The sequence below is a fragment of the Adelges cooleyi genome, unplaced genomic scaffold (genome assembly GCF_023614345.1).
Source record: "Adelges cooleyi isolate 19-005CV unplaced genomic scaffold, UGA_ACOO_1.1 ACOO_flye_CR_arks_rails_tigmint_CR_PRNA_41, whole genome shotgun sequence".
Taxonomy (NCBI): Eukaryota; Metazoa; Arthropoda; class Insecta; order Hemiptera; family Adelgidae; genus Adelges; species Adelges cooleyi.
Genome location: NW_026096090.1, coordinates 1,883,381 through 2,027,309, shown reverse-complemented (window position 1 = coordinate 2,027,309; position 143,929 = coordinate 1,883,381). Strand labels below are relative to the sequence as shown.

Here is a 143,929-nt window from a genome sequence, read left to right as displayed (position 1 = left end):
TCGATAGGTTTTTTTTTTTTTTGTTATAATATGTATACACACAGAATAGTTCCAAACGTGTTATTGTCGAGTTCCTATACCGATGTACACAATGGTGTGTATTCCGCTCTCGTTCTTGGACGTGAACCGATGGTTTCCTCTCATCGCGTACACTAGCCAGGCATCATGGTATCATCATCCGTTATCGTTTTAAAACGGGTTGGTGTTGAACCGACAACCGATTACGGCCGTTCTGGCATAAAATCACTGTTGCCCGTTGGGTTTAGATAAGATGAAAAAAATCGGTTTCGTTCGAGTCGATAAAGCGGGCAGATCGAATACAATTTGTAATATTATTTTAATAAACGCAGTGTACGCGTAGTTGCGTCATCCGAACAAATACTTTGGAGAAAAAAAATTGTATTTTTTCTTTCAAAGAGTAAAATACTCTTTGAAGAAAAAAAACCGGTTACGGTTTAGGCGATTCAAAGAAAAATGTAGTAACGCTTTTGCCTTGTTTAATTAATTTTTCCCCGAATAATACCAATGATTTGTCGAGAGCAATAACATTTTAGTTAAGTATAAACAATCATTGGCGGCGCGTTTACGAGAAATAGGTGCCAATCGTAAACAACAACCGCTTAAAGTGTTCTATGATTTTCTTGTATGAAACTTTAATTTTGTTTTTTTTTTTTATTAAAACTCCCGTATTTCAAAACTGCACCATGTCACTCCCATCATTATATCCAAATAGCATCTTTATTTAAAGCTATTTGGTCTTCGTTAAGCGCTATTATATCCAATTATACACTTATCTCTATTTTGTATACCATAGGATTAATAAAAAAAAAATAGTTTTTCAACGTTAATTAATTATTACTAGTTTGTTTACCATTTAAACTCGGAACGTTCTGATAAAAAGTAGCAGAACAACGATCACCGGCCTGTCGTCATCATTTCGGATAACCGGTCGATAACGGTGATTAGACGTTTTGAGACTTACAAGCTAGAAAGCCAATAGTTGATTTTTAATTACTAAAATTCCGAAAATACGACTTGTAATTACCGTTAGGATTTAATTTAAATTTTTAACATTTTTTTTTTTATCATAATGATTACAAAAACATAATTACAGAAATGAACTTAGTTTCCACAGGTGCGGATAACCAATAAAAAAAAAATAAGATTAATAAAACGTATTAGCAAAGAAAATAAAAGCTTTTAAACTAAGTCTGCGTCAACAAACGTTAAACAAGTATATAAATCAAACGTGAGTGACTCAATAGTACATATAATCATCGGTTAGTTAATATTCCAATGATCGGTGTAGTGCGATGGCCCAAACGTCAATAAAAAAAGTATTAGTAAATAAAAAAAATATTAGTAATAGCATACATATTACTAATATGTAATGGAGCTATTAGCTATTAATAGTAATTAGATTTTAAGTACCAATATAGTCATAACGCGGTTTTTTAAAAGGATGAGAAAGTTGGGTATAAGTGCATCTGATTGTACATAAAATATTTATGACGAAAATATTATTAAATATAATTTTATCGATAATATTTTCATTTTCAACATATCTTTCTTTGTACATTGTACACTATAATTTAGTCATTTTTATTTTTATAACAACAGGATAATCACTACTATCGTATGGAGTAACTGTTTTGTTACAATTTTCCCGATATTTTCACTTTTGTTCTTTTACCCGACTGCGATTACTGCAATTCACCTATATGTATACAACTAAACGGTAGCTCTGAAAGTTGTAAGAAAAACTATTGAAAACGTCAACTGTCACACACATACGCCTGTCGCCGTTGCCTAGTATACGAACAATACGTACGCGTTGTACAGTGTACTGCAATTTACCAGCATATTATAATGATAATTATTTGGTTTGACATTTTTTTTTTTCCGGTTGATCAAACAGTCGTCGACGAGTCAGATGGGATAATATTGGCAGCGGCGGCGGCGGTCAACACTACGGACACGCACTCGGTCTGGACTTGCCACTTGATTATGTCCGCAAACAACCGGGTCTGCCGTTAATTATCATAATTATATTCGCGTTTCCTCCCCTCTTCCTTCTCCCGGCGAGCCTCTCGCACGGCCGACCGAGTCCACTGATCTTTCCGCGGTCAATTGCCCGTCCGACCGACTGTAGATCCATTTATAATATTCGGACCTACCATGCGCCAAACGCGTTAGTTGCCGTCATCACGGTCGTTCGGTATTCACGGCATGGTCCGTCGTCTTATGTCCACGTAGACCAAGCCCGTGTAGCTGTATCTATGCCTACGCCGGGGGAATTCCGGCGGCGGAGGCGCGTGAAAAAAATTACAAAAAAAAAAAACCCCTCCCCTCGACGATGCACGGTAAAAAGATTTTGTTGATGGTTCCGTGCCGTCCAAACCATCCGAGATGATAGCACAACGTTTTGTTTATTGGACCTTTGTCCCATCAGAATACACACTCGAAGATCACACGGTTCATAATAATTTTTGTAACGCTCATAGAGAAGAACCGACAGAGAAACGAGCCCCACATATTGCTGCGCGGCATGTCGACTAGGAATTTATGTTACTGTTTTCTACACGCGCAATTATACCGTCGACCCTTAATTTATATTGGTTTTGTTACTTTCACTTGTTTAATAGCTAGCCATCATAAAATAATTCATAGATGTTTTATTGCCTTAACCGGTGGAATGAACATGAAACAATAAATTCCTCACCGTCACACTTCAAAAGTCAAAAGTTATTATTATTATTTTTTAAACCTATAGAAAGTTAAATTTTAGCCTATAAGAATTGGTCCGATTGCAACTGAAATTTGATGTAGTATTCATTAAAATGTTTTGATAATAATAATTTCGTGTTACAAATGTTTGAGGTAGGTCAATCTGGTCTTCCATCTCCGCTCAAAAAGGTCTCCCACAGTCCACAACGGCTAGCGTCCTCGTGTCCGTGTGATATTTTTTTAATAAATCAGTTCAATTTATGAAAATATGTAAAAAAAAATACTTTGCCAAAAAACTGATGCGATTTCATTTAGGTGTTTTTAATTACTTTATGTGTTAATACTCATGCCAGACGTACAGAGTTACAATTTGAACAGTTTTAAATAAACGTGATAAAAATGTGATTTTATAAACACAACTGAAGTGTAAGAAATCGAATAACAACAGATATTAATTTTTAATACTTACTACAGTTCACGTATTGTATTTTATTTTCTGATTCAAACGACGGCTTTAGACACGTACGTTCAAACATCACAGTCTTTATTTTTAATTAAATTTAAAAAAAAAATCACATTTCCATAACGCCTGCGACCGGGTTTTAATTACTTTAGAATTATTGTTTCGACTATATTATTATTGTGCATGTTTAGAAAAAGTAAATTATATATGCGTTTGGCTTGCATTTAAAGGCCATTTGAAAATATCCTCAAAAAAAAGGACACGACTAATTTCAGTTAAGCTGTCCTTGACCAGAACTGGCAATTATTATATTATTCGCTAAAAACGAAAAACGCGCAGCGCTATTGGTATTATGTATGTGCTTTACATTATTTCCCGAACTAATGTCGGTGCACGATTTGGTTCACTCAATAGGCACGATTTATGAGTGCGCGACTAGCCAATAATATTTTTAAATTAGTAAGTAGTACAAAATGCAACCGCCGCGACGGTAGATATTATGTATCGACTAAGTAAAATTTCGAAATAAAATATTATAACATCAGTAAGTGTCACATTTCGAGTAAACCCAAACGCGGTAATAAACGTGGGTAAACAAATATATATTCGTAGTTATTTCTTGGATTTAACTTGGAATAACGCCTGAATATCCGTCTATGGGCACGTGCAATAGTTCATTGATTACACCGTATGTTAGACTGAGGCCTCGGGGTTTAGGGTCAGTCTATTTAAGACCACTCACGCCAAACGATCAACATTGTGTTAATTTTTTTTATTATTCTTTACCGTGTCGAGGAGTTCTTAGCAGCGGCAATAACAAAACGTACAACACGACCTGGCGCAATGCATTGTGGTGGTCCACCTACCGGTCGCCGTGCCGGTGAAATCGTCGGCTAAAAAATATTCTTATCGTTTCTATCCGTCCGCTCGGCTTCCGCCGCACTAAGGCATTTATACCTATTGGATCCGTTTGTTTCCATTTAAGGTAAATTTGTATCACGTACTCGCGGGCATTCTGAGTGCACATGGAGGTTTGCGTGTGCTGGTCGTTCGTCTCTTGCATTCTGACCCGTTGCTTTCTACCGGCAACTTTTTATAGATACAATAATTATAATAAGTATTTTATTATCATTATTGTCCTTGTACGACGGCGTCCAGCCTACGTACAAGCGTTCGGTTGTCTGATTTATAATGCCTGTCGCGATTAATCTCCTAAATCGGCGTACCGCAGATTTCTAATTGATTTATATGTTGGCAAAACTCAATTGCACGACGATTCCAGGAAGTGAAATTTCAAAAGGCCAATTTCTACCGTCAACGTCACTCTAACAGGTGTTTACATTTCAAAAGCCTTACTTATCAAAACAAGAACAATTGTCTGACAACCAAACACGGGTTTCGTCGGAGATAGTATGCAAATCCAAAGGAAATACGAACAGAAATATATTGCATTTTACGAGAGCACTATTGCTTGTTAAAAATACACGTTTGATTTCGATTTGAGAGAGCTTTCAATAACCCCTTCCCAGGGGTAACCATGAGTAAATATGTGCAAATTGAATTTAACAGATGCACGAAATTTGTTTGGCAACAAACCGGTCGACCTCATATTACTATTTTCGTACAAATTTTGTTTACAATCTAGTCGCGAAAGCCTACTTGCACGGTTCCTATTGCGTTTTCAGTGTACGACGAGTAGGAGTTATTTTAAACAACAATATCGAATAAGCGAATCGAGCGATAAGCCAAAACTGGTGACCGAAGGGCAACCAGAGACACCCACGATGGACCTCGCGAAATTGCACGCCGAATATTGTTCAAGTAGTCCGCAGGTTATTTAAGTAGAAAACAAATAATAAATAACGCAATCGCCGTACCCGCGGTGGTTGGAATTATGCTTGGCGCACGATATTTCATGTAAACCGCGATTTTTTTCATAATTGTTGATGATCACAAACAATAATCGTTGTAATGTATTTATTATTTTGTACGTGCATACGTTACGAAATCCTTAAGTATTGATTTACCTAATAACTGTATACAACAGAGAAGGCGAATTCGGAACTGCACTGACGACACTATAATTTACATTTATATTACCGAATAGAGTTTGTGTATAATTAATAATTATCACGGGAACCTGGACGATACAGTATTATATCTTGAGGCTTCTGCAGACAACAAAAAAAAATCCCCGTATTCTCTTATATTACACGAAATTTTACGTCACCAACTTTAAGTAGCCCCAGTACCTATTATACTGTTGGCCGTTCGATTACCAACAATACGGTTGTTATTGCTTTTATCAAGGGAAAAGTAAAAAATATCAAATTAAAGTTAGACTGAATATTTCAAAACTATGAGTAATGTTATCTTTAGACAAAGCCAATTAACCCATATGCACCTCGGTAATGTGGCATATATCGTGGCCATTGTGGTAGACCAAATAAAATAGGATCTATATTATGTAAAATATTCGAGTATCAGCAGACTCGTTTTCCTCTCCGGACCTTACGTACTTGGTTGGACAGTTGCATTTCGGTTAACAGCCCAAAACAAAAAAATTTGTTTATCGTCGACGTGACGGGTTGAAAAAAATAAACATAGCCAGATATTGCCGTGCATAACAGAAGTACTATGATCACTCCCCGGGGCGATTGGGACTTATTCCGTGACCCTAATTACAATATTATTAATTTCTCGGTCAATAATATTGGGCCATTGCGAGTGTTTTCAATGTATACCCGTGGCAATAGTATACCGTTAAACGCGGTGTGACGACGACAACGGAAATAGCCACCGCCGCCAATATTCGTCTCTACACGCGGAATGCGCACCTTGAAATAATCGGCTGTGAAAATTCCACGACGATTTTCCTTTCGCGACCCACTTATGGTATTATATCAAGCACAAATCATAACCAATAAATAAACGTGAGGTGGCGGGGCTACAACGTGGTACATATAGTATAATACTATAATATACTTATACCGGAATGGCCGTTCACCATGATTGAAACAAATTATTTGTCGATATTAAAAATAAAAAACTCGTCGACCATTTAAAAAGGATGTAAAAAAAAGAAGACATATCTTTTTTATAGTGCTTTTAAGTAAATCGTTTTATTTAAATCGGCCGATGTCTGACTGGTTCGCTGACTGTGTGGAGCATATTGACCTGAACCGCAACAGTGATTTTGACACAAACGTCACCTATAATATCTAACCTATTCCGCGCCCCGTTGACCCGGAAATGCGTTTATAGGATGGCCGCAAACAGCTAAATTTTCTAAAAAAAAATCACAATTTTTATCGGAGGTTTTGTTTAAGTAAATAACATTCATCTCCCGTCCATTTGTACGGGCGTCGCCGTTTTCTTTCGTGCTCCTCACATATTGTTATCTCGACGGATCGCCATCGAAGCCCGTCAATTAAATTACAGTGTCCGTGTGCCTGGAGGTGTTTAAACTTTAAACTATACTTACACGATAATATAAAAGTACCTAAGGTTTTTTTTTTTTAAACGGCGAATTTCGGGTTAACCTTCGCCCACCGAAATAATTACCAAGTATAAAAACCGATAACGGGATTACATATTATTAATATACTTCACACCGGCGTGTGTCCCACAACGATTTAATAACTGTTTCTGTTCACACGCGTGTAGTACCGACAAATATGCTTATTAGCTATCTTTTTTTTTTTTTTTAATCATCATCATCGTTCTTAAAGGGTATTCGGTTCAAAACTTCCAAACGACCGAATTGGGCCAAAAACGCGTTTATAACGTGTACAGCCGGTCTTATTGAAAACCGGCCGTTTGTTTTACTACCCGATATTGTGCGAAACAAGAAGAAAGTCGTCCGTTTTCATATTATTTTCAGTTATACGTTAAACCCGTGTGTACAATGTACCTATATTATATTGTACTTAATTTTTTTTTTTTTTAAATTGTTCACGAGCATCCTAGTTTTTTTTATGACCCTAAATCTGTTGGATTTTAACCTTAGAAAAAACAACCACCACAACGAATATGCAGTGTATTGTAATATTATTCGCGCATAAAAATGGTAAAATAATAGAAGCAAATCGTATTACGTGCGAGGTCGATACGCACATCAATCAATATCGGCGTTACCTCTATCGGATGTGTCCAGAACGGGTTGCAAGACGTAAATTGAACTGCCCGAGGGAAGGAGGGGTGGAGAAGAGGGGCTCTATAGGAAATTTCACACGTGGGGACCGTGTATAAAGACGAAGAGAATGTCGGACAAAACGGATTCCGCCGGTCGTTTGATATATACAATAATATTATTATCTAGGTTATCGTTATGTTCAGTTCCGTCGTCGCGTCTGCACAATCCGGAACTGTTCAAATGACCGGCAACACCTGATCGGTATTCCGTTTCCACAATATCGCATATAACGGCTGTTATCGTCGGCTATATACCACCTACTTATGCATATGATTATTATACCGGATTCATACTTGTATTATGATGTGAGGAACGAGCGAGGTATATTTGGGTTTAGAAATATACCTACTCAGTACTCTAATATCAGTCCAGAGTGTATATGGATATATTTTTAATTGTATAAATGCTCTATAAAAGTGTAAATACAGAATTGTAATAAACAAGGGATCAGCTATTCGTTACCTTGTTTCAACACAAATGTCGTGCACAATCAAGTTGGACCAGCAGAACGATAAGTGTTTAAATAACCTGAATAGGTAGTGAACATTTAAAATGTCGCATCATTGGTGCCATGAGCCGAAAACATCTTCAGCTAGCAATTTTTTGCTAACGCACAACTTTCCAATTTGATGTTTGATGCATGCGTTTTGTATTCGAATTATAACTGTAGATATCATCAAAGCAACAATCAAATGTCCACGATAAAAATGATTGGTAATACCGCATTGACAAAGTATGGTTATCACTTATCACTAATTATTATTATAAAAAATACAACTACTAGTTATATAAATAGAAAATATGGCACCACCAAGTACTTGTACATTTAGAACAAAACTATAATGTTAAAAAAAACCTTAAACTTGAACTTTATAAAAATATATTATGAAACGTACTCATCATTGACGATGGGCACAAATAACTTCACAAGGTCAGAAGGACACCACCCGTCGGACGTCATCGACCACATACGAATAGGAATAACGTTCTCCGTGAGGTTTTCTGTGTGGAGATACCATAACTGTAGACAGTACTGTAGTATAGTAGATGATGTTATTATGATTTAAAGGTGTTCTATAATTTACCGCAACACGATTTAATTCTTCGTGATTATGTTTTAATAATTAAGTAGTTGAAACAATAATAATTATCATGTATACGATTTAAAGGTAGGTAAATAGTAGACCGGATTTTCCTGAGCCCTGTTCTAATTATAACGGAAGTTTCCTTCATAATTATACCATTACAATTCGCTGTGGGATTATAGAGACAAAATCCAGATCAACGTTGGATTTGCATACGCATTTGTATAGCAGACGGCAGTTAAACTGAACACTTTTTTATTTATATTTACATACAAAATAATTATTGTACGCGTGTAGAACGACTCACCGCAGCATTGAGTTAGTTTATATGCTGTTTGAACGTAAGCCGATTTATTTAGTCTGTAAATCGGTTCTTATAAACTGAAGTTTATTCTATTTTAAACCGTGTATCATTTACATAATATGTCTAACCTCCCGGCAGCACGGTAGTCAGTAATAGTTTGCTGTGAATTGTAATCTGTTTTAAATATTGGAGTCTGGGTCGGACGGGGATCGAATAAAGGCTCGGGCGATTATACAATTCGACCTACCAATCACAAGAACTCGGTCCTACCCGATTTAAATACCTAGAAATAATCAATTACATAAGCTCAAGTGGCCCAAAATCTTGGCAGTCCAACGGGTGATTGCCTTTCCGCCTTCCGGCCCAATCCGCCACCGATGGACCGTACATGGGTTCCAATCGGCCAAAGAAATAATTATAGTACCTATTACTTGTATTCGTAAATGATCTCAAATAGCCGGTCTGATTTTGAAATTAATCGAGTAGCAACTATTCGTTCGTTTAACTTCTCTGTTTATCGGCGGGATCTTCGTGTTGCCGTTTTAAAAACGCCACAGTTACCTTCGGGCCATGATGGCAAACGCTGGAATGTGAACGTGGCACACCTTTAATTATTTGAGTAGGTATACGTAGGCACTGTTGCACATACGGTTAGGTTACCACGAAAAAATTACATAGGTTTGATCAAGGAACGCATAAATCACTCGTGTATAATTGGTACAGCGGCGACGACTTTACACACATACGCCCGTCACTTGTACCGACAATGTTTACATTCCACGTCAGTCTTGAGTGTATTATGTAAATGTACCGGGTTTGCAACTTTCCCACGTTCTGGGTTGCATATGGGCCCGGTAAATCTCTGAAGGGCTGTCGTGGCGTGCCGAAAACGATACTGCTCTTTACCAAACACCGTATCGGATACAATATAGGTCAAGTAGGCAAGTACGTTTAAAGCCTAAACGTGCGCTTGTCGAGAAGAAACCGCCACGTCACTAAACAATTTTTTTCTGAAAGATCCTAACACTGTTTTTTATTATTATTGTTATTTACCAATGTGCAGTTGTACTTGGTCGCATGGTTAAATTTCGATTTAATAAAAAAAAGTCATACGACATGATTTGATCAATTGCATAGCCAAAGGTGTAATGCACAAACCGCACACGGCACCATGTACCAGACGCGTACACAGTAATAATTTGCCAACAGAGAGTTCAAAGTTATGTACAACTTACAAGTGTACTATGTAGTATGCACAGTAAGACCTTATAGTTTGATGATAGCCCGATGAATGCCGATAATTAGCCGTGAAGTTACTGTACGCCATTGAAATTAAAACAACCAAACATCATCACTTCGTATACTATTTTTTATTGTATTATTATCATACAGGTACCTATCTCTAAAGTCTAATCCGTTTTCGCAGTACTAAAATACGTAATACATAATGGCTTAATGGTGTGGTGTGTGTCCATAGGCTCGACATACAATTACTAGCGCGTGCCGTTGGCTAAACATATGTTTTTGAAAATAAGTTTTCAGTTTTACCTAGCCAACGTTTGTTGAACCCTGTATGTATTCTAACGTTCCTTGTGTGAACATTAAAAAGGGACAAAAATACTGTAAATGACGATTGATGACGAGATAACAAAAAAATTCAATGAAAAAAAAGGAAGTATTACACCAACAGAAATATTAACTCTCGGTCGAACGCGGTTGCACTAAAATGTAATGTTTTGATTGTATTTTGCCAATTACCATTACACGGAATAGGTGTATAGAATAATAACTGTTTGCGAAATTCAGATAATTATTTTAAAAAAAAAAACGTGTGGTTAATAGTTTGTATAGTACCTATGTCCAACCGTCGTCAATACCGTGTTATTATTTTAGATAGTTGGCGCGGAAACTTTTCTCTGTATGTAAATGATGCGTCCAATGTGGGTTTCCTTTTAGTATTTCGACACGTATCCACACGCATATAGATAAATATATGTAATAATACGTACCTATGACTCCAGTAAAAGTATATTATTTTTACACATAACACACAAACACAATAAAGCACAATGCATAATGCACGTATTGTGTTTGTGTAGACGATAGTGAATTATTATAAACCGACTTTCTTCATCCTTCACCCTGGATGCCGACATCATAATCTCGTTGCGCAACCGCACGGGTCATATATATTATCATCATATTTTTAATAACACAAATGATAATTTATCATAGCATTTTTTACGTCCTCCATTAAAAAAAAAATGAATAGAAAATTATATAATCAAGTGGGATACGTCTGTTGGTTTCCATGTCAAAAAAAGTTTATTCACTCATACGATAAAACCTCTTTCGATTAAATGGGACATTAATTATTATTTTTAATACAAATATGAAATAAATGTATGTGATTACGTTACATGATGTACGGTATAATATTATACTTATGACTTTTGTATATCTTACAATATACTTTCATCCATTATTCGATACTACTCCATTACTATAAGGTCGTTATTTATGCTGATGGTTGTTGTATCTAATCGTGTGCTAGCGGAAAACGGACAATCAATTGCGGTATATTGAAAAACATTTAATACACATCTACGCTATAATATTATACTCCATAGTCATTCATAATATGGATTATTATTTATTGAAAACTGCCACACACAACGACCTCCCAAAAATATGTTTTCATTAAATCGACTGTTCAAATGTGGCTTTACATAGCCGTTGTTAATAGTATATTATTTTATATAAAACAGCTCACAGCTGCCATATCATTATACCGCGGGTAGTTTCCATATTCCCGTAATACCATTATACGGAGGATGCAATAATTTATAGTATGCATTTTATTACTTTGCTTTTCTATTATTATTAAAAAAAAAAAAAATCGTTTACTCGGTTGCCGCCAAAACGGCAGCGGACTCAGAGTCAACAACCTGCGAGTCGTATGTTTACAACATAAAGTATAAATATAGGTACAATCGACAGGACGTTTAACGGGTTCAATTCTGGTCGTTCCAAATACAATGCAATACATACGTACCTGTAGCATGGTACAGCCTAGGTACATCCCGAAAAGAATAATAATAATATAATCTGGGAAACGTTCTCACATTAACAGCGTTTATGACGTTCAAAGTTACATTTACACAAACGTCTCGAATAAAATGTAAATTAATTACACTAATTTAATCGTTTATTTTGGTTTTGTTTTTCAGACGTTCATTACGAAGAGCATACCAGTCCACTTCTTAAAAGGTTCACTCCTCGGTATAACACATATTATACCAAACATGGCCAACATAAGCAATTATTATCGTCGAGTATTTTTATAATTATAATTTTATTTTTAGAATTATGTAAAGAATATTATATACGGTTAGTTTTTCGAACAAAACCGAAAACAATTGTTTAGTACTTATGCTTATTTTGTTTTATTATTGTTGTTAAAATAATTATTATTATTTTATTATTGTAATAGCCACTTGTGTCTAATAAAATACTTTATTTTGTGTATAGAGATAGCCACGTTTTTTGGTTCCACAGTTAAGCCTTCTACACTCTTGACTAATAACTCAACTTATTTTTTTTCTCTATTTTTTCCCAAGTTACGTATCTATCATTTTTAATTATTATTTATGTCAAATGTACTTAATTCACACATATTTTACACCTTTATTGTTTTTGTAAATATGTATTGGTTAATAACATTAATTTTATTTTAGTATAACTTGCTCAATAATTCTTTTTTTTTATTACTAAATTTACAACTATTATAGTATTTGTCCATGAATTACTGTACAAAAGCGTTGGTCGTACACCGCATACCCAAAACGTACCCTTTAAGAAACTAAAAGAAATTGTAAAACTGTGGACACGTTATTGCTCTGTGGGCCCAATTAAACTGTTTGTAAGATTTAATACACCAAGAGAGTTGTATCGAAAAAATAATATAAGATAACACATAATTATTATTTTTATTATTATCGAATCATTGACTGATGTAATGGATAGGGATTGCGTGCCATTTTAATGCTTACAAAAAAAAAAGAAATGGTAGTAATTTGATTGTATTACTTAATATTGTATTCCATTATTTTATTATGATTTATGACTTAGGATATAAATCTCTGTTATTAAAAAAGATGTTAAATAAAATATATTTTAATTTTGCGAATAGTATATTATCTGTCAATTTAATCACTAGTTTAAACGGCAAATACTTTCCTTCGTGGTTTTTGACCTTCAAGACCATACTATCCAGCATATTTGCCTCCAGTTTTCCCTTTCTAACGGTATTTCCTTCCAATGCTCTCCTGACTTTACTTTTTCCACGTCCTCTTTTACCCCGTCTTCCCATCTTAATTTTGGGCGTCCCAGTGGTCTTTTTCCTTGTGGAGCATTTTCTAGAACTGTTCTCAGCAGCGATCCTTCCTTCCGCCATGTGTGTCCTGTCCAGATGAGTCGTCTCTTGGTAATGTTTTCCACAATACTCGACTCTGATACAATTATTTGAAATCCCTATTTTTCCGGATTCTCTATTCTCCAGTATTTACATCTTTACATATAGACCGTATATTTTTCTGAGTACTTTCCTTTCGAAAATGACTAGTGAACTTTCGTCTGTCCTCCGTAACGTCTATGTTTCCGTATAAGTATTAATATTTGTGTTTTTCGTATTCTGTACTCGTAGGTATACACGTGGAAGTATATTTCCGCTGTTTAGTAGATGCAGTGTGTTTTCGAATCGGCGTGATGCTTTTAGCTATGAGTATACAAAAAAACAGGATGAACTGATATATTGATGCAATCGTCGTGCGTCTGAAATGACAATTAGAAATTATAATATGTCAGTGCTACACGATCAACGTTTGTGGATTTCAAATAAAGGCATCGTTCAAATTTGCATACAATTAGATGAACGATTAATAAAATAAACACAACTTCGAACTAAGGTACTTTCAGTATGGAGAACGGTCGAGTAAAATATATTTGCTAAACAACTTTTTGATATACTTTTTACGAGAACAGTAAGTTTTCAAATTCATAACCATCGCTATGTATACCCATTACGTACATGTGTTTAGACACACTCATTGAGTTATACTACAATATATACTCACCGGTACAAGTAACAACGACGGCGAGAAGTCATATTGGAATTAGTACAGGAATGCTAACAATCATTTAAAGTGAAAGTACGGCCTAATAATGTTGCGGGTATTCTTTTAATTAAAAAATAATGGGACTATGAATCCTGTAGATGAGATTTGTGAACATACACAAATTCTTAAGCTCGTAAATATAGTAATTTATCCAGTACCTGATATCTTAGATTGTCCTAATAAAACTTTGTTTTCTTAATATTCACTTTAGCTTTTTATGTTTTACATTGAATTATAATTATCAGTTTAAGAAATTTAAATGTAAATAATATTTAATCACAACAAATAAAAGTTGACTTTTAAGTTGCATTCGCTCTAACAAGTCGTCGAATTACTTTGTATTATAAGATTCTACCAAGACTCGCTAAAAATAACTGATATAATTAATGGCTGATCAATAAAATGCAACTTATAGCTATAGATCTATCCATTGTAAATGATCCAATAATACAGTACTCGGCATAATGTTTAAACAATAATTATGCGTAGACAATCAAAGTCAGTAAAAAAAAAAAACCTTAACATTAGGTAAATTTGAATTGTATTACAAGTATTTTTTTTTTCTTTGGTACCAACATATTATATTATGTACTTAAACTCGTTTTAAATAATCTCGCTTCTATATGGTAGCAATTTGGCTCATTAGTAGCCATTCAAACCATATAATAAAAAACATTATACGTTTGGACGGATCTGCTTCCTGTAATAAAAGGTGGTGAATAATCATCATTACTGTATGCGTGGAAGTTCGTGTGAATATCTATAAATTGACCTTAAATGTACTTTAATTGCGTTACCTGAATGTATGACACACGTGTACTCGCACAAAAGGCGAACAACACGTGTTCGCTATAAATATAATAATAATAATAATCATAATGTTTTGTCTGCCTTTCTCTATCTATACTCGAATTTGTTTAGTATTTTAATTTGTAGACAGTACAAGTATGATACAGCAAGTATCTTTAGAAACCAAGATTTTTGTTTTTAGAATTCAGATCACTGTATGTTTACCATGACTACCGTATATACAACATACCTACAGGAAGTGTATCTGATGACCAAATTAATGGACTTGGCAAAATTAGTCTAGGTAATTCAGTAAAAGCATCAATAAATACATTAATAATAGTATAGTGTTGAAGATATTTTATTGTCACGGTGGTAACAGTATTGTAGCACAGTTTTGAATAATTACTGGAGTTGTTCGTTTTTAGAATTCTAGAAAATACCATCAGAGGTATAAGTATAAGAAAACTTTTGCGTAACATTGTAAATTAACACAACCAATATGTTTCCAAAATTAGAGATTGCAAGTATGTTACATTGGATCACTCCGTACACACACACACAGTACACTTGTATATTGTCATACCATAAGTCGTGTATGATGGAAACCGATTTTTTCACGCTTTTCGTCTATTGGTGTTGATTTAATAACGCGTTAGCCGACGAGGCAACGAGGTAACCGCACGGTTAGTGCATACAGTGTGTGTGTATAGTTTGTGTCCGTAAGTAATAAATATACATATAGCTTCTGTACGTGCTTTACGTTGCCGGAAACGTTTTCCAAGGGTGATGAACCGTAACCGACTAAGTCAACCCGTTATTACAGTCGTCGGAATGAATACAAATACAATTAATTGCTCCTCGTGAGTAATGACCAACGTTGATTACAATCATTTTTTTTTTTACAAATCATAGGTAAACATGTTTATTGTTTACTAACATTATTTAGAATCCAAGGAAATAAATTTAAAGTTCGTGCGTCTGTCACTCTCTTATGTAATAATTAATAAGTATATATATATATTTTTTTTTTTCATATCAAACTAATTGTCAAGATACATATTTTTACATCGGGCGTCCTTGCCAACCGTTTAATTTACAATGCGTGTGTTGTTTTTCATTGGACGAAGGGAAGTACAAGAAGTAAATAATACTTAAATATTCATTCCCAAATCTCTTTCTCCACAATAATTCGCTAGTCGGTCAAAACAAAATCAAAATGCTAGTTTTATTGTTACTTGGTAAACTAATACTCTAAAGGTATTTCTTTTTTTAATTTTTATGAGGACTTCTTATTTACATCAGTCACCGGCCACGTCTTCTTGACCGGCGGTCATAACGCATACTATACCGTCGTTCAGGACACCAGTGCAACGTGGCCCGTGATAACATATTTATATTTTATAAATGTGTACAATATAATATGTTTAGACTCAGCACAACAACCGGTTCACCTTCATCGTCGTCTCAATGTATATTAGTGTGTGCGACACGAACGCCAGTGGTAAAATGCGATGCGCTCAAGAATATGATTGCTAAACCTTCCTACGTCGTAGCCTGCAAAAATACACATTTTTGTTACAATACGTATTTACTCGAATATTATACTACTGTAATATCGTTAGATGAATATTTCAACGTTATGTACCTACTTCATATAAGGAAACGTGCCTGTTACATCAGTGTACATTCAATGAAATACTCGTGAATAGTTTTAGGTTTCCTAGCCTATATAGACACATTATACCTATCCCCGTTATGTTTGTCTGTCCGTCCTATCGATACGTTACCGTGGTTACCAACATGAATATTTACAATTTGTTTTGTTTTATTTATTCTCTACTAGAGTTGTTGAATTTTAACTATAGTTTAGTACCTAATTAAATTACACCTAGAAACTGGTAGTTTAGCGCGCCTGCAAAGTAGGCTTTATTAAATTGTTTAATTTTACAACAACCATTTACTATTGAGATATTTAATAATTCACCGCAGCGAAGCTGGTTTCAAAAACCAACATTTAAAAACTACAGTTTCTAATCCCTAAAGTTAAAGCTATAAAGTTCTAAAGCACTTGTTTTTTTCTAGGAAATTTATAAAAAGAGAGCCACACTTATGTGTCATCACAGCTGCGCAACTTAGCAACTTTACATATTAATTCACATTTGTATCGTCTTACATACAATTTCTTACACTTTATAATGGGCTATAGTTCATAGGTAAAAATATGTTTTTTGTTTTTACATTTTGTTTCGGTTATAAATTATATAATATATTTTATAACCGCACAAACAAACAAATTAAAAACACAAACGTTAAATTGCAATACTTTATAAATTATAATTACTATACTATTATGGTTTTAAGTTTTCAGGTTACAAGAACTAGAAGATTACTCCAATACTTAAACTATGTATACGCTGGGCTTCAATATAAATATATATATATATATATAATAATATACCTAGTGGTGTATTCAAATATATTTTAGTAACTACAATAATCAGACCTACAGTTAACAACTAGAAAAACTATATCCTACGAGAAAAAACAGTCAGTTCAATTCGACTCACTGTAAAATAAAAATAAATAAAGGTTAAAAGTAGCAATATTATTATTATTTTGTTTAGCGTACAAACGTACCTACACGAAATAACAATGTATAATGTATAATAAAAAAACAAAATTGTAGGACCAACATTTTGGGGGAGAAAATGAAATTACACGAAAACCAGTTTTTGTATGCTCACTACACACACATAATACTCATCGTCCACCGTCGAGATTGCGGGACGAACGAAAAAAAGGACCCACACGGCATTATTGTTAACAGGTGGAACCAGCTAGGTATTCGGTATTTGACCTTCTCTCCGACATAAGCACCCGATTCTAGTAAAAGAAAAAAAAGAACCGCGTTCGTCATCCGGTCGGCGTTTTCTCCCCTTCGGGAGTATTTTTCTGACCAAGGTATAACATAATAATAAAATATGATGACGAAGACATCTCCTCGACAAAACAAAAAAAAAATAATAATAATCTGGTGTGGGGTACCTTGTCGGCATCGTCATAATATTATGATTATCAAAAGATAGTATAAATAATTTGAAATAATCAATATTATATTATATACAAAATAAAACGAACATAAAAGACTGATATAAAGGTATAATCAATAGTTTCACTAACAGCATTAAAATTCCACCGGAGCTCTAAAAAAAATAACCTGTTAAAAAAAAAGATACCATACAGAATAATTACTAACGAAAAAAAGAATATATTATACAATATAGGTTTATCGGGTTGACATTCGATATTAGGCTATTGAACGATGACTAACACAAAAATTGAATGATTATATTAATTTGTATTTCCTAAAAACTATCTTTTTAATTTACGTATATTAATTTAAACGCAATTAATTACATAATGTTTCATTTATTGAACTAATACTTCAATAACTTCGTCTTTATTAAAACCATAAAATTTAATAATTTTTAAATTTTATCAATTTTTTAGCTCTGTATATAATCTGATTTATTGTATACAATTCCTTGTGGGCATAGCGACTATATAACATGAACATAATGAACTAGGAAGTTTTTGCTTAAGAACACTGGACTTCGTTCCATAGTAGTCTTTTAAGAGGGCGGAAATGACAACGTAAAAAATGTAATGACGAAGAAGCTGTCAATTTATCGCCTAATTATATTAATAACAGATGCCCTACTTTTAGTCAAATTTTTTAAAGCCACTATTTTGCATGTAAATTCCCGTTTGAAAAAAATGCCCGGTATCCGTTAACGACTATTTAATTAGTTAAATCCATTAAGTAAAAAATTACTTAAATATTCCGAATTATTCAAGGCAAATAAAATATATTTTTTGTTATGTACATTTTTTTTTTTTTTTTGGCTATATATGAACAATTTTTAAATAAATAATAATAATTACTGAAATTTGGATCAGGCCGCCGGTTTAATAAAATATTATGTTAGCTTAGGCCCTGCGCACACCAAAAGAGTAAAACTGTGTTAGGCTGCTTTATTCATATATATGTGCGGTGGACCTTATTCTAAACATAAATCGAGAACCGACAACCGGTCCTTCGTTACCTACTTTACTGTATTTAACATTTACAACTTTATATTTGAATTTACATGCTGACCAACAATAAAACATATACTTAGTAACTAAAACATAGGATGGGAGGAGTCTAAAGCTAAAATATTACCATTCACTGTTTTAAGGGGGGGGGGGGTACGGTTAATTCGTGCAAAAAACGGCAAATTTTTGTGAATTTTTTTTGACGACACAGTTAAAATCTGTTTATTAAAACTAATGGTACATTAAAGTATAACATTCGAAGAATATTGTGTAATATTTTCATGTAGAAATATTAAAAAATACGGCAATGGCGGCAATTATTCGGAAGCGTCTCGGAAAAAAGTAGAATTGCGGTGCCCCTCATAACTCGATGCTGGATCATCCGAAATTAAAAAAATCAAGTTCTTTCGTTAGTTAATTGCTTTCCCTAGGTAACGCTGGGAGGGTTTTTTGAAATTTCAATTTTTCACTTTTTGGGAACACTTTGAAGGGAAAAACGCGATTTTTGCGAAAAAAATCGGCTAATTTGTTATTGTAAAATAAAAAATATTAACAAATTTGAAAAAAACTCTCCAGCGTTACCTCGTTAGTTATGTACTGAAATAGTGTTCAAAATTTCAAAAGGATCGGTGTAGTAGTTTTGAAGTTATGGTGGTCACCGACTTTGAAAACGTGAGTTGTGGGAAAAACGCTTTAAAGTTAACGATAGCGCGCTCGGGCCGGGCAGCTATAAAATTCCGACAACTCATAACGTCGTCAATTTTGTTCCGATCGACTTGAAATTTTGACACAATATTCTTGAGATATTATGCATTCGGTTAACAAAAAAAAAAAAAAATTAAAATTTTAATACCCTACTCCCCCCCTTAATAACATGTCAGGTGTGTAGTCTGTAGGTACATACGTAAGTATTTTATACTAAATTTATATTCGATAACCGCATTTATATTATAGTAAAATAAAATAGTTAGATTGTACTACTTTATACTAGGTTATGCTAAAGTCAAACCAGTTAAATATATAATAATATCTAGTACTATTTTATTCCGAGTTTTTATTAAACACAAATTGTGTACATACATTATTTGTACTTAAGTAATAGCAAAATCAATAAAATATGTGAAACATGTTTAATAATAATAATATTAATAATAAAGGTGAAATTGCGACCGATATGCTAATAAATTTAACCGTGATGCAAATCTGTGAACGAGATTGTGTTACTTTTTATTTTTATAAAAGCAAAACGTGTACTACAATCTGCCTAGGAACATTATTTTCTACTACTAAACACTTGTTCCCTATTAAAGCGTTTATCTTAAAGGAAGTTTGTCTTTCGCCGATGTATTACTTACCAGTGTCCACTGATTTTGTTTGTACTTATCTAGTTACTGATTCAGATTTAAAAGTTAGCAATGCTATCATCATCAGCGATCATGATTGACTGAGGCCGAAATACGGGCAAACAACCTCATTTGTGTATGTAAAAACACAATGTGATAACACTCAACAGTTGCATGAAAGTCATTCAGAGGTGTGCGTTTCATTAGACTCAAGGAGCGAAAACCAAAAAAATCATATCATGTCCTACAAAACATACTTTCCCTCAGCTGATACATAAATGATATGTCACCAACATAAGAAGTCAAGGCAAACTTTTCGCAGATGATACGCAAGCAATAAGCCGCAAAATGATAATTCGACGCCAGATTAACCGGTCTTCTTAATAGCTCAACAACTGGAAAATGTCACTAAATACATTAAAAAAAAAAAAGTAGCAGTCCAATTCGGGGACAGACTATTGGTAAACATAAAAAGTGTTTCACGTCATAACCAATAAATAAAATAGAGCAACTCGGCCATAATTTAAAAGAAAATTTTGACAGAACACTTAAATTCAACCGATACATCAAAGACATAAGTACAAAAGCCCAAAAAACCGAGCGGCCGACTACCAACTCGAGCCAAAATTTAGGTACACAGAATATCAATTACCTCAGCTACCCCTACGCAGGTTAGGTTCATTGTAAAATGTAATACAATTTTTTTTTTTTTTTATCAACAATTCGATTTATTTCATAACTGTGTATTTAGTTACACAAACAGTAGTCAGTACATCGTACTAGGTACCTTAACCATACGTTTATCTACTAATAGTAACCATTTTCAGTTTAGTTTTTCTAGGAATGCAAACGTCTACCAATTCTACCATTATTATATTTTATATACACTGTTTTTATTTAGGGAGTAAACCCAAATTTTCCTAAATGCAATGAAAACCTATTTAGACAAAACTTAAAAACCTCTACTACATTATGCAGAAGTATGTGCCTATATTACTATGTTGATAAAAAAAACGTCGCTTATAATAATTTTTTATTGAGACTAACAAATGAAATACCCTTAAAGGTCAGTAAATCGATTCAAACACGACTCGAGTATGATATTAAAATATAACGAAAACCTTGACCGACATTTAACGAGTAGATCTGATAATATGTTCAGCGGCGGTGCCAGAGATTGTAACTGGCAGGGAAAAGTCAGTCAAACATTTATCTAAATATAAATTGAAATATAAAAGCACAACTATTTGGTGTTTATAATACTACTCTTTACCAGAAGTACAAACTTGACTGCATTTTGATGCAATTGGTGGTAATTCGCGATTTTCTTTCAAGTTCGATCGAAATATAGAATAAGGATAGGTACTTAAAATATGTTTCACTCTCTTATCTCTATGGTCATTTCTTCCATAGACATACCTACACAAGACCAGAAATGTCATTAATACGATTTAAGAATATAATATTATGTTCTCTATCGTTTTTTCATTTCACTTCTTACCTAGGTTTTTCACAAATATTAAAGGAGCGGCGCCGAGATACAAACAAAACGTTTTTCTAACCATCGGACCATTTTCCACCTTGGATTTTTTTTCTTAGTACAATTACCTTATTTACCCAACGATAAATTATTATGCTATGTACAATATAGGTTACTTAATAATAACGTATATTGAATATACATTACTATAGTGTTTACTATGTACTATTGACTAATGAGACACTGGCAAAATAGAGGTGTCAATGTCTAACTTGCCACCTCCAAACAGCACCTCTGCGAGTTGATAACTTACAATAAACACTACCTACTCTATGTAGGTAGGCTAAAACTAATAACATATGCACTACAGTCTACAGCAAATATTGTGTCGTACCTTTACTGTGAAATAAACCGACCTTTATGAAATGGTGAATGATATTATACGTTTAATAGTTAAAATTACCGGCTCACCGATTTACTGAAACGGGGCGTACAGTACAAAAACTTAACGCCAGCCCAAGATAATATTATTAATACCTTCACCCACACCGGCCACACGGCGTTTGTTAACTGCTAGCCAATGAAGCATATACCTAATCTAGAAGGCAGAAATACGCCTGACAAATTGTACACGGTTGATAAAATATATAATTCCACTACACAAGTTGTGTAACACAACACTGTAACTTTTCCCCCTCTCTCTCAAATGGCAACATGTTTTTGTTGACTATAAATACTTGTTTAGTCGAAATAAGTGCGTGAATATGTAGAATATAATGAATATTCAATAAACAAAACATATTATTACCTACACTAGTTATCAAAAATCACAAAACGTGTTTTGAATATAAATTATCGTTGTATGTACTAGTAAATAAGTTAATATGTAAAACACATTTCACTGTTCGATGATTAACATAATTGTAGATATTAAATTATATATTATATTTCATGTCTCTTAAAGTAGGATACCTACCCAATGTAATAACAAAAATAATATATCTCTCGGCATCCTTAACCGTATTACATTTTGAATTACCCAATTTTCGAAATTTACAGCTAGTATTATTAAATAAAACCAAGTGTAGTACCTATGTACTAGGTAATTAATCTGGTAATTAACGATTATGACTTTATGAGACATTACACGTTTTCGTCTAATAGCAAGGGCAAGAAGTCGATAAATTAATTTGTGGTGTACTAATAAAATTATAAAAGAGTTGGTCGAATACAGAATAATAATCATTACCTATTATACTCAAATCTCAATTATGTATTATACTATTATCATGACCGCAAATCGCCTAATGATCTAGCCATCTAAGGGTTTCTCTCCACATAACTCCATAAAATTGTTTTAAAAAATGCCTTAGAATACGTATGTCGGCTAGACTGCTACATTTTCGTGGGATTTGAAAGAGTTTGAGATTCTGCTGACCTTATCTCTAACTACCTATCATAACAAGTACAAACACACGAAAACATTTTATTCCATCTCGAATCAGCTATAACCAAATGATGACGTTAATACTCGATACTATTTGAGTTCGGCCAAGATTTAGTATTTGGTTAAAACAATAATAAATCATATTTTAATAAAGAACACAATATTTATTCATATTATTGTAATAATAATATGCCTATACAAGTATATATATATAAATTAATCGAATAGGAAAAATATAATTTTTTTTAAATATTATTAGTGAAAAATAATACATCAAATAATATGTAAACTACGATTACGTAGGTTAAAATAATAATATAAAATGTTTAAATATATATATTTACGAACTACGATGGCAAATATAGAGTATGTAATAATATTAAAATACTAAAAAAAAAAAAAAAAATAGTTTTAAACACCGATAGTGTTTGGTCGGTACAAAACGAGGTTAATTTCACAGTAGTTTAACCAAAAATACATTGTTATAGTTTTTCACACAAATTGTTACAAACAACAAACTGTGCCGTTGTTATTCAATAATCAATCGTCATCGACCAATGGTCATTACATCATAAAGCTATTAAGTACCTGCATATATTTACTTAAAAATTCAGATTACAAAACGAATGTGAACGTCGTTTTAAAATGTTAACACCTTAATCTATTGGGACTGTCGAAACGAGTAGACAACAAAAGTAAAAAATCGATACCTACTGGAATAAAGCTAAACACTTACTTGGACGACTAGCCGTTCACTTATCAGATCATCGTACGGTTATTGGGAAGACAATATATCGTTAACAGTCTATTGAGCGGAATGTAAAAAAGGAAAGAAAAAAAACGTTTTTGGCACTAAATGATTCACATTGAACCGATCGGGATTCGGAATTGCATATTAGAACAGAAAGAAGTCGTGAAAAAAAATTGTCACAAGAGTTCAGGTATTATTAGAGAATTTTTTATCTATTTTTCGCAGGTGTTCAACACACAATTTAGAACACACTAAAATCAGGGAACTCTGAAACCATTGACTTATGTAGGTGTTCGATTAGTGCCCCACGCACAGTAATTACTAGTGTGTGAAATACAACTGCTCGCTAACAACTTAAAACTGAATTAAAAGTATTAGTAGGATATTTATTGCGTTTCATACCTTTTGTCCTGTCTTCTGTGATTTATAGTTGTCTATTGATCATTTTTATTTTGTTTTCGTGTGTGTTGTTATTGCTAATTCTAATCCTAAGAAAACATTTCTACAAAAATCTTAAATCACTAGAACAAACACAATTTTCACATTACATGCTTAACATCATAGAGTATTGTTTTATGGTTTCATGAAAGTTATTGATTAACGATGCACTCGTTTAACGCAATTTGTCGGCATTTGCAAATAGCAAAAAAAAAAAATATTAAACAAAAAACAAAAAAAAATAAAAACAATTACAATAGGATTAGTACAAACGATTAGAAAAAATAAAAGGATTTTAACCGTCATTTTTTTTTTTTTTTTTTTACAACGATTTTAGCCTGAAATAAATAAAGTGAGGTCACTCGGTTCATCATTTCTTTTTGTTTTTGCCTAAAGTCAGCGTGTGATGGCCCGTGTTCATGTACTGTTGTTTTCTTTTGTTGAACTCCATCAGCTCGTCATCATACTTTCGACGTTGATCTTCCAATTTCTTTTTTTGTTCGTCTTGGTCCCGTTTCAATTTGTCAAATTTGGCGTGCAACTAAACAAAAAACAACAAGTGAGTTAATTCAAGCTCGTTATAGCCGAGACAAGATTAGCACAATGCCGATGTTGTGTAAAACTCTTAATTATATCCTAGAGTCCAGAAGTAGCTAGAATAAATATTGGTATTTTGTTTTGTACATTTTTTTTTGTCTTGAAAATAATTTTAAGAAATTAGTATTGTTTTTATCGGGATGTAAAAATTACATAATTGATATTGATTACGCAAAGATATTATTTACAACAAAAGATGGTAGAACAATAGGCAAAAAATTATTCTATTGAATTAAATACACAGTTAATTAGAGCATAAAGAAAGAACAATAGATTTTCTCAATATCAATAATTATCAACTCCTACACAGCATTTATTAGATGCTGATAAACTTTATTACTTAATGAAATTAATTATGCTCATCCTAATTATACAATTATATGTATATTAAAAATAAAAGTAAAACGTCACATGTATAATACATGCACAGAAATCAAACTTCTATTTGGACAAATTTAAATAACAAACAAAAAAATTATTTAAATATATATTTATTTGTATATTTAATTTTGACTATCAACAATTTTTTTATTTGAATGCATGTATAAATAATAAAATCAAACACATTTGTATTTAAGATAACAAGTTATTTGATACAGTCAAACAAAAATATATTTAAACAAAAAATTATTTGAAATTATAAATAATAAATAATTTCAAATAAAAATTACCAAGACATTTTTCAACTCTATCCCTGGCAACCTTCCTATGGTTTATTTATAAAGAAAAAAAAACACATGTTTAAGATAAATATTGATCTTATACTCAGATTCAGTAATGGTATTTGTAACCATAGAACTAATTTGTATTTATAATAGACGAAATCTTTATTATTTTTAATTAAAAAAATAATCTATTTGAAAATGTGTTATACTATATAAAAATAATTAAGGTTAGTTTGATAACTTAGTTAAAATAATTATTGAATTTTTAAAAATTATATCCAGCCAAATATTAAAAAAGATTCACCAATTTAAAAACTAATCCATTAAACATGCATATAATACTATTTTGTGTATGTTATTATTATAATAATTATTAATATTGCTACAAATTAAAAATTATAAAAAATATTTTCCTATTACAAAAATAAATGTTCTCTATATATATCGCTACTGTCTTAGAAAAAGGAACGTATTATATATATATATATATATATAATTTTATATGATTATGTAACGGTTTTGATAATGTAACATTTGTAGAATCATACAAGACTATTTGAAGTTAAAAATAGTCTATCGATTGTTTTATTAAAAAATTGCAATTGCATTTTGTAATTATTTTAAATCATTTAATCAAATAGAAAAATGCAATGATTAATGTGAAACATTTAAACTTAAATTGAGTTATACTTTGTTTAACTACTCGACTATTGAATTGTAGACAATTTTGCTTAATATGAAATAAGTTAATAGATAGTAAATCAAGTACAATTAAGTTATTTTTTACAGAAAATATTACTTATAAGTTATAACTAAAAATAACAGCAATTACTTTGGTATTTTTTAATTAAACAAATATATCTTTCTAGTAGTCGGGCAAAATGTAAAGATAATTTTTAAAAAAAATAGATAATATTTAATTTATAAATTATATTGTTTTTAACTCAATATATAAAAGATAATTACTTTATTTAAAAAGTTAAATAAAAGTTAAAATTAGTTTATTTATATTTTATTAATTAATTTATAGATAAAAAATTATTTCAGACAATTTTATATATATTTAAAATAAACTTTATAAACAATAAAGTTTGTTTTATTTATCTTGAATACTTCTTACTATCGATATTAAGTTGAAGACATTTTTTTAATTTTAGATAGGTTATTTTAAAAATGTTATCTACTATTATTGTTAAGACAATCAAACAAATAATATCAGGACAAATAATATTCTATCAAAATTACCTCTTTCTCAGCCTCTTTTAATTCAGCCTCTTTTTCTTTAACTCTTACGACAAACATTTGTCTCATCTCATCTTCACGATTCTGGAGTTCTTGTAGATGGTGACTACGTTTTGCTTCAAAAGACTCTTGAAAGCTTAATGGTTTATTTTCATTGTCTACATCACTAAATCCCATCTATAATAAAAATTAAAATGTATTGTATGAATTTTTTTAAACCAATATTTAGATAATATTACCTGTTCTAGGCGCATTTTTCGATATAATTCGTAGTGTTTTTCGTGAGTCTTTTCCCGTAAATCTTCCATGTTTGTTCTAATCAACATTTCTCGAAGTTTAACAAAATCGCAATGAGCTTCGTTTTCGACTGTTATGAACAATAAATTATTATCAATTTCAATTACTTTTTTCAAAGATAAGATAATAAACCAAAATTAAAAATGTTTTACCTTGAACCGTTCCCCATGGATATTGTCGGGCACGTACCATTTTGTTTGCCACCTTAGAAAATTCTGTGCTGCCGACGACGGCAAAAGGTATATGGGAATTCATTGATGAATTTACATCAGATACAGACTCGTCGTCAGTCGGGAATTGATAGATTTCAACACCATTTGATCGTAACTCAGTTATTATTTTTGTCTAAACCAAAAGTAAAATGAAGATTTATTTCGAACATCACCAAAATTAAGTTCTAGAAGTCCTACTTTAAATTTCTGAAGCTCAGATTTAGATATAGTGTCGGCCTTAGCAATAATTGGAATGACATTTACTTTTGTATCGAGTTTCTTCATACACACCAAATCGATGGACTTCAAACTAAAATGAAACATACGTATAATTAATGTAGAAAATATGTTTATGTTGGAAAAAATCCTATATTAATCATTAATTCACATTATCTAGTTAAACGTTTTGTACACTTTGAGCAATTATAAACAATTTTTAATACATTTATTAATGAATCTATGTAGAATTATTATTCTCATATAATTTCATATATTACCCATGTCCGGTGGGGCAGATGAAATATAGACAAGCATGAACTCGTGTATCGTGGTATGTAGACAATAAACGTTTAACTTTTAATTCTTCTTGTAAATAAAATTCAAACTGAGCATCAATATAATCTACAATAGACTTGAAGCTGTCTTCCTTATTTATTTGATCACCATAACCGACAGTTTCGACTAGGGTTAACTACAAGAATAAAATAAAATATTATTAAAAATTAATATGATCATTAAGTCATTTATTAATAAGTTCAAAAAACGGACATCAACTAAAATAAACGAATGCATTAAATGCATAATGTTTGACAAACTAATTAAAAACATAATTAATGTATACACACAGCCTGAGAATTGTTTAAATATATTTTGATAGAAACAACAATTTAAATAAAATTAACTAAGTAAAAAACTCAAACTAAAATATATTTTAATAAAATATCATTTTAAAGTTTAAAGTAATAAAATGATTTCAAAAAATGTTTTGTTTAAAAGTGTAACTATAGTAAGTAATTATAAATTAATTTAAAAACGTTGATGTATTTAAAATGATTGTACTTGAAATAATTCATTGTTTGTCATTTATTACTTAAATACAAATTTGCCAGGTCTGCAGTTATAAAAATGATACATGCGATACATATTCTTTTTAAGGAAAATGGCAAACTAGTCATGCCCTTGAATGTAAAGCTTTCTCTAGCGTTACTAACCCATTTAACAAGTTTACGACACATACAACAAATAGTTTATAATTACTTTTAGTTGAACGTTGCTTTCCTGAAGTTCGTACGTATGCGCCTTGAGCTTGACATTCGGCAAATTATGGGAAGACGGAGTGGACTCAAAGTTGGTATTGAACAACGAGTCCATGAGCGTAGATTTACCCAGACCCGTTTCACCTAAACAAAAGGTATAGCGTTGAATAAACATACAAGAACAAGTGTACAAAAAAAAAAAAAGAACACCAACTCACCAATGCAGAGTATGTTAAAAACAAATCCGTTTTGAGCCGATTTGTGTGTCAACTGATCGGGCATGCTGTCGAACCCTACGTGGCCGTTAAGCTGTAGAGTTCGCATTGTGGATGGTTTGTTGTTTTCTTCAAACTGGTCGGACATGAGTTAGATAAATAATAATTATGCTACAAGAAATTCAAATCGGTGTGAACACACGCCCAACATAATAATAACACATACCTTAGGTCGGTTATTGAGTACAGCGGCCATGGCGTGATGTCGGCGGTCTCTGGCAATCTGAATGAAAAATCACTCGTAATTAACACGTACTATTAACGGTCGTGAAATTATTATTATTATTATTATTGTTATTACAGTTCAATTATTCTAAATCGTTCTCCTATTAGAGCTGTTGTTATCGGCAGATACGGTATTGTTGGGTTGTTGTGACTCAGTTCTAATGACTGTACTAAGAGGGGAGAGGGGCGGTGGTGGCGGCGGCGGTTTATCAACAGTCTTAGCATTTTTCAACAAAAACCGGCACCGATACTAGTACAGATATTTGCCACCAGATGGCGTTGCACTTTTGACTTTTGCAGTTTTTTTTTATTTAATACTAAAAAAAAACTGCATTACAACTTACATTACATGCCAAACGCTATTTCACCTACGGTGGCTAATCCGGTTAAGGATTCACAGGGAAGAGGAAAATTCATCGACTTCTAGTGTTAAGAGGGCGTCGCACCATCCAATTTTAAAGAGTAAAGTATAGGCAATTTTTTACAAAATCTTAATTTAAAGGGGTTAAACTGTGATGTGTAATTATTAGTTCAATAACTAGGACTCTATTTTGGTAGTTAATTTTTTTTTTGGACTATGACAGCATCTTTGAAAGCGATTTAAAAATGTTTTTTCATCTCAACTTGTTTAAGCAGACTGAAAATAACTCGCTTAATTTTAGATTTAGAGTAAAAGAACACATTATAAAATTAAAAGAGAACAATATTCCGGAGGGCAAGACGGTGCGTTTAAAAAATTTTTTTTCCAAGTTACAGTCATTTAAAAATGTTTAAAATAGTCGTTATTTTAACACTTTGTATTGACATGTATACTTAGAATTATTTTAAAAAAACGCACCGTCTTGTCCTCCGAAATATTGTTTTCTTTTAATTTTATAACGGATGCTTTTACTCTAAAACCAAAATTAAGCGAGTTATTTCCAGTCTGCTTAAACATGTTTTTACCACTGAAAAGCACCGGTGCGACGCCCTCTTAATTTTTTTTTTTTAATATCTACAGCAATGATAAATTCATATCTATTTTTTTTTATAAATCAATGTATGCAAACTAACGTTTGTTATAATTTAATCTAATCCACCCACAACCCCAAAAACAAATGAAAGTGATTAATTAACTGCCTTAGTATAGACTTTAGAGTTCTAGGCTATAACTGCTTAAATATTGGCTTATAATTTTATTCAAATTTTATTGGTTACAATGCTTAAAATTATTAAATCAAAATTGACTGTAACAAAAGTTCTTAAACAAATTGTACAGCTAGTTAAGTCACTTTAGTCATTCGATATAATATGAAATATATTTTTCATGACTTCTCTATCCTAGAATTCCATCAAGGTTTATATATATGCACTTCATTTTTAACCTAATGGAGTTTTGTTTAAAAACAAATCTATGAACTCTGTCTTTAAAAAAATTGTGATGAATATTTAATTAGTAGATAGTAAGAAATGTTAGAAATTTGTAGTCAAAGGCACCAAATGAATAAAATACTGAATACAACTTTTTAAACATATTTTTGACTAACACACGTTTGGAGAATTGCCAACACTCATAAATAATTTATTATTTGTATTTCATAGGGTAAAGTACGATTAATAGTAAGAAGCAAGCGGAATGATTCATTGCAGGGATAGCTTCGGATACTGTAACATATTTTCACATTGTATGTGTCATTTTATATTATTAATCTTAATTTGCTGAACTTTTTAATTAGCAAAAACTAACAGTCTACAAAAATTATTAGAATTCTCTTGGTCAAACACTGTGATTTATGAACGTATTTATATAGTATGAATATTATGAATTGTATAATACATCTTATACAAATATACATAAGTATATTAAGAATAATTGGAACAAATCATGCTAACCTATCCTAACCAATGTAATGCTCTCTGTAAAAGAAAAATGCAAAAATTAATATCAAAGAATTTTGAAATAGCGAAAATGGGTTTAAGAGTTATTACTATTGCGAAATTACAAATATGAAAATTATCAAATGAGTATTTATTATTTAGATACGGTATACACAACTGCTAAAATAATTACTAAGATTTAAATGCTAAAATATTGCTTATAAAAAGTTACAATGTTGAATAAAAAGTTTTAATTAGTTTCGCATGAAACTTGGGCACCCTCATTGAAAAATATAATATTGTCAATTAAAATTCAATAGAATAATTATATACAATGAGATGAATTATTATATGTTAAAAAGTGAACGTTCAACAAGATATCATTTGATTACATCATAATCGAGTTGGCTCTCCAGATAGATATTTTTATTGAACAAGATTAAACAATAATTAGCCAAACGATAAACAATCGCAAAGAGCTTACAAATCAATTTGCCAATTTTTTTTATTTTTGTAGCAAACGCACAGTAGTGTGTACAGTACGAAAATAATAACAATGCATGGTGGTACAAATAAAAAATTATAATGTATAACAATAAGCAGATTGGAATATGTTGGCTTATTTATCTACATAGACGCCACGTGTTACATTTTATATTTATAATATCTTACAAGAGATCTAAACACACTCGTTTTGTTCTGCTCTCGTATAATGCGAAAAATAAGAGTAAATAGTACATTTGTGATTTTTCCTTATACGGTTTACCGTGTAATGCATGTAGTACGATAAGGCGGCGAAAATGTACGTTATGTACCGTTCTTTACTTTGTCATAAAGTAATATCAGATATACACAATACTTAAGGCTAGGGTACCTACGCGAAACATGACGAAGAACTCAGAGTATATGCAACGAGAAAAAAAATCGTACGCAACTTATGAGATAGCCAAATAACATACACAACTCACCAATACTTTTATATACACACAAATAATGTATATGAATAAAGGTATGCTTTACTCACTGATTTGTCCATAGCTGAAGTACCTCAACATATTAAACTATGTATTGATTGCAAAGCTATTTATCGAATACTGATGGCAGTCTATTTGAATTTAAATTCTTAACCGGTAAAATTAATTGCAAAATCCAAAAAAGGAACGTCAAACATGTGTCGTCTTACTATGGCATAGTTAATCTTTGACACCTACTTCGCAGATATTTCTTCAGAGTTGGCCAGAAGGTTATTGCACTAACAATAATGTGCAAAATTCAAATGACACCTAAATACACACAGCCCCAACAAATAGTGTGCACTTCTTTGTGATCTGGTAGAACTAGTAACCGGTAAGTATCTATTACCAACACTACAAATTCACATTTCTACATAAAACAAATACCATTAAAAAAAAATTAGTGTTATTGATCAAACGTTAACAACAAAGTGCCAAAAGTCACAACCATTATAATTATAATTTATTTTTTAACAAGAATCATTTCAACTTAAATACACCACAATCGCTTTGTCATTTGTGTATACTATCGCAAGAAAATTGGTTTTTTGTTTTTGTATAATCCAAAAGTGTCTCATAGTTTGTTTACTTTAGAAATCCAATATAAACCAGTGCAATAAAATAGCAGCAGGTATACGTTTATTTAAAACTGACAGTATTTGATGAAAAAGTTTTATAACCGTTGTTAAGGTCTTACTCTCAAATTGGGTAAATTCCTATGGCAAAAAAATAAAATATTCGAACTAAACAAAAACGTGAATAAAATAAAACCGAATCTATAAAAAAAAATACATATATCAAATACTTTTATCACCTAATCTAACCACTTCAATTTAATACAACTACTATTCATCTCAAAACAAATATTTTTGTTATCGATATGTATTATAATACAAAGTATGGTTTACAATATTATACTATGTGAAAATAAATCAAGGCTGAAGTTTTTTTTAATAGTTTTTTTCCAATTGCTGTTTACACACTATATGTGGCGTATACTAAGAAAGTATAATAATGTACACATAAATTTCTATTTTTTTTTCTGTACACATTCAATATATTATTATGTAAATCGTCAATATGAAAGATCAAAGATGTTTACCTTTTGCAATATTTTTGCTCTGTGAACCTAATCTGTTGATTTTATATTGTTAAATTATTTTTCTTTAAACACAATATAGGTACATACTATTAAAATGTAACACACAATAAAGTTGTTTCACTTCTCGTGTATTCAAATAAATTGTTACCAGCATACAGAAGAGACGAGATTTTTTTAAATATTTATTTAGTTATTGTTGTGTACTTACGTCTTACTCTGCTAAATATATTCGAAAACGAGAAATCGACCACTAACCAAACAAGAAAAAATCACCAAATACTACGCATACATTAATCTATATTCTTAAATTGAAATAATATTTTACTGAAGAAAGTCGTTTGACTGCGAAAAACCCAAAGAAATAATATTTAATGCATAATGCTTTACTTATGTAATGAAAAAACAAATATTGATAAAACGATAATCACCTATTTTATTTAAATTTATACCTAAAAGTAATCAATCCGTTGCTAATTATTCAAGAGCTTATTGTTACATTAAACAATTTTTAATTAGGTCGTAACCATATAAATACATAACATCAGCTTTTTTTGTAAAATTTAACGTTATAAAACAAATTTAAACTTGAGACCACGGTAATTAATGTACTTAATTAACTTCTCAATCATTATACCTATGTAATTGGTAAATCGTTTATTTTATGACACCACAGCGTGAACCTGACGGTTTGTTAGATATTAATTTAAGTAATTATCATTAAACCAGAATTTTATTTAGCAAATACAATACCAGATACCTAGTAAACCAATATGAAACTGATGTTAATTAGTAGTCTATAAAAACGATTAAATATTAAATTTAAGTAGGGTAAGTGAGGGAATAGTAAATAAATGGAGCAAAATATGTAAATGGCATTTTTTGATAATTCTACAAACATAAAAGTTGTATTTACATTGACCCATTTGTTTAGAATTACTCCACCTATGACCTAGCTCAAATGTAAACAGTTTATGAGAAAGTATTGTTTTTTCATTCGACATCAAGTCCTTTCCATGGCCGTAAGTATACTATTTGAGATGAACAATGTGCAACACAAGCAAAACACGCTTCTTGAAAATTTCAATATATTAATAAGTGATAAATATACTGATGACAACGGTAGGGTAGTTAATTTTGCCTTTGCGCAAAATTGTACACATTTTGTATTGAGCTGTGGTCAGAGGTCAACGTCAAAATTGGGTATTTTTTTTTATCACAAATTTTAAATTATTAAAATAAAAAAATCGAATTTAGAATTTAATCATTAATCCTTTGACACATGTTATGTTATTGGAGCTTAACAGGAAATTCGATTTTTTGGTAAATCGTTTTTAAATGCGGTCCCTTGCTGACTCAGCAAAGTAACACATTTAATGTTTTGCCGAGACAAGCATTTTGCCACGAAACGACGCAAACACTTACCACTGAAACTGTAGCTGCGGCAAAAGGCTACAAGGAGAGTTATTTTTGATTCTACATCTGTAAAATATATTAACTATGTACAAAATATAATTAAACCACACTATTAATAGGCGACAACGTCTCAGGGCCAATTCGAAATAAAAACTAATTTGAATATTTGAAAACTTGCATGGATAACCAATTTGTAGTCCGTAGACTTAGAGTTTTTTTGGTTATATCAATTCAGCGGTTAAGGTTTAAAAATTCATCATTTTTTTCGAAACTTACTTATAATGGGTATTTTATGATAATTGACCAAGGTTATTTTCGCAAGAATTTCATTATGATTACCAACAATGACAATAATAACCATTATCAATGATGACATAATAAAAATTGATTACTGAAAAATATGCGTTTAGAATAATGTTTTAAAATTTTATGAATTGTCGATGTGAAGTTTGAAGAAACTATGTACAGTTTTTCAATGTAAATCACTATTTCTTTAATTACTCAATTCTCAAATATTTAACACAAACAGACGATTAAAAATAATGTATTTCTCAATCCGTCGAAAATCAATAAAATACTGTTTAGCTGAAATTGTATTGTTTTTAAATACAATATTCGATTATATATTATTTATCTATTGATATAGTTTAAGCTATAGGGTTAATATTCGTTAGACATAAGGGCAAATAAAAAAAAACACACTTGTTTATTTTATTTTAATACATTTTATTTCCAACACAATTCTTTGTTTAAAAATTAGATTAATTTCATGCATACAAACGAAAATTATTGATAAAAAGTCGATTAAAATTAATGTATAATTACAAGAACTATATAAACACTAATTCCACTGGCACAACATAATAAATAATCAATATTTTTATTAAAACAATACTTATTGTAATGATTTTTTTTTTGTCGTTTGAACAATTAAGTTAACTTTACTACAACCTATCAAGACATGCGGTCGCTTAGGACCGTTGAAAATTACATTTTGTTTTACACAAATAAAATTGCCTTGAGTGGTACACATAAAATTAAAATATTGTTAAGTACCTATGTAATAATTAATAAAGCAAAAAACTTAAATAAATGTTATACTAAAGATATGGTTCTCCTTTCCTATGACAACACAGAGAAGTAAAAATAGGTTTTTAAGAAAACAGTTGGTCCTTAATTAGCATTTCAACACCATTTTATTATCAATAATTATATACTTAGTAAAACACGTTTTTTTTAAATGTAATAACTTATTATTCTTTTTATCAACAACAACAAAAATGTTCAAATATTATCTGAGCACTAATACAAGCAAATACCGATTATTTAACTCCTTTTATACAATTCTCAAATAGTTTTAATGAAAAAATAGACTTTTTGCCAAAACAACATCATCAGTCTTTGTTCAAGTACTTTTTTTTTAACATTTAAAAAATTCTTAATTTTATTTTTTTTCTTGGCGCTACATTTAGGTCTACAAGTGCGTTTTTATTTTATATTATGTTGTTTTTTATTACTTAGTGTAACTTTTAGTAAAGTATTTTTTTATTATTTTATTTTAACATATCATTGTCAACAACGTCGTTTGTTATGATTTAAAATATTTCATATTTTTTGTATCAACTTCGGATATATTTTCGATACTATTTTATTTTATCTTTAATAAAAATTACTAAGTTTGTTAGTTTTCCTGAACAACACCCAATTAGACTTCCACGCGAACAAGAAAGAGTTGTTTGAAGGATACAAAAAATGACGATTGTCCTAACAAAAATAACGCTTATACATTAATAAAACAGTTAATAATAGTGTGGCACCTTAAACATAATTATAACTCATGAACATTGTTGTTATTTTTTTGTTAAGTCTAAAGTAAACAATGCATTTTTTTTAAATATATTTTATGCGTTTCACACGTAATACTAATATAAAATGGGCTAACGTAGTACAATGTATTAATATATATAATAACTAATAATAATAATAATAATAATAATAATAATAGCAATAATAATAATAATAATATGTATTGTAGTTATCGTGTTGCGCATAAATACAAACAACGCGCCTTAATTTTTAAACTTAATGACTTAGATACTGAAAAGCTTAGAAAAAAACAAACAAATATTATCGTTTTGAAAAAAACAACATCTATATCAACACACTGGCGTAACCGAGATATGTAAAATATAATATGTAAATGGATAGTTGACAATAAAATTATATAGATTTTTTTCAAGCTTATAAACAAAACAAAATATACTAGGACAAAATATACTATAATCTAGGAAGCTATCGATAACATACAGCAATATGGCTCTAGTCGTTTGAAACGTTACATATCTTAATATTACAATATTTAAATGTTAATGAATTGTGTTGTGCCTCGTAGTTATTTTGTTAGGTGTTATAACTTCTATACTACAATTATTGATGTTAATTTATTTTTTACTACTATTCACACACTGTATACATCATTATACAACAACGTGTATTACCTACGTTTAGATATATTACATACAAATTATTAGTATATTTTACAAATAATAATGTAATACTGTAAACAGCAAACAACAAAAACAACATCATTTTTTAATTTAATTAATAGTTATTATTGATCATATACACCTCTAAATATTTTATTTTGTTAAATATAAAAGTTAAAAGTATTTTTTTTTAACGTCTTGTAAAACATAATCAATATGTATATATTATTTTTATAAATTTTTATTAGTACGCTAAAATAAAAATAATATCAATAAAATCATTCCTACGAAACTACATAATTTATAAACGCGTTTTTATAATAATAATTGTTGGAATATTAATATTGTTAATAAACATAAAAATAGGGGTCGAACAGATAGATAGTTCGTGTTCATTAATAATAGCATATCTTTAATAATTAAGTGTAGGTAAAAAATTGTATAAAAATATGTACATAAAGTATATCATTTTAGACACTACGCTAAACCAAAAGTAATAATATATCATTATGTGTGAAGGTTTACTAATTTTTATAGTCTAAGAGACGTTTTTTTCATTTTTTTAATAAATATAGTATAATTGTAACAAGTGGTACTTTAATAATGTGTATTTTAATTATTGAACTCAACATTTATGTAAAAAATAAAATACTGTGAGTGAACAACGGAACATACATTCAACTTCCCTACATAATATATATAATACACACGTATATAACCTATTTTAAATAGAAATTGACAAATGTTTCTTACTCGACCATTTTTGTAAAAATATTTAAAACGCGGACGTTTGGTTGTTATATTATATTATTATTGTATATACTTAGGTAAACATTAGTAATACCTACATAAACATAACGTTGTATAATATTAATAATAATCATAGAAATAATTTAATAAAATATAATAGTAATCATAATAATGGATAGTTAACGAAAATGGAAAAAAATAATTGTACGTTGGGAATTGACACAAAATAATGTATACACATACATAGTATCTACGACAATACAAATAAGATAAGTATCAAAAAGTGTGTAAAGTAAAACAGGATAACCTGTGAACACACATTAGGCGAAACGTAACTCTTAAGTATTTTTTTTTTTTCAATGAAATCACCGACCAAAAAATAACTAGGAATTTCATTTTACCGAATAATGTACTCAGACAGATGTGTATCCTCAGTTTTCAGGTAATCTCTTTGGTGTTAGTCATCGCATTTGTATAAGTACCCATGTTCTAATTCGCCAATAGTTAAAAACACAACAAGTATCCAACAATATATTATGGGGGTCGGGGGGCGCTACTCTACTCCTTGAGGGACCCTGTGGTATAGGTACACTTCCAAACGAGTTAACCGGGAAGTACAAGTCAAAGGAAAACGGGGAAGATCTATTATTTAATATCCGTCTATATACATAGATAAACAATGTCATAATTATTATTATAGTCATAGAAAATAATTTGGAGGAAAAAAACAACTTGGTGCACACTTCTTATTATTATTATATTATATTATAATTTTTTTTTTTTGCCACAAATTTATACCGTTTGATTATCATTAGCTTGTTTTTGTTTTGACCACGAATAAAATTTGTTTTTGTTTGCCCATTACAATTTAAGCGATAAAGAAAAATAGTGTTTCTCCGTTTGCGATATTAAGGGTCTGGTACAAACTTTATATAATACATTAATTTATTAATATATATTTTATGTAAAATCAATTGTGTAAACTTAGATGCCCTGATAACGAACGATTGTATTGTCTCTATGATAAATTCCTAAAGAACTCTTTGTCCGCGATTTCCACGTAGTAATACATTTCGCTTTGATCTCAAACCTCGTTTCTGGATATCATTCAATCCCTTCCCAGCCTTTGGGGTAGTTGCCAATAGTTCCAAAAATGCCGGCAAAACTACTATCCTATACAATATAATGTGGCCGGCCGGGTGGACGGGTCAAAACCTAGTAGATGCGACAGTCACACACGACGGAAAAAGGGAACTGCTATTGTGTGTATAATTGACATTGGTAATACAAGTTGATTCGGCGATAGTATTATTTCTCACGTAGGTACCATTACTAGAAAAAATAGTATAAAAAAATAATCCGTTTCCGCGTGCACTTTGTCACCACGGCGACGGCGGCGGTCATTTAGTCGAAGTAATATAATATCTACAATATCAAAAAGGGGTTTGGTTGAGTGTACAACGATTTACATTATACGGGGAGTTTAATAACGTTGTTATTCCAAATAAAGCGACGCTATGAAAATAAGGAAATGTCGAGAACAACAACTGCCGACCGATATATTGTTGACAAAAGCTAAAATCGATTTTTCACCATAACAACAAACGTCAACGGGTGTAGGCTACACCCAAAAATGTTGAATGTATCACGAACAGTAGTATTAACACAATATCATTACTATTGGGTATTATATAATATAGCGATAGAAAAATATAAATAATAAGTATTTAGTATAAAATATTTGACGACACCCGCGCAAAGAAGATATGAAATGCACAAATACACGGTCGAAAAGGCCACCCTGATTTTTTTGCTGTTTAATTTAAAAAAAAAAAACGAAAAACAATAATATTATCATGTCGTTTGTAACGAAACGGAAACGTCAACAGCAGTAACCAACCGGGAATAATAGAATAATAGTCTCTCGAAAATAAAAGGCATCGATTACCGCTGATTACAATATACTTTTTCTTTAATATTAAAAATTATATATAATTGTTACGTTGGCACGGTTGTTATTGTTAATACTCAATATTCGATGCATTTGGTTGACAATTACCGAGTAATAATTGTCTTTAATGTGAAACATTAGTTTAACTATAGAGTGTCTGGTGCCTTCAGAAAGCTTTAAAAAGAAAAACTAAAGTAAAAAAAAAAAAAATTATAGTAACCTTATACTGCTATACAAGACTATAACTACTTGAGTAAATGCATAACGCGAGAGTCCCGTTTCTGGTATTGACATAATGTGTTTTTTTTTTTTTTTTTGTAACCAATGTCGATACTGAAATTCTGGCCGTACGCATATACATATATAGGAAACGTGAAACCAGTGTGTTACGTGTACTAATATGGTCGGAATACCAACACTAACCTTACTAAGTTACTATTAGTAATAATGATAATAATAATAAATAAATGAATAAGTATGGATACGACTATTATACATACAACATACAATAGGTAAACGCGAGTTTCTAACTATGGAATAAAATATGTATAAAAAAATAAATCAATATTATAAAAAAAAAACCGAAATATATATACTTACTCAATGATAATAATTAATAATAATAATAGTATAATAAAATTAGGCAGACCATGTCTACTATAGTAAAATTATTAATAAAAAATAAAAAATTAATGTTTTAAAAACACTCGAGACCACTGACTAGAATATGTTTTTCTTTTTGTCTTTTTAATCCTAAGAACATGCAAGTAACTAAAAAAATAAGTAATGGAACACACACGGGAAGTAATAAAAATGTTAGTAGGACACTTGGAGAGCTTACATACAAATGTTACTGATAATTTTTTGGAAAGACATCATAAAATTAGTAAAATAAAATAAAAAAGTGAGGTATTATGTTTTCGAAATTAATTATCATGTATTATAAAAATTATATTAAAAAAAAATGTATAACAAGTTTTAATTATCTTTAAACAAAAAAAAATAAATAATAATAAGAAATAAATAAAACAAAAATGCGCATTGCCATACAAAAAAAGTTATAGGAGAGACAATAATAATGATTCGCTGATAAAACATAATATTTTGAAATATAGGCTCGTTGGTCCTTTGTGGTGGAAATAGATGACGAGGACAAATACATTAAGTGTCTTAGTAATTTTGTTAAAAAACATAATAATATTAATATTAAGAATATAACACGATTAACTCTTTATTTAGCAACTAAACGAGTAACTTAAAAAAAAAAGTAATGGGAGGCAAAGCGCAAGTTTACAAAGCAATTTGCTAACTAAATGCCTCATATTTTTAATTAATATCATAATCGTCAATAATAAATAATAATAAAATCGAAAATATCAATTAAAAATGCAAAAATAATAATAATAATAATCATAATAATAATAATAATAATAATAAAAAAATAATAATAATAAAACGCGTAAAACACAAACACAAACACTACATTAAAACTACATCATATTAATATAATTTCGAGGTGCATTAAAAAAAAAAATAATAATAATAAGGAAACGAAAAAATTAAATACTGTGAAGACGCTATTTATCCTTAACTATAAGAATACGAAAGTACAAAAAAAAAACGATTAAGAATAAAGTCTAAGAATGGAATACCGCACATTTTTTTTAATATAAAAAGGAGAAAATTAACTAAAATTAAACTCAACAATAATAATATCCAATAACTACTTAGACAAAGAAAAACAAAAACTAGTGAGCAATCCCACTATAACAATTATTACTCCCAAATAAAAAAAATATTATTAAACTTTTGTTGTTTTAGTACTTTTTGTTTGTACATTTTTTATAATTAAGATTTCAACACTTGATTATTAATATAAAATAACAACGCAAAACATGAGAGTTACACACTTACACAAAAATTGATTTAGTAATTAATATAATTCTAGTATAAGTAATTATATAGTAATAAATGTATAATTAGGACAAAAAAAAAAAATTGTAAACCTGTACACGTACTAGAATATTTGTATTTCTTTTTGTTTGAGTTTCAGTATAGAAATGAATGAAAAATTAAAAGGAAAACAACTTACAACATAATTTTTAGGTAGGTAGTTTCGTTTTTTTTCTTTTAAATTATACAGGTTAAAAAAATAATGGTGCGAGCATCCGTACGATAATTAGTGGCGAAAAAAAATAGGAGACTCGGAATCCGAAATTTGACTAGCAAAGTCCTATAGAAAGGAACGCTTCAACAAATCAGAGCAGATACTATGATGTAATAACAAAAAAATTAAAATAAAAACAATTAAACAAAATTATAATTAATTTAGTTTAAAAGGTATAATATTGGTAAGAAAACTATTCTGGGATTTCAGTACATTTTTAATGAATACAAAAATAATAACAAAAAATAAGTAAGTTTCGCGCACTTAAAAGGACAAAGACACTCGCTAGCCTAACTATTTCTCTTCAACTACTTTTTTAAAGTTATGTTTAATAATAATTAATTCACATAATAATAATACAAAATAACAGTCCTTAAGTTACAAATTACAAGTCTCAGAATTTCAATCTAACCTGGTTACAATAAAATATGTATTTAAAAAAAACATCCAAAGAATAAAAACCCCGCGAAGTTAAAATATTAAAAACGATATAAGTTAGTGGTAAATAAAAAATAATAATACAAAAAAAACATGTTTGATGGTTTGGTATTTTTTTAAAAAATTTTTTTGTATTTTTTTTTTTTTTTGGTAATATTGTATGATGGTTTTTTTTAAGTACTCGAATATGTAACAGGTTTACACTGTGAATTTGCTAAAATGAAACAATAATAATAATTTACTCAATTAATAAAAACATAATTACGCAACTGTACTCCTGATGAGCTTAAAACGCTCAGGACATAATGATATAATAATAATAATAATAATAATAAACGCAGTGATCTGCGGCCTTTTTTCTTTCTTTCCTTACATTTTTGCATAACAAAATACTTTGTGATGAGCAGTGGCGATACCTACGCAATAAGAGAGCAATCAACTTGTTTTGTAAAAAAAAAAAAATTAACAGATTTCTTTTCCCTTTCTTTTTTTTTTTTTTTGATGGCGACTTGTTTTTTTGTTTGTTTTTAGGAATGCTTAATAATGAGATCTACATTAACATCGGAGGTATCTGAATGTAACGGTAGATGTACAGCCGATAGTCCTTGCTGGCCAGTACGACAGATCCGTCGTCCATGAGGGCCACGTCGAAGCACTGGGCGTGTTTGACTTTGGACTCGAGTGCGGACACTAGTTGGCCGTCTTGCGTGAAAATGGTCAGATTGAAATTGTTGTGGTTGTCGGCAATGAGGATCTCGCCGGACGCATTGATGCCGACGCCGATCGGGTAGTTGGTGATGCCCTGGTTGCCTATTTGCCGCAAGTACTGGCCCTCGTAGTTGAACACTTTGACGCAGTGCGCCCGGTTGTCCGATATGAATATCTCTTGTTTGTCGTTGACCACAACGCCGTTGGGGAACTCCAAGTGCTTGGAACACCCGAACTTGACCAGCACGTTGCCGGCCTGGTCGAATATGATGACGCGCATCACTTTGCACTCGACCACCACGATGCGGCCCTTGTTGTCGACGGTGATACCGCGCGGGTGTTGCAGTATGTTGGCCCCGAACTTGCGCACGAACTGCCCGTACTGGTTGTAGATCTGTATTTGGTGTGTGGGCGAACGTTCGGTGACGATGATGTCGCCCGACGGTTTCACGACGGCCACGCGGTTCGGATACAGCAGCTGTCCGTCTCGTTTGCCGCACTCGCCGAACTGGAACTTGAACCGTCCCTCCTTGTCGAATATCTGAATACGGTGGTTGTTGGTGTCGGCCACGATTATGTCGTTTTGTGCGTTCACGGCCACGCCGCTGGGCTCGGTGAACTGGCCCTCCATTGCGCCGAACTCGCCAAACTTGCAATGGTAGATCATCTTGTGGCGTTTGATTTGCGACTTGGGCGGGAATATCGAAGCGGTGAACAGTTTGCTGGACAGGTCCAGAATACTGTCGTTGTTGTCGATGGTCAACGGGAAGTCGGCGCTGCCGTTGCTGCTGCCGTTCTGGAATATATCACCGCTGCCGCCGTTGGACCATTTCTCGTACGGGTTGATGCTGTTGATGCTGTTCATGCCGCCGTTACCGCCACCGCCGCCGGTTCCGTTCATGCCGTTGAGTCCGTTGCCGATGGAGTTCAGGTTGAGTTCGCCGATCGAACTGGTCGAGAACGGCCCTAAGCTGTTGACACTGTTGAAACGTTTCGACAGTATGTTGGTTTCGTACTGGTTAGACAGCGGGCTGGTCGACGTCAGTCCGTTTGAGTATGGACGCTCGATGACGCCGTTGGTACCGTTGTGCATTATGTCGGACGAGCCGTTCATACAGCCGCCGCCGTTAGTGATCGTCGAATTTCCGTTCATCAGCGACCCGTTGGTGGGCCGAGCGATGGGCGGCTGTTTGCCGGGCCCGATGACGCCCAACTCGGTACTGGATCGGACGTACCCGAATGTGTTTCTGACGCCCACCTGAATGGCCTGGTAGTTGGACACGAATTCCAGGTCGCATATGTTTTGCACGCTGTTGTCCGGTTCGTAGCTCATCAACGACTGCAATTTCGAGTCGAGCAGCTTCTTGAACAGTAAGCATTCGACTACGTTAGCATTTTTGGTGAGCCTGTCAACAAACTCGCCGGTCTGATAGATCTTGTCGACCACTTCCAGGCCCTTTTGCGAGGCCTCGGTCAACGTCAGTTGTTTCGCGCTGTAAACGCTCTCCACCTCTTTGAGTAGCTCTTGCTTGCGTTCTTCCAACATGGACCGGTAGAACGCAAACGTCTCGGTGATCTCGTTCTGTGCCTTGTGGTACTGCACCTGCAGTTTGTTTGACGTGTGCTCGATGTTCTTGACCATGTTGCGTATGTCGGTGGCCTTGGCTTTGCTCTCTTGCACCGTGCCGTTGAGCACCTCCAACAGTTTGACGCCGATGTCGCTGAGATGCTCGACGTCGTGCATGCTGAACTGGTGATCGCTGAGAGTGCACTCCTTGCAAACGGGCACGTTGCACGTGCGGCAGAAGTACTTGAGCGGTTCGTTCTTGTGCCGGGAACAGAAAACTACGCGGTCGCCGACCGTGGTCGGTATGAACGCGCTTTTGTTGTCGTCGCCGTTGTCGAAAGTCAGACCGTGCAGGCGGTGGTCCTCGAAACAGTTCATGAACTGGTGCGCCATCATGCAATTAGCGCACAGTGTCTGCTGGCAGTCGTAGCAGTAAGCTACCACGTTGGTGTTGAGATTCTTGCAGCCCTTGCACACACCCGCAAACTTGTCCGGGTTGACCTCGATGGAGCCGCTGGAGACCGTGAAGTCCGGCAGCAGTCCGGATATACCGCGGTTGGTGAGAATGCACTCTTGATGGCAATTGGGGCACGTGATCTTTTCCGGTTGGTCCTGGTTGCTCTCTAAGCAAGCGTGACAGAACGTGTGTAGACAAGGCAGTACTCTCGGGTTGGAGAATATCTCATGGCACAACTGGCACTTGCGGGCGCCGCCGCCGGTGTTGCTCGTGCTGGTTCCACTGCCGCCGGTCGATACGCCAGAACCGCTGCTGTCTGAGTCGGTTGGCGAATGGCTGGACGACAAAGACCTATTGTAGTCCGGCCCGAACGTGTTGAATCCGGATAGAGAATCGAGAGATGGCGTCGGAGAAGCCATCGTTCAATCCAACGGGGTTAAATCTGCAAAAAAACAAACCTCATGATAAATAACTCGGTCCCCAACGACAATATGATCAACGAAAATACATAAAATAGAAAACAAAAAGGGGCGAGATCAACGTATTTAGACGGAAGCGGCTAAACAAAAACACCACCCGATTTAATACTAAATTAGCAATAGTCTAACATGTTGTTTCGACGGGTTCCAAGAGAACCAAAGAGCAAAGTCGTTTTTGCAAATGGTGTAACCGCAACTTTAACGAGCCCCGCTATTCGTCGTTATTATTTGCGTCACGTTTATTAACAGCAAGCACAGAGGGCGGCGGACGGGGACGAAAACAACAACGAGGGAGCGCACAACCCCGGCGATAGGTGGATTTATTGCGGCCGTCAAATCATACGCGAACCGACCGACCGCGGTAAACAACACTACGCCGTTTGTTACACGAGATTACCATGGTAACCGCCGACGACGCAGCATCATCAGCAACGGCGGCAGCAGTACTGCCGCTTCCGCCGTCGACCTCACGCTTCCCCATCACCTGCGCGCACCCACTCGCGGTCGGCCGCTTCCCCTTTGCACACGCGGCGCACGCGCTTCCCGTCGCCCGTGTGTGCGTTGACACTGTCGTTGTTCGTGACTAAAGCCCAACAACAACGACAGCGGTTGAAGGGGTCAACGAACCGCAAAACCGTTTTTGTCCGTTACAAAACTTGCGCGACATCTCGATACAACAACAACAACAACAACAACAACAACAATGCCAACATCATTACTCTCGTTTCGCGTCGCTTTGTTTATCGTCATTGACAAACAGAGTTTTTTTTTTATTATATTTCCTGCGGAAAAAGGTTGGCGCCACCCCCTCGACATCACACACACACACGCCGGAAGACACTTGGAAGACTGAACCGGCCACTACGCATATGGCTCGGCCTAGGCGTGTGTGTTTGGTTTTGCCGTTATTTTTCGATATGGACAATGGAAGCGGTGCGAACACGTTTTTTATTTTGCTACTCAGGAGGGGCCGCCGCCAGAGAACGGGCTCTGCTGTCGTCTACCTGAGTGGAAATAATATAATGATGACGGAATAAAAACGCTTTTGTTAATACGTCGATTAACGTTGTACGAGGATTAACATAATTTTTCGGACACACACATGACTGACATGGGGTTTACTTTATATTATTATAATAATAATAATATACACACACAAGACATATACTGGTTGACGGTGGCACCGGGCGCGACTATGAGAACTAAACAATTTGTAGGGTAATGAGACCGCCGAGTAGTATTTTTTTTTTTTCGCGGAGTGCTTGTACCTTGTGAGAAATATCGCGTCAACGGGGGGGCCCATCCTTTGCAATGTTCCCTTCGTTTTCTTTCTTGTGACGGCCATTTCTTTTTACTACCCTCCACCCAAACACGCACAATATAATATAAATATCCTTTCGCGTTTATTAAGTAAAAATGTTTTAAAAGGATCCGCCGGCATTGAGCGGGTTTTTTTTTCTTTGTCGCTCCGGCGTTTTTCATTTTTTTTTTTTTTTATTGTCATTTCTCCTTCGGGTGCGCGCGGTGTACGACGCTATAATCTCGGTTTTTCGAAATACCAAAAATCTTCTCACAACGCACGCACGGTGGGCATATATATATAGTGTTTGAAAATAAATAACGTTTAACCGCTGTGGATTTTCGACAGAGGGAGAGCGAGCGCAAGGAAACGATTTCGCTCGGGTCGGGGAAATGCATTATGAACAGGGATGGGCGATCGGTGAAGCGGGGAAGGCGGGGGCGACGATAAAGGGGAATATTGTGTTAAGCGCGTGTGTGTGTGTGTGTATACAAACACGGAGGGGGTCGATCGCCGGCGTTTCCACGGCAACTAGTTGCTCCTGTGTTGTTGGTGTATGTAACGGCATACACCACCAAGGCGACAGTGAGCCCCGCCGGCCGGTGAAAAACAAAAGCTACCCTTCAACGATACGGGGCGTTACGTTAGTGAAAACGCCACACGGTCGAGACATATTTCCTTAGACGGCAAGACATAACCACCGGCGCACGTTGACCCGGGTGGTCTTTTTTTTTTCCCCCCGTCTCTCTCGACCACTGCTGCTATATAATAACTGGTCTCGGCGATTTAAGACTGTTCGTTTTTCGCGTTTATTTTCAGACGACAGACGACGACGACGACGACCTTGGCGCAGACCGAACGCGTCTAGACATTCCTCATGCCGTCCACCCGCCCCCGCCACAAAGGACAGAGGCGGTCGGTCACACGACACATCCCCGGGCTCGTTATTATTATTATTATTATTTCGCCATAACATTTTCCCCCCCCCCCAAGTCGTTTTATTGGTCTTTCTCTTTTTTTTTTTTTATTGTTGTCTGACCGACCGTTTCCGAGAAACCACACACACACACAAGACGAAGTCGACCGACTATCGTCGTCGTCGTTGCCGTTTTACAATATTAATATTGAACACGTCTCTTGACGGATATTATTATTATTATTGTTGTTGAAACAACGGCGCAGTAGTAATAGTAGTAGCCGCCGCCGCCACCACCGTTGCACCCTATACGGACGGAGAGGGGGTTGAAGAGCGGCCGAAACACAGGGTACATACACAAGCGGCAGCAGCAGCAGCAACAGGGAGAAACGTATATGGCGGCGGCGGCGGTATATTGATTCGCACGGTATAAAAAGGGGGATGTAGATGGAGAGGAGAAGGACCTTGAGCCCGGGCGCCCGCCGAGAGGACAATAACTGCGAGGGTCGACGACCGCCGCCACAACTTTCAAACGCCAAAATAATGAAAAAAACGTTTCCACTTTCCCCTAAACGTGAAAAAAAACAACCCCCCCCCCCCGTAACCGTTCGGGGCGGTAAGAGGCGCGGCGGCGGCGGTGGATCGATACGTTTATCCGAATTTGATGTTGTAATAAAATAATAAAATGTAAAAATTATTTTTCCACGAGGTCCGAAGTGGTGGTGTTTTTCCGCGTTGGTATTGAATCGCGTTTAGGGCACGAGAGAACCGGACAAAGGGCGGTAATGGAGAATTTCGGATTATGCTCTATAACTTTATACAAGGTATAATCTACCTATACTCATTGTCAGCGGTTATCCGCAAGCATAAAGCTATTTTCGATAATAAAACAATATATTACAACTCGGGAAGTGACCCAATTGACATACATACACACACACACACACACACACACTAAAACGACGAACAATCGAGCGCGGCAGTTTTTTTTTTAATTATTATTATTATTTAATGACCCCAATAGTGTTTATTTGTTCTCCGTTAAACACACACACACACACATTACCGGCAGACAACGCCGTGCGTACGTGACGCCAAACGTAAAAACAAAATCACACCGTACCGATTACAAAAGTCCCTATTGGGTTATTATATTTAATCTATTGTTATACATATATACTGTTTTTGTTTACACGGTGTTGTGATCTTAATTTACTTTATTTCTCTTATTAAAAAAACCTTGATCGACTACGGCAAGGAGCTCCTGCTGCTGGTACGACGACTCGTTTTGTGGTCAGCCGACACCGACGACAGTGTTGCCAACAGCTAGTAGAGCGCGACCTCCGCCGCCGCCGCCCGACCGGTGGCGGACCTTAACCTTGGCGCCCCGTCGTGTTGCGGTAGGTCGAAAACGAAGCGGCGCGCGCGCTCATCGGCCAGTCGTCAATTTCACCCAAACCCCCCCCCCCAACTGCCTTGATCTAAATTTAAAAAAACTCAAAAAACGACAGCTACAATTAGTATTTATCAAGTCGATTTGCTAAAACACATTTAGAATATTGAATCACACACACACACAACTCACAAGAGTGTGTCACAAACGGAAGTCGTTAACACACACACACACACACATACAAGAGACGGCTGACTGCGACCACCGTGTGGGGCAGATGACGTCACCCCGTCGTATAATATATCACCGCAACAAATAATAATAATAATAATATTATAGAAACGACGCACGTCTCATACCGAATAGAGGAAATAATAATATATTATCGTTAATAATTATAATAGGCACGGCCGCGCGGCAAATAAATACAATAATCTCGGCGTCGCACACTCGTTAATTATTATTATTGTCAAAACTATTATCGGCGATACTCAAAAACGATTACCAATATTATATTATATTGAATTTGTTATTGTTGTGTTAGCGAGTACTTCTCCACACAAACACATTAGGAATAGCGTTGTTTTAACATATTATTTTTTCTATCAGGTATAAAACGTATGCGACACTATAGGCGGTTCGCGTGACCCGAGGCTTTGAGCTACGACGTACTTGAAAAGTCCTCCAGCCAGCCGGCATATATATATATATATATATATATATATAACTTCTCGGTTGCAAAAGTCTACGGTTCGAAGAAATTAAAAATGTATACTCGGCGCCAAAAAAAAAAAAATTAACGTTACAAAACCGCGAAACAACAATCGTAATCGCACACTCCTTTTGTCGAGCGCCCCAACAACACCTGGCGGCGAGTCACCTGCTCTTTTGTAAGTGTACCCACAACCTCTTATTGTGTGTGTGTACGGTTGTAGTGAAAGGCACAGCGGCAAAGTCGGTATCGGCAAAAAAAACATATTATACACAGGGCGTCGCCGGTGTGCTTTGCAGTTAGAGAGGACGAAAATAAAAGTTTAAATTCAGGTCGGTTACGCCCGGACTGGTGTCGAAACCGGTGGCTGTGGTCCAACAGGGTCTAACACGCCACGGTAAGCGCACCCCTGCCGGGAAACTTATAGTCTTGTCATGAATGTCTATGAAAAAGGGCGACATTTATACAAAAACCAATTTTTTTAATCACTAGAAACGCAATCTTTCGGTCCTTTTCACCGTATTCGACGTTAAACGTACATCAAATTGTGGAAAAATACATTTTTTACTGTTCTAAAACATTTAACTTTTATACATGAAAATATGTTTAAAACCCGACATACCCTCCAAAAAGGTTATCTCTTTTTGCTCTAAATCCATCACGGGCGAGAAAATCGAGGCACATCAAGCGCGTCCCGTTATTGTTATAACGCTGCTTACAAAGTGTACAAAAAAAAAAAAAAAAATACTGATACTCACAAAAATATCACTATTCGATCGATGCTTTTTTCTAATTATCGTGATGGTGCGCACTACGTGTAGATGATACACATGATAACGTGTGTGTGTTTTTCTCATAACACACATCAAACGGTAATGGCGAATGCCAAATTGTTCTCGACTACAAATTCAACGGCGAGTGCCGATAATAATCAAGCGCGGGTTAGATAGGAACCACTGACGGGAGAGGAGGGGAAAACGGTAAACGACGACGACACCGATGACGAGATTCGGGTTGCTCATACGGTTTTATAAAATTTCACTCATCGTTTTTTTTTTTTTTTATAAGCGCTGAATTATATTGCACAACGTTTGCGGATGACCTAATGTATAATTATTTACAATCGCACTGACGACCGTGCCGTATCCTTTTCGAGTAAAAAATAAAAAACCTACTTATATATATAGTGTGTGTGTGTGTGTGTGTACTTGTGTTGGACGCAAACGCATAACAACACAACCCATAATACAAAAGTGATTATTATTTTTCTTAATTATCTCCCGGTCGTGTGTAACTGGGTCATTAGGTCGACGGCGGTGTAATAATATTTTTTTTTTTTTTTGCACACACAAACAACGACGACGTCCTATAGAGAGAATACGGTATTGAATTCGCACACACACACACACACACACAACCTATGACGAGACGTCTCTCCGAGAAAAAACGTGTGCGTGTCAAGGTCTTTTGGAAACGTTACCGATGGTGAAAACGAACAAACGCATAATAATACCTTACTCCACACACACACACACACCACCAAGTGCACCAAGAGCACGGTGTGCTGCAGTCATAAAAGGTGGTGTGAAATTCGTCGAAAAGGTCCGTTGGCGCCGCCGTGCTGCGCTCCACAGGAAGTCGTTTTTCGACGAGGACACGTTTGGCGAATAATCCGAGGCCGGAATCGCCAAACGATATTATGATGTGCTCCAATGAACCGATCGAATGGAAAACGACGACGAGAACCAACAGCAGCAGCAGCATTCGGTCAGTCCCAAGACTTTTCGTACCAGGCGATAGTAGACGGTGGCCGAGGAGGGTTGTTGCTCAACACGGCAATTGCCAAAGTCGGCCAACGGGGCTGGCACACACACACACAATGTAACCTTCGAGCGTGCAAACACAACGTGCGCGCGCCCGCAGTGGAGGAGAGATAATACATGACCCAATGGCACGAATTATTGTGCGGTGGTGGTAGTACTTATGGGGCGCCTCGTCTACTACTTTCTACTCGGCCAAAGCGCCATAATACATGCATAATAGTAATATTGTTATTATTATATTAAACAGTACCGCTGTAATATTAAAATCATAGCTGCAGTCGGCCCCCGACGTGTCGTCGGTCGCGGCACACGACCGGGTGACGTGTAACGGGCGTGCCCACGACGACGACGCTGTTACAACGCGTGTGTTTGTTATTAAAATAGAAACAAAAATAGTCTTCAAAGCGCTCACACGGCATATGGAGATAGTGACTCGAAGCTAAAACCGGAAAAAACAAATCTGTGGATTTCGGTGATAAAAAAAAAAACAAAAAAATCAAATAACAACAAAGAGGCGAACGGGTGGCGGGTACGCGATAAACCGTGAAGGTCATAGGAGGCGGTGGCGGCGGCCGATCGACCGGGCCCGGCAACTGGTGGGAAATCGCTTATTAGTCACGCGAAGCGCAAGGTCCTCGGCCGGAAAACTGCTTGGGCGTGTAGACTTTTCCTTTCCGCCAAGACCATCAAACGACGACGACAACAATAAACCAACCTTCACGCCCCCCGCGTATCGTCGCGGCGTTATTAAACGAAAATAGAAAACCCACTTTTTGTTTTTGGAACACAAGTCATGTCGTATTGGCCCAGGGCAGAGCGTCGAGCAGCGAAGAAAATACAAAAGTTAATAACGACAGACATTCGAATCAAACGATATCTTAAGGGGACGAGGGGGAGGGGAGGCCGACAGTATTTTCGTTTGATCCGTTCGCCTACGATGGGGGGGTAAACGAGAAGAGAAAAAAAAAACTGCTCAGACTACAATAATAATATATTCAACGCGTTACAACAAGGTGTGTGTGTGTGTGTCTATGATAGATAGTAACAATAAATTATTGGCATCCATACCTACATAACCGCTGTCATCATCATCAACTCGGTTGACGTATACGAAACGTATATTAATTAAGGACGACGACGTGTTCTCCACGTGGACACGCGCCTCGTCAAGAGTGGTGTTATGAACACGAACGGGGAACTTAAAACACGGTATAATTTCAATACGACAGCCGAGAGATCACCGCTGGATTACTATATTAGTCGGTGGTACACATTAATGTAATACATACACTTTGTCGCACACACAATCGATGAAACGGGGTCGCCGCTTTGCTTAGGTAAAAAACGAATGACGTAAGTAGTGTACAGACGATGGCCACCGCCGTCCTCGTTTTGGGTATTATGAATTGGCAAATATAATATGTAGTATACTAATAATAGTAACCGCAATGTCTCCACCCGTTCCCCTATTGTGTGAATAGAATTCCTTCCGGTACACGACAAGGTCGGAGACGAGCCCCGAACAAACGGGCCAAGCGTCATCATATCATCACACGATATACATTTTTCTATCCACTCTCACGGATACTGAGAAACATTGCAAAAATTGTAGACATTGCGGCGTACTGGATAAATACAATCATAATAATTTTACTTAATTCATAGTAATAGTGACGCAACTAACTGTTGCACGCTAACGCGATCCCCTCGCAACTTTTCGCCAAACACACACAGTAGTAATAAATATTATATATGTTATTATGATTATGATACATTCATTTTTATGTCAAGAAAGAAGTCGTGGGTGCGGCAACGTTAAAGTAGCATTTAGCAATAACACAATACTACTGCTACCTACCAGAGCAGTATTGTCGAATGTACCCGGAGAAAAAAGACAAAATAGAAGCGGCTAAAATTAAAATATATAATAATACTGCGTACTAGACCACACTGGTTATTGTGATTTCTAGAATTAAAATATTATACTGGTTGCGACGACGACGGCAACGGTTAACGCCCGGATAAAAATAAAAGTGGTCCCTCCGACATGTGGCAGTGACGACGGCGGCAAACCGCTCATATGTTGTGTTGTTATAACACACGTATTTTAATATATTTAAAGCGTATTACCTCATCATTTGCGAATAGCTAAGGCGGAACAGCGAAGAAGAAGGTGGGAACTGGGAAACAGGGGCGAAATTCATAATCGAGACTCAAAGGTAGATATGTAGGTATATATAAACAACAAATGGCGCCAATGCGGTGGAAACCGAGAGAAGATGGACCAGTAGTAACCCCTTCTCCAAAAACAATAACTACGGGACGGCCAAGTAAAAAACAGCTTATGGTCGAGGAAGACACGACACTACTACGCACTCCTACTGGGAATTAATTCATTTACAAAACCATTGACATCTCCGTGTTGTGTACACAGCATGTCCCAAGAGTACCGTGGCACTATGCACCAAGTGTAAAAAAAAAAAAAAAATGTAATCCAACTAACAATGAAAATGATTTATTGGCTACGTTTCTGTGTAATAAATTCCCAAAATGATCAAACTACCGGTAAATTAAAAACTAACACTTTAAATGTTAAGTACTTCGAGTGTCGCGGTACGTTGGCAGATACTGTGTGTACAATAAATTATGTGTCATTAATATTAAACCATTATTATAGACGAGTGTGTGTACTCGAGCCAGCCCCGTCGTCTCGTCCAAAATGTTGGCAGCTATTTTTCAAATTACACACACACACACACACCGGTGGTCATCTCGGTATTTTTGGCGCGCGAATTAACGTTTTCTCACCCCATTGAACCCTTTGGGATTCGTTCACCCTACACACATGCCCCGACAGTTGCGTGCTACCACGATTAATGAAATACTTATTATAACCATTACTGGTGGTTGCCGCCGCCGGTCGTGGGAGTAACGACAATAATAATAATAATCATTACGATAAAACGGCGTGAGTCATACGCGTAAAAGGATCAGTCCCGTAACGAACAAAGGAAAATAATAATAATAATAATGTACAAAATAATATAATACTAATAAAAATACACGGTTAGTTACCGCGTCGTCAGCGTCGATACCGGCGGCTCGTGTAAGCAACGCTAACTACTACTAAATGTCGGTGCTAGAGTTAACCACTATTTTCTACACGTTTACAATCGTGTAGCAACCGATAGGAAACAATGGAAGCGTTGAAAACGTTTAAAAAAAAAATTAAAACAGACGCGTCGAATAAAAAAAAAAATCATTATACATCTCGTGTTACTCGGCCGTCGGTTTGGGAACCACTGACGACGGTGTACGACGATCAGGATGCGGCGCGTTTTGGGAACTACTCGTTGCAGACGTACCTCTACTACATATTATACACATGTACATATATATATATATATAATGCAACATACAATACAATAATATCGTACACATTGTAATATTATTATAATCACAAGGGCCAAGGCACGACATCATGCACGCACCGCACGTCCGAGGATCAATACTAATTTAAAAAAAAAAAAAAAAAAACTAGACGAGACGTTTTCTAACATGTGCTCTACACCACCACGGCGAAGGATCGCGCGCTCGGTTTGTCTTCTGTTTTTTTTTTTATTTTTGTACACGACATAATAATATTATAATGGACATTCAACACGTGTTATTAGCAATAATAATCACGATGGTTATTATCTCATTATTAATATTTCGATTTCATCGACAAAGCGCCGTTGTCGAGCCGCAGCTGATGTAATTGAGAATTGGTCCCCACCGGTATTGACATAAAACATATTAAAAACAAATAACAGCCGACGGTCATCGGCGGTTTGTCCTTCTAAGGATGTTTTCCTTTCGGTTGGTTAATTCATCGACAAACGATTACTACAGTCACGGATTCGTGCCCCACCCCCCCCCCCCCCCCACCATCTCCCCAGGACTGCTTCCACAAACCGTGTGCGAGCGCTTTACTAAAAACGTTTTGCCGACGGATACCACGAACCTAACTTTTTAATACCCGGTTTTTGTATTTAGGCCCCTAAATTTTCGATAATAAAAACAATCGATGGCACTGCGAAGGAGGCCAATCGAATTCATTTATATTTTTAAAGATATAAAGTATTTGATAACATAATAAATTAGGTATATGCAATAACCTAGTATCAACATAAGCCACGATTTCGAATTGAGCGCAACACCGGAGAGACACCACGTGTGTCGTGTGAGATTCTAAAAATACGAAGAAAAAAAAAATTACTAATAAAAACGGTCTTGGTACCACCCGGTAGCTGCCGTTCGCCGTCGCTTGGGTTTGGCACCAGCTGGTTTTTTTTTTTGGCCTAAACAAGAGAAGAACTCGTCGTGTTTGGATTAACTCACCGCCGCCGTCATCGCACGACCTAATGTTATTATCGCGGCAATGAGCCTACCTACCTCCCCTTCACTGTCCTTTTTTATTTTTTAATACTCTTGCGCATACACAACGGTGGCCCCGGCACGCAAGTCGTTCTCTATTTATTACATACATTATAGCCATATATTTATATGGCTGTAATATAATACACGCATGGAAAAAGGAACACTTCGAGTAGGCTGCTATTAAACCGTTTCCAGTGTTAAGGTAACGCAGTGTTAAGAAGGTATTGCTTTACCGCTTCTCCCCGCTTATGATGCACGTACAACGAGAACCATACACACGACACGGTCGGATCTCCGGCGTTTTATTATTGCGATCGAAGAGATGCGGACAGATAAAAAGAGCGACTCGAATGAGAAAAGGAGACGGAGAGAGAGAGATTACATAAACAAAAAAATTGAGGCGGCGCGGCGGACGTTACTCAACTGTACACGTTAAGGCTGTGGCGGCGGGAGAAAGTCTAGTCGTCCTTGAAAAAGAAACACACGAAAACACCGTGATGTTATATTATTATGACCCTAACCTCCAGGCCGGCGGCGGCACCACCGCGGTCGACGACGAAGACTCGTTACAAGTCCGCCCCCTCTTTTTGGATTATGACATCTTTTTTTTTTTTTTTTTTGAAAAATAGGTACCTATTGCTATGACGGTTTTCTCACGATTAATGAGTGTGTGTGTGTGTGTGTGTGGGAGTCGGCAACTAAACGATTTCCAACGACAACGCCGCGCATTGGATAGAACAACACGGGGTGGTCGACCTGTTGGAAGGACAAAGGTAATATCTTCGGCAGAGATGGACCGTGACGTCGTCGGCGGCTGAGCCTCTCCGGTCGACCGTAACAACAACAATAATAATTGGTGTAGGACGAAAGGACGGGCGGCGGCGGCGGCGGCGGCGGAGGACGAACGGAGGGCATCCGTCCGAAACAAAGAACGTGCCCCTACCCAGACGATGGCGGCGGCGACGACAAACAAAGACACGACCGGGTCGGATGTGCTACACACATTGGTCGGTAAGACGACGACGACGACGATCTCGGTCGTACGACAACAAAACGGATTGGTCGGTGGTCGAATGCGATCCGCAGACGAAATGATCTCATGGGAGGTTGTCGACCGGTCACACATACATCGCCATACGAGAGAACGCGGCGGTTAGGCGACTGTAGCGCGCACCACCACCACGTGCCTTCGCATAGCGCCCGCACACACGTTTTACCACCCCACCCTCCTCTGCTGCCATTATCATCGACGTTAATAAAAAATATTCTCATTATCACGAGTAACATAATAATGCGCTGATAATGGGGAAAAATACGGATTTGTTCTAGGCGTTGACACATTTTTTTTTTTGCGCTTATGACGAGTTCTCGAAAATCCGAGCGAGCGAATAATAATTATATCGCGCGTGTTGCATCATCGATTCGCATGTACGGGCCGGGCGGCGAGAGGGACACAATAATAATGATGATAACAATTACTGTTGGGGAAAAAAAAAATGTTTTTTTTTTTTATTTTAAACAACCGACCGGTTCGGCAGAAAAAACGATTAATGCGAATAAACGGCTACTCGAATTTTGTGGAAAAGCGTTTATCGAAATTCAGCAGATTCGTCGTCGTTTTTTGCTTAATTTTTTTCTCTGTGCGTGTGTCGACTGACGAATAATATGGTGCGATTACGCTACAAACGCGCGTGTGTGTGTGGTTTATCGACTCGACGTTACACCACGATAACAATACATACATACATATATTATATATATATATATAATTTATAACAATTTCTAATTGCCACAGAGCACAAAAACAACGTCGGTTCGTGATTACCGAAACGAACCGAGGGCGACAACTGCGCAAATACCGTCGTCTTCTACGGGTCTAGGGTAGTCCGAAAGGTGGACGACGGCGGTACAGGTAAAAACGGATCGCACAAAGGTACCTCTACTACCAGCTGATTCCTTTTTAACTAACAAAACGAGTAACGACGGACCCCGACGCGTTAACCTCCCTCCAGTAAATAGTAATAATAAAAAAAGAAAAAACCAACAATGCACCACCACCACCACCGCCGTGTGATGGAATGCGAGAACACGAGGCGGCCGCCGACGATAGGTAGGTGGTCAAAATAAATAAAAACACGTTTTGTATAAAAATACAATTTGTTCAAATCACGACAAAAACCCAACTCGAAAACAGCAAAAAAAAAAAAAGACTTAAAAGGGTTGGTTCGCGCAAGTTATAAGTTTTGGTTAATATTATAATATTTTACCCGCCGATATCCGTTTACGGAACCCTCGCCGACCGACCAAATAAAGCGACAGTACAATATTATACTAATTATTATTTGATACGGATGGCGGGGTAAAGATAAAAATAACAATTTCTCGTTTGTGCTTACCTTTGACACTGTTCAACAAATTATAACAAATCGGTCTTCTCAATTCCATTCTGTAACAGAGAAAAAAACAATTTTTCCACATTAGTCGATGCTATATTTACATTGTCGCGGGCAATAACAATATTTCATTTTATTATACACACGGCACACGGTGAACGGGCGGGCGGGTGTAAAAAGGCGACGACCACACGACACGAGGAAATTCCGCGCCTGGTGCGATAAAAACGTGGGAATTAACAATATTACAGTCGACCGAGATAAATAGGAGTGAACAATATAAAAAAAAAATAATAAAGTCAAACAACTATTCCGATAAAAGCCTATTTGGCGACTGCGACGACGGACACTGCTGCTGAAGTGACCGTTTTTTTTTTTTATTAAACTTACCACCAAAGTCGTCCTGGTGTGGTATAGTAGTTAAGCGTGTGTACCAGTGTTCGTGATGCGTAATAGTAATGACATCAACAACGACACGTAGAATAACCGTGTTTCGAAGGCGATATTTTAAAACGTAAAGAAAAATGTAATATTAAATAATAATAACACTTATAAAATAAAATTAAAAAAAAAAAAAAAAACAAACAAACGAGCGAGCGAGCGAGGAAAAATATAACAAAACTTCTTATTAATTTTTTTTTTTCTTATAATATTTATTTTAAACGCACACGCGTGCCGGAGTGTGGACGACGATAAATAAAACGATGCGACTTCTTCTCTTATATATCTCAACTCCCTAGCGCCGACGGGGGTATAATTTTTCTACGGTCAGATTACTATTTTTTTTATTTGATAAAATGAAAAACTTAACAGAGCGGACAACACGTTTAAAAATTATAATATGAAAAAAAAAAAAAAAAAACATAAATATTAATTTCTTCTCGATTAGATATATTTTTTTTTTTTATCGTTATATATATCTATATATTTTTTTTTTTTTTTTTTTTGAACCGGCTCACGTTGAGGAGAACGTCTGCACGAATATAATATGTGACGGTGGGAACCGGCCGATCTACTGAACTGCGTGATCGTCTGCCGGCGGTGGCGACGACGGAGAATCGGTAGCCCAGGTGATGGGACCCGACCGTGCGCCGGCCCGGCCGACCTAAGCGCTCTCTGCCGGTACACGTTCCCGTAAGCGTTTGCTGTATGCATGCAATGTGTGTGTGTTTTTTTTCTTGAAATATTATTTTCATTAGGTAGTTCACTCTCTCTCTGTGGCGTTTTTCACCCCTTCCCCGTCTGTCACCCGGCGACGACCGCATCTGACCGTAACCCCGTATAAACGCATTGATTCACCACCATGTAAAAGACGGGTCCCTTTAACGTGCACGTCTCAACAACGGAGGTTCTAGAGACATTCTAAACGGAAATATTCGGAAGTATATTTTTTTACATATTTCCTCACCGTGCACCACCACCTATATACTGCAAGTTGAAACCCCCTCCACCCCGCCCACCGAACGAAGAGGTGTCGAATTTTGAAAATATTACACTACCGTGTACGTAAGGCGGTTGTTATAGGCCTCTTCCGTTTTTTTATTTGTTTTATTTCGCATACTGTGCAATTTTCTATATCAATTGTAATATTTTGTATAGATTTTGCTTACATTGTTGATGTCAACTGCATTCGCAGTGGGTAACTTGGAAAGTTACTGTGACACTCGTAATTTGTGCACTAATAAAAATCCAACCGGACAGTTAAATATTGGTTATTAACGTATATAAAAATTAAAAAGTATCAAATAGTAATGTTACGAGTTACTAGAAAAAAAAAACATAAGTTTAAAACTTTCTAACTAGTTAGCGCTCGGCCTTATTAACGGTAAATGATCGTTTGTAATTAAAAACACCACACTTCCATTTGAAATCGAAAACTGACATTACGGTTTCGACCCTCGCGAGAGATTTAAATTAGGTATAGATGTGGGTCAACTGCGGCGGTATCAAATTGTCGTTGGTCGAGCATTAAAATTACACATAAATAATTATATCAATTCGAGTGTTATAAAGTTATGCGAGATTAACGTCAGATGAAAAATGTAAACATTTTCTAAATATTTTGACAATAATTTATGATATTTAGCAATCGATCAATTGAAACGTTTGTGTTAATTGTTTTCCAATCAAAAAAATAATGTATACATACGTTGATAATGATAAAACTAACAGAAATTACTACATAATGTATTTTACAATGTGTTATTTTATTATAATAAAATAATATACGTTATTACTATGTAGGCAATAGATAGTTTTTTTTTTGTAACTGGTATGATTAGATTTCATTTTGGATAATTAGTTCACCGTAAAATGCTCTAATGTTTTAAGTACCTTTGTGATCTGTAATAAATCTAATAACGCGACGTTTGTTAAAACACAGTTAACAGACACGATATGGGGGGGGGGTTAAATAATGGTTGATGAATAATGGCGTAGTAAAACTACCAGAGCGATTTGAGGAGTTTGGGGGGGGGGGTCGGGGGTGGACCGTTTAATTATTATAACCGAACAGTTAGTCTCCGCCTGCCTCTACTTCCGCATAAGAATAACTCAACGACGGTGAGTCATTTTCATGTTAAATAATAATAATAACATTAAAAATGAGTTGGTGAATCACTCTGTATTATTATTATTATTACCGCTATACTGCAGAAAGCATTAACCACGTGCGAACGAGTTTTGGAATTCAACGCACAACAGTAATAATTTGAATTTCATTGAAAAATAAATTTGTATATTTATGAAAATCCACGCGATAACGGTTGCATTGCAAAATCAACAAAAAAAAAAAAAAACCAAGCCGGTAATCGTAGTAATTATTTGTGTACCCACTGTCGCTAGTAAACAAATATTATTTTAATTTTCACGAATGCCGTTTTGTGTACATAATATTATAGTTATTTTGTAATTCGCGCGAAACGTAATCGGTCAACACGAGGGGAGGGAAGGGAAGGGAAGGGGAGAGAATATTAAAAATGAAATTGACACAAACGTTTTCCAATATGAACATATTATGTCGATATTCGTACAAGTATTGCAATAGTAGTGTGTGTTTAAAATGTTGTAATAACCAACTAATTAATTGAACATTTTAGGTTTTCTTTCCGAAATTTCGACAGCTGCTGCCGCGGTGTAGGATATAACAATATTGGGATTATCAATAAAACACAGTAACGTGTAAAACTATTGTATTCAATTATTATATTGCGTTTTCCTCGACACGATCCGCCGGCAGCGACGGCCGTGTTGTGCATGTATAACAATAATAATATGTAACTCGAGTGCTTACAATCACAATATTAATTGCATTATGAAACCGTTGTTGTTGTTTCACCGTGTATTATATATATATATATATATATATTTATTATATATATATATTAGCAGTTATCGTTACGACTGTACGTCGCCGCAATACTAATTATTGCACGGTCGGTTTTTGTTGGAAAATTCAAGTTGGTCTTATTAGTAGTTTTTATTATTATCGTTGTTGGCGACAGCGACCGCTCTCCTCGGTCCTCGGAAATGTTCAGCGAGTCAACGAATAGCCGTTAGATGTGTATACATCATATTTGAAAATCACCAGAAGTCGGAACAAAGTGTTTTATTATGAAGTGATAACAATTGAAAATCAAAGCTCGAATAATGATAGTTTGCCGCTCGATTTTCAAGTCTATGTTTTTGAAATTGATTACCGAAGCTCAATAAATACCACCTCCGGCATGTACACGCCGGTGTATATAATATACTGTGTACGCACTCGTGTTTGCTATGCAGTATGTACTGTTTAGAATTTATGGATTTCTGTACATATTATAATAATAATAATAATAAGCACAACAACAATGATAAAACCCGCGCTTGATATTCCCTTATCGCGCCAAACCTACGATTACACTCTGTACGTGTGACACCATTAGCCTCTTTAATAATAATAATTTTTTTTTTTTTTTTTTAATATATTATTATTATCTCTCTTACGCAGAACGAGCAATAAACTCTCTTCCGAGCACATACTATAATATGTATATTTATAAATAAATGTACACGGTTATATATTTATCTGCCGTCGTACAATGATTTTTAATCGCTTTGCCGATAATGAACTTTTATGAAAAAAAAAAAAAAAAATTATAAAATAAAACGCTGATGTGACGAGTCTTGCTGACGTGACAAACAATAATCGTTCTTCGATCGCATCAACGGCCCAATGAGTTGGGGGTCTTGGGCGGCTAGGGGATGATTTATCAACGAGACACGAATAATATAATTATTGGTGTACAGTATGCGTCACGTGCACATACACACGGACCGAGGGCGTATACACCGCGACGAAGAAACCTTGTACCCACTCGTCTCGTCGGCGATCTGTGTGTACACAAAATAGGGGAACGTCCAACGCACACGGAAAAAAAAGCGGATACCGTATACACATATAAGTGCCTGGAATCATTAAAGTCGGCGACGGCGGTTGCGACGTCGGCAAGGTGTCACTCGGGCTTATTTTCACCACGTGCATACACACTACCACCGTCTTAGAATATTATTATACATATATGTGATATGGAGGATCGACATGGGAAAAAATAAGTGTCGCATTTCGATGCGGACACAGAGGAAATATCGGCGACGGCGGCGTCGAACAGGACATAATATAACACACCACGTGTATTGGGTACACTTAGTACTTATACCCGCAGGATGGGCTCGGATTACTCTTACGGGAAACGCGTTAAGAGCGACTATGGTCATTATTGTACTCTATACGATATTAATACATAGGAAATGCGCGACCACGGTGTGTTCATTACCATTGTTATTTGTTTTTTATCGGCGCTATTTTCTATCGCCTATAAGTATACACCCACACACACACACACCGCAGATATTTTTCGAAACTATAAGACAAAAAAAAAAAAAATACCTCGAGTGTCCGCTTCCGCTTTGCTCAGACAAAACGGCTGCAGACCGTTGCCACAAATCACAATAATTATTGTATTACAGCGTAAGTGCGCAGCAGCCAGCATAACATCAAAGTCGGTCGCGACTATTGCATAAAAATACCTACTCGGCGACACGATTAGATAATGTCTAGATAAAAAAAAAAAAAATTATGTCGCGCTATCTCGAGATACCGGCAAAGAATTCATCTGACAATCGAAATACATTATAAAACGAGTTCCGGTATACATAAAAAGCAGGTACGAAACTTGCGTGAGGTTGATCAGATAATCAGATCCCATAACAGTATGTCGTGCCTAAACATTACCAATAGAATTTTGTTGTAAATAAAAACAAGTCATAGCCAGCTGTGGATTTACGAGCAGGCATTTTGGGCGGTTGCCTAGGGTGGAAATGTGTAAAGGTCGGAATCGGATTTTTTTTTTTTTTTAAAGGGGTTTTTACAATCCCAATACATGAAAATGAATTTGTAATCATAAGTCGGATAGTACCATTTGCATAGGGTGGAAAATCTATAAGTCTACCTCTGGCGGTTACTATCTGGTGCTGGTGTACATATATTCATACGAAACAACCAATATATATTATTTTGGTTGTTACACAATATAAATATAATAAATAATACATTATTATTGATAATGCACTACGGCGGTCGCCGGAATTCTTTTTTTATTCGCTAATCCGTTAAAAATGCAAATGTATGCTACTCGGTCAATCGACATTTTTTACTTTCGCTTTTTGGTCCCGGAATTGATGATAAAACAGTATTTATGTATTAGACACCTACGTTGTGGTTTACCTCAACGACTACATTATTTTCAATGACCTTTGCTGTATGGAGCATACACAAACACAGTCTGGTCGGAAGAGTTCTAGATTCACCTCAAGCGGTGAACAATATTACATAGTGACTATAACGCCTCCCTCATCCTCCTCTTGGTTTCAATGAGTTGAAATGCAATTACTTTGCTATTTAAACAACAAAAAGTTTTATGGATAACGACAATTTTATAAACACTTGTGTGTCGGATTGCACGTGCGGGGATGTGCTCAAGGTTTATTACCGTTCGTTTGTCGTCGATCCAAAATAAACTTTAAACAGAAATAATCACGGCTCTCGCCCTTGATAACTCGAGTGTCGAGACGGCGGCGTGGAGGAAAAGTTAGTTTCAAGAGACAATAATTGTTATTATTAGTGTTCCTATAATAACTGTGCACGGGCTTTGCGAACAATGGGAATGTTTGTCGAATTTGGCAAGTCGAGTTCATCGCAACAATGTGTTTGTATACAGACAATATACGTTTAAACTTGAAACGAAAGATAACAAACATAAAAAAAAAAAAAATTATATTTCTGCATTACAATATGATTTTTGTAATGTTGTGCGCGAGCCACATTGTGTTATAATAAAGAACGTCGTCGTCGTCGTGTAAGTAAGTTGCCGGGCGGTGGTGGCGGTTGCCATTGTATAATAATATAGCAATAGTAAGAGATGAACGTGCAGACGGCTTTCGCAACGATAACACACGATGTAGTCCAAGTTCATTGAAAACGCATAAATCACGAAAGAGTCGAAAAATCTACCAACGAGGTCGATCATAATAATAACTAATATATTTTTACACTAAGGCAATGGCCGGTAAGGAATAATAATTAAGAAAAAATACACTGTTGCGTCAAGGCGCTACAGAATGTTAAAATGATTACTATACAATATTGTCTAATGTACGTTATTAAAAAATAAATACCAAAACAAAACCGCTTATACGATAGTCTCTTACGGTTAACCACTGATAAGCATGCATGTTAATACATGTATTCGTAAAGCTTAAGCCTACACTTTGGTTATGAAAAATAAAAAAATACTAACGATGTATACAATTTTATCGCGTTATTATTTTCATCATAATAATGTTATTGCTCATTATTATCGTTCAGTTAAAAGCGGTTTTCGGTTTTTGGCATTATTATCATACAATTAATGTCTAAATAACCGGCGCAGACCGTTTGGCAGAATGCGAGAAAAGAAAAGCACGCCAGTAATTTTCTGATTACTGAAACAAAAAAACCAAGCTAGTAATATTATATTATAAAACAAGTCACTGCCAGTTCGGTGCAAAACAAAAAAAAAAAAGAAATTAAATAAAGAGAACAATAAATTTATGGAGTTAAGAAAAAACACGTAGCCGCCGCCGCCGCCGCAAGGTCATTGCACGATTTACTCGGCGGCGGCAACAGCAATGCGGAGGCGACGCAAAAACGCACAAAAACAAATTCTTCGACTTTTTTTTTACATTTTTAATTCTTTTTTTTTACAATTTTTCTTTCTCAGACGCCTGTCGTATGTGCGTCGGCCCGAGTGGCAACACCACCACCACTCGTCCCGGAGAAGAGCAGCAACGCCCAATAATTATAACGATTATCATCATTTTTCTTATTAGGTATTATTATTATTATTATTATCATTATTTTACAGAGATAATAATACACATAGGTACACACGCGAGAGACGGTTATAACGCACACTAGCAAACGCCGGGACCAACGACGATATGGTATATTTTCTTCTCACGTCCCTTTGACCTCTCAACGCCGCCGCGCATATAATAATTGTAATAATAATAATAACACCAAAATCGTATATCGGATTACTATTGTGCAAAATGCATAATATAGATGAGACGGGAGTGGAGCGAAAACGTTCACAGGGCCGAAGTACGAGGTGTCGTCCCCCGGGTGCAGCAGGATAGACCACCACCACTTGACCCCCTGTGTCCCCTCACGTTCAAGACCACGACGACGACGGACAAACCAGTTCTCCTGCACTGCACAACGTACTCCCACTAACCGGCTACATTATGCGTATACAGGCGGCGGCACGTCATAATGGTAATGTGTGTGTATGCGTATGGAACAAAGGATAATATGTTTTATATACACAATATATTATATATGTATTATGTAGACTGTGTCATGTGTGTGTGTGTGTGTGTGTGCATACACCTTGGGTTCAAAGCCCGCAGACGATCCGTATATATATATAATATATTATATGCTTGTACGGTGCATAAAACGCACTACACCTATATAGTAAACAATCTAGTATGATATAATATATAAATATATATTATACTAAAGGGTGGAAAAAAAAAAATACGTTGTTGGATTATTTTTTCGGCATTTGTGAGTCGCTGAAATTTTGTGTGGGAGAAATATGACGGGTGGTTTTTTTTTTTTTTATATGTTCTAGGAGGGAAGTTGTAGATGGGCTTTATATTGTATTAATATAAAGCCTGCCCGTCTCCGTTAATTAAAAACAAACAAAATGTCCGTCACCGCCCCCTCCCCGCGAGTTTACCCCATACATAGAGACAAATGACGGTCGACTGTCTGTGTGTGTTTATTTTTAAATGTTAATAACGTATCTCCGGATTATCAACAAATATCAACGTCACGGGCGAAGGATCGACCCGACGGGAAGTAAATTGGGATAATTTTTTTTGCGGAGAACGACAGCATAGTTTATTAACGAGCCATCGGGTTATTGTCGAGTATCTTTTGAATGATGTATCATTCGATTTGTCAATATTATTTTCCACGCGCGTTCAAATCGGACCGGTAGTGTTAAAAGATTCAAATCACTTACCAATGATGGTTAATAAATTTTGGTACGTACAAATTTATTCTGCAGACTGGCCGCGTTTCCGAATCGATCGTTATTCCCAGTCTGGTCGCACATTTTCGTTTTAAGAGGAAAACGCGGAATAGTCAAATGTTTTTTTTTTTTTTAACGTCCGTCCGATAACACTTCGATGCCAAGTTTCAATGAGAGAGAGAGAGAGGGAAATAGATTTAGAGAAAAAAAACAAATCGTTTTTACTTACTCATAATATATTATTTTTATCAACGGATCGTTTTACGTCCGTCAAACACACTTGTTGCTATGGCAGGCACGAGGCCTCTACTAAGAAGCACTAGTCATCATTGAACATAGTTCTTTACAAAAACACATTACACACGTTTAGCTGTTTTTCTCCTCCCGTCATCGCCATCATCATCTCCTCGCTCTGCCTCTCCTCTCACCCCCCCCCCCTCCCACCTCGTCGTCCGACGACGTACGTTGTCGTCATCGGTTCAATTCCGTGAGGCCCAACCGACGGCCTATACACGGAAAAATGGTTACCGCGCGATGGACGGACCGCGATGAAAAAATGTAAACAGTCTGTGGGATTTGAATGTTTGAAAAAAAAATTATCTCCAGTCAAATAAATAGTAGTAATAAAAATAAAATCGAATTCGATAAGTGGCCGCCGCGTGTCGATTGCGTGCGAGACACAAGACTACATATTGTAATAGTGCTATAATTATTGTGTGGTAACTACCAGAGGAGAAGAAATTGTCGGCTGTGATGAATTACCACACAATGGTCCAACGTCGTTCGCCATTCATATGTATATTACACAAAATAAATCGTCCGGTTAATAATTCCGAGTAGGTACGTTTGATGCGTTGCGGGAAAACACCAGTTCAACGTACTCGTTTTAATTTTTTTTTGTATGTGACCCCGACGCGGACGACGGTACGACATTAGGTACAAAAAAACACACAGAACACCTATCATCTGAGAACCGACCTGAAAATTCAAAAGCGTTTGGATAAAAAAAAAAAACCTTTGCCCCAAGGACGTTTTAAAATGCGGTTAAATTCCGTCCTATTGTCTGTCTGCGGCGAAAACCGTCAACCGGAAAATTCCCTAGGGAGCACAAAGGTGTAGGTACACACATTCGACGAATACAAAATTGTCTTAAGGGATTTTCATTTGCACGCTGTGCCCACCTACCGTATGCGCGCCGCAAGAGTACACACTTACACGCATATACAATTTATACATACATTTTTATTTATTTTTTTTATCTTTGTGCAGTCTCATGGCAAAACCAGGACGGCGGAACCGTCGTGGCCGTGGCCACATATTATTATAGTTTAAGGGATCCGCGTCGGCTTCGGCCGACTCCTGATAAATTCGACGATTATTAATAACGTGGCTTCGTGAACTCGGGGGACGGGACGGGGACAAGGGCGGCAGAATTATTATTTTGTAGCACCCGGTATACACACATATAGGTACGCGCGTTATGTAGCCAGGTGAAGTTGGCAAACACACATCCGAACATTCGCCACCGCTACAACGGGCATACTCTTTGGGCGTCATTAATAATTCCGACATTAGGCGAAGCAAACACTGTACGGCAGCGGCCTTTGCGGGGCACGGCACAGCGGGACGCTACCCGGTCGATAATAGAAACGTTTAGCTTGTTGAATCGAAAATGTCATTATTCGGAAATGATCGCGGGGGTAAAAAAAGAACTGTATATATACATACGCATATAGATACAGTGAACGAGGACGTGTGTATATAGTGTGCGTGTGTTATTGTTGTGTGGAAGCAAACCAGTTAAACCGGCGACAAAAAAAAAAAAAAAAAATTGTTCGGGGGGTATTGTGTCGCCCGTGACAAATGTCGCTGAAAACCCGAAATACTATACCGCCAACAGTACGTGCGAACAATATACGAGAAACGCAACCCCCTCCCCTTTGCCGATCGATCAACATCCCAGCGCCGCACTCCAGTCGAACGATAATAATAACTATTAGATTCCACTGGAATTATAATATTTTTCACCATCGCCATCATCATAATAATCATGTCACATATACCTACCTCGCATAGTATAATTTGGTATTACATGATATTTTTAATTCGATTCCGAACCAGTTGTGTGTATCGATCGGCTGTTCTCCGAGTAATAATAAATGTTATATTGTTTCTTCTGCACGCGAAGGGTAGACGGACGGATCAAAACTTACGGTTTTTCGATCACTCGATACGTTCCGGACGCGTCGTCAACTCTGAAATAATAATACCCACAAACGGTTTGTGTTTACATGCAACGTCCGTCTGTGTATAGACCGAATATTATATACTGCTGCCGTGATGAAACACAGTGGCCTATCATATTATTATTTTACTTTTTTTTTTTTAATACGATAGTGATGGCGACTAGAGCCGATAAACGGGGCCGGACGTCCGCATGGTATAGCGCGATAGGCAAACGTGTCGCGGATGTGCGTCTGAAACGATAAACGTTTTTTTCCTCTATCGTCTGAGTACACTCTTTGGACCCAAGGTCGGTTCGACATTCTTTTCTATTGTAACTAGTGCGTTCCGTAGACTCGGATCCCGAGTCTAGGGTTTGAACACAGGTCTAAGGGACGTGGGTCAGTACATACATTAAAAATGTATTTTGGAACGTATTGTGCTGGTCGGTAGAACACACTTATGTGTCGAAAGGCCACGATGTCATGTCTACAGACACTGGAAACGAAGACGACAAAATTCGGCCTGAACGTTAATTTTATTTATATTTACACATAGTACGTTTTCCGTGCGATACTTGACGCGAGTTGAGCAATACACGACGTACTAACAAAGGCGTCCGCAGAAACTTAGTGGTTGCAAAATTAATCTCTATCTTAATCCCTCTCGGCTCACCTATATTAACCTCAACCTTTCTTCGGGATAACAGAATAATTAAATTTTAAATAAAAGTACCTGGTATAATGAAGAGACCAGCAGTAAACTAAATATTTATTTTAAACGTCACATATATTTTAATCATCGGTGGGTCGGAAAATAGTCAAATAGTCAAGTAGAAAAGAGAGACGCAACTGGACGATATGAAACCGATTTACATTTTAGGTATTTTTTTTGTTACTCAACCCGCGGTGTCCAAGGCCGCATCAGCTCATTTATAACAGAACTTATTTTAATTAAACATTTTATCACCATGCCGGTGGCGGTTCTGAATGTATTTTTTGTGAAGCGACCTATGCACACGGCGGCATACCTTTAAGAGCGATCGAAATCTAAGAAGTCGAACGAGCACTATTTAAACAATCGCTGAGCATTGTCTTGTTGATAATCAAACCCCTTTAGATAAATGGTTTGAAAATATAAATATCCACAAATTTGTTACAGTGTCGTGTACAATTATCAACACCGTCTAACATGTTTATAGAAGTGAAATACATAAATAATTAATCCGGATTTAAAAATCGTCACTGTAAAATTGATCTCTTTCCAACAACAATAGAAGACGAGGCGGGGCTCTCGTTTAATCCGATTTTCTCACATCCCCCCCCCCCCCGATTCCAATAAATTGTCCGACGACATCAAAGGTTCAAGCCAAATCTTCAATGCTATTATGCAACGTCTCGGCGAGCACTAATTTATGTACCCTGTGCGCCGATTATATAGTCACGAGAGTAAACATCACAAGCATTATGGTAACGCCGTTTGTGCGTGCACTCGCACGGTCAACGTCCTGGCTTATCTAAGACGCAATTCAGTGGCAGTGTTCGTAGGCGCAGTTTGTGGCAGACGAACATCCCTCCTATGGTGTGTTTGTGTACTATATTTAGCCACATAAAAGTTTTCGACGGCGTTGTACGGTTCAAGTCGATAATAATATTATATTGTCTATAAGCACACTCAGCTGCTGTCCAAACTACTACAAAACGTTTATTCTATTGAGCAGTTATGGAAGTAAACGGATTAATAACCGTAAACCCAAAGCCACCGTTGGCTGTAGTGTGTTAAGTTCAAGCCGCGGCAGTGCGAGTGTGGTGTGCGGTGCTTTTGAGACATTTCCCATGTCAAAGGTGAATTTATGGTTATTTTTATTTGATTTGTTTTTCTCGTTTCTAAGTGTCCGGCGTCTGGCGCTCGTCTAAAAATACCGTTTTCTCCGTCTTGGATAATAATATTATTATGTGCAGTCGCCCTCGTCCTCTCGTCGTTACAATAATACTCGGACGCACATGGTCTCCAACTCTCCACTAAATATACCATAGCATACCATTTACATACATAGTATGAAAAAAAAAAGGCTAGGTTTTTAACTGCCCGTTGTTGGTGGTGTGTCGTGTGCGGCCGTATGGAAACACACGTGGTGGGTCTAAACCGATCCGATGGGTTGCCAAAACCCTAACGTTTTTTCTGTGTATTATAATATATTCAAATACTATAATAATAATTGTTGTTCGGGTTCGTTGTCGTTATGATTATCGCTAGAAATTTTGATCCCGAGCAAGGCGACGCCTGGGTACCTACACTCCGGAAACGAGCGTGACGAATGCATAATTAATTACTGTTAACGTATGGTTTTTATTAAAACGCTCGTATACAAGAAAAACATTGACCCGCAAGAAAAACGCTCGGGATCCCGGCCAAATCAAATTCCAACGAAATGACGTGGATGTATTAACAAAACAAAAAAAAAAGGAAAGGAATTAGAATGTCAAAATAGAAGTCACCGAATGAAAAAAAAAAAAAAAAAACAAGAAAGCAAAACCGTCGTCGTCCGAGCAACGGTTTTGTAGAACCCTTAAAAAAATGATATATTTGTATGCACGAGACTTATGGGGTTATGTCGTTGTTCGCGGTTTATTTTATTATTATTATTTTTTTTTTTTTTAAACGGCAGAGAGTATAATAATAATATTGTCCAATGTTTGCGCACAAATCTTACACAGACCACCGCCGACGGTATACCATTTATTTCGTCGACCTTTGTGTCAACAACCCCATTTAAGTGTCTCTGCGAGTGTTATGTTTGTATGTATGTGTGTGTGTCTTCGCCCTAAACACGTTAATTGTTCTCGTTTTTCGAGTGGGTAATAATGAGACGACGAGGGAAAAATATTGTATATAATTCGTTGTCGGTTTTGATTTTTTTTATTTGTTATTACCTGCCTATCACACGGTACAACCCGTTCGGTATGTATGGTTGGACAAGGAAAAACGCTGTCGAGATACATTGCACAGTGTACAGGAACGATTGCGGTTTCGGAAGGACGAATTCGCTGTATTTCAATACGGGCTAAAACCGACAGGCGACGATAATAACAATATTAATAATATTATAATGGTGATCAATTTTAGTATACCGTTGCGCGGCTTTCAGTTTGATTGGCTTTTCGGTGGGAAACGAAATATCCTGTTGCTCGCGTTAATATTTTTGTTGTTTAACCGAGTCGAGGTAACCATACGCAACCGTGACATTAATTAATATCGTTACCGAGAAAGCTGAAATTTCAATTGCGACCGAGTATAAATGGTTTCGCGCCACGAACGAGCTTTAATCAGATCATTTGGGTGAGGTTATACTATTACTAGGTGTACTCTCGAAATGTCGTTAGCACGCACTGCGACCGGTCGGAACACTCGGTTACGTTTACACTCACATACAGGGTGTGTCACAAAGTAGTTCAGGCACTTGGTGATTTTGTTTTATACCTAGTTCTTCAACGGGAAGACACTCGGTTTAGGATTTTGGATTTAGGGATGCTTACCACCTCCCCTCCCGATTTTCCGATTATTTCACGGTCGATAAAAAATGACATATTCCTACTTTTTCACGACTTATTCAGATAATACTGCGCGCAGAAGCCATCACACGTTTAAATTCGGTCCTGGTTCGAATACATTTGGCAAATCTAACGTTGTATAAAGTATATCGCGTCATAGAGACCACGTTTGACGGTATAAAAACGGCAGCGGATTATCGCTGCTTTTATTTGAGTCATATACGGCGTACCCCGATTACGGGCTGTAGGATAATTTCAGGGCTAAAGCCAACCAAGAGTGTGTTCAAATTTAAGTGAGGTACGAGGATTGTTGGGCTACCATGGTGTAAAATATTATCATCGCATAATAACATGTCGTTTCCTCGCGTGCCATCCTCGTCTCTCTATATATACCGTGCGAATCTTGTGTACATATATATGCATTGCACTCGCCGGAGCCGATCACACTTGTATAGGATGATATTATTATTATTATTCTCGGTGCCTGGACGATCGCCAAGGGAAATGTCGGATAAAATACATGTACAAGTATAGTATAACGCATAGAAGTAGGTACCAGTACGACGGCCAGGGGAAATATTATTTTTAAAACGCGTTGCCGGGTTGGCGCGGGCGCGCGCGCGCGAATTGACAGCGCCGTCTTGCCCCGTTGCCACCGAGTCGTTGTCGATTGACCGAAGGGAATAATATTATGTACATATATATATATATATAAATTTTCCTTTCACGTTGTACACCTCCCCTTTGGCAGTCTGCACAGCTCTCGGCGCACCCTAAGACAAGAAAACCATAAATCCACCACCGGTCGGAAAACCGGCCTGTCGTTCGTTCGTGCAATTTATAAGATACTCACCCCCACCCCGCCGTCGTCCAATTAGAGCGGCGTTTCCGCATATAGGTTTTTCTTGTTTATTTTTTTGTCATGACAGACGTGGGATTCTTATTTAACCCCCCCCCCCCCAACATCCGTGAAAGCGATTGCTCGAAACCCGAATTTGCCAGCGCCGTTTGTCCGGGAGACGCACAGGTGCGGAGATAGACTACACCGCAGACAATAATATTGCAATGCGAACAAACATAAAGGATGAGAGAGATGCTATCAACATACACCGGCGCGCAGAGTTTGATGAATAACACCACGGTCATACGTCATCTCGGTCGTACAAACTATGATCTCCGGACGTATATGCGGCAGTGGGTAGACGTTTCTAAGATTTTATTTTTCATACATACTCATTTGTCCGGTTCAAAAATAAACAACACTCGCTTACATATTATCATCGTACACGAATATAAAATAATAATGTACACATTAACGATATGATAGAATTCAGGCGCTCTTTTTTTTCTTCTAGGAAACGCGCCGTCGTTATTGCTTATGTGAAACACAAAACAAAGGAGAAGCGCACCATAGAACGTTAGCAAATAGTGATCGATCAATAAATTATAATATTAATATATTTGATTGTTATGGAGTCATTGCCACGCCACGCCGCTTTACAAAATGTACAGTCTGCAGATGCAACTAGTCCTATTTTGTATTTATTATCATTATATACATACATGAACTTAATATACGAGCGCGTGGGATGCCGCCGATACGGTTTATTGTTTTTCGTCCGAGCACGCTGTTGTACGCGTTTGTTGCGCATTATTATTATTATTTGTAAATTATTTGATTTCACTGTTGCACATTATTATAATATATTTTACTGGGTCACACGATTTGTGTAACTTTGAGCTTATACATTGTGGGTATATAATATTTTAACATATTATTATTATATAAATCACAGCGCCCGACCGACCCAGAAGATTGAGTAATTAGGTAGGTACCTACTTCATACAACAGTCAGAACGTGATTCCCGTGATGTCATACAAATTTCTACATACGAAAAATATTTTATTGAAAATAAACACAGGCGAAGCTATATAGTGGAGTGTGAGAGCGACTTGGCGCTCTTAAACAACCAATTGTGTTAAACAAATATTATCATAATACATACAACATATTAAATAATATTTTAAAAGATAATTTTATCGTTAAACATGACGAATTTTCGTTGGTATTTCTAAACCATATTTATCCCGTTGGCAAACAACAAAAATTGTCGACCTAGCTGCATTGTATCTATGACGCACAAAAGCGGTTTAAACTTTAAGCGACGATTGTGCATTTAATATGTAATTGAAGCGACCGATTTTTTGTTAATATATAATAGAATTCCGTGGTTTCCTACTAGAACCGTGAATATGATTTTTTTTTTTGGTCAAAACCCGCTAGAATTAAGACATAATCACCGTTAATATATTTTAATTTATACGAATTAGTGTTAATTGGGAATACTTGAAAATTAAAAAAAAAAATCAAGTGCAATACGTTTCCGTAGACATTTTTAAAAAAAATATCTAATCAGCTTTATACATCCAAGGTAAAAGTGTTTTTCGAAGGTCATCAAGTATTACGTTCTTCTAGGGATTGTTTTTTTTTTTTTGTTGCACCAAATCAAATAAAAAAAACTGATAATTATTAATTAGCGCATATAAATTACAAATCAATAATTCGTATTAATTGAAGATAGTAGAAAGATTATTCGTCGAACTAAGATAATCATGAGTTAATTATAGGTAAATTCAAATGTGAAGCGAATTTTGAATAAACTCATTAAGATGTCCGATGGGTCGCGTCTAAGACGATGAGCACAATATAATAATTTGTCTAGCCAAAGTCAAGAGATCGAAATCTTCTTTGGGGACATTGTGTGCGCCAAACCTAGGAGATAGCCCGCCGAGTCTGCCGCGTAGAATAATTTAATGCGATGGTAATTTATCAAACGGGGTAACAAGTTTGCGCTTAATGGAGCCACCGACCGTCTACCACCGGGTTATTAAATAATTTTATTATTTAATCGTTACGACGACGACGAAAAAGGGTGTAGTCATAATTACATATTCGGCTGGGCAACGAAAGTTTAGTGGTATACCTACGGCTTAAGTAAACTTCCACGTGAAAAAAATATATTACACAACTCGACGGCAAAATATGGCGAGACAAATGTTGGTTTTTTAAATTTATTCATTTCCGCAGTGGGCGAATATCTAGAAAAATATGTTTGCTTAAAGCGTCGTTTGTGTTTAAGTAACTTAACAAAATATTTGTCAGACAACTTCTTTTGTTCGGCACATGGCGAAGCACGTATAATGCCAAACGTGTTCGAGGTGGGCCATACACAGACAAAGTTAGTCGACATTGTAGTAGGAGACGTACTTGGATAATAACTCGTCCTTTAATGTCACCAGAGGTGGGCAAAATTAATATCAAAGTATCGTTGATACAATAATATCAATTAGTACCAATCATATATTTTTATATTAATCTGGCCGATTATTCATAATGTGTTGTTGAAAAGTAATTTTTAATAATGTGATATACGTATAATATATATATATATATATTGGTAGTTTTTTTTATCAAAAGAATACCCTAAAACAAAATGTTTAAAACTATTTACATGAAAGTTAGGACATTTTTCTACTTTTTTTCTGTGTTTAATATGCAATGATTTAAATGGTCTCAGTCAGACATTATCTTTGGGTCTAGTGAAAGTTTCATTTGATTTGTATGTTCAGTACTCATCCTAAGAAACGTAGATATGGAATAATTTAACGGTATTATGTCGGCTTTTGATTCAATAATTGGTAACAGTTTGTTCTCGCAAACGACACATGTTTTTTTTTTTTATGTAGGTATACGAATAAAATATCGTTGGTCATAACCGATAACAGTGTACGGGAAAACACTATAGATGTCGATTCCGGTGGAACGCGATATAAATGCGCTGCCGGATTCAAACGAGATTGATAGTAAAAAAAAATCGGTTATACTCTCAATGTTATCGTGATGTTACAAAAGCAGCGGATCGCCAGGGTCGTTGACACCAAAGCATATTACAATATAGGTTTTTACCTCGTACAACACGGTGTACACTGTTGTTGTCCCTATATATTATATCCGTTCTTTTGTTTCGAACCGTATGTACACTTTGGAAAGAATGCAGGCTATTCCGGTTGTGCTTATACCTCGGAGCCGTGCGCGGGCGTTATGGGAGACGCGCGACCGGTGAAAAAAAAAAAAAAAGGAAAGGAAAGGGCAACCGACGACCGTCTTCGGACTCGTGCACCCCCTCCCCCTTCCACCCGTCTTCGAGTCGCGTCGAACAGGTGTTGTTGTTATTATGCGTTTTCTTTGCGCGCGCTACTCACCTTGACTCATCAAAAGGAAAAACAGATATATATATATATATATAGTAGGTACTGCAACAGGATCGGCAGCAACAGCAGCAGCAACGGACGACCACGGGTTATGCTGAATACACTAATATTATTGTATTAGAAATTTACTATCGGCTAGGTAGCGACGAGAGCTATCGATTAAAATATATTTTAATAGAATTTATTAATAAAAACAAATTAAGAATAATTATCGATAAATTCGTATCGGAATCACAAGGGACTAGAATCGGTAGATATATAAATATATATATATATATATATTTTTATTTTTACACAATAACGCACTAGAGCGACGCGAGTATATTGGGGGAAAAAAAACGTGATAGTTTTATTTCTCGTGAAAAACGAAAACGGAGAAATCGTTGCCCGACGAGACAATTGGTATGCGTTCAAGTCTACAATGCTGTACGATGTGATGGGAAACGACCAAATCGGCGTGAGCGCACACGACAACTGCGTTGCCGGCGGTGTTGTTTTATTAAGCGGCGGCGTCCGTTGCCGAGGGGTCCCTGCCGCCCGTCATCGCGCCCCTTATGCCGTGGCTTGGCGGGGAACAGTCCAGCGCTATAGCCGTTCTCCCTCGCCTACCCCTATATGCTACCACCACCACCACCATCACACCGATGTGTTGTAGGAAAAAATATTATACCCGATTTGGGATCCCCATCCCTCGGCGTGTAGAGGGACCCACCACCACCACCACCACCACCACCAAACTCATGCGATTGACAGGGTCGGCTACACACATACACACGGGGCGAGAAAGGGAGACGAGTGGCGGTCGATACGCTTAAAGCATCCCTCGTCCTACTCCCCCTATTGGTCTGTTGCAGTATAATATAAGCATACACCCGCCACGGCCACCGCCACCGCCGCCGCCCCACCACCGACAACGGTTATTGCTCGTTGCTATTATTGTGAATTATAATATTTTTTATTGTGAACAAAAAAAAGTGTAGGTAGTAAATAATACAAGCGTTTATTTTCGATCGGACCCTTCGGCCAACGTAGTCGTCCGACGGGCAACGTTCGATTTGCTTGCAAGTGGTCGGCAAGTTAAGTCGGCCGGTTGTCGTCTATGTGTACCACACATGCGACCGCCCGCAATTACCGCAATAAATTTACTGCTTGTTATAATATATCTCATATATTGTCTCGATGCCCGTTGGGTTTTGGTTTTTGTTCGCTTAAAGAAAGTTTCCTCGAAGCGTACCTACCCTTGTAATGGTGCTGGTAATACGATCGCCGTTGTTTTGGGGGTTCCCTCGGGGTTTCGTCGTAACCCGGCGTTCTTTGTAGTCACCTGCAGCAGTCCCGACCGTAATCGATCTCTCCGACCCGTCTTGGATTATTATAATAACGTCTTGTCGTGCATCATGCCTTCATTACGCCGATTGAACGCGTTTTTCATTAGCCAATTGAACTTAAAAGCGTTTCCGAATCTTTGAGCATTAGTCCAAGTTAAACGAGTACCACAGTATCGCGTAGTAGGTTACTGATGTGGCAATAATGAGCGCAAATTTCCGTTCGGGTTTCTTAATTGAGCCTAAGTTGATTCTGGATTCAGATCGATAAATCGTTGATTTTTCATACCAGTATTCATTGAGTAATGTGTATTTCAATCAGGTCCCGGACACTGATACAAATTTACACGGTAATAATATCTCGTTGGTTAATCAGTATTATGTTATATGTCTATACATTATTAATATTAGTTGTGTATAAACATAATATCACCAATGGCAAAATGGCCGTACACATTTTGTATTTACATTGGAAGTGGCCCTTTTGCTTTAATCTATTCTGTGTCTCAATCTGGTCTTGGTTCAGCCGTTTTTAATTCTATGGAAGTACGTTTATTTTTTAAATTTTAGTCAATCTACCTCGATAATTTAGCAAGTCATAATATTCCCGCGACACTCGACGACACTTGTGGAAAATAAATTCATGGTAACTCCCGTCAGCTTGTTTCGCCTCTTAAAAATGTCATGAGTAATAAGGAACGCCAACTGCTTAAGGTCAATATAATAATTCCTCTTTCGAAGATTAATCGCTTTTGGTCAGTCCTACTTTGGAGTAGGCTTTTTTGGCCAACGATTTTCTCCGACTCTCCTGTATAATATGGTTTGTTAAAATACCCTACCATTAACGATATTTCGCACGATTTATAAAATATACTTTAGTACTTCTATATCATATTATTATTGTATTGTTGTATAGCTGCCGCTACCGAAATATAATAATAATAATAATAATAATAATAATATTATTATATTGAATAGCGAGTTTAAACGGCGTTGTTACAATACATGTTTCAGGATCATAATACTATATAGTGTATGTGTGTGTGTGTGTGTGTGTTATCAATAACCACATCGTTTGGCTTGAGCTGTGACAGCTGAAGAGCTACAATGGCGTTTATATACCTATATTTTTTTACAACAATATTCTTTATCTGTGCCGTCCAACTTCGATTAATCACACGGTAATCCCTCGCGCGCGCGTACGGTGGTTTATAGATTTATATTGAAACGTGTTGAAGTCGTGAATGGAAAACTAATGGCGTCAACCCATCATACGGGCAGTACGATGCGCCGGCCAGGTCTGGGGGCTCCGATTCTCCGGTACATTATATTATTATATAAATCGTTTATCTCTAATGTGTTGTTACACACGCGTCTCAGAAGTCATACACCACACACACACACACACACACTGGAGTCTGCTCGCGGTTGTGTTTATACAGAAATGCGATACTGAGACGCGCGCAGCAAGTATAGAATCGTTAATAACAATATTGCTATGGCTGTCCGACAATTGTTATTTAGCCATTAACGGCCAAGGAGACATAGAGCTGCTGTTTGACGTTGTCGAGAAAACGACGCAATTTTTCACGTTTCCCCCCTTGGCCGCGTTAATTCTAAACGGTATCGTATCAGCATGTTATTGTAGTTTGATTCGGCCAGGCTCTTTGAACTTGTTGCAAACAAAATCGTTCAACAGTGTCCTATACCGGCAGTGCCGTGCTAACCAGTAAGTATACAAAGGTAACGGCTTTTGCCGCCTCTCTGCCACTATACGTTTTTTCGTCGTAATTAAAAATTTGGCACTCCATTAATTTCTACCGCTTTAGGGCACTTGCCCCCACCCCCCCCCCACCACCACGTCGTCCTTAGTACAGCCCTTGTGTGACTGACGCTGTATACATTGCGGTGATATTTTGTATTATATTTTCAATCCACTCTGGTGTCGAACGACGGTTTTTGCGAACCACCTGTGACGCGGATCACGGGTTTGTTTGTGACTTGGGTACTTAAACGCAAATATTCCGGTTGTTTGCCGAATGCTCGAAGACACCACGACCCAAACGGTTCTACCGACGGCACCGCGAGACCTTTTAATAACTTCTTTTTGTTTCCTTTCTTTATTTTGCTTCCCAAACTCCGGTGCGAAAAGCCGAACGCGGTGCGCCAGTGTTTGCACACGACGAGGACGCGTGTAAACAATATTGTCCGACCCGGTTAGGTTGTTAACGAACGCGTTTATACCTTTTTTGAACATACGGTAAACAATGTGGCGAAATAAAAAAGAAATACGTAATACCTAGTAATAATAATAATAAGAAGTAGGAAAGAAATCTTTTGACAAGCTAACCGGTAGATACTGCGAGCAAAATCTAATGGGATTCCAAGCGTGTAAACATTATTATGATGTTGTCCGTCGGTGTAAAACAAACGGAATTACTCCATCAGGATGACTCTCGTGTGTGGAACTATGTTGTACGGTGCCGTGTACGTCACAGGGTTAACCGACGAAATTTCCCACGTTTTTTTTACCTTATGATAAAATCATTCTTTGGTCGGGCCGTCGCGGATAAGACGAAACGGTGGTCTTGCGCGCATACAAAGTGTACACGCTTCCAGACCAGTGATAATTATTTGTTAGAGTATGCGTACCGGGCGGCTGTTATTCTGCACTATGACCCTCGGCGCAGGCTAATGGATCGACTGACATCCCCGGAGAACCGCGGAAAATAAGAACCTTGTCCATTGGTCATGTTATTGTATAGACGTTGGTTACACGAAACAACCACCCCGTAAGGACCGTAATAAAAACCGGTAATAAACATTTGAATGTCTTCCGTTTTTCTATTTTTTTTTATTTTTTATAATCAATCTAATGCATTTCCCAAATGAAGCCCGACCGGTCCCGTACGCTCGTGGTACTGCACGACACGACAAAGGTCAAAGGCCGTGAGTATTCGTGGATTTCCTATGATGTACCTACTCGACGAGAAACGAGTATGGTCGTCACCTGTCAAACTGACCATCGTCTCGAAAGGTGTTTGAAATTTCAGTGAGCCGTTTTTATTAAACTACCGCGTTCTCTACAACAGTAAACTGTACACGTGTGTTGGATTCCAACACATTTTGTATCAAATACTTGTAGGGGAGGCACGATTTAAGATAATAAACTATAACAGTTCATCATCTTAAATCGTGCAGGGTAGGTTGATGGATTAATATTATCCTCAACACTAAAGGTCTGAAGTCACAACTGGAGGATGAGGTTTAATCGTAGGTACATCCATAGTTTATGTGCATAACGTTTTTTTTTTTTTTTATAATGCCCATAATATCAAAAGCATAACGCATAAGACACTATAGGTTTGCAGTTGTCGTTTCCGATGGCCTAGAAAAAAAAAAGCAAACGTTTTAGATAACATTGCGGTTTGCCGCCGTCGTCACATTAACCATTTCTTTGTTGTGCCCGTAATCGGCTGTGGCGCTATATACCGATCACATGAACGACGTGAGAACAATTTCAATGGATTCGCATAACGCATGTGTACGTGTCGCATGACTTACATACGAATATATGGGTAATTTTTTTTCTTCCGAAGTCATTTGTGCCGGTTATTTTTATTGTGGCGATAATAATATTATGTAGCGTGTACACACTGCGAACCGGGAAAAAACGCTCAATTCAATCCACACAATATCGTGTAAGCCGAACGGGCGGTAAAAAGTCGTTGTGCCGCCGTCTTGGGATCACACGGTGGATAATATCATTTTTTTTGATAACCGGGTCGCAGGTCATAGGCCTCGGCGGTCTATTACACGGCCGGTAAACTGCATAGCCGGCACTCGGGTCGGGTACTTAAAAGCGTATTAGAGCATAATTAGTATATATATATAACGTGTTGTCTTTTGTTTTTTAAATTTGATTTGGAACAATAATATTGTCGGCCGAGAACTGTCCGCAGCCGGACAGCCCTCGAGAAACGTCCTTGGCGAAAGGTCACCGTATAATATAAATTATTCCAATAAGGACTTTTAACGCGTCGCACGATGACATATTATTACTATTATCGTTTAGGCGCACCGCCTTATCTAAACGTGTGAGTGCGGTCATTTGTGCCAGGCGGTCTTTGTCGACGGCAATTAATGTAAAGATAAATGGACACGTTTAATTCGAATTCGATAATAGAAAATAAATTACAAAAAAAAAAAAGACAAGCGCACTGACAGTCTAACTTACTCGAGCAATAAACGTCTGTAGATAACGCGGTTTGGCAATCGTTCTACGATGATTATGAACAATTACTTTTCGACCGAATAATAATAATAACAAAATATGTGCGTTCTTATAACTAGTATCGTATTAACAGCGAATTTCAATTAAATAAATCCGGTCGAAATGTGTTTTTTTTTTTTAATGTTTACATAAATTCTACGGTGTTCACAGGAGCGTTTAAACAAAACTATCACGTAAGCAAAATGGTGTTAAAGCTTTAGGAAAAAAAAAAGATTCCAATTCGACCTCGTCAAATGGACCGTAAGTCGAACACGCGTTGAGCGTTTCCCTCAGAAAAATTCCCATGGTAGAAAGTGAATACAATACTTTTCACGCCGCTTTTGATTTCATTACACCCGCACCCTTTTCTTACATTCAGGATTTGGTAGTCTAGTTATGCTTAAAGAACAAACCATAAATCAATTTTTTTGGTCCGACGATTTGAGCAACATTTACATAAGGTAGCCAGGGAAAATTTTTTTGTTGGATATATCATTCACCAGAAGAAAATTGTAAATACGCCATTGTCGTCGTCATGACCTAAGTAAACATATACATAATTGTTAACACAGGGCCAGGGCCGTTTTTTGGGTTTTTTAAAATACAACGTTTACACATTAAAATCCAAAAGGCGTTGTAGGGTGAAGAAAGGTATTTGCAAAATCACACTGATTGTTAAAACACAGTTATTTTAACAATCAGTGTGATTTTCAAGACAATTTTCTAATAGGGAATTACGCGATACGATCAACAAACTATATCACGAAATTGCTTATGCCGCGAAAATACCTTTCTTCACCCTACAAGTTTATCGTGTACATTGTAATAATTGCATTAAACGGTTTTATTCCATAGACAATAAATGGGTTTCGGAATTTATCCCACGCAATTATGGCTTTTTTTTCTTTAGAAAAAGCGGTATTTCCTATACAAGAAAACCACGACCAACTGTTTTCGACAGCGTTGAAAAAAACAATAACAGTTTTTGTTTCACGGGTTAAAAAAAGTATAGGATGTCATTGAAAACCCTACTGCATCCGAATCTACGAAATTGACAATGAAATTAATTTTGCCCGTTAGAGTAAAGTTGTAGAAAAGTATCGATTAAGAAGTACGTCGGTGTAGTAAATCTTGTACATAGTATCAAATTCCAAGTAAATAAATAAATGATAGTTTGTTGTCCATGTGGTGCTGTATCGCAGTAACATAAATTTATATTTTGCGCTCTAAGAAATGAAAGTATTTTCTATCAAACTTTGAACCCAATTTCAATCACTGCTTCTCGTTGCCCACATTTTGCCCATCATCAATTTGCGCAAATCGCCGGCGCTCCACGTTGCCCTCGGGGTACTCGCACCGACATGGGTATAATTCAAGTTCATTAACTCTGCCGCTTATTTATGAATCGCCGGCAATTACCGTTTTGGCGGGTACATATTATGTATATGTATAGCTGCTGTTCTCTAGGACCGCGCGCCATTTCCGAACAGCGGTTATCCTTGTGTACAAAACCGAAAACCCGAAATAACGCGGTCGAACCGTTTTTGAGTTTTTTTTTTTTTTTTTATCAATTTTACTCAACTAGCACGTCGTATGCTTGTAAATCCACAGCCACGCGTACGCCTCGCCGCCTGTTTGGCCGGCCTGCGTTCGGGCTATTGTACACGTACCCATGAGGACATTGGGAATCGAAATCGACACTGACATTGAACGACAACAAATCCAATTAGTCTTGGATCTACATGTTATAATAATAATAATAATAATAACGTAAAATAATTCATATTATATTATACAGAAAACATGACGTGATCGGTCATCGCCGCAAACAAACATGCACGCGCGCCCGGACCTTGAATGCGTGCAAGGACCCCTTTGGCCGGCCGTCGGTTGAGGCGAATCTCGATTTCTGTACAACGAGTTTTCGTTTCTTTTATTATGATTACGTTTTTTTTTTCCACGATAATATTATTATTATTGCCCGTAATACCGCGGTTAGCGCCAAAACGCAAGGTCACGTTTTAAAATTCATCTACGCCCACCGGCCGGTGGCCTATTGGCGCGTTTAAGTTCGAAGCCGGGACAGACATTATTTTTGAATTAATAATAAATATAACAACCAAACAACGGCGCTTCGATACTGAGAAACATATAAAAAAAATAAAATCGAAATCGACAGTGAATCGCCGCAAAGGTCGGTTTCACGCTGAAAACGAAAAAGCCAATAATATTTCAATACTTGGGTATACCTCGCTACTTATTTTCCGAACGCAATTTAGCGATCTGCGTTTCTTCTAATTGCCTCAAATATTAAATTTTAAAACAATAAGAGTTTTAATTTAATAAACTAACTACTGCATTCTATTTGTCATAATTAAAACTTGTGACGTCACTTTTGACAACTGAAAAGCGTAGTGTGTTCACATTTCGTTTCCCTTCACACAATCTATACCTCTAGACACAAAAAAAAGTACAAGCTAAGAAACACATGTACAGCTTGATGGAAGCAGTCACACCCCCATTGATGGGCACTTGCTATTTGTATTTATGTATTTAGTTTTAACGAATTCGAATTACCAATGTGTTGTCAGAGTACTAGTTATGAGTGTACGATTTACTTTTGACACTTTAAAAAAAAAAACCCCTGATGTAAAGCTCGATATACCAAACGGCGCGCGTTACTTGTGACGGTGTACAACTGCACACACTCGACGTTGTGTTGAATTAATTTGTTTCGGTGAAAACCGGTCTGCAGCAATCGGTCTATTACCGATAATATTCGTATTATACATAATAATATCGTTGTGTATTTACAGGCTATTTAGGTGAGTGGTACAACTCGATGTTTAAACAAAAGTGTTATGTAAAATTATTACACTACTATACCGACCGTTAGCCTCGAATGAAAAATGCTGTTTTTTCCCTTCTGCTATTCATTAAGATATATACATGTATATATATATATATATATATATATAATATATATATATATATAAACCCGGTGGCTGTAGACGTTATTGTTTTCTAGTAAACAAAAAATACGTTTGTAAAAATGTTAATACTATACCGACTTGAGGGATATGAATTATTACATGGTTTTCGGTTCAAATATTAATCTCGATCATAATGACATTATGTATAAGTACTGTTTACTCGAAGTCAATGAGAAATTTAATTAAAATTGTAATTAAATTGTATTAGTACTTTGTATTTTATGTTCTGTCGTTCTAGCAGTCTTTCGAGACACAAAAGCAGATTAAATTGATACAAGTTTAAAGTCTTCATATTGAAATACATCAAATTTGTAAACCGATATGCGTGATATTAATTCTGGTAAATTTGCTGACTTGTTGGCAACGATGGATTTGTTTTTACTATTAGTATGGTAAATACAATCCCATCGTTGCCGTAGATATTTCATGTTATCAAAAAATGTAAAAGTTCAATGAACATTTAACAAATATTTTGTACTTGAAAAAGACAACAATTGAACCTAAATAAATATTTCTTATGACTTTTATGATACTCATTTAAAAAAAAAAAACACTATTTTAGTAAATATCAAGCTGTGAGTTTAGTAGTATAAAATAATTTCTAGAAAATTTTACAACTTTTATGTGGAACGGGTATTTACTTGTATAGTACATGTGTTTATATATATATAGGTATATATATTTAACTTTTTTTAAATTAAAATGACGCTTTAAAAACGACGTACAATTCATAATAGTATGTACACAAGTGGTCTTAATACTTTGTATAGATGTCAGTGTGTTGACGATTGACGAAGCAATAACAAACCATTCTGTAGGCATGCTTCGGGCTTCTATATCTCTACACACGGGCCAGACAAAAGGTAATCAATTTGAACAGTCAAGGTGCGGCGGGTACACCACACTGACTACATTATTATTATTATTATTATTTGGTGAAAACCGTTTCAAGGTTACAGGAAGAGGACGCTCGTAGAGAAGTCTCGAGAGAAAGTTTAGGTGCATTTTGAACGATAAAGCAAAAGGAAAACCAAAATCAAACAAAAACAGAGACGCGGACCGTTGAGGCGCTAAAGCCATTTTATCACATTTGTGAGAAATATAATAGTAATTTTTGTTATTTTATTTCGTGGGTTGCCTTTGAATTCGCACGTATCAAGGCCTAGGTCGGTCCATTCCACACCGGGTTCATGAATCCGTGTACGAAGATTCGGTTGTCAGAGTGGTTTTTACGCGATCAAATAACCAAAGTACACAAATTTACATGTATGCCATCAGTCATAACATTGATTGCGTTTTTGGGTAGATTTGATCTGCAAATACGGTAATTGAATTCGTTTTGTCTCGCGTGTTTGAACGCCGTGTTTGTTTAGAGTTTTCACCTTGAACGTCAAAACCGAATCGATTCATTTTGTAAAAAGACCTCAAATGACGCGCACGCCGACAGATTAGATTGAAAAAGGCATTTTAACCATTTCAGAGTTTTTTGTTTTTATTTGTCCACTCAGGGACGCGACGGCCTTGATTTTCCAAAACGGTAATCGAATCGAATCGGACACACGTACACGCTGTTCAATATATTCTTCCTCAAAAAGAAAACAAATTAATATAAAAACCCCTATAAAAATTGTAATGCTGCTTGCGCGTACCTAATACCATGAAATATACCGCATTCGGGATGTAAAACGAGACCCATGCGAAAGTCCCATTGCCCACGAGTCGTGTAATCAATAAATATACTTAATAATATTGTTATAACAATACTGTAATAATGTTTGTACCAATATCAAGTGCCATCGCGATTACCTGTGCACGCTGCTTAGTACTCAAGTACTACTACACACACAATTGCGCGTAGGTTACACGCAAAAAGTTTGCAATACAGAGTAAATGTGCAAGAAAAAATAATTGTCGAGCACTAACTATCCTGTGTGCAGTGTGTGTGTGTGTTTGCTGTAGGGGGATTGTTTAGCCGGCTTGTCGTACACAAAACCATCACGACCGGTATTATCAAATTACCCGCGCATAAACACGAACCCTTTTGTTTCCACATATATTTACATACAGTAATAATACATACAAATGTTATTGTACGGTGAATGCGGCTGTGAGGTCCAGGTGCACCGGCCTAGACTTGTTCGGGAAAAGGGCTGTGTGACAGAAGTAAAAAAAAAAAAAAAAAACTGCCCCTCGTCCGCCTGTTACTCGCTTACCCGCACACACAATGTACAATATCTACAGTTTTGCAATAGATTGTTTAACCGTAACATACGGATGCCAATAACCGATTGGACGATTGAATTCAATATACAATGAACGGCAGTTCGCATTGCTTACAACTATATGGCTCGCTCCGAGTACAATGTGAAATAATGTCAGTATACTAATAATTATAATAACAAAAACGGATGATTCGTTAAAAAAAAAAAAATTATTATTTTTCAATATTAAAATCAGAAGTTTAGCCAGAAATTGTTTATTTTTCGGGGGGTTGGGCCCTAGTTATTAACGCACTACTGGTTACACCCCCAAGACTATTGTTCAAGCAAAGCTGATTGAATAGGAACTTGTCGGTACTATATTATATTATAGATCCGATGGCCCAAAAAATGTGTACTGTCTGTCAAAATGTTAATATGATGTACAGTGGTGTACAAACTGATTTTGCTAATTAAAAATCTGTAAAGCGATAGCATGTAAAATTTGATTTTAAAATTTGACCTTTAAAATCGGACGACCAGCATGTACAACATCTTGGTTTGATTTATGCGTTTCGTAGGATTTTTTGTTTGTTAGTTTTGTGTGCTAAATCCTTTGGACGCGCCTGCCGATGGGCAATGCGCGACACACTAGACTCCATACGACCGACAATTGTTTATTATAAAGGTTCTCGAGTCCGTTAGAACATAAATCTAAGCTTATGTCCCGGAGACGGCAGTAATAAATTTAAATAGAGCATATTATAATGTAGGAAACGCTCTTTTCACGCTGTCCTTTTAGTATTAATTCGAATTTTTCAAAACTACTCACGTCCTTGTCACTGCAACGCGGTGTACTTTACATATTCAACTACTTTCGGTGGTGGTACACACGCATTTTCGATTTGATTAAAAACCGTCTTAAGCTGTGTAAACAACCGTCGTACAAAAATCATTCAGCTACACAAAAAAGATATCAACGTTTTAGAATAATTGTAAAAAATGATTTAATTAATTTATGATTGGTAAACGTTGATGCGAATAAATAAATTAATTGGATGGAAAACGCAAGAAGAGATAAAATAAATAACTATAAAAAACTCGATTGCAAAAAGCACGAACAAAAATAAATAAGAAGAAATAAGTAAGTTTTCAAGTATATTTATATTAAGACAGTTTTAATGACATAATAATCGGAGACTATTTATTTATAACGTCTAATAAAAGGTAAACTATTTAGAAAAAGAGGAAATGTGTAGAACTACTGACAAAATTTTAACGACTTTTTCACCTGTTAACTATGAGGAATTAAGAAGACATCCGACTGCTGTATAGCAATAAACTTGATGCGCTCCTATTTCTATAAAATAAACTAAATAAATATTGAACAAATTCTACTTTATCTTTTATCGCATATTCTAAATTGAGCTATAATTTTCGTGCTCTAATTAAATTATTCTCATTTAAATTTATAGCCCTTTGCGTTAATGCAGAACACAATTATTATGCCAATTGGTATTTTACACTGGAATTCTCAATGTTGTGAGCCGTATCATATCATTTCGTAGAATTGTAGATTTTATTTATTTACTGTAGACGTTTAAATAACGTTTTTTATTTTTACTTTAATTACAAAAGCAATAATTAATAAACATAATATTGATAATAAACACATTATTGTTGCATTCGATTTTTAGAAATCGACCAAATAATGTTGTATATTGTAATTAATAAGACGAACCTTTACTAAAAATAAAACCCAAGTGAAATACCGCCGTTGGTCGTATAAAATACTTTCGGCCGAGTTACCTTAGACAGGAAATTATGATAATATTTTTTCTATCCTGTATCACATTTTGTTGGCGCCAAAAGCAATTCGTTTTAAGGACTGTCGCTTTTGATTATAGTCGTTTGCGAGTTTTATAGGTATAACGTACGTGACTACTCTTTATCGACGAGAATATTAATTACCATTTTGTGTATTATTGTTTATCCGATTTCGAATGGCATTGAGGGTAGACTCGTGTAATTTTATAAAAGCCCTTCCCGAGGCTGGAGTAGCTTTTTCTTTAGCCGGAGTAGCCGAACCGCCGGATTTTCCAAAAGTTTATTTGATCTCTCTTTCCTAACTCTTTGTCCCTACATATGGGTTTTGCGTGACCGGGGCCAGGCCGTGCGTGGAAAAGTTTCAGTTCGCTGCGTTTACCTGACACCGCTGCCACCCTACTCCACATGAATACATCCCCCGAGGCTCGCGCCAAGTTTTTCTCATATACCCGCACGGTCCATCCATACTTTCATATAATATTCTACACTTATACACCGATATCCGTACGGTACACGGCGCATCTGCGAATTTATATGTGTTATGCGGGCAAAGCATTAACCCGGAAAACACGGGCCCGAACTTGGGTATTTCTCGTGTAAATATTATAGTCCACACACATAAGAACACACAATCATTACCTGCTACCGCTGTCGTACCACATCCGATTTACGCAAGTTTCTGAGTATAATGTGAGATTTCGTTAAAAAGCACAAAGGGCAAAAGTGCCAAAAGGGATTTTTATAGAATTTATAACCACGGTTAGATCTTCTACAGTGTATGTGTTTTTATATAATACACCGTTTACGACACACCGAGGTAGGGCCGAAAAGACCATATTATTATTGTGAACGTTTCTGTATAATGTATAATGTAGCTAACCTTTTGTTCACAATCTGGTGTTAAGAGGTCTTCTGAATCGGTCAGGATATTAACCGCCGGTGACCCGTGGCCTTCACGAAATCGAGTCGCCGTCCTTAGTATAGGAAAAAAACACCGACAAATACCGCGACCGTCTAAGTAATTATTAATTGTCTCGTAGTCTGCGACCAAGTGCACGGTCGTTTGCACCATCGGCGTTTTTACTGACGTATGCTGTGCGATTAAAATTGTAACAGAGCCGGTTCGAAAGTCTGGGCTCTACGCAATAATATAGAAACGAAGCCCGTTCGGCGCCTGAATTGACCTCCAGATGTAAGAGACAGATTCTCGAGTTCATAAAACATGATAATATGTAAAAGATGCAGTACAATACAGCTAATCTTGAAAAATCAGCAATTACGTCTACGAAAAAGTCTGTTTTAAAGTTATCTCGTCCTTATCGCATTGACATGTGCCAGAAAAATTCGGCATGTGTTTTGGTTTGCACTAAATTGACAACAGCTAAATTAGGTTCAACGGCGTAATTTATTCAAAATTGGCAGCTACATAACGAAAAAGATTAACGCTTTCACCGCGTCACTGTTCGCCGGGGCGGTAGCAAATGATTTAGTAGTTTTCTTTAGGTTGGTTTCCCGGAGACTTGACTTTACTCAGAACGATCATATAAAAAATACTGTGGTTTCGACAATAACATTTTAATATAAATATACACTACGCGCCATAATGCGTTGTTTGATTTATGCGTTTCTATTGCGCTTCACTTGTAACGTCGACGGCGACGGCTTACAGGTTTATACTCGGGAATCTTAGTAATAATTATTATTGTTCACCCCGTGGGCCCTCGGGGCCATACGCACCGAACAGAGATAAGATGATATTGTATTGTAGAAAACGGAAGAAGAGCGGTAATTTTTTTAATTTTTTTTTTCTTCTACTGCACCGGCTATCGCCGCGCCGTCCGGTAAAAAACCACCTCATTGTCCGCGGCCGGTGCGTGTATTATAATGAGATGTGTACGCGTCACGACCGTGAGACACTCGGCGGCGGTCGAGCTGATTTATCGTGAGCGGAGCAATCCAATTATTACTTATGTATATATAATAATGTGTATTGAATGTGTTTGTGTATACCGTGTAGAATAATATATAGTTTATGTGCGTCGGTCGAAGGTGCTTGGCGGCGGCGAAGGCATCACAACAAGGTCACCCACCTCCGCATCGGTGCACGACAAAACCCGGTCATCGCCGTTTGCTTCTTGTTGTTGTTCTTCTTACTTAGACTTTGGCGGCCGCACAGTTGACCCCGCCGACGCAAGACGGCCGGCCACCGAAGTCATAACCGTTTGGCCGATGACCACTATATTGCTACATCGCAGCGCGCGGTTCTTCTACACATGCGCCGGCATTCCGCACAATGCGATTGCAGCCAAATCGGTTGAAGAAAGGTTAGGCAAACGAACAAACGCGTTCGGATGTGCATCGCAAAAAAAAAAAAAAAAAACAATAATAATAAAAAACGCCGTCCGCAAGGTCAACATCTCGTACACGTCCCGAACTGGTACAATAATTATCGTTTATCCTGTACAAGAGTGTAGTCATAGAGGGAGGCAGATAAAAATAATAATAACATATTATTATACGTGTAATTTGCCGGGTTCTTTGTCGAGACTTTGTCTCCAGCTAGCCGAGCTCGGTTTTGCGAAAACAACAATCAACGTCGGCCCACTCTGAATGCGCCACCGAACATATTATTTTACATATAAAAAATTCAGAATGGTAAAATCGAAAACGTGCGACTCTTGTCAACTCGATCGTTGTACACAAGTTTACCGGCGTTTAACGCATTCCAAACAATACTGTCCGTTAAAACAAATAATTATTGGAGAAAAACTGTTATTTTACATTGAGGGGTGGTGTTGTGATTTTGGATGAAATGTTGATATTATTGTTTCAATCGCTCGAGATGGTTGCTGCACCGTGTGTAGAGTCGACAGGTCAATGCCGTCGGCGTCCAACAACACGATATTTTAAGGTCCGATGACAATAATAATAATAATATAACACACTTCATATACTATACATTATTATCATCAGATCTATAATGTGATATTATTTCGACGAGAAATATATTCTTTCGGCCGTTGTGTAATCACAAACGCGACGCGCACTCTTCTCGGTATAGAACAACAGACAATAAGGCCTAACGAGTCGACACGACGACGTACCTACGCATAATATTGTTATAAAACACATACATGTTGTATCTATGTATATATGTACCTATAATACAACACCGGTCGACGCTCATTTTGAAAAATGAAAACTCACTCCCGGGGTCAAAATGTCGCGCACCATGCAATGTTTTTCAATCGCCATTCCGGCCAGTGTATAAATTAAGCAATTAAATTATCAATATTAATCATTTACCTGTACGCATCCGAATCGTCGCGTCCGTGACAATGATTGATGGATTTTGTAGATAAAAAAAAAAAAAAAAAAATTATGCCATCGATCGTTCAATAAACTCTGTCCGGGTTCACACCGCGTCGTTATTGTTTACAAAGATAGCAGCAGGTATTTTCGGTTATTCAAATAAACCGCCCGCGTTTAGAGCGCTTTATTATAAAAATAATTATACTCGACCGAAAAATATGTATTTTATTTATGTATTTCCGGATTCGAACCGTTGAGTAGCACTCGCTTACTTTTTATTCATAGATATGTCAAGAAGCAATATAATTATTATGAATTCGAGTCGGTGTAAAATTCACAAGACAAAGGAGAGACTCTGTTCTTGAAGCGTTCATTTTTTTTTTACACAAGTGCGCGTGCTGCCAAGAATCGATATATGTATTTTGTTTACCGACACTTGTTAAGTGCATTTTATTTATGTATACTCATTTCGAGTTGCACTACACCGGCTCGTTTAAATCTTGCCCGCTTTGTGTGGTGAAAAACAAATGAATATAATTTTATTAACGATAACGCCGACACTCTCGGCCGACTGCCGTTGATTTGTCGACTGTTTGTCGTTTCAATTGTTAGCACTTACAATTATTATTGCGGTGTGTTGTCGACCTGCCATTAAATGGAAAAACACACGAGATACTCGCACGCCTAACGTTGGGCGCAACGAGAGGGGGGGGGGATGCGCCCTTTTCGAATTATATTCATTGTTTTTAGTAACCTCACGAAAACCATTGTACGGTTGCGCTACTGGTTGTGTATGAAATTACAAATACAATACCGGAATCGCTTATTAGCCATATGTGAATTATTGGCAGTAGTTAATTATGTGTTCCTGGAAATTGTTATTTTATCATTATTAACGCGAAATTGATCGAATGCTATATTATAGTATTAGTCATTTTACACTCGAATGAATGGAATCAATTATTGTTTCTCCTTAGACGGATATTTTGCTCTCCGGGTCTGCTTAATTACCGCGAAACTGGAGTGGTAAACTCAGTCTATGCCGCCAGAGATTAGAAGTGTAAACTAATCAGTTAAAATTACTTTCACACATAATCATCACAGCGAGTGTTGCACTCGACGTTCCATACATATTACAAATTAGCACTATTAAGTCTGTCCGTCCGGCTTCTCTGTACCGCCGTGTCTAGCGTGGCTTAAGGCAATGATTTAGGTTCTTCGGGGAGGCTTTATTAATGTTAATACGACAAAAATCGTATTATATAATTATTTTCGTCTTAAGCCATCGACTAGAATACAAACAGAATCATTCGTGTTGATAGTTGTTGATGGTTGTCGATGAAAACATTTAACGGCAATAGTATTATTAATAATAGTGTTACTAATAATAATTGTTGAAAGTAAAATATATTCGTCGCACCCGAATGTAATATTATGATAATTTATGTTATTCAATTTTAGTCTTGGAATATTTAGCGGCCAATTATAAACCCATCTGGGATTACATGGCTACGAACGGTAAACTTCATAGGTACACAACGAGCAAATAAGCAAATAAAGCGGATAACACCGAAGTCTGTAATTCGTTTTCAACGAAGTTTCGGTCGAGAACTGCTAAGACTTGCAAGTTAATCGCTTTGTCGTTAAAGACAAAAAGAGAAATACATTCATGCTTTTTCAACCTCGTTTTTGCGGTTTTCCTATTCAGCAACAAATTGGCAAACACAAAAAGAACAGCGCAGAACAAATTCGTTTTTATTAAATTGAAATTCCCAGTAAATGACGCCGCTAGGTTTGAAAAGCTTTTTTTATTATACCACTGAATAAACGTTTCGTCATCATTTATATTAAACGACAACTCAGTTATTAACATGTTTTGATTCGTTCTGTTGTTAGAAACCTAAGTATTCTTTGTGTATTTTTATCATTGTCAATATAACATACATTTACATTTGTTCAGTGTGATTTAAATAAACTGTTTGACAGTCGACAGTCAACACATACACCTACTACACAAATATATTAACAGTAGCACAAAGTTAAGAAAATAATGAGGTTATATTAAAACACAAATTTTGGAGCATTTTTTGACTGCAGTAGTCAAAAACATATTTTCATTATCCATCTGAATAATCTGCTATAAGTTTTTTAACATAAAAAATTAATGTTTAATAACGTATAAAATATTTAAAAAAAAAAAATATGAAATGGAATAAATTGTAGTCTATTTTCTTTTGAGATTAGTAGGTAGATATACAAATTAAAGTAAACGGTATAAAAGGACCTACATTCAATGTTTATTTTCCAAACTAAATTAAAAGTAACATAATATAAAATTACAAATACCTCACCGATGGTTTTTATTTGCTGTTGTAATAGCTATAAGTATTGAATTCATTGGTAAAATTAAGTCTGCATTAATATATTCCTATAACCTATTGTTAATAACATGATTAAACATAAATATTATTCCTCTACGCCTTAATCTAGTTTAGCTATACTGCGTAGTCCAATCGGTCTTACAATTATAATTTGTAGTATTACTAATTCAATCAGTCAAATAAAAACGTATCTGAACCATACTCGACTCTATTAATAACTGTTAGCGAAGAACGTAGAAGTTTATGTTGTAAAATGCGACGACATCAGTAATGTGATATACCGTGTTATAACCGTTACTTATGCGATAAGTGATAACCGTTTAGCGTTTACCATCAGCAGCTAATACGAGTGCAGTATTCGCGCATACTTTTGATTCTCAGCACTCATCACATTGGCAGAAAAACGTTGTCGATATGATAACGATAACGATAATAATAATAATAATAGTTATTTAGACTTGGCCGTGAAAACCGTCGGACTTACCTTTGAAAACGTTAACCGGGAAGATGTATCGGTTGTCGGATGTGTGTCTGCTGGGTATTTAAATGCGGTAAACCGGACGTTCCCGACGCGACAAAATAGAACGGGTGTGTGTGTGTGTATGTGTGTGGGGGATGAAACAGTTGCAACGTTAATCGTGGAGAACCAGTGTTTTATTAATGACAAAACAAGAAAACAAAGTGAAAATAAAACGCTGTTTCTTCACTTGCCGCAGAGGTGCAGGTGGCGCGGTGTACGGCGTGAGTGTTTGCTCTTCGCTCAAGGCGTGTTGACTGTGCACAAAGAATGACTTGGAAATGCGCGTTTCCAAGTTCAATGTCAAACCGACCGACTGGGCGCGCATCATCCCTAACCCCTCGCTCTCCCCGGTGGCCGACGACGGGGAGGTAGGTATAAACCCACCGGGATAGCGTCGGACGACGAGGGGCGGACGGGAACAAAAGGGACGTGCGCGCACTGGTGTAGGTACATTATGCGTACAACGGTTTTCTTCTACACGGGCGAATGCTGACACTGGATAGTTTGTTTTTTTTTGTTCATAACTTAAGTACAATATTTATGTGTTGTATTTTTTTTTTTTTTTTTGGAAAATTCTCGACGCCCTCGCGTGTACAAAACAATACTTACGGCGCCCGGACACCTAGCGTTATATTATATGGTCCTATGACAATAATATTATCCCACACGAGCCAATACATATGCGTATAACAGTGTGTACCGTTCGATAAAATCAGCAAAATTCGCCCCTACACCTACATAAGGCGTGTTCGGCGCGAGGACTGTCGTCAAATTATAATCAATACGTATATACAAATGCGTGAGAAAGTTTTGTTTTATTGAATTTCGAAACATTACTCGTCGCCTCTATAATATATTTCTCGCGACGGTTAATCGAAATTCCGGCCCGGTTGATTAAAGAGAAACAACGTCCCCTTTAAGTTACCAAAACAAAAAACAATATTTCAAAGAGAAGTGAACTTTTAAAATTCGATTATTTTGTATATACGAACGTAAGACAACAGAGTTTTGAAAACTCAGTTTTTTTATTAGGGGAAGGGTTTTTGTTCCACGTAAAAAGAGCGTACAAAACTACTGTACGGAGAAGGTTTGGCAATTGTTATTTTCCAATTCCGATTGTACCGAGTTGGGTTAATATTATTAATTAATTAATTTCGATAATCACTGCCCGCCGAACTCGAATTTATCACAATATAAAGGTTTGTGTTGGACAATTGTAAACAAATGGGCCAAGTGCGTTTATATAATGTTATAAAACAACCGAGCATTTTTTTTATGTCAACTGAAAGCATTCAAATCCAAGAAGTTTTCGTGTTATAGATTACACTTATAACACAACAACTGTTCCAACAGTTGTTGGATTTTTCTACGAAAAAATTGCAACGACATTTGGCGCCATTCGTTTACAATTATTACTCCACTTGATCTTTTTGTAACGTTATTTCTACACTGTCATGCTATAGAAGTATTCTTTGTTTTTTTGGACCATTGTTAACATAATTTTTTTTTAACGTTGACGTCACGTAGGTATTTGAAAACATTTAAAAATAGTAGATGCATTTCGACTGAAGTGCGTCGTATAAGATAGTTAGATACTTGTAATTTCTATGTCAATAACAACACTTTGTACAAAGTGATTACGATTTCAGCCGTCGCTGGCAAACCGTGTTGTTTTTGACCAGCCAATTTAATAAAAGAAAATCAATTATTCTGTGTTATAACCTTGACGTTTATCTAATCTGATGTACATTTGTTTTGTCCGGTTTTTTATTCTTTCTGTTAGAAACCGCTCCAACAAACTCCACGATCGACTATAATAATACATTTTTTACGACCAGCGAGGAGATAAAGCTTCGACCGTGCAATGATCATTTTCCGATGACTGACGGCGGTTCGAAGTCGTACCACGTGATTACTAATATAATATAGGCGCTGGAATTTCGAGTGACGGTCGACACCCGGGAAACCCGTTTCGCAGTTAATTGTTATTACTCAATACTATTGGTTTTCGGGAAGACGTGTAGGATACGACACACGGCGGCTGTTAAGATTACCCATTGGGCTCGAAGGGTAGAAAAAAACAAACACCGTCCTCAGGGGTGGTTCGGCGCTTGCGCTCCGAGCTTTTTGGGGTGGCTTTTATGAGACGGCCGCCAAAAAGGGGAGAGAACGTACAGAACGTGAATTCTATTTCTACAGACAATATTTCTGCGTGTGTCTCGACGCCGGCAACACCAACGAGAGCGGCGTGTGCGGGCGAGGAAGGGCCCGGGGTGGAAGAATATTGCCAGGAGCTTGGCCCCTTATTAAACCCACCGCCGTCACCGGCCGGCACCCTCTGTTCGCAGAATTCACATAACGTCCGCCGCCACGACGCTACGCACATATAAATTATTCGGGTATGCTGTACCGAAGGGGTGCGCGCCAGGAGATGGATCCATTTGTATACGTTTGTGTATGTAAGATAGGGCGAAGCACAGTGTATACCAAAGCGCGAGTGTATGTATTATTGAGTGAGGCTACAGACGGTGGTATCTCGTTGCCGGACCCTCAGCCAAAGCGTATTTCAAGATTACCATCTATCTACGAGACCACGCTGTATTATGTAGGTATAGCCTCTTTATATTGGCCCGAACCTGAGGTTGCCACCGTTGTTATTGTTGTTGTTATTTGTAGTGGCGATAAATAATTGATTACACCCGAAATGAACACGCTAAAAATCACCCTTTCCGGATTTCGCGCTTTGTTTATCGACTTGCCACGCTGATTACCACACGTCGAGCACTTGGGCCATAATCTCTAATAAAATGTTGTGAATAATATCCACAACAAGTGCCGCAACAATCACAGAGGAAAGCTAATCCGATAGCGAAGGTTTATTAGGCGATGCATGTGTTCTGGTTCCGATGGGCCAGTCGGTCGACGTCCCGAGAGGAACTTTAGGATGGTAACTTAACTGAGTGTGCTCGTGGTAGGTTTACAATTAAAGCAAGTTACTATATCCGCATGGAAAGTTTGTGGAGTTTGATCTGTGGAGAGGTCAAACAAATGTTTAAGGAAGCAGCATGAAATGGAAAAACTGAAGAGATCCAATACCCTACTTTTGAGCACTTTTTTGTCGAGACAAAGTTTTTGAATTTAACTATAATAGAACGATTTCGTGAAAAGCTATTTAAGTTTATTTTAAATCGCCGCTGATAATAAATCCTCGACGACAACAGCCGTCAACCGCTGGATCGAACTCGAAACGAGTTAAATTATTCATAGCGCTGCTTGTTCGATTGTCAACAAGCTTTAAGTAGCAACTATCTCTCTTGTATTTATTAGTTTTTGATGTTTAAATAATATAATATAATCGACCGACAAATCTCGTTCATGTTTTAAATATTCACAATCACATGTATCTGAAAACTAAGCAATATTTCCCAACAGGCAAAAGTAGCAGCTAAATGTGTGATTTTATTTTAAAAATAATAACCCAAAAGTATGTTGACTAGTAAATATTTTATAATATATTTAAAATTTACTGATTTACTATTGAATACTTACAGAAGTAGTGAATACATTTTGATAGTTAAACAAAAACAATGTCGGTAAATTTGTAAGTATTATTTTTGGGAGAGGAGACCGATAAATTTTTGCACAAGCGATTAGTTTTTGCATTTTGTTAAAAACTGTTGGGAAGAAGACGGCCCCATGCCAAAGATATAAAGGCTTTCAATTTTCTTTCAAGACTATAGTATTGCATTGATTACTGTTTAATGACGCGCGAGTCCTCAGACATTAAAGTTCGTTTACTAACCGATTAAATACCTCCCACAAAAGCTTATCTCAAAACCACTACGGGAAAACTACTTTTGCACATACATAATATAAAGTGCTGATTTAAAAAAACGCTTTACATTAAAAAGAAATTTAGAATTTTTGGTGCATTATATATTTATATGGCAATGCTTGACTTGGTGAAGGATTTATTAGATATTTTAGCGTTGTTCTACTTTGTAAACTCCACATGAACCTCATAGAACTTAACGTTTTTAAGAATAACTAAAATACTTGAGTTAAAACAAATGTAATCAAATAAATAACAATATAAAGAAACCACATTCATAATAAGAAAATTTGAATTATTTTTTAAATTAGTGGTTATTGTTACTAAGTAGAAATAAACTATTCTTGTGGTAAACAATATAATTGAGATAAGTTAATGATCGCACTCATCGTTAAAAATCTCGATAGAGGGTTGTTTATTAAGAGACAAGATTCGGTCTCTTAAGATCATAATCATACCAGAGAGAATGATTTCGAGAGCTTCGACTGTCCACAGTCTATAATGTTTTGTTGTTTCATTAGCTAATGCGGTTGACTTTTTTACTATTTCTTTGTTTTCCTTCAAATCAGTTCTTCTTCGTCTGCAGATCTACTAGTTGATTTTTTGTTTTAAATCACCACACATACCGAAATAAGAAAAAAGTTAATGTATTTTTATGTTAAGAACACTACAGAGATAGGAACATGCGGACATTTCATTGACCAGATGTGATTTGAGAAAGGAAGTGTTGCCGACTCAACCGGCCACTTAGGGTAGATACCTACGCCGTTGGAATAGTGTTTTTCCCGGTACTTGACTTGAACTTGCTAGCAAAATCAACCGCCGGTTGCTTGCTTGGGCGCTGACAGGGGTTGAGAAAATCGTTGCCGGAGCCCACGCACTTGCCGCCCCCCGAGTTCCGGATAATTACCGTGCCGGGGTTTTCATACACCGGAACAGGCAATTTCCTCGAATACTGCGACACAGTTGTGTACGCATACGCGTATAATGTAGTCGGTCGACTCGAAGCTCATTTTATTCGAGTGAAAACTATAAAGTTTATTGCGCGCACGTTAAAATATAAAAACAACATGGACAGGAAATTGCACTTTGTACACAGCCCTCGTCGCAGTCGTCAATAGCGAAAAAAGGCGTCCGTCGGTTTGTTTTTAAAATAACAATGATAGTACAAAACATTTTCAAACGGGTCAAATTTATTAGTCATTACAAAAAAAATATTTTGATATGGTCTTAAGATGGCGTCGCACCGGTGATTTTCAGTGGTAAAAACATGTTTAAGCAGACTGAAAATAACTCGCTTAATTTTGGTTTTAGAGTAAAAGCACCGATTATAAAATTAAAAGAGAACAACATTCCGGAGGGCAAAACGGTGCGTTTTTTTAAAAAAAATTCATTTTTTGAAAAGTTCCAGTCATTTAAAAATGTTAAAACAGTCGTAATTTCTAAACTATGTATTGAGCGCTATACTAAGAATAATGAAAAAAACGCACCGTCTTGCCCTCCGAAATATGGTTTTCTTTTAATTTTATAATTGGTGCTTTTACTATAAATCCAAAATTAAGCGAGTTATTTTCAGTATGCTTAAACATGTAGAGATGAAAAAATATTTTTAAATCGCTTTCAAGGATGCTGTGATAATCCAAAAAATAAATTAACTACCAAAATAGAGTTTTAGTTATTGAACTAATAATTACACGTCACAGTTTAACCTTTAAATTAAGATTTTGTAAAAAATTGCCTAAACTTTATTCCTTAAAAATGGGCGGTGCGACGCCCTCTTAAAAAAATAAAAATACATATTATTATATTGCGCGTAAAACTCGAATGCGATAAGTAAATATCAGTGTAATCACATGCAACGTTTTTCGTTTCAGACTGTCGACAGTTGCCGCACGGTTATGAATAATTTAGTGAGCACATAATCATATGCCGTTGGCCATGGCTCACTTTAAAACACCCTTAGCACACTGTAATACAAACAAAAAAAAAAAAACAACACGTTTTCGTCCTACCCTAACCGTTTGCGTTATTACAGTCTATAATTCGTCTCAGCTTAGTTTGTTGCGCCAACATAGCGAGCAATTGATTTCTCAATTTTGAAAGCAGTGTATGAGCTAAAGCCAAAAAAAAAAAAAGATAAACCCAGGTTCATGCTAATGATCAACCGAGGTGATCGATGCACGAGCCCGGCAATCGCGGCGAAGGAGTCACCGAAAAGGAGAAACATCCCAGTCAACATCGTTTGGCATTCATTATTATAAGTACCGCGTTTTAAAAAATAAATGGACAAAATACTATATCGTCAGCGCGTCTGCGATCAGCGATGATGCCAGCAACAAATCCGTTGCGAGTCCGCGTTAACCCGCAAATTAATGATTAATTGCGTTGGGACTAAAAAAAAAAAATAATAATGATTACCGAGAAATATATACGTATCCTTTACTACTTATTCTACGCTTTTCCCAATTACTCGTGGTCGGAACCCTAGCTCTTAGCCTACATTCAAACAGCTGTGAGTATAATTCTATATATAATATATAGTTTTATAGATATTTTAACTGGTGCGTCTGGTTTTCATCTCTTTCGAGAGTCTTTAAAAGAGCTTAAAAAGAGTAGCAAAAACACCGGGTAGGAATACTCCAAATCAAAATTGAAACTATTTTGTCAGAAAGTTGTCACATTTTCTTCAAAATTGTTACCAACCGGTAGACATGTGCACTATTAAGCTCCATTTTCTATCGGTCTCGTTTCGAATCTTTCTCAGGTCGATTACACCACAAGAGGCCGAATTAGATGCTTGTTATTGCGAGTTTGCTGTATAATACATGACTATTTTCGATCAACATAATATAACAATTGGAATAACGCAGGACTTACGGCCGAGTTTATTGGAGGTTTGTGTATAAATAAATTCGTTCCGTATTAATGCTCCTTCGTGGTGACGTCATAGTAGAAAACCTCGAAAACATTGTTTTACGCCTCTTGATAACACTAAAGCTTATAACGCGGTGACGTGGGTGTATACATAAATAATAATGTTTGTCTCGTGTTGTACACAAAGCTGATATAATTCTATCGTCGGTGCTACGAATTTCTTCTGCCCGTGTAAACAATCAACAACTCAATTACTTGTTATAGATCGAAGCGCGTGTGTTTTCAAGGTTCTTAATAGAAAATTGTTCTGGGACAAAGACTACACTACTAGGTAAAATGGAATTAGTAGACGCCAAATTGAATTCGACGACCGCATACACATACATAAGTATATGTTGTACAATATCATGAAGTCTGTCACATCGTGCTAACAGAGTTTGTCCTTGAGCAATTCCTATACATTTTCATAAACTACCGACCAATATCGTGTATACAAATTAAATATAATAACATTTTGGTCACAGATCAAAAATATAGGTAGAAAAGTCCGTTTCCAAATGATCTGAATAACAATGAGTTATTGTGTTCCATCATCAAAGGTGCGATTGAGAGTAAACGAAAAATTATTAATTTGTGTGTTTTTTTTTTTTTATGTGTGTTTCAGGTAAGGCTCTAGAAAATATTATTTAAGACCGTCGATAACTACATTTTAGGAGCTAGGTTTCTGTCACGTATGACTGAGTATAAAATATTTCGGGGATGACATTTATTATGTACTCGACGGTAGCAGCTTGTTTTAACGAAAATATTTGTGTATCAATTTCTAAATAGTATAGCATGCGGTTATTATTTGATCGGGGTAAATGTATATACTTTGGTTTTATTTTTCTCTGCGAGACAACACTCGGTTAGCCTCGGTGACCTTCTAAACACAACTAACTCGCATTTGGGTGATTCAAATTCGGTCAATAAAATATATTCCATTCGTATACACGTATACAAAAATATACTCTGGTGGAACTAACATCATGGTAAATCGAGCCACCGGTTAGGTGTACGTGTATAAACCAAATGTTATGTATAATAATAACAACACCGAAACGCACATGATACAGAATGCGTAGAGAAGATTTCATTATGTGTACGATTCATTATAATATAGCGAGTATACTACTATCACTCGTAGTCTGCGGCCTCGGGCTAATACCAACAGCTCTGCCGACATGATCGAGTTGTGTATAGTAATTACATACAAATCATCGAAACAAAACAACAGTAACGCAAACACTGGCTTTCTGATTTTGATCGAAATTACCTAGTATTATTTATTGTACATGCATATGAGTTGATTGGGGTCTCACCGTGGCCAGAAACACATGTTTCGGCGTATCTGATCTCGGGTCACGGCCCCTCCAGGTCACTATGAAATTTTAGTGACTGCCATAATCCTAAGGAATTTCATCTGTACCCACATCAAAATACATCACAAGAATTTTTAACTTTAAAACACTTAATTTTGATCGTCTTTAACTTTTTGTATCCCTGAATAAATTTACCTTCAACTCTATAACCAGAAAAATTGCATATTTCATAGAAAAGTTTTGCACTATTTGTATGACAAGGAACTGAAATTCGGGTGCATTGGCAAGGTCAAGTTTACAACAAAGCTAAAATTAACTTAAGTACCACAGTATAGGAAGTTTTCTTAAGAGAATGAATTTAGAAATAACGTGAGAAAATTGTCTCCGTTCCATGTGTGCACGTTTACATGTGATTGCTCTCGAAAGTTATTTTGTATAAAGTGTACAATCTTCTTTCCTTTTCCCTTTCGTAATCCTTTTTGTATGCAACCGTGTATAACAATGAAATTACTCAGAGATGCGCTTTGGAAACAATAATTTATTACCAAGTTAAGCGTGTCGAACGCAAAGTCTTTACTGTTGTGAATCAAACACATAAAGTTCATATAGAGAGCAAATTTTTCGAGTGACACGCTTTTTTATTATCAGACTTAACTCGATTTCAGACTGCGTACATATCATGTACATATTATATAGACTCTGTGGGAAAATAAAATATGATTACGCGTTCGAAAATTTTCTTTCTCAGTCGATAGCACACATTGTATGTATACACATATAGTGCAAAAATATTGAAGATTTGTCTTAAACATTTACTTAGGTAAAACAAACCCTCTCGAAACGTGCACGAGATATTATAATAATAACAATACACGTACCAGCTTTTTTCAATTGCAAGTAGATTAAAACTAAAACAAAAGGTCTGATGTACAACGTTAAAAATGCAGGAAACACTCTACTTGAGAGGGACCGAAATCCTCTATTGTATTCATTTCGGACGCGGAGAGAACAAGGGTTAAAAATATTATTTCAATAAAAATGTTTGATCTGACAAGATCATAACGTACGCGTGCAACACATCAGTACAATTCAACTGTACCAGTGGCTTTAGAGTATGCAACGCTGTAAATCCTCGCGTAATTGCTGTTTATGCAACTGTTTAAATTTGTTTGCACGTCGACTTCAATTATTGAGAAGATACAAACAACTCGTCGATACGGAACGTTTGCAAGCATTTTGTTTGGCGGTTTATTAAAAAATTCAACCGATGCGACATAAAACTAAGAAAGATATTCGTAAAACACCTTTAAATCCAGTTGCCGCAGGTGAAAGACCGCGCGAAAATTATTCACACAACAAACGTTGTGCAATTTATTTCATATCCGCGTGCTACAGACATGGTATCCAAACCAGTTCCGAAAACAATGTCATAAAACAGTAAAAGTAAAAACAACATATTCACATATTATAGCAATTAGTTCCGTTTGAAAAAATCGAAAAGTCTTAACCGCCTTAGGTTGGACAGCAATGTTGTAGTAATGTCGTCCCTTTGTTGTTCGTTTCCGGCGGCGGGTTTAACGGGCTCGATGGTACCGTGCAAGGTTATTTTCAGAGCTCACTTTAGGTTGCCAGTTTTTTTTTTCGGTTTACATCAACCGACTGACTAAATAATTACAGGTAACACGTGCAATTTAAATACCATTTGCCCGATGTGAACGATTTCAATCAAAACTTCTTATTATTATGCTTACTCGTCGCCAACATTCAAACCAGTGTTTCTTATCGTTTAAGAAAACGTTTTGCGTGTTGCAAGAATAATCGCTTTACTAATAATTTACACCCTTCTTCGTTCGCGTCCTAATTCCCTCGACCACATTTCGAATCGCTCATTCTTCCAGGTCACAATCCCGTGTCATTCTACACGGTCCTATGACTCGCATAACTTATTTACATGATTCTACTTCCCCAACTCTACCTTAAAATGTACTGACGGTACAGACTTGGTTAATTTATCGAGTTATTCGTTACATATTTATCGTACAAACTTAATCAACCACCGAATTACTTTCTTCCTACTCTCGCACTATACTAGTAACCGTACACACGCCTCATATGTTTATTTCCTTGGCCCTCGGGAACGACAAACTGATTTACACTGACTAGCAAACTTTCCTTTAGGTCATTTCCTCTTACTTATTTAGCTCACGTATTTCTCTACCTACCCTCAACATCAGATTACTAATTTTCTTTATGTCATCTCGCGACAAATCTGTTCATTCCCGCCGAGTTCCTGTCCACGAAGGACACGCAGGAAATGAAACTGCGAGTTCCCTGGCGGCTTCCGCGACCTCTTTTTAATATCAGTCTACAGAAATTCTCTTCCTGTACATTTGTTCGGTCTTATTATAAAAAGGTAAAGTATGTCTGGTAGTTTAAATTTACCTTCTCGGCCATTTCACTACATAACATTACAAAATTTGCCTTTTTTTTTTTTTTACCAGTTTCGTTATTTCAGTTTTTAAAAGGGAAAGACAAACATTTTGACCAGCCCATTAGACATTACTGTGGTACATTTAGCCTTCATAAAACAATAGTAAGATTAGGCGTGGAATACCATACTATTATACACCGGTCAAATAACCGGACTTAGCCAGTTTTTTTAAAAAGGGGTAACTGGCCTTGATTCTATTGTGGCTTGTGGTTAGGACCTTAACCATAGCAATTAAGATTTTTCCTTTTACATTTATCTAACTACTATGGGTTACACAAAGTTTAAGAAATCTTCGTTTTCTTTGCAATTAACTATTAATTAGCAATTTTTCACAACAACTTTCCCGCTTCAATCAATATTTTAACTTTGTTTTTATCGCTGGTACTTTAAGAATAACTGCCAATTGACATATTGTGTTTTGTACAAAAACGTTATTAAATAAGCATTATGGCCGTATTAACCAAATAGAAAGTCTGAACTCACTCATCTGAGATCATTTAACTCAGTTTATTTGTAAAATTAGTTGCATAGTGCATACTAACAAAATACATTGCAAACAGGTAGGTAAAGTGTTAACATCTCCGAATGCTTACCTAACGGTAACAAAAATGAAAATGTTATTAAGAAGAGTTCTTACCCCGAGGACGTATAGTAATAGATTAGATAGATTTGTAAGGAAAATATCAATGCAGGAAAAATTGCCTAAAGACCAATTTTTACAAACCAATATAGTGTTGAACCATGTGTTATCTAAACTCCCAAATTCGGATAGGAAGGACGACGCACAGGCTGATCTGGACAAAATAAATAATTTGCAAAAGTATGTAAAGAAAAAAGATGCAGAGTTGATAGAAATACTCAAAACGCGTATTACTCCGGAACACTTGGAAAAAGTCGAGGAAATGGCGAATAAGAAATTGGAAAAAAAGAGAGAACCGTACACAAAAAAATTGACCACTTGATCAAAACATAAGAGTGCTGGATGGTCCAATCGTTCAAAATTCAAGTATCCAAATTCGGATTTGAACAATTTGAATATTGATACGGGGTCACATTGAAAAAAATATACTTAAACAATTTTCGCGAAAACTTAGTTGGTAATATTACTATAGAGTAAGTAGAGTACTCGTATCCAGATATCATGCTACATCGCTATTAGAATTTATATGTTGTACCGGTTCAACCTTGCGCCGGTTGTTGGTGTGAACAATTTCATTTCAATATGAATAGCGTCCATCGCGTTGAACCGCTTAAAAATATTTCTTTGGAATTGTGACTCGCGTAAAAGTTTCCATAACGATCTTTGCAAACTATTCAAAAGCGACAAGTCCATTGGCGTTAATTTAAACAAGGTCTGAAGTCTGCTTATCTGTGTTTTATGCAATTCCGTAACAACAATTACGTTTAATTGATTACAATTACTATTGTTAGTTATTAGTAAATCTAATAAAACTTCTGTTCTGTTGTCTGTTTGATACATACTTACAGCACAGAAATATATTGCAAATTATTACGATCCGTTAACCGTTGAGTTATTATAGGCATTTTTTGTTCAATTATTATCGACGCGGAATTTGCAATTTAAGTTGGCAAACAATATTACACAACGATATTTTGCTGTCGATATTCAAAAATAAATGATTGTATTATTTCAACTATCATTGTTTTAATTTTGTGGTAGTTGAATCATAAAACAAAACTAAAAGAAAGCGTCCGATGCCTTTTCGAACATCCAAGGTTTGGTTTTCGGATAATAAAATGGATTTTTATGGAAAAAACAATTTCAGAAGTTACAAATCAAGAACACTATATAGTATATTGTATAGACATAAATTCATTTTAAGATTCAGACATGTTAGCTGTAAATTTTAATTTAACTTATATTACGCTCTATAATTTGGGCATAACACCATGATAAACCGTTCCGAACTTCAAAAACTAAACTACAATAAAATTTAACTCGATGCCGATAAGAATTGTTTAAATTATAACAGTTGAATAATTCAACAAAACATAGTCAAATTTAAGTCGAGCAATAACAAATCTATTTGAGCTTAACAAAAGTAAATTATGTAGTAGCATAAAAAACTCCTATGGAGCCTGTCAATTATTATTAGCGTGACAATGTTTTTGTACAGAAAATTTAGAACAGAATTATTTTGTTTACAATGATATTAAATAAAACATTTATTTCGTTCAATCATATGTATTATGTCTACTATAATTAATAGAGCAGTGTCTACTATTTTAGACCAGTACTTACAAGGTAATCGTTAAATTGGTAATTGGGTAAAACTATCCGATAGTGGGGAGAACCGCCATTGAAAGGTGTCTGCGACCGCTACCTTGACAAAACACGCATGGTTATTATAATTATTACTAATACAAGTAGACCATGTACTGTGTTCTATGTTATCGAATTTGTGTTTACTTGGGCGTTACCATATTTTTTGTCCTTAACCCCATCGCATCGTCTCGAAACGGTATTTTACTTTATTTTCCATGCGTGTTCCTCGACGGGGGGCCTCCATCTCTCCTGTCAATCCATTCATTTTCAGAAGGAACGGCGGCTGGGCGCAGATTATTGTATATATATTATTATTATTTCCGTATTGTTGTCGGAGCCCGTTGGTACATTCGTGTCTAAGTACACTACAACGAGAAGCCGGACAAAAGGTTACAGGACGATAAAAATGCGGGTCCGGTAATGATGATAAAGCCTTTTTTTCTTCTTCGAAATGCCTCTTAGAATAGGGAAAAAAATACTTCAGCCAAAAGAATATTATTTTATTTATTTTTTAATTTTACTCTCACATGCCTTGTACCTATGTCTGGTGCTGCAATCTGCGTACCTACGTTTCGCAACGTTCCTTATGAATGTCTAGGAAGTTAAAAGGTTTGCGACACAATCATATATATATATATATTATAATATGTGTTATGTAAAGAAATATGTTCACGTTAACGACGGTTATGTTATTGTAGGGTACCCGTATGTTAACTGCTCCCCGTTGAGTATGATGGATTAGATTCATTTTTTTTTCTTCTAGAAGAGAATTCTTTTTGAAATGTTATCATATTGAAAAAAAAAGAAAATCGTCGTTCTGTTGGTTGTTTGCATATTAAACAAGAACAATAATATGTTGTACTTCCATCCGAATAGTAATCGCACAATAGTGAACAGTTTTTTTTTTATCTCGAAAAGTTAAAATTAAAAAATAATTGCGGTTAATTGTAAAAAAAAAATATTGGAAATTACGTTATTTATGTTATACTATTTCAAACGACCATCAATCATATTAATATATTATTGTACTTACAACTTTATTGTAAAAACGTCGAACTCTCTCGGCTTTAATATCGAGCTTATCGATCAAATCAGGAAATGTAATACATTTATATTATACTGCGGACGTTGAGCGATAACGTGCATATAATATATTAATTTATATCACCGCCAAATACGAGGCGGTTGCGGTAAAACGGAGGTAACGCATTATTGATATTTCTTCTAATTATTAAAAGAAAAAAACCGCAACCATGTTTTGGAATGGGTTCGTTCGTTTTCAGTTGTCAACCTAACCTTGTCTATCAAAAAACTTTATTCCCATACACTCCTCCGAGGACCGAACGTCTTGTCGATGTCGTCGTATTTCACCGTATTATTCGTTTTTCGGTGTATTTATACACATATTATTATATACATCAGCAAATGATTAATCATGAATGCATCTCGGCGGCGTTTCCAACCAACTCCCACATTATAACGCATCCATCTGCAGATCGGAACAGAGTAACAATAACAATAATAATAATAATAATACGGGTAAACGTACACAAGATCATTTGTTGTTCAGTTCACTTCACAACGCCAAGATGTACGTATATGTCAATACATAATAATATGTGCTATCGAGTTATTGAAAACCGTCGAATTAAGTCTCCACGTGAAGTTAACTCAACGGCGGATGTAAATCATTTCGCCTAACATTCGTTTTTTCAATGTGTAATTGAAAAACGAATACTCAACATACGAGTTTGAGACACACCGATCGAATCCGGGTATTTCCTCTGAATTGAAAATGTCTTTTCTCCGTACAACATTGACTATAGACATATGCGCGAGTGGCGGTTTTTATAAATTAAAAAATGTTTTTATTTTATACAGGTACTATTCCGAATGTCGGATTCGGTTAGGGAGTCCTCTCGATACGTCTATCAACAGTTTCCCCGGCCAAACAGTTGACCGACGCCCAACCTCTAAGGTTGTTTATTTATGATTTATTTTAAGCAATTTAAATCAAAATCAATCGTTTTATTTCGTACACTTCTAGTACAAGTAGTCATGATGCTGCTATACGTAATGCTATACAAAATCATACACAAATCGCACAATTTAATTTGTGGAATTGTTTACTATAGTATTGGCGTCTGACGTCTTAGATATTTTTTAGCTGAACTTTGCCGTTGAACTCATTATATTTTTGGCTAATACTCGAGTATGAACTTTATTGCATTCCAATCAAGGCATATTATTATTTTAATTAGTCGAGTATGTTGACTTGTGGCGAACGGTGTTGGCATCTAGTGTCGAGATCGTTTCGCTATCTATGTAATGTGCACTCATTCAGTATTATATGTATAATACAAAATAAAGATTGAGTAAGAGATAGATGGGGAGGGAGGCAATGCACGATTGCATTAATGCATTATGGACGCAGTCGACAAAGCCAGAGTTCGCGTGCCCATAAATTAGCGATGCGATATCACGGTGGATAATAACTAAGTCAACATGTTCACAAAGTGTATGTGGTCTGTTTTAATGGAATTTGCAAATACAATGCAAACGCTATAATATCATTAACGTTGCTTTTAATGTTCCCACAGAATTGAACGGTATGAAACAATAGAAATTCCGATACTGTTTTAGGTACAATGTTGTGCAAGAGTAGCTGTCGGCCGTATTAGTGTGCGTTGTTAAAAGGTCAATTGATGAATACTGTCGAATACTTTTGGCACTTGGCATTTTAAGAGCGCCGCGCATATTATATTGAACATGAAAATGCAGCTTTTGCCCAGAGCACAACATACATACATCCTAGGCCGCCGCACCTGCCCTATATTTGGAATAAGAACGTTAGATATTGCTTAGTCGGCTGCGTCGTTGGTGGACGTATCGGGTTGAATGGGAGCTTCAACAGAAGCTTGTTATAGTTTCATTCTGAATAGAGCACGTATTATTATAACGATAGAACGAACAACCCGTAAGAGACGGTTGCAAAGTAATGCGGTACACGGTGTCTCCAACAAACTGAGTACGGAAACTTACTTAATGTAATTGAATGGGTTTTGTTTTGTTTTTAAACGAAAACGGGCGGACACTACAATATACCGCCGCCGACGTTTATTACCTAAACGTATGCAAGCACTCAACTATAATTCAGAACGTTTGTTGGACTTGCCGCGGTATAAAACAAACCGTATAAGTAAAATTCCGGTAGTTATACCTAATGAACTGAAATAAATTGTGGTTTTTATGACGACATTAACATTTTTTTTTTAACCGTTTCATAATAATATACACATGTACCTGTATGTCTATCGCTAGAGAATACAGATGGCGTGTGTATTGTATGAAAACAGGGTAAATATTCGTGCTGTTTTATTATACGATAAAACGGTTTTGGGGTTATTATTATTATTATTTTTTTATTAAAACAACGACTACCACCTATAATATAGTTCCCTTGTTGTTTCTGATAGAATATTTATTGAAATTGCGGTGCGTTGTTTTTTTTTTTTTTACCACAGACATTCTATACTCGAGGACGCAGGTGTTTGCTGCAGTTGTATGGCGTGCTGGGGGATGTTTGTCGCTAATTGGAACATCCCATGCGCACCGGATCTCCTCCTACATATTTCCATTTAAATATTATAAGTTGGCGTGTGTTTGTTTACGGGTTGGCTTAAAACGATACATTAAACAAATTACAATTATTATTCCCGACGTCTCTATACGGTGTACGTGTAGCTACACTAACAGCAAAACATAATTATCGCATACAAACGGGCGCACTAATTTAATGACACCCGATGCGGTTGGTATATAGGTAGGCAATCCGTCAGGACTCAGGTTTAATTAATAGCGCGGGCGTTAAAGTAAATAAGGCACAGTTAGTGTTTTGAGTAAAGGTTGTTATTTAATCGCCAAAACATTTTATAATTAGGTCTAATATATTGTGAGTAGGTAATAGTTTGTCAAATGGCCGGTCTCGGAAGCGCTCTTATAAGTGCCCCAGACCAGCAAGTTCATTGTGCGCAACGAGTAATACGATTTGATAAAATCCGAATTTTTCTTAAATATTGTGACTTGGCGCCTTTTATTGAACGCTCACAATAGTATGTTTTCAATCGCGTAACAACCGATATGGTCTTAGTTCAATGCTTGTAGAGGTCGTTTACTACTGCAAACATTACCGCGTTTTCTTTTATTATAATTACCCAATTACATTCGCCTAAGGCCAAACGGAAGTAATTAATCGAACAAAGGAAAAAATTGGGTTTTTTTCAACAAAGGCGTGTAGGTACACAAATTCATTCTAGTAATTTCAAATTGTGAAGCTGCCTCAACCTTAATATTATTTTTCAAAACAATGTATGTGCATTTCACTGTAATAAAAAATAATATTATATCCACATGTATCCATCGAGCGGCCTCCGGTGGGATTTTTAGTGATGTAGTTAGGCGGTGACCTAACCTCAGCAAAAAATTCAGGGTCAATGTTTTTCCATCTTAACTTCGTGTAAACGAGGAGGACGTATCGAATGTTAGTTAACATATTTATCCCATAAACGTATAATTTAAACAAATATTTGCATAAAGAGTACGGCCTAGACTATTCAAAAGGGCGAACTCTGTGCAATAGTAAAATGTATTACATTATATGAAATAATTTATAAATAATCGAAAAATCAATGCAGACGTTTACGCATTTATTCGGCTACACTGTCGCTTTTCCCGGTCGCTGGTTGCCAGGATGACGTTTCTTACAGTAGTACATAACGTACTGTGTAATTTTAAAACATAGTTGGACCGAAAAGCGCACAGGGTGTATACACAGTACAGTAGTGGAAATCTACACAGCTTGTGACGGGTATGCGTGCTCCGAGTGTTTGGTAACCACTGGTCGGGTAAAACGTGCGTTTTACCTGTTTTGTGTGCGCCGAGGGTGCGCACGTCCTACACGCACGTTTGTCGGGGGTTGAAGCGTCAAAAAAGGGTCCGAGGGTTCGACTGCGGCTGTCGTGGAAACTGCAAATGGGATGCAATTGGATAAAATTGGCGGCCGACCGAGCTATACGTGTCTTCTCGGAGAAGATTAAAAACGCGAGACGACGAAAAGAAAAAAAATGTGCTCAATAATAATATTGTACAGCATACAATAACATTACCGTGTGTATTACGTACGTACAATATTGTTGTGACATCGTTAGAAATATATATAGCGATTCGCCGATAGAAACTTTCGTAGGAGAAAAACAAGAAGGAGGACTAAGCGGTCGAACGGGCGGATTAAATCTAGAATCGTGCGAGTAGGTACGAAGTGTCTTTGGACGTTTTCCGACAGAGACTTGGCGTATACACCGTGAAATATATACACCGCGGTACGACGACACAAATAAAACAAATATTTAATATCACATTTTAACGTTGTGCACGTATACAGAAAGGAGTGGCCTTTGACGACCTTTGTTTGTGTGGCGCGCGCAACGTTACGTTAATATAATTACTTAGCAATTATTATTATTATTATTATTATTAACCCAAAACCAGGGGCACCGCCGGGCCACTGTTATCGTTATTATTATTTGCCGGTTTTGGAAATAAACATGCAACACACAATTGGCTCGACTACAATGGCGTTCGCGGGAACTATAGAAAATCGATCGTGATAAATGATCGTCTTAAGAAGAAGAAGAAGAAGAAAAAAAAAAATATCATAATAACGAAATCTCGTCTGGATGGATCTCCGTGCGCGTATTATAGTTGTGTGTATTATTATATTATTATACCCTCGAGGAGCAGCTACAGGTAAAAGTAATTTTTCTACTACAACGTGTACGATACGGACTATTGTTCCCGGCACGTTTACACACACAAAAGCCACCGTTTTTTTTTTTTTTTTTTTTGTGGAGAAGCGTAGGTGGTACGGTACAGAACGCATTAGTCTATATAGGTACCTACACAACAATTTCGGAGTGTAACATACAATCAAATCGACATTTCTTTCCAATTTTTTTTTCACGTGGTCACATATCGTCGATCATCAGGGTTATTGCCGCGCCTTGTCTCGTAGTCTAGTCTTTGAGCAAGTACCTTTCTTTCATCGGATACCGCTTTGTGTATATGGTTTTGTCATAAAAAAAAAATACGCGAAGAATATCGCATTTATGCACGCATCTGAGAATTTTTAGGCGAATCTCGAAACATTTAATAGCAACCCACCTGTAATACAGATACGGGTCCAGTGGCGGGAAGGTCCAAGGACGTGTGTTCTCCGGGAATAAATTAAGTAATGTACAGCGAACTCGTGCACGTCTGTGGTAAAATAACTCGAAGCGCTTAGGAACAGTCGAGGCAATTGAAAATGAAAGGCGTGAATGTAAATACAATTTTTGATACACAAATAATAATCAATCGTATTTGAATTGAATGTTATCGATAACGTGATGTTAACAACTATAGTTGCAACGTTAAAAACAAAAAAACTGGGTATTTAAATTTGTAACTCGCCCAATTTCATTTTTTTTTTTTTTTTGTGTTCTGACTTAAAAATTGGGCCGATTTCATAGTTCAAAAATCCCTTTTATACCGACAAACGGTCAATACATTTTTACTTATTTATATTGTTTGTACAGATGCACTCGTTATGGCATCGAAACTATCTTGGCTGGGTTAGGGTCGGTCCACTTCCTAACTTTGGACACACGAATAAGAAATTGTCTGCGACAGAGTTGTGTGTGCGTGCATTTACTACAACAAAAGACTAATTTTTGGTTAAGACACCGCGTTTGTTCGGCTGACCGCGTGTGTTGGGTGATATTTATTCAAATAAAGAGTGACGATTCGGAAACAAGCACAATAATAATAAAAATAATATATTAACGGCATTTAACCGAGGGGCTGCGTGTTCTCGGATGATTTTGGGCGTTTAATGTCATGTTTACCAGACGTGGAAACGACTTTTTATCCAGGCCGCAGCAGCCCATCTGTTGTGTAACAGTTTCTCGTGGACGAAAATAAGTAGCCAGCTTGTTAGTTAAATCGTGTCGGCCTGTGTGTGTGTGTGTGTGTTTGTGTCTACAGTAAACAACAGTGAATACATGTGCGCACAACAAGTCAACTCCAACGATTGAAATGGGTATAAACAACCGATCTCCCGCGTAGAATCTTTATTTACTTTATTGCTCAGACACATTTTTCATTTTTACGCATTCGGTGTACGCCGGCGAGAAATTGAATATTATTTTTTAGGCATCTTAAGTTGAACGGGAGAAAAAAATACATTTTATTACATTTTAATGTCAACTGTGTCGCAATGAAAAAAGCCAGCACGTCGGGTCGGATCACAGTGAGGCTGGAGGGAGGTCAAAAGCTTATATGAATTTATTACGGCACTGACATTGTTTGGCGCGCCTTAATTTTAAGCTAAAAAATCAAGGGCGTACAGCCAGAAAAGCTTGAAGCATTAAAAAAAAAATGTAATTTCGTTTTATTACATAAAACATTTTAGAATAATGTAATATTTCAAAATCAAACTGACTAGTACATAAAAAAAAAAAATCGAACCACTAAATAATGGCAGAAATTATATTTTTGGAATTGGCATGTTTTAAACAATCATGGTTGGCTTGATCATGCGCTTAAAATTGGTACAGGTTTTCAGGTGTTCTCGATTTTAAAGGGGAAGCGGTGAACGTTTTTAAATCTCTTGTCATACAAGTACTTTTCGGTATGACAATCAATTACATGGAGAAATCGGTCCAGCGGTAAAAAGACATAGTGGGTCCAGACAGAAAAAAAAATTAAAAATTAATAAAACAACACTTCCTTAGCTTTGCATCGAAGCTTAAATAGACGCACAGTTTTACTAGACTTGCTGAAATTAATTTCTAGATTTGTATTATTTAATCGAGTACTTGCGAATATTATGTCTTGAGTACATTTTACATAGATGGAAAATGATGAACGAAACGCAGAGTTATAGCTGCTGCTGCGCTGATGTACTAGAGAATGATATTTTATCTCCGGCAAATGTACTCGGGTAATAGACTGACATCACTCGGTTTCGATGAGCTGGAAACGCAATAACGAGCAAACATATAAATACATATTGTATGTGTTTCTATCGACTTTCCGAGCCGCGGTGAGTAACAAGAAAGCTATTGCAACCTGTCTTAGCTTTTGTAAGCTGCGCGACCAGTGCCGGTGCCTAAGCCGGCCCTTTTGCGCCAACCGAAAACGTCTAAGGTCATTGCGATTTATAAATGTTTATTGTGTGTATAAAATCCCAATAATAATGTATTGGATCATATTAATATTACGATGATAATATGTTCGTTGTAATGCGGCACGTTTGATAACTGATAATAATTGTACACACGTTTCCTATAATATAATCCCGTATTAGATAATAATAATAAAATGAGTATTTTGATTGTCGGGCCATGTGACCGAGAAACGGTTTAATGATCATTAGATTAAGGCGCCGCAACCCTGAAGATTTTTTGGCGATTATGCGACCTTTGTCGAGTTGACGACCTCGGAACACATACAAAAATTCGAACAATGCGTCGACCGGGTTTGCCAATCGAACGACAATGTGGTTTTCGTAACCGTTCGTGTTGATAGGCCAATATTTTTGCGCGGTACGGTCCTTATATTATGTTGATCAAGATCTAGAAATAACGGATCGGCGTGAGCAACATAATTATTGTATAGAATCCGGTCGAAGACAATGGCGACGATGAAACCATCTCCGAGGCAGAAGATTATTATAAGCACGGATCGCGCGAGCCTCGGAACTCCAAATTGATATCGGATATTTGAATACTACTCCAGTGCTGTAAAAATACTGAAAAAAAAACCAACATTTTTGCCTATGCACTGTTCCGTTTTTGATTCGTCAGAATACTGTAATATTGCTACGCGGTGATCTCGAGGATTCAAGACGGATTTTACTTTATTGCCGATTAACCAGCAGAAATGTTGCATAAAATAAGATATTAAACGGGATTATTCCAAGAATCCGAGACGACTTTATCTAGAGAAAAAAATTAGTATAATAATATAGCAGTTTTACTATTATTTATTTATTTTTTTTTTACATTTCAAAACGCCTCTTGACTAACAATTATTCTATTGTACTTCTCCGGTTATGTTTTAATTATTGTACGGCCACGGTAAAGAGGATGAAAAAACCGCATCGACTCAATAGATTTTTATACATATGATATGTCTATACCGTTATGTGCGATTATAGTTTCCAAGTTTGTTATTGTATTTCTAGTCGCGTAAAAACCCGTCACTTTACAGGCTAAACGAGATCTCAATCGAGAAGATCCTGACCTAGCCTAGACGAACGGATGAGAGAGATGAGAGATTATATTTTAATTTTAAATCGATTATAAGTTTTTAACGCCCTTTCGAAGTGTTTATATCGTCTATTTATAAAGGAAAACAAAAACAATTATTATTTTGAGCATATTATGACCTTTAAAAACATATTGTCGAAATTTTATATTCCTACTCAATATGGAATAATAATTATTATTGATTTAACTATTGACGTTTAAGTGCTATTTGATATTAAAATATGTCTTAAACAAATAATGAGTGCGTGTCGGTTAGTTTTTGCACGGAGTATTGTCGTCTACCATACAACACATACATATTTAATACATTTAGAAATTTTGGTTTTTGCTATAGACTAGTCAGGTCATATTAATTTTGTTAAGTAAAATTTTAAGTCATAAACCATTTTTCTATGAAAAGTAATTTTATGGTTAACATTTTAGTTGCGTTAGTCGTAATAAGCATCAGAAACGATACAAGCGAAGCCAATCAATCCGATCGTTTGTGGATTGATCAGTTCAGATTTCTCTGGAAGTTCTTTGGCAAGAGATGACGTGGTTCAATGAGGTTGTCACCGACAAGGGCGTGTTGGATAAAAGGAATTTATCTGCTGTAAACGACTACTTCGGTAAGGTCTATAAATTGAAAACAAACCCTATTTATTGATGGGATGCGGGTACGAACAAACATTGACTGACTTTCTCTGGGTGACGACGTATACAGATGTATACTGGCGTATAATTCCGATAAGGGTTGTTGGAAACACTTTGAAGATTGGCTCATAAAAGGTGCGAGTGCTATATTAAAATTGTCGCTCACGTTCGAGCAAATTATTTATTTTGACACCGTGCTTTTGATAGGCCATGTTCCATTTCACAGTACTTTGTTGTTGTTGTTTAAAAGTTTGCTCGATGATTTTTCCAGTGTGAAAATGGTCTCACATAAGCAGAGGCCACATGGTTCAACCAAGAAATGACGGGCTTTGCTAAGCTGAATTGGACTACACCTGGGATACCAAAACACTCTATCATCGAACAAGAAAAATTAATAGATCCATATAAAAACCAAAAAAACATAGATGCCTTCTACAAGTTTTATGCAGACAAATTGTATTATTCCATGGAATTCATAACGGGACACATGATCTATATTGGTTTTCATTATTTGCCAGACAAGAAAAAGGTAACCTTTACTGTTCCTGCCCTAAGTGCAGCCGCTTACGAGTAAAACGGAGAAACAGATAAAATAACATTTTTAAATGTTTTTTTGTCATATAGAAATAAATTATTGTAACCAACTTGAACATTTTAACAAAACGCATTAAATATATGTCATATTATTGTGTACAGCTTTTTAAGTTATAACACATTTTACATTGTATTTTCAATAAGCAAAATCAAATAAATTTTTTGTTTTGACTTGTTAGTTTCAACGTGTATTAAATAAATGTAATAAAAAAATCAATTGTGTGTTATTAAAATGTGTTTTTATTGACTTGAACAAAAGAATCATATTTGAAATAAAATCACATCGATATAAAATGAATACCTTGACAGCCTTTATATTAAAGGTAAAATATTATATTTTTTCGTTTGATTATACTATACAATCACACAAGTTTTTTATACTTATTATTGAAAAAGACACACATAGAAAAAGTCAAACAACAGCTGACTTTGTCCTTCAAGTGGTTCATGTCTTTATTGGTGAAAAATAATTTCATATAACAAAAAAAATGTTTACCTTTATCTTTTAACACGAAACTTACCGATCCGATTCAACACTAATATTGGTTTTTTGACGTGCCTGTATATGAAATGTAGCCTGTAGGTACGCTTATTAATTTTTCTTTAGCTGTTTTCTGTTTTTGAAGATAATTTAATATTATACTAAAGGCAATGATATATGACCTTGTGTCATTTGCACCTGATAGAAAACCGAAGCGAATGTAATGTAATATATACATAGACGTGTGAATAACGTTGAAAAAAAAAAAGTTAAAAAGTGTAATAGGGTTTTCATAAATGCATCAGAAAGACGACTGCTGTACGAACTAGCTTGAACCGATATATTCGTGTAGCAACTCTATATAGATAAGAAATCGTACCTGAAAGGTACTACAATGGGCCATAAATTTAAAAAAAATCTACCCCTTCTCCTTCGAAATCGAGCCAAACACTTTGCCGTAGTCAATTTCCAGGTTGCTTTATGTGAGTGGACCTACAGTTAAAAGCTAATGAAAATATACTACATACTATATTTAAATTGTTGGTCACTTTCGAGCAAATTTTTTCTTTGGACAGCAGGCTTAATGTAGTCAACGTTCCATTTCACGATACTCTGTTGGCGTTTAAAAGTTTGCTCGATGCTTTTTCCAGTACAGTAACATAGGGCCCAGACCCTAGTTATAGATTAGTCACTTGTCAGTAGGCGATATGATAATTTGTACTTAATAATTTGGTCATCCGATTCTAGTGGCTAATTGTAACCTTATAATCCCTTCTTATACTTGCGTAGATTACAAACAACAGCCGTTACCTTATCGGATCGACACGTCGTATTCAGATGGGGAGGGGGGGATTTTAACTAGCATTTCCCTCTTCCCTTCCTCCTTTGGGGAATCCGGCGGACCACGGTTTTGATTCGTGTTGAACTCGAATTTCTTCTCTCGGGTACAATGAAATAATACAATAATATTTTTTATACAGAAGAATGGCGTGGAAAAAAATAAACGCACAGGGTACACACACACACACACACACACACACACGACCATATGCGTACATTATATAATTATCATTCAAATTTGTAAACGGCAAAATAAGTACTCAACGATTGTTATCGAACAACGGTATACGGGGTGGGCAACGAGCGTGGACGTCACGAGCAAGAGGTTTGTCCGTGGATTTTGGAAAATTAAAAAAAAAAAAACAAGTCTAGTGAAATCGAGAACCGTTTCAAACGCAGAGTTTGGAACGGAATGTAAAGTAAATTTAACTCGGGAATTTTTCCTGTTTTTTTTTTTTTCTTGCTCATTCTTAGCTAACCGTTTTTAGTTTTCCCGGAAAATTGGCCGACTCCCAAAGCCGGTGCCTCCCCGCGACTACCGCGTAAGACGATTTCTCGCACCGGTCGACCAGACTTTTGAAACGCGCTCTAAACGTTTGGCACCGGTTCAACGCGCGCACAACACTATATAGGAAACTGTCGCTGACCCTTTAAACCCGGCTAAGAAAACAATTATTGTCTTTTTCGCGAAATCCTATAGGAGGACGGGAGGGGTCATGGGGGGGGGGCGGTGATTTACGCGCGTTAGAAAAGACAAAATGATCGCATTTGTTGGAATGCTGACAACTGTTGGCGGCCACGGCGGCGGTCGTCTGGTGGCCCGGCAAGGTTCAAGGCTCTGTCCTTGACGGCGTTTGTGTTGTGTGTGTGTACAGTGTGTGGTACTGACTCCGACCAATCCGGCTGCTATGCCAACACAATTATATTGTTATACCCTACGTAGATGCGCATACACACACACGGGCATACACCTCGATGGTATCCTTAATTATTATTACATCTGGACAAATCCGCTTCTGGCGCATTGTTTAAAAGAACAAAAAAAAAAAAAAACTATAACGCGTATTCCACAAATTCTCATATATTAGTGTTTTATTATCGTTTTGGTCGTGGGTCGTACGTCAAGACACTAATATTATAATGTTATTATGACTTTTACACACTATCGACGGCTCAAGTGTGAGATGCTGTAATAATTAAAACGGCCGTGAGTCGCAGGGAGTAACGATGATACTGATAATTGACGGCTGTAGTCTGAAAGTGAAAGTCATAAACGCACACGATGTACTTGTTGTGGTGTTGGCTCATGTTTTCGAAACAAGTACTCGACTCCGAATTCCAAATTTCATCATTACATCATTGGTGTGTATAGAGGCCAACGGATATTTATGTTCTAATACCATAAAGTATAACACCGAAACGTAAACCCACACCCGAGTACGGATACAAGAATCAAATTTCGTCGTACCAACGCTTGCCGGCGGTGGACGCATCTGCAGTTAACTCGTGTGTTATCTACACAGGAAGCGGTTGGGCACCGGTTGTAACAGATCTCGTCCAAACCGAGCTGTAGGATTTATGAATTATATTAGATGTTCGTCGGGTTAAAATATACCTTTTTGTAACTCGTATGAATTAGGTACCGCGAGATCCATTATTCGAGTCTCTAGGTTAAGCGCTAGGCTAATGTTTATGGACGGACACGTGGTTTTACACTGATCCCGAAAATGGTGTGCTGTATATTTTGTATGTCAACATGCTGTTGTCTACCGCACCGAGTCGTCACGTTGAGTTTGCCGACACCACCGTACAATATCCGAAGACGCCAAGGAAACGGACGGTTTGCACGTTTTTGCCAAAAACATTGTGTTTTGTTCGATTCGCAGACGGAACAGCCAAGCCAAAAGGGATCCTACTGGATCCCAAGTCTATTGTGTGCGTTTCGCGACCGGAACGCCTCCCGTTTGCCTGCAGATACGACAAACGTGATGACTAAACCGCGCCATGTGCTTGATCGATGGCCGTAGATGGTTGGCGTATACAACGATAGACTGTAATATACAGTGTATGATGCTTTATGCACTTGTATAATGATGTTTTACATAAAAAAAAAAAAATTAAACCTAGCTATGAGAAATGTTTAACGCTTTACTCCATTATGCGGCGCAGGCGCACGTCGGCAGATGGATTGTTATTTTCTGTCGGTTATAGGAAACGTTTTCTTGCCTAGTAAACAATGTATTTCCGGGAGAGTAACCGTCCGGTCATTCTTCGACTCCAGCGACCACGAATTATAGCAATAAGAAATATTCAGCAATAGTACCTACGCGCTACTCTGTCGTTATACAGGCATTGGGTATTTCTAAGGTTATTGCGCTCAGTCTACCACAAAAATTTCCGCTTGTAGAGTATGAACAGTTAATATGTATAATGGCGATTCGTGTTTACAAATAGATTTATTTTAAATTTGTTAGACTAGGCGAATAAAGTTTGTACGTATAAAATGTTAAACGGAAGGATGTTGATGGAGAAAAATCAAATAAGAAAGAGATCAGATCAAATCAAAATTTACTCCCGATGTTAAGAATTCACGGTTTAACTACTTATGTGATTTTATGAAAAGGAACAATTGTTTTTCTCAAATACTCGGTTTTTAACTAATAACTAAAATAATTGCGTTTGGTTCTGCTGACAAGTCTGCCAAAATCACCATTGTGGTCAACGACGTTGCATTTGTGCCGAAAATAGCCATTAACTAAGTTTTCAATAATATTAAAATTAGGTTTAGTTCACACCGATAGTAGCATCTATACAGTTTTTGTCAGTTTGGCCACATTATCATTAATATCGACGGACTAAATAGACTAGTACGACCATTCCGCGGGTAAAAAGTGTCTTCGTACGTACATATTGTAATTTATTATGGAAACAATATCGTAGAAGACGCATTTGGTTTGTCTTATACGGCCCGCTCGTTCTCGCCGTCTTCGGTTCTTTTGTAAACGCGCGTCTCGCGTTGTGCTATGTTCCCATTAAGTTATTATAATGCAACGTTACGACGCCGACAACAATAACAATAATATTTATATGTGGCTCGACATTAGAAATATGACGGAGTGTTTGTGGTTGTGATAATGTGGCGGACAGTCGTTAGTTGGAGGCGTAGGCGGCGGGGGTCAAGGGCATACGGTTAAAGGGTCTTCCTGCGTGGAGAGAAGAGCCGGACGGCTGCACAAAAGACCTACTCCGCCTTGTAGAGAGAGAACGCGAACGCATACACTGCTGTGTAATAATATTATTTTCTACACTGTAAACGGTCCACGACGACGTGTAGGTAACGCTGCATTGAACGCTACACGTCTTATCGAATGTGCGTTAATTGAACCCGGAAAAAACGAATGAGAAGTTACGTTTTTTTTTTTAAGACGCGTAGGCGGTGGTTGAACCGTCCACCACCAAGCTAACGGAATGAATTTTAAAATCCAGTAATCGTGTAATATTAACTTGACGAGCAACATAACGACCAAGGTGTGAGAAAGTCATGAAAACACTTTATCAAAAAAATACTGTTACCAGTCCGAAACATTACAGTCATCCTGTGGGCTGTTATTAAATGATTGTCACTATTGGTTAAAAAACGTGTTACCTGTTTGTTAGCTTAAAATTAGCTTTAAAATTAAAAAAAAAAAACACTAATTTTGACACCCCGGCGGCATGTTTTTATCGACCAACTACTCGAAAATTGTCTGCATTCGCTTAAAATATTTTAATTGTAATTTTGGAATTAGCAGGTAACTACAACTCGTGGTTTTCGCTTTAAAAAAACGAGAACTGGTTTATTACCACGTGCTATGCGGTAAAACTTAAATCTGTAGATAATCTAATTGGCGTGATTCAATAGTGATTTAAGGTGACATTTTTGTTTTTTTCATGAAAAACGAGTTTTTAGCGGTAAAATATTTTTTAATAAAAATTGTTTTCATAAATACTTTTAAAAGAGTATAATATTGAAAAATGCTAATAAAATCACTGGAAAGTACCAATTTTTTTTTTTTTAATTTAACTCGAAAACATGAATAAAAAAAACACTTTTACTCTTTTTTCCGTTACCGCGTTCATATTTCAACACATGTTCATCTTTATTGGAAAACACCGTGTGTGTGGGCATGTAATGCACTATGGAATTATTGAAATTGTTTAATTACAGACACGAAACGTGCTCATGAATTATGATAGCCTAATACACATATTAAGTAACGTTAAATCAACACAATAATTTGGATCAGCAAACGACGGTTTTTTTTTTAAATTCTATTCTAGTGTAGCCGACTTTTTCGTGTACATAATGTGTCTACCGCGTTTATAATATGTGATTACTAAAAGTAGTGAAATTAATCGTCAACGTTACTCAAGACGACACAGCCCGTATGTAGTTATCGAGTATAGAGAATACGGTGGTCTGGCTAAACGGATTTCGTTGTATTACTTAAGTACGTTTAACCAAGTGTAGGTGTGCGGCGAACGCTCTGTATGTTAATAATATGTGCGCCGTTCGAGCCGAAGGATTTGCGGCACCTGCTGCCGTACGGTTCGGTTCGGTTTTTATGACAAAAAAAAAAAAAAAAAAATGATAATAAAACCCTGTGCAGTGTATATGCGCTCAGTTTTATCCCTAAAAATTCCACCGCGCAGTGTCGGTTCTTTCTCTCTGGGCGCGTTCACTATTATTACTATTATTATACGTCTTATACTATGGCCGTTGTATGTTGCCCAAAACGAACCGAACCGAAACGCTATGTTATTATTATTATTACATTTTTCCCAAAAACTACCCTCGTCTGTAATTAATTTTAAAACGTTCTTCCGACAGCGCGTCTCCTCTCTGCTGTTCTCGTTTTCACAAACTCTCCCCTCTAATCGAGTAATTAATCACTTGAGCTGCTGTTGAATCCAAACACCACCGCCGTGGTTGGCTGTTGCTCCTCTATACGATACACATTGTTTTTCACTTTTTCACCATTTCAGCGTTCACACACACACACACACACTACAGCCGTATTTTTCGCTTAATTCGTTTTGTCAAAATACGTTTTGTCGCCGACAAATCGCACACACCCGTCGAAAATGGGCAGAAGAAGAAAATCGCTTTATATCGTGTTGCCCAAAAAGGAAAATCCCATTAACGGCCCATAATATGTAATATAAGAAAAACCGCCAGCAGTCGGTTTATTATAAAAAAAAAAAAATAAATAACATATATTACACTACAAACGGTAAACACGTTTGATTGTCGCGTTTATAATATATTGCATTTCACTGAAAAAAAAAAAGTCAACTAAAGACTGTTTTTTTTTTTTTTTTATTGTCAAACGCTTTTATTAAAGCGCCGTAAAGCGTTGCCGGTAAATTGAAATACACTAACACATCGGACGAAAATAAAATACAATTTTAAACAGTATTTTTAATATCATTAATATTAGCGTTTAGCTAGGTTATTATATTAGCTGTTTTGGAATTTGGACGGCCTGACTTTTTTATCGACTGGTTAATCAATTTTAATATTATGAAATATTGAGTTCTATAATCCTTTTTGTAACAATTTTTCATACAAAATAAATATGATGGTTATTGCTTTTTACAAATTACCGCCAAAGTTAGTTTTCTTTGAACTTGGTAAAGTTATTTTTTTTTTACTTTCGATTGAACACAATTGTGTGTGTGAAATATTGAAAACTGACAACATAGAAAATGATTAATGTGTGTAGCAAATGAGGAAAATGTTGCTCTTTTTCTCGACTATTTACAAAGTACACGACGGACAAAAAACTTTTAGGGTCGTATTCGAGTATATACTTTACTAGTGTCGTTATTGTACATTTAGATCTGATCAAAAACTACCATCAGTGTAAAGTGTTCATTTTTGTAAAAAATTACTTTTTTTATTCAGTCTGAATAAAAATTATCACTGTTTAAATTTTTGTGTTTGTACATTGATTCCATTTTTACGAACACTTCTCTTTGTTACAGCGATTTCTGTTTTTTTTTTTTTTTTACTAACCATAAGTTATTATGTATAGTTGGATGTATTATTCAAGTGTTTAATTTCACGTTTTATTTACTGTAAGGAAATTCTACATTCGTTAATCGTTTTACAATTCCAAGTATCGTTAAATGTTCGTTCTACTAAGTTTATTGCGTAGAGTTGCAAAAGTAAAATTATATTATAAAAATATATTCGTATATTTTTTGTTTTCAACTGTTCAATTCATCATTTGGCAACATAGCAGAGGTTATAAATGGCATTTATATTTTTTCAGCCTACATCAAAATGTCATTGGTAATCAGCAGTGAAATGTTTTTGTACTCCCGAGTTCAGTGGCGGGATTATATTATGTGTATAATGGTTTGTGTGTGTGTAGGCATGTCAACCCCCTTCAAAGCAATAGGATACGGGCCCTGTTGTCTCTGCAGAGTAATATAGACACGATGAACCGACAACCCGCAGCATGATACCAACAGCTGTCGAGAGAGTGCTGATATTTCTACCAAAAAAGACAACAAAACCTTTTTTTTCCGCTTTGGTTAAGATATATAATTACTTAAAGACAGGAGATCCGCGTGGAATTTTATTCTTAGGGTCTACCAACCAAAATATATTCAATTTAACCTCGACGAGGTGTTGGCCTTAGGGCAGAGAATAAAGTATGTAAAATGTGCGGCCGTCACCGATTTAGAAGTGACAATACGTTCGGAACGATAAATGAATTTTAACCGAAATATTTTAACGTTAATCTTATAGCAGCAAATATTATTTAAAGAAACGCCGACTGAAATAATGTCATTAAAAATATAGTATAGGGACTGTTTGCCAATTTACATAACTCGTAGTTTCCCCACCCCCCTTTTTTTTATTAAACTGTGCCAAAAAAAATTGCTTAACTTTGGTGGCTTAATTATGATATGAGTGTTCGTTAGAAGTGTATACTGTCTTTATATAATTAATATAGTTTTAAAACGCATTTCAATTTATACTTTCCATAAAAATAAACACTCGAAATTAATTAATTAGGATGTATATTTTGATTGATAGAGAGGCTATTGCATAGTATATGCATTGCGATAACAACTTGAATAATACAATTAATCTATATGTATAAAAAACAATAATACAATTTTTCAACAGCATTGAAAATTTAAAATATATACACTATACTTCTTAAGCTCAAGGATAATATAGTTGAAGTATTACATATTATTAGTATGCATTTCAGGTTTAATAGTTTCAATATTTGTACGGCTTATATTTTTTTTTAACGATAAAAAAAAATTAAACAACTTTACATAAGTACATAACAGTGTAATTTAAAATTATAAATTATCTCTATTTTACTTATAACGACGGGGTCGTACACGCGCTAAAGAAGTTTCTTTTCTTCCCGTTTTCTCTACTTAGTTAGCTGAATTATATTTCACCAGTAGCATATTTTTCTAGTAAATAATAAATTGTTACATTTTTTGTCATTGTTGCGGTGTATCGCGCGCAGTCTACACAATATATTTGTATACTCGGTCTACACGCATAGGTCTGAATGTGAATCGGCAAGCTAACCCGCAAAAATTGAAAAAAAAAGGGCATAATGTAATTAGAATTAAAAATAGTTTAACGCAACAATGGCTATTTTTCATTTTTGAAATTCAACATTTTTGAGAAATTTGTCTTAGACCTACAGTACAGTGTAAATAAAAAGTGATATTACTCCCTGTAACTTTTTTGTGGGTTTGGCCACTGTTGCGCTCTCCACGTCATACTGCATAACATTATAAACCATGTTATGATATATAACTATAATATGTGGCCGTTGTTTTTTATTTGTATTTTGGCGTTCAAAAGTCTGCGCTGTGCGAATAATAATAATAATAATAAAAAAAAAAGGCAAACGACCTATGCACTTTCGTCGGGTCGGTCGGGTCGGTCGTCTCTCCCCTTTCTGTTGCTTCGCCCGATACGGTTTCTGCGCCTGAGCAAAGTATTTTCTTTCTTCGGCGGTGTAATAATATATTTGCGTCGCTCGTTTCCGGGTAGTTTTCCCCCGTTACTTTTTTCTTGCTTTTTCGCCATCGCCGTGTACTTACTTTTATATCTCTTGCTCGACCCTCTTTCTCCACACCCTCGCTCGAACTCTGTACGCGAAACTTTTGTACGTGTCCCCTCCCTGACAACAGGTTCCCGGATTTCGGCGACAGACGGGCCCGTAGTAACCCCGACGTAGGGGGGGACGGACCGTGCACAAGGGGATAGACGTGCACATCCCCCGCACCGAAAGGGGGGTTGGGGACCGACAGAGCCGCCGATCGATTGCTTCGCCGGGCGCGCAGCAGACGGTCTCGCGTACGCTGTATGTGTTGTGACCTTCAAACGAGAATTGACCTCTAAAATTTGAAAATATACTTCGCCGCAGCGCCACCGACGACCAAGTCGCGAAAAGTTCCCAAAAATACGATATTCATACTCTTGAAAATGTACACAATAATATATTAACCGCGGTTTGGCTGTTCTTTGTTTTCCCTGAATATTTTATTTACACGATGTCGCTAAAAAAAATTACCCACAGAATTAATAAGTCATCCACAAGTCACAACAATGATTTTAAATAAGCGTTTTGGCTAATGGTTTTTTTTTTTTTTAAAAAGGTAGACTTAAAGAATATTTAAGTTATAACGGTTAAACAGAGAAAATGTCCATTGCAGGGACGTGGCAGATTTATTTTGCCATTTTCGTCAAACATCACCAATTTATTTCCACTTTCAGAGATTTAATTTATAGTTAATAATAATTATAAAAGGCCATTTTATTATTATTTTTTTTAATATTTATATTATTTAAAAAGACAATGTCACCCAATTGTTTTAAAAACATCAATCACTAGGCGGCTAAAATACTTAACTAGACGATATTCGTCTAGTGCAATAGTTAAAACATGCTCTGTTAAATAATTATGCCGTATAATATACAACTAGTAGACTAGCCATTAAACCATGCGTTTGTTTTGGTAACCCGTTACCGAGTCATTTAGTTTTATTATTGTTTTTTACTTAGATATCATTTGTTCCAGCAAACTGTTTTGTCTTTATTAGCGTACGCCGTTAAACCTCTTTATATATATATATATATATATATATATATATATATATATATATATATTATGTATGTATAATAGTAAAACGTTTCAAACTGCATTAGGGAAAACAAATAATTTTCACGTGGGTGGTGACAGACAAAGGCCTAAATACTAGGAGTAATATTACTGTTAATTTATTATTATAGTAACTTAAGTAATATTGATAAAAAGAGGAAGTGCCACAAAATGTTATGTTGACGAAACTTACGTTTTTGTATTCCCATAATAAAAATTCAAAGCACTAGGCATAGGCTTTATTTTGAACCCCGCATAATAATTTCCCCTGTAAAGTGAGACGACAGCGTTGCAATGAATCTCATTTCAATCAAGTCGGTCATAAATAAACTACAAATCTATTTTTGGTGCATAATGGATAGTAAATAGGATTTAATACAGTAAATAATGATGTACCGGTAATTTTGACAGTTTTAAAGGTTACATTAATTTCACTAAATGGATTTTTTTCCTTATAGTTATTGGCTATTGCTTTTAACTCCTAAATTGGCATTATTATTGAGAATTTTGTTTTTATTAAATTTGATTATGTCTTAGGGCAATTTTAAGGGTTATAAATTAACTATCCTATTAGTGGTGCCTAGGAATGTCTATTTGGGGGCGGACTTAACCTCTGAAGCTAAGTTCCTAATATCCAAAAAACAAAATGAACCGTTTAACCGATTCACGAATTTCAACGCATTTTAATGGATTCTAGGTCGAATAGAATTTTTTTTTTATCCTTAAGTAAATTATAATAATATGTAGTAATACTTTTTAAGCAGATTATATTTTGTCATTAATGTTTGGTCATTTCGGTAATTTATCTATTTTTATGTATACACAATTTTTTAAGAGGACAAAATAACAGATGATAATATTAACAAAAAGTGTCATAAATAATATAATAATCTATTCGGTGTACACAAAAAAATCGTTGCAGTCCATTCGGGTTGGCAATAATAATAACAATATATAGCGGCCAAAGCAAAATCCTAAAGAATTACACAAAATATATATATATACAATTTTCACTTCACAAGTGCCTTTTGAAATGGCTTTTTTATTACACCACGAACGCAATACTTAAAAACCGTTCCATATTCAAAAATTAAATTACCGTAACGTTCAAAAACACCGGTTTCCTTGCCTGGCTCTTCGGGCGCGGTATCGACACACTGTTGCGCAGGTATGTATGTTTCAACCCATTATGTCTTATTCTATACCTGTACAGATTTAGTATGGCTTTACATAATGTTTATCGATATGGGTTTAACTCTTGAATAGCCAATTTACTCAGAACACAAGTGGTCGTCGCCTGGATTGGATTAATTCGGTTACACGAACAATAGATAAACAGCTCATCGTTTATCATGTTTAACACATTCACTATTAATGAAACATTAAGCGCAGCCCTTCAATTACATGTATGTTTATGGGTCGGTTGTTGGTTTGAATCTCTTTTGAACTTATCGAAGGATTTTTTCCTTTTTTCGCCAATTTTGTACTATTTTAAGTGTCATAAGTCATAATATTTGTTGGTCAATCTGTCCGGTTTGTTGGAGAACAAATAATTTAAGTGTTTACAAGGTAATGTTATCACGGTTTACTTTTTTTTAGTGTCGTTTGTGTCTTTGTCTTCGATTTTCTTTGGCTTGATTTTGCTATCGTTTTCGACTAAAATTTAAGTTAGAAGTTGCTTAACGTTTACATGGAGGACCAATATTCACAGTAGTCTACATAGTGGTTACTGGTTACGTTAGTAAAATTTCAATACAAATGGAATAGATACAAACAAAATTAAATTTTCAATACAAAAGTATATATGTATATATATATATATACAAGGTACATATATATTATATCGTTAAAAAAAGGAATATATTTCTGGCTTGAACGGAAACGAAGGTCTGTTCTCGTCCTCCAGCAGTCACGTGTTTCCGTTGTACTGGGCAGTCAACCAACTACTACAACAATAATATATAATGTAATATAATTAATATTAAAGAACCAAAACGTAAACTCAATTGAAAACATGTACACCGCGGGACCGACCGTACACACAATAACGATGCGTGGTTCTCGGTTATAGATGGGTAATTTGTACACTTACATAGGTAGTACTAGTCAAGTAGGTACTACTCAGTTATTCAGAGTAATAAGTAAAACGTAAACGCAAGTCGAGGCTTTGCAATTGTGTATTCATGAAAGAGGAACTTAGTTTTTATTAAAAATTAATTAGTTTCATTAAGACTATGAGCCATGATGTAATATGATTGAAATAATGACAAATAAAATAGAAATGCGCTTTTTTTTTACATAGATGCCAAAAATACACAGCATATAGTTTTCATAGTGCTTCTGTCCCAGTATACTATAATACAGCAACTACTAATTTTGAGTTATAATACATATTATATATTATTTGGTAAAATATGTACCTACCTACTCTTCTATATTGTCCTACCAACATGTACATACCTATATATATATATATACCACATACACAAACACCGAGCCCGTAAACGACTCACGTGTAGAGCTTTTGCTAAGCTTATCTATATATACATATGCTCGGTGTTTGTGTATGTGGCCAGGGTTCGGATGGAAAGTATGGACAGTGTGTACTCCCAAACTAAACCTAACAACAAAATAAATGATGTTTTTACAACAACGATACACGTTCGGAGTGTAGCGTTAAAATGTAACACGGGCGATAGTAGTGATAAAACGGAATGAGTTTTTTTTTATTCATAGCACGTTATAACGACGGTCGATAATTAATTATTATTTATTTTACAGAGGACCTTAAAACGGGGTTAAAACGACGTTTATATTGTTATAATTTGTATTTCGATTAATTCAAAACACGTGCTATGATTACATTATTTTTGCTTACAATCGTTTATGTGTACATTAAGTAAATGTAACTAAATCGTACACACCCGACATCGATACGCGCAGTATAATATAATGATACTTGTATGCCAGGATTTCGTAATACCTAGTAGCATTGATTAAACATAAACAATACCTATGTTTAATCAATGTATGTACCTACAATGGCCCGGCCTATCGGTGGCGCTGAAAATATAATTCAAAGTGAGTTTACCGTACCGCATATTAAATATGAGTGCTTACCGTCGTAAAATATAATATTATATTGTGTGATCATCGAATGCGTTCATATTATTGTGTACAAAATCGTTGGGCTTATTTACCGCGTACACCTCACTTACATCTTTCATAAAGAATTAGAAAAACATACTAATTGAAAAATTGCACAACCGCTGTTCTATGTGATATCGTTGCTTTTGTACTTAAGTATTATATTTTACCGAGTGAATTTTTATTCGTTAAACTTATTGATCGCGCGGTTCGAAGAATTATGAAGACCATTGCACAATGCGAAAATTCGATCAGCGGGGTTTTCAAGAAATACAATCAATGTTTATAAACCAGGAGTTCTGGGAGGAGCCGAAGTGGCTTCGTGGCACCGTCGGCTGCGATACGGTTTCGAAATACCTACATAAATATGAAATAACACGGTACATCTATAAAATATGATAAAGAAAACTAAATTTAAGAATTTATTATGCTTTTAGAAGAGTAGTTGTATTTTACGCGGTATTGTGTGTGCTTATTATTATTTACTACTGACAATAATATAGTTAAATGTATTTTATTGTATTCGTTTGCACATCAGGCATGATGTATTTTAATTTGTTTTTCAAATAAACACCTATGTATTACATCTTACATTAATTATGTATGTTTAATGTATAATTTTATTTTGTCGAAAAATGTACCTAATCCTTTTTAATAATAATTTAATTTTGAGAAGAGGTATTATCGCCCACCCCCTTCTGCCACCCTGACAGTTAGATAAAATGCATATTACATTTAAAAAAAATAAGACATCTATATAATTTGTTTTGTACATAATACATTTTAAGCAGTATGTATACTTAATTATTCTGTTTCGCAGTGTGATCGAACCCGACTTCTATTGGACCAGAGTTCGATGTCTCATACACTGCGTCACACAGGTTGTCAAAACAGGTATTATTAAAAACAATGTATACGTATATATTTCAATAGTTGATTAATAAACTACCTAACGATATTAAGTTATCATAACACTTATCAAACGCGGTAATGAGGCTAAAGATATCGCGCGAGCTGACAATTTAAAAGCTGATGGTCACAACAGCGTAACAAGTTTTTTGTTTAAAATATAGTTATTATTTTTAAAAAATGCATCGTTTAGAATTAAATAATTTTTCCAAAACTAATAATAATCGATACAAGACAAAGTTCATATTGGCAATAACCCAAAAAGTACGGTAAAGGGCCCTGGTTGGGAATTGCGAACCGTGTGGTTGCAATATTAGTCTTTTGGAAAACTTAGCGAAACTACTATACGGCTTGCGGTCAACAATTACCGTGAAATATGAGATTGCTCTATGGCGCAGACATCGCAACAGTTGTTCAATAAGTATATTGTAACATTAGGCGCGTCGGTTGTTTCGTAATTTAAGACTTGGATACGTTTCTTGGGTAATCGTTGACTTTCTGTGAAGGCCATCGCGCATCGTATCTGCTTTCAACGCGTGCGCACCAAATGTAATTGTAAGCAACGATAAAAATATATACTTGTTGTGCTTTTACACACGTGTTATGTGCAGGCCCCAATAGGAATCGTATCGGACAAGCAGTGTAAAATCATTCGTTTAGAACAAATAACCGTCGGCCTTCGAACCGTTTTACAACACCAAAATTGGGTTACCACGACGATGACGCTTAAGGTCGACGGAATACATAGAAATCTCCAAACCGTGTCTGCATAAGGTTGTAAGGATAATACCCACCGATGGAACCTAGGACACTGATCCTTTGTCCGGTTACTGGAATCCGGTGGCCTCGAGACTATTATTATTATTATCATAAAATACCGTGTTTTACATACCATTTTTTGTACATGCTCCACAAGTCTCGAGAGTATAACATGGTTTCCTCTTCTTTTCGTATCTTTATTTTAGATTTCAAATTGGTGTTGGACAAAAAAAGCCAAGCTTGAGCTAAACGCTAGCAAAAACATAATCTGAAATGACTTCTAGAGGTCAACCAACACCGATGGGGCTGTTTGGAAAATTAGTCAATTGAACGTTACACCCAAGCGGGGATGGGAGTACAATACAATTTGGATACTACTGTGTGTTTTGCTTCGTTGTCGTATCAGTGACAGGCGCATCCACTACTCGTACAAGTTATGTTGGCTTTGGCAGCCGAAGACGAATCCGCAAAGCGCGTATCAGCTTTGCATACTACGACAGACGTATTAATATTATACGATTTGGGAGAATTAGCGAAAACCCAATGAGACCCCATTTTTAGACGGTACTCGCCTAACAGGAGGGTAGACGTTTTCACTGTTAAGAACGCAGCAGACGAATAATTTCGGTCGTTTGCCGCCGTCAGTCACACATAAATCTCGGCTCGAATATTTCGGTCATTACAGAGGGTTGGCAGGCAGGGAGGGACGTCAAAATCAGACCGATGGGTTTTCGTCGTTGCCGCTAAAGACCTTTCTCTACTTACTCATTCCGTCGCCCCGCGATGCACTCGTAATATATAATAATAATAATATATAATATGTTTGTGCGTGCGGGCGCTTCCATGTGTTCGGAAAACGGGCAGAGAGAGAGAGACTAATAATAATAATAATAATAAGAAGAAGAAGTCTGTCTCGGGTCCGCGTTAATTGCGCTCGTGTATAAAGAGCGGAACAAAGGAGAATGGAAATAAAGAATACGATCACTCTAGAAGAGGTGCAGAAGAAAGACACACGCGGTTCGGGATGACCGATGATTCATTCGGTAAGGTTGCGGTTGCGCGCGCACGAGCTGTTCGACGGACTGCCCCATCTCACAGTGATAATAATAATAATACATAATCATATAGGAGTCCCTCCGGACGTCTTTGGTCCCGTTCGGATGCCTATGTACCGCGTGGGAGCGCACATCAGCCCCGGTAAAAGAATGCGCACCGGTTTCCTTCTAGTCCGGGCAAACGCACTCGCACACAACAAATAAAAACACTTGTCTCACCTGTACGCGGCTCGGACCTTTTTTTCCCTTTCTTTATATTATTTTCCTTCGTTTCTTTCGGTTTCATATACATATATATACTCTCTATATCTCATTCAATACGTCGTCGTCGTCGCCTCATATTCTCATACATATAAACACATAAACATAATACATACGTATTAGACACACAACGAAAATCATAATCGCCGTACCACCGCCGACCCGTTGTACACCCACACTCAGACATAACAAAAATACAACCGAGACCATAACATCCATAAACGTCTCGGAGTTTTTGTTTTGGTATTTATTTTTTACCCGAGACGGATCGTACTGCCTGGTCTGTATGTATGGGTTTGCTATATTGAGTACAGCATGAGATATTATTATGGTGGAGTGCCGTACCCCGGTTTGGAGAAACACACAACCGATATACCTCCATTCCAGTGGCGCGTTGACCTACTCAACGTACATATGTATGATACAGTATTGATTATTAGTATGATAATACACACCGAAGGCCGGTTACAATGTTATATTGGAAGGTATAACCTAAGTCTTAAACTAGACGATCGCGGTTGTATATTTGTTTATAAAACTAATAAAGTAAATCTATAATGTCTTGTCGAATCGGTATTATCGTATCGTTTGCTACTAACAAATAATTACTAGTTATCTAATCTAACTTTTTCGCATTGGCGGAGATTAGGGCTTAGGATTTTAAAAACTATAAAAAAAATGTAACTTTAAATTTATGCTACGTTTATTTTTATTACTAAAAAATCAATAAAAAATAAATGTAGGTATTTTGAAAAGCATTACTTTTAAATTTTAAGGTTTTTAGGATCTCAAGCTCCCTCTTAATCTCCGCCAATGGCCTTTCGTAACGTTTGAAGTATGTTTTTCAAACAGAATTCTGTAAATATTTTCGCTGCCCCCAGCTTAACGCGTTTTATACATAGATTCATAACGGAACCCGAATTTATTTGTTGGAGTGTACTTTAAAATACGTGTAAAAAATATACTTGTATTGCAAATATACTATACATGAATTGCGAGAGCGAGGTACGCTAAGATATTTATCCTGTGAGTGTATACTGTTGGCATATGAAATTGTTGAATAATATATAAATAAAAAATAGACGCAACTACTATAAACAATATTTCAGTTGGTAAACTATAATCATTTTTTCTCTGCAGTACAGAACACACTCACTGGGAATGTACCGATAATATGTTTAAAGCTTTAAACCAAATTACATTCCAAGTGCACACAATATTATCATCGGTCGTCGGCGTACGGCGTCTTCTTTTTCAACGAAAAAAAGTGTATTATGGAAGAAAGTGAAACGTTACCTCTCGATGATATTATTGTGCTCGCTGCTTCTGCGGTTCGCTACACAAATACAAACTACCGTCATATTTGTCATCGTGATAAATCTTCCGGTACCGATTTGTACGTTTGAGTGACGTCAACAAATTTCTTTTGAAAATCAAACGTACTGCGTTGGCCGCCTAAATGTGTAAAGATACGCGCCAACAACATCCCGTGTTGTCATTATTAATAACGCAATATTGGCGTGTCAAAGTTTACCGGCATAAGAAGAACTGCGGCGGAAAACACAACTGATCGGTTCCAATATTCTCACGGGCATGCCTACTGTGAAGAGTATACAATATATTAGTATAGATATATTATTATTTTCAAGATACCTACCTACCTAATACACGTCGGTTGTATTGTTTTATATTTATTGGCCGTTTATAAAAATATTTAATTTAAACAAATATAATTACTGTTATCGATAGACGTTCTATGGTTGCTGATCGATGCGCACCAAGAGGACGCCAAACGCCATGGTTCAGAATTAAGGGGTTTGTTGTAGGCAATATTTTGATTCCATACAAACCCCTTTGCTAGGTTTCAAATATTATATTATTTTTACGGATTGAAAGATGATTGAATGATTGCCGAAAACCGATTATAAGTGATAAAACGATTGATGCAGATTAATAAATACATTTAAAAGAAAGAGTGTATTCGCTAACATGTATTCGTGCACTGTTTATTTTACACAATTATTTTTTTTTTAGAAATCTGTTGAATTCCGCAACTTTAAACTTTATGGGTCTACGAGTAAATTGTCGACTTAAGAAAGTATACTATTTTGCTTCAAATCTGTTTACCTCTTATAACAACAGTCAGTTGCGCGTATCACAAGGTTTAGGCGTTGTTGTCTCAGCAACACTTACAGACAACTTACTAACAGCTATATTTACCGTGGGCTGGTGATATAAAAATACAAAGCTGTTTATCCGAGCAACGTCAGACTTTATTTAAGCGTACGTCACTGACCTCGGCGAGGAGTATTAATTAAAATGTTATAATATTTGTTTTTCTTCTTAATTTAAATTATTGTTCTTTGCGACCAACTCGAACGGGGGGTAGTTCACGAAAATTATTATGCACAATTATTCAAACCGCTCGCGTCCAGGTCGTTCACCTGAAATAATAAAATTTGTTATTGCGCGGTGCAAATTTATGACAATAGCGCCGTGTACAAACATAGTCAATATTCGAAAACTCTTATGCGCTTGCATATTATTATACAATGTAATATAAATAATAACATTATCAAGTATTACAAACGAACCCTAGCTGTCACCACGAGACAACGGTGAAATAACGAAGCCGTCAGAATAGTTTTTTAACCAACTCTGGCGGTGTGACAAAACTAATTCGTGTATTATACATAGATAATATTGCCGGTATATATAGTTATTGTAAGAACCCGTCGAAACAAAAGCAGCGACTCGGACGTCAAATAGATTGTTTTATTTCAACAGACATGACGTGCGTTTTTTTTTTTTATTAACAGCTAGCCGAAGATCGACGCGCTTAAACCGCTCTAGCGACTGGTGTTGTATATTATAATCCACGGTCAAAGATGTAAATTAGTTAACGCTGTTTAATGCTTGGTCAAATACATAGCAACGTCAAGAGCAGCGCTACAGCTAGGTATAATATGCTGTCTCGTTAATGTCGCATACTGCCCGAGCAACAACTTTAAACTGTGGACGCCAATTATTATTTAATCCCTATACCTACGTGTAATTAAGTTTACCAAGATCTAGTGGTCTGTACCTATTAGCGATAATAATTATAATTGTTAACTCGACCTGTACCTACTCGCCGTGTGTTTTAGAGTCCAAACGATAATAATAATAAAAACCTTGTCGACTTTAATTCCATTTGTCGTGTGGTGGTTCGGTGACCGGCGTGGTGCCGTTTTAATGGAAACAGATTTATTATTCAACTACACCGCCTACTTTGATTACAAAATTACAACCGGATTATGACCGAAAACGGTTAATTTACAATACTAATTGCTGTTGTATGTAATAACGTTGCGTCGATTGTCTGCCTATTATTTGTAAAATTTCGGACTGCACACTTAATTTTATTCTCGCTACTGTCTTAGAAAAAGGAATGTATTACATATATATATATATATAATAATTTAACAATGCAATTAAATAAAACAACAAAATATTTATCTTTTAAACAAAATCAACGAAATTAAATAGCATGTTATAATAAAAATGATAAAAATAAATTATAATTAAATATAATTTAAATTAAAAAAAATTCAGGAAATACTCATATTTCCTAGTAGCTGGTAAATTATTTAATTTTTGTTTTGTAGACCGTAGTGCACACTTGTACATTCGTGGTGCACATAAAAATAGGGCCTGGTACAGCCTAATAATTGGTCAACATGGGCTGTCACTGAATGACAGACTGACTCAGTTTAAGAAAACCAAACAAAAAACGTAAAGATGTAAATTGTATTATTGGGGGCCCTGGGCTTGTGCCCCACGTGCCCTTAAGGTAAAGACGGCGCACTGATTGAAGAACATTATTATTATTATTATACCTACGAATAAATCAATTATTATTATCAACATAAAAGATAAAAAAACGATTACCCACTATCGAAGTGAAGCGATCTATACTGTCATAATATTATTACAAAATAAAATGATGATAGTCTCAGCGCACTCGACGTAACGTACATTATAATAATATGGACTATAATAATAATAATAATAATAATAATATTATAAGCCATAACTCATATATAACATGAATATGTATAATACAGTTAGGTACCGTGGCGGCTTTAAGTTTTTTTTCGATTTGTATTCTCGCGCATGAAATAACAATATAAACCGACCGCTGGCATTACGTTATGGAAATATATTATATGTTATACTTATATATACACGTACATATATATTTATTTTTTATTTTTCGGGTCCCGTAATGTTATTATAACAGCGGACCTTGGTGGTGGTGGTTGTTGTTGGTCGACCGAACCCCGTAAACACCACAACGTCATTGTTTGTTCTGAGCCGGCCGTGTGCTTGCATTTATTTATGATACCGGTGGCAAGTATTTTCTTTGGTCCTACAGTAAAGTCTCCAATGTTTCCCCCACTGCCTACTCCCTGCTACTTGGTAAGTGTATCGTCGGTTAATTACCTCGACGAGTTTCGAATACTTCTCGCAGTTATTTTGGGGCAAAAACTTTGGAGCCGCTAATATTTTACGGCGACGAAAAACATATTCTACCCAGCTCCATGAGAAACATAGCTACCGTACAGGGTGATTCACGTTACGGATAATTCCACACTGGATACCTCTTGAAACAATTGCATTTTATAGTGTTTCTTTTTGAAAACGTTTTTGCTTATGTTATTACAAAATTACGAAATATTTCCCTTTTTTTAGTATTTTTCAGGGCTCTTGATCAACTTTTGAAAATTACATGGGAACGTATACATATGTAATAAATTGACTTTTAAAATTAAGAATAATTTGCTGAAAATTTCGACTGGTCGATAACCAGTTTTAGATAATTACATTTAAGGCCATTAAAGTTTAAAATGTATGACCTAAGGAAGGGTGGAGTGTAGTATTATTTTATCAGCACACTTCTCCCCACGTCCTTAATTTTAAAATTTATTCATTTTATCGCATTATCTAAAACTGGTTATCGACCAGACATTTTCAGTAAATTAATTTTAATTTAGAAAAGTAATTAAACATGTACGTTACTATTGCAATTTTGAAAATTGCTAGAGCTTTGGAAGATAATAAAAAAATATAAAAATTTGAATATTGTCTAATATTGTAAAACAACATGTGTGTTCAATAAAAAAATCTACAAAGTTACAATTATGTTAACAGTAAATGAATGTCTTGTCCTTTATGAATCACTTGTAAAAGACTTCCAATATAAGGGTTTTGTCAAATATTTACTATACCAACTAACAAATTAAAGTATGTATTAGTTTAAAAAAAGTGTTCATTCTAAATTTTAAGTCTAAAACGAATTTAGCTATAAATTAATGTTTGGAGTATTTCCTACTCAAATCCTGTATAAATTAAAAAATAATACCATGCTTAAAAACGCCGAAGGTCTAAAACAATTTTCTACAAAAAGTTTCTTAAATCTAGCACTTTTACAAACTGTACTATAATCGTGCCAGTTTAATAGGTGTATCCTACCGTTTAACCATTTCACCTTCACAATATCAGACCTCCTCCATAAATAGTATGTTATTATTTGTAAAGGGTTCGAAGATAATCTTTATGTAGTTACTTGAAGATAATATATCTACCAAACAGAAGACCTATACGTGAATAATTCACATGCACATAAAACGGATAGCATTAAACCTAAAATATCATTAAACACGATACTAAACCGTGGATAATAAATCCAAGCTACCATTAAAATACAAGCATGCTTATACTTAAACTATTTCTACCCGGGGTAACTTTCACGGAATAAAATACTAGACCGGGACAAGCTCATTAAACATTAAATACTATCATAACTTCAGTACAACGACGCTGTAAAAAAATAAAGAAAATTAACTCCATAAATTAGATATATATTAAAAAACTTAATTTATTTTAACTAGGTATAAAATTAATTTTTGTAATTTTGGCTTGGTACTCGATGAGACAGTAAAACTATGTAACTCGAGCTCTGTTAGTTTTTTTTTTCAAAAGTCTAAGTATAACATTTAGAAGTACGATTCATTCGGGACAACATTAATAATCGAATAGTGGTTTATACATAATGTATATAATATATATATATATACTCAACTCACTGATTACATTAACATACAATGCGCATTGAGACGATATTAAAAAAGTTTACTCCAAGGTGAACTTTTTAATATTAAAAGATAATCATGTTACTTTTATACTCGGTATTTATAACTGCAGTCAAGGCGATGAAGTGACAAATATAACCATTTTCATAGTGTTCGGTGAAAAACTTAGATGCGAATAAATTATTTTCCATTCCGTTTAGGGATGTTTGAGATAAGGTAAACAGAGCACATCATTATCTTATTAACGCAGTTTGATATACCTAAGCCACGTGACACTATAGTTTTCCAGTACATTTTCTCCGTCAAAATACAAACAAAAATATCAGTCTATCCGTTTTATTATTATACATTGTCTTGAAAAACACTATCTAAATATAATATAGAATAGTCATATTATTAAGTTGTTTTTTTTTTATCAAAACCGAGGTTTGCGTTTTATGAAAATACATTTGGTCGAGCGTTTGTAGAGAAAAGCAATTTTGGCGAGGCTTATTATTTTTCCTTTGAGTTTATCGATTACTGTTTGTATAAAATATTTTTACAATAGGTTTTCGGACCGAGGGGTTTGAGAGCTAATTGTGAATGCGAGACGTTCAATTTTTGAATCCTTTATTAAAGAAAATGGACGACTCCCAATAAAGTTTTCAGTCGTCCCTCGCCAAAAGCATAAACGAGAAATACCTACCAACAATTTACTAAATATAATAATGGCGTGAACAATACCCGTACTTTGATCGTGACTAAAATGCTAAACTTTCAAATCGAAAGCGTCGATATAAAAATATAATATTAAGTTATTGTAAAGTTGCGTCGATGAAATTGTAAATGAAACCTTTTGCGATACTAAACAATAGGTATACTCATAAAAGCAGTAATGCAAAGATTTTTGAAAAAAAACCGTTTTACTTAAATAATAAATTGTAATATTTATTTAAACAAAATACAATTTTTTTAACTATAATAAAATATAATATAGGCGTGTATAAAGCACTGCACATAGCTCCAACACCCCTGAGGTTAATTATTTTTTTAAAACACTACATAAATGCTAGAGTGTCGCGAGGATAGTAAAGTACCACACAGTCCAAACTATGAAATAAGTGCAACTACTAAAAAAAGAAAGATTAACTATTCAACTAATAACTTACTGAATAAATAGTTCTTTCAATATGGTAAACTATATTAGTGACTAAGGCAACTTTCATTTAAAAGACCTAACTAAATATATTGTAGTTGAAAGAACCGCCATTGGTTAAGTAATTTCTACTATAAAATGTGGCTGCCAATTTGTTAGCCATGCAGTCCGCCTCGTCTCGTTGGATTTAAATTTTTTATTTTGCATACATATATATATATATATATTTTTATATATACTACGAACTAGTCTCGGGAGAGAGTCGCCCATTTTTGGTATCACCTCCTTATTTATATTTGAAGGCCCGTACATCATTTGTGTGTGAAAAAAAAAACAAAAAACAAATATCGCACAAAGGAATCCGTTTTTCGGCTATATATCATGTGCGTACAAGGCAGCTCGAGGACTCAGGTCCATTTCCATTAATCGTGTGTCATATTTAAAGACGGACCCGAAAACCCGCCGCAGACACTAAGAAACCGCACACGTGTTCACATCCTGCTTTTCGCCTCCGCCGAATGTGAACCGTCTTTTTTGCGACCAACACACGTGTACGGATATAGTATGTTTTTTTGTTTTTGTTTTACCCGTCAAATTGTTGTTTGGAAATTATTAAATTTTTCTCTCCAACCGCCGAGTGTAAGTACTTAACTGTCCTCAT

The 143,929-nt window shown here is 35.9% G+C and overlaps 3 protein-coding genes across 7 annotated transcripts in view; 1 reads left to right on the top strand and 2 right to left on the bottom strand.

The window, feature by feature from the left end:
- LOC126841708 (protein shank-like) overlaps positions 1-12,968 on the top strand; it is a 24,128-nt gene extending 11,160 nt beyond the window's left edge. Inside the window, exon 2 of the mRNA XM_050578305.1 lies at positions 12,005-12,968. The gene's annotated coding sequence lies outside the window, so the exon portion shown is untranslated. The remainder of the gene's footprint in view (positions 1-12,004) is intronic.
- Positions 12,969-23,440: 10,472 nt separating this feature from the next.
- LOC126841753 (septin-2) lies at positions 23,441-29,237 on the bottom strand. The gene is made up of 9 exons (XM_050578384.1): positions 29,011-29,237; positions 28,788-28,920; positions 28,571-28,713; positions 27,811-28,004; positions 27,512-27,623; positions 27,254-27,446; positions 27,044-27,171; positions 26,808-26,981; positions 23,441-24,841 (listed from the first exon to the last, which is right to left on the bottom strand). Exons 1-9 carry the CDS (start codon positions 29,038-29,040, stop codon positions 24,671-24,673), a joined length of 1,278 nt encoding a protein of 425 aa, XP_050434341.1. The 5' UTR covers positions 29,041-29,237; the 3' UTR covers positions 23,441-24,670.
- Positions 29,238-42,686: 13,449 nt separating this feature from the next.
- Positions 42,687-77,266, bottom strand: LOC126841958 (brain tumor protein). Of its 5 annotated transcripts, none has more exons than XM_050578781.1 (3): positions 77,076-77,266; positions 58,420-58,469; positions 42,687-45,420 (listed from the first exon to the last, which is right to left on the bottom strand). In XM_050578781.1, exon 3 carries the CDS (start codon positions 45,395-45,397, stop codon positions 42,797-42,799), a length of 2,601 nt encoding a protein of 866 aa, XP_050434738.1. In that variant the 5' UTR covers positions 45,398-45,420; positions 58,420-58,469; positions 77,076-77,266; the 3' UTR covers positions 42,687-42,796. The 5 variants fall into 5 exon arrangements, with proteins under 5 accessions (XP_050434738.1, XP_050434739.1, XP_050434737.1 ...); XM_050578782.1 differs by lacking the exon at positions 77,076-77,266 and adding an exon at positions 69,105-69,227; XM_050578780.1 differs by lacking the exon at positions 77,076-77,266 and adding an exon at positions 67,029-67,334.
- Between the last annotated feature and the right edge of the window lie 66,663 nt (positions 77,267-143,929).

Excerpts from the sequence above, each read along its gene's own strand:
- LOC126841753 (XM_050578384.1), bottom strand. The coding sequence starts at position 29,040 with ATGGCCGCTGTACTCAATAACCGACCTAAG. Across the intron at positions 28,714-28,787 it reads TTTTAACATACTCTGCATTG|GTGAAACGGGTCTGGGTAAA; the intron begins GTGAGTTGGTGT and ends CCTTTTGTTTAG. Across the intron at positions 28,005-28,570 it reads AAAGCAACGTTCAACTAAAA|TTAACCCTAGTCGAAACTGT; the intron begins GTAATTATAAAC and ends TTATTCTTGTAG.
- LOC126841958 (XM_050578781.1), bottom strand. The coding sequence starts at position 45,397 with ATGGCTTCTCCGACGCCATCTCTCGATTCTCTATCCGGATTCAACACG.